Source organism: Sarcophilus harrisii, chromosome 4 (genome assembly GCF_902635505.1).
Source record: "Sarcophilus harrisii chromosome 4, mSarHar1.11, whole genome shotgun sequence".
In the NCBI taxonomy this organism is placed as follows: Eukaryota; Metazoa; Chordata; class Mammalia; order Dasyuromorphia; family Dasyuridae; genus Sarcophilus; species Sarcophilus harrisii.
Genome location: NC_045429.1, coordinates 340,419,264 through 340,560,599, shown reverse-complemented (window position 1 = coordinate 340,560,599; position 141,336 = coordinate 340,419,264). Strand labels below are relative to the sequence as shown.

The 141,336-nt window shown below is 35.3% G+C and overlaps 2 protein-coding genes across 12 annotated transcripts; one reads left to right on the top strand and one right to left on the bottom strand.

Annotated features, from left to right (window-relative positions):
• Positions 1-30,704: 30,704 nt before the first annotated feature.
• On the bottom strand, positions 30,705-67,726 carry UTP18 (UTP18 small subunit processome component). Its single transcript, XM_031966430.1, has 14 exons — positions 67,253-67,726; positions 60,855-60,967; positions 60,476-60,571; positions 59,058-59,125; positions 57,542-57,630; positions 56,573-56,698; positions 56,276-56,450; positions 51,787-51,887; positions 51,446-51,536; positions 46,149-46,272; positions 43,113-43,287; positions 38,843-38,985; positions 35,128-35,174; positions 30,705-33,008 (listed from the first exon to the last, which is right to left on the bottom strand). Exons 1-13 carry the CDS (start codon positions 67,589-67,591, stop codon positions 35,150-35,152), a joined length of 1,665 nt encoding a protein of 554 aa, XP_031822290.1. The 5' UTR covers positions 67,592-67,726; the 3' UTR covers positions 30,705-33,008; positions 35,128-35,149.
• MBTD1 (mbt domain containing 1) lies at positions 62,868-139,840 on the top strand. Of its 11 annotated transcripts, XM_031966425.1 has the most exons (20): positions 68,033-68,320; positions 69,137-69,199; positions 69,300-69,411; positions 78,526-78,695; positions 89,620-89,821; positions 93,216-93,355; positions 94,537-94,651; positions 95,509-95,591; positions 106,574-106,691; positions 121,424-121,558; positions 121,859-121,947; positions 123,236-123,470; positions 124,109-124,164; positions 124,516-124,620; positions 125,494-125,641; positions 126,526-126,608; positions 127,201-127,435; positions 128,141-128,218; positions 131,716-131,907; positions 136,520-139,837. In XM_031966425.1, the coding sequence occupies exons 4-20, from the start codon at positions 78,684-78,686 to the stop codon at positions 136,636-136,638; spliced, it is 2,145 nt and encodes a 714-aa protein (XP_031822285.1). In that variant the 5' UTR covers positions 68,033-68,320; positions 69,137-69,199; positions 69,300-69,411; positions 78,526-78,683; the 3' UTR covers positions 136,639-139,837. The 11 variants fall into 11 exon arrangements, with proteins under 11 accessions (XP_031822280.1, XP_031822281.1, XP_031822282.1 ...); XM_031966423.1 differs by lacking the exon at positions 69,137-69,199; XM_031966424.1 differs by lacking the exons at positions 69,137-69,199; positions 69,300-69,411.
• Positions 139,841-141,336: the final 1,496 nt, after the last annotated feature.

Sequence of the window (141,336 nt, the reverse complement as noted above, 5' to 3'; positions counted from 1 at the left end):
GATTTCTCCCCTTCCTTCTCCTAAATCAACCCATATAACAAATAGTAATTTTAAAGACCAAAAGGAAAAAGGGAAATCAGCACAATTAATCAATGTATTAAAATTATTGATGCTTTTTAATTTTCCCATCACATTTATTTTTGATAACATCTTTCTACACAACGGGCCATTCCCTATAATAAAGATTAAAAAAGAAAGAGTGAAAAAAGCAGTTATGTAAAATTAACCAATACATCAATGACATCTGGCAGCAAATGAATGAATGAATAAATGAAAAAGCATTTATTAAGCTCTTACTATATGGAAAGCACATAGTGTCAAATGCTGAGGATACAAATAGAAAAGCAAGGAGCTCCCATTTTAACAGGGAGAGATAGCATACAAAGAAGTTTTCAGCTACAAGTGAAATGGAAAAATTCCGTAATCTTTAGTGTGCAGTAGAAAAGCAGATGGTAATATATTTTCTTTAATTTCATTTTCATTAATAAAAACATATCTTTTTCTGATGTTGAACTATTTAAGAGTACCAAAGGCTTTGGAGGCAAGTATTTCTTTTCCAGGTTTCCAGTAGCTGTTTCTAAAGAGGTAGGCATTGAAGCATCTGCAGATATAGTTACCAGGTCCTATTTGCACAAGGATTATTCCTGGGTGATGGCTGAGAAGACTAGAAGAGAAGCAGAACCAGTGATCTGGTGGTGCATTACTAATACCAGAGATCTTGTATTTAGGGCCGTTGGTTGCAATTGGTGCTGGTTGTGGCAGATATGGCTGGAACTTTCATCTAGGCAGTTTGATAGAGCAGTTGGACTTGGAGTCAGAAAGACCTGAGTTCAAATTCTCCCTCAGATGCTGAATAACTGCAGGACTTTGGGCAAGTCATTTTATATTTGTCTACATTAGTTTTCTTACCTCCAAAATGGGAATAATAATATAATAATAACTTTTTAAAACAGTACCTCCCTCATGGAATTGTGGTTTGCATCAAATAAGATAACATGTACAATGCTTTGCAAACTTTAAAACATTATATAAATGGTAGATATTATTGTCATCCATAACAACAAAAGAGGCAATGACTTAGATGCAGGATCTATGATCTAAAGACTTCTTCTTTTCCTGTAGAAAGAAAGAAAAAAAAAGGAAGGAAGGAAGGAAGGAAGGAAGGAAGGAAGGAAGGAAGGAAGGAAGGAAGGAAGGAAGGAAGGAAGGAAGGAAAGAAGGAAAATAAGGAGTGAGGGAGAAAGGGAAGAAGGAAAGGAGGGAGGAAGGGAAGAAGTGAGGAAAAAAGGGAGGAAGGAAGGGAGGAAGGGAAGGAGGAAGGAAGGAAGGAAAGGAGGAAGGGGAGGAGGAAGAAAGGAATAGCATTCCCTGACTTTTTGCAAGTATTGTTCAAGTACCATCTCCTCCAAAAGCTTTTCCTGATTTCCTCCCCTTCTGCCCCAGTCACTAATACCCTCTTTCTCTTGAAATTATGTCATATTAATTTGTATATATTTTATATTTGCTGATTTGTGTACACCTTTCCCATTTAACTACCCCCAAGTCTTCCTTGAGGGCAAGGACTGTTTCATATTTGTCCTAATATCCCTAGCTCCTGGCACAGTTTCTTGACCATAGGAGAGCTTAATAATTATCTGTTGAATTGAGTCTTAATTCAGTAATGTACTCGAGTCTATTGTGGTGGGCACTGGCTGTTTGTCCTTAATTTAAATAGCTTCAATAATGCCAGGGGTTTTTAGGTTCTTGTGTCTACTTCTTAGTTTGCCCATTTTCTGCTGATGGTCAAGGACATTGAGAATATTCAATGACTCAATGACCCCAGAATTCTTATCTTTCCCCTTCCAGTTTGTTATTTCTAATCTATAGTGGACCTGGAAATAAAAAAATAAAACCCAGGTTCATCAAAGTAAGGATCTGAGGGTTCTCCTATGAATAACAGATATGAGATTTAGTGCAAGACCTTTGTGATTTCAATTCTAGGCTTCTAAGAGGCCCTTTTAACTTGTATAAAATCCTGTTTGGTTTTTAAAACCCTTCACCATCTGGCCCCTTCCTACCTTTTGAGACTTCTTTCTTCTGTCCATGTAACCTGGGATCCAATAACATTGGTCTTCTTACTTACAAACAAATGTCATCTCCCAACTCTGTGCATACAGTTTGTTCCCCACATCTAGAATGCTCTTGCTCCTCACTTCTGACTTCTATTTTCTCTGGAATTCTTTAAGACTCAGCTCAAATCTCACCTTCAGCAAGAGACCCTTACTAGTTCTCTACCCCAATTCCTACTCTCTTCTCTCTAGTATTATCTTTTATTCATACTGTATATGTCTTGCATATGCATAATTGTTTGCCTCTTATCTCCCCCAATGGAGTTCCTTAGGAGAATAATCATGTTTTTGCCTCTCTTTGTATCTCCAGAGTTTAAAAGTTTAGTTGTTTGTTAACTGACTGATTTTTTTAACATTTTAATCTATTAACATTCTTTTTTTCTTTTTAAAGCTTTTTATTTTCAAAACATATGCATGGATAATTTGGCAACATTGACCCTTGCATAGCCTTGTGTTTCAGATTTTCTCCTCCTTTCCTCCACCTCCTCCCCTAGATGGCAAGCAATCCAACATATATTAAACATGTTAAAGTATATAACATTCTTTTTAAATTTTGAATTCTAAATTTTCTCCCTCCTTCCCACTCTCCCACACACATTGATTAAGAAGGCAAGCACTATGACATAAATTACAAATGTGGAATTATGCAAAACACAATTGCATATAAACCATATTTCAAAAAAAGCAAAAAAAATATAAAGAAAATGAAAAATATACTTCAGTTTTCTCTCAGAGTTCATCAGTTCTCTCTCTGGAAGTAGATGATAGCATTTTTTTCATGATGAGGTCTTTGGAATTGTCCTGGACCACTGTATTGATCAGAATAGTCAAGTCTTTCTCAGTTGGTCATAATTACATTGCAGTTACCGAGCAGCATGATCTCCTGATTGTTCTCACTTGACTAGGCATTAGTTCACATGGTTCATGCCATGTTTTTCTGAAACCCTCTCCTCCATCATTTCTTGTAGCACTCCAACACAATCATATGCCACAACTTTGTTTAGCCATTCCCCAATTAATGGACATGCCCTTGGTTTCCAATACTTGACCAACACAAAAAGAACTGCTATAAATATTTTTGTACAAATAGATCTTTTTCCTTCTTCTCTGATCTTTCTGGGATACAGATCTAGTAGTGGTATTGCTGGGTCAAAGAGTATAATCCCTTGGACATAGTGACAAAGTGTTTTCCAGGATGATTGAACCAACTCACTCCTTCAGCAGCAGTTTATATTAGAGTATCTATTTTTCCTTCATCTCTTCCAGAATCTGTTATTTCTGATAGGTGTAAAGTGGTATCTCAGAGTTGTTTTAATTTTTATTTCTCTAATCAATCGTATTTAAAGCATTTTTCATATGACTATAAAAAGCTTTGATTTCTCCTTTTGAAAACTACCTGTTCATGTACTATGACCACTTATCAATTGGGAAATTGCTCTTACTTTTTATAAATTTGACTTAGTTCTATACTTAGCTTATATTTAAGAAAAAAAGGCTCTTAGGAGAGAAACTTGTAAAAATATTTGAAATTACTTTAATGTTGGTACCTCTGTACAACTCCCTTTATTATCTCTTAATTAGTTCTATTTTTGCTTTTTATGGTCAAAGTCACTTTTTGTTATTTGCTATTTTTTTCCAACCTATTTCTTGACTTTGAACTTTATGTTAAAGTTGAACTCTGCTCATCTGGGAGTGAGGAGACACTGTCTCAAACTTCAGACTTTTTGATGCTGCTATTCTGGGAGCTAGTTCTGGAGATCTGCTTCCAAGGTACTGCAATCCTGATACGGTCCCTGCTCTCCGGTTCTGCAGTCTGGTTTTTATCCAGGAAGAGCTCCTGGTTTCTACAACCACAAGAACCAGCACTCCTATTTTCTTTGGAATTGGGACCAGGACCCATGCTCCCTGTGACAGACCACCAGCGCTCCACCCTGGAACTGAGACCCAAAATTATGTATGGGAAATAAAGTTGTCAATCAGCACTTGCTATACAGAGTCCCTTGTAATCTCTTTTTGACCACCTGTCCTATGCCCTCACTGTCTCTGAACTGAGAGCTCCCAAAGCTGATACTGATGCTGCTGTTGTTGCTTCCAAGGCATGTGTGAGTGCTGGACAGAATCCCCTCCTAATGTCACAGACTCTCAAGTTTTCTTAGGCTGGAAAAATGCCTCATGCTAACCTTTTGTTGTATCTGCCCCTCCAAAAATTTATTTGAGGTGTTATCTTAAAGTTACAAAAGATAGTTTAGAGAATTCAACTGGGTGGCTGCCCCTATTCTATTACCATGGCTCTAACTCAGATGACTTATTATTGAGAGAATAGATGAGTCCTTTAGGGAAAGGGCTGGCTATAGTATTCTGGACTCTCTAGGCCCAGCAGTTGTTCTTTAAGGGTAGGATGTGGAGGGCCTGATACCAACTCACCCCCACTGCTTGATCCTTTTGAAATCCATGTCTGATGCTCATCTGATTTTAGTTTTCTTTTTTAACAAAACCTACTTGTCCTATATTGGTTGAGTTTGGAATTCAATTTGGACTGCCCAATTCCTTGTCAGGGATCCGCTGGGAAAATTTCACTTTCCAGCAGTGGTTCTTCAATGTTAGTCATGTAATTGCTGCTGACATTTGTGGCCATTGTAAATCCCTGCCAAGATATTCTCCATCTCTAATGGGACTCCTTCACAGTGAGATTACATCCTGCCTGATGAGCCCATTGTTACTTCATTAATTTCTCCCTGATATTTTGCCTACATTTTAATAGCTACTTATCTTTAGCCCTCTGAGGTCAGACAGGATCATCATCTATGGAAAGAAGCTTGAGACAAGCCATGGCAGCTCAAATGAAGATGAGAGTTGGTACCCCCTTTGTGGAAATGCAATTGATTCCTATGCTTCTTTGTTTAATCAATTATTACATGTAAAAATGAAGCAAAACATGGGGGAGAGGGAACAAAAAGAAACAAGTCCGCTTCCTGGTTAAAAAAGAGAGGTCTTGTAAAGAGTAATATTGTTAATTATTCAATATGATTGCTGGTCATCTTAAGTGATAAAAGGAAAAAGATGGATTGAATTCCTGGTAAAGGCACACTTTTCTAATCCAGCCTTTGTCATGTGTAATTAACCACTTAAGATTTCACAAACATCAACTTAGTTCCACAGACAGGCAGACAGGCACCAGACGGGGCCGTAGGATTTATAAGCATCGTTAAGCTTTGCTGTAGAAACTGCTCAGCCACTCTAATGATTCGCATTGCCAGTGCTTAATATTTTCAAGTAAATGCCAGGAATGGAGGTTTGGATATAACTTAAAGAGTTTGTTAATTCCTTTGTTCCTTGATTATTTTGTGAGTATAATTGCTGTGAAAACATGATTGTTTTCCTTAAAGCTACCAATTCATCCTTGGCGATGAGGGGAAACAACATGGTAGAATAGGAAAAGAGCCAGATATGGAATCAGAGGACCTGGATGTACTATCTAGTTCTGACACTTAAGTACCTGTATGACCTTAGACCTTAGATCTTCACCTTATTTGTAAAATGAGGGAGTTGGACTAGATGTATTTTTCAGTACTAATCTGATACAATCTGATCTGCCTTTTATCAGGCAGAAGGAATACTGGACATTGAAGGAGAATACCAGGGTCAAAGCACTTAGTAGGTATAGGATTCTGGCCAAGTCATTTATTTAATATCTCTGAACTTCAGGTTTTTTTCCTATAAAAGTTAAAACTAATAATATTAGCAGTATCTGATTTATTAATCTTAAAGTATTATAGTAATATCTTACTATTATTATTAATAGCTCTCATGCAACACTCTTCCATTTAGGGGAAGGAAGGAAGGGAGAGAGGGAGAGAGGCAGAGAGGGAAGGAGGGATAGAGGAAAGGAAAGAGAGAGGGAGGGGGGGAGGAAGGGAAGGAGGAAGAAAGGGAGAACCAAGGAAAGAACAAAGGAAGGAAAGGAGATAGGGAGGGAGGGAAGGAGGGAAGAAAGGAGGAAAGGAAGGAGGGAGAGAAGGAGGAAGAAGGGAAGGAAGGAAAGAGGAAGGGAGGAAAAAAAGAGGGAGGGAGGGAGAGAGAGTTGGAGGAAGGAAGGAAGGAAGGAAGGAAGGAAGGAAGGAAGGAAGGAAGGAAGGAAGGAAGGAAAGGGTGAGAGAGAAATGGAGGGATTATTATCAGTGTCTACAGTGATTAGACATGGCAAATTTCTCAGGTGATACTTGAGTAGTTGTAGAAGCAATGACATCAGAGAACTAAATCATGTATTTTCTTTCTACAGCCATATAAGAAACAAAATAATACACTAATGAATTAATTGGCCATTGAGGGAGATAGTTGTATGTAAGTAACCCAAATCCATCAAGCCTCAAATTTGGAATGGCTACAAAAGAAGAAAACTCTAACTAGACCAGGTCCTAGAATTCTTGGAGTAAAATACAGAGTATGCTCCAAAATTACTAGAACAGGAAAATCTTTCCTCTGTGCTCTTGAGCCCTCATCCCCACTTTTGGATTCATTTTATTACCCATGACACATATCCTATTTAATAAACTCCAATGACTCCTTATCACTTTTAGGATCAAATATAAAATCATCTGTTTGGCTTTTAAAGCCTTCACAACCTGGCTCCTCCCTATCTTTCCAATCTGGCTCCTCCCTACCTTTCCAATCTTCTTACACCTTACTCCCTACTATTTACTCCACGATTCAGTAATGACATTTGCCTCTGCTGTTTTTACACAAAACGCTCCATTTTTTTTTCTCTCTCTATCTGGGTATTTTCCCTGGCTGTCTGGAATGCTCTCCTTCCTCATATCTCCTGTTCCCCTAATTTCCTTCAAGTCTCAGCTAAAATTGTACCTTTTGCAAGAAGCCTTTCCTGGTCCCTCTTCTTTCTAGAATTTCTTTCTGAATTTATCTCCAACTTTTACCCTATATAGTTGTATCTTTTCTCCCTCCCCACCCATAATCTGTAAATTCCTTAAGGGCAGAAACTATGTTTGCCTTTCTTTGTGCCCCTCCACATCATGGGGTATCTGGCTGCTAAACAAATTCTTCTTGACTTGATTCCAACTATGGAAATTGACTAGATGGTCCATGATGTCTTTTCCCACTCTGAAAGTCTATGGTTCTTTGAATATAAGACCCCCTTTTTAACACTAAACAACTTTGCCAACCTCACATAATTATAGTTATACCATGATATCTGTTGATTAAAACAACGTACTCTGATTTTAGTTGTGCTTTTAAATTAATTGGTGTCAATTAATTAATTAATAAGCTTTAATAAATGCCTGCTATGTGCCAAGCACAGGAGATATATAGAAAAAAAGGGAAGAGTCTGCCTTCAATGAGCTTCCCAGTTAGTTGTCCTGATTTTTGGTCCTGCCGTTGCTGACATTTTTATGTTACCCTGCTTCACTTAAATCCAATTCACAGGCAAATCAAGACATCATTCTGTGATGCCGTTGGTCCTTTTTGAAGACAATGCAAAACCACTAAGCTACAAAGGAAAACAATTATGTACTATATTTTTGTTGTTCAGTCCTTTTTTCAGCCATATATGACACTCCATGACCCCATTTGAGATTTTCTTGGCAAAGATAGTGCAGTGGTTTGCCATTTCCTTACTATATAAGTATCTACAAAATAGATATGGGGGTAAAGTTGCAGAGAAGCATCTTAAAGGGGGAAAAAATATCTCATGTATAAAGTGAGCCTGGAATTGAGGCTTAAAGGGAAGTGCTCTAAGGAGAGAGAAGAGAAAATGCATTCCAAGCATAGAGTCCAGGCAGATGATAAATGGAAGATGATAATGGAATACAGTGGATAAGGAAGAGTAAGGAAAATCAGGGTATATTAAGGGAAGTACTGTTACAAAATAGTATTAAAATGCTTCATATACATTACCTCACTTCAGCTTTTTGAAAACTCTCTTAAGGAATGGACTATAGATACTATTGCCATTTTTCAAATGTGGAAACCAAGGCTCAAATTGGGTAATTGCTATGATCTCCCATTTAGTGTTAAAGGTAGAATAAGAAGTGACTAGTTCTCCACTACTCCATGCTGCCTTCTTTTCTTCTTTTCTGCATTTATCATATTGACCAACACTTCTTCTGCGTACTGTCGCCTTCTTTGGTTTCTAAGACATGATTGATATGACCCTTTTTTATTATTGTTTTTTTTTTTATTCTTTGGAGCCAAAATGGTTCCCTACCTTATATATATATATATATATATATTTTAAAGCTTTCTATTTTCAAAACATATGCATAGATAGCTTTCAACATTCATCCTTGCAAAACCTTGTGTTCCAAATTTTTTCTCCCTCCTTCCCCTCCCCAGATGGCAAGTAATCCAATATATGTTAAACATGTGCAACTCTTCTATATATATTTCCACAATTATAATGCTGTGCAAGAAAAATCAGATCAAAAAGGAAAAAATGAAAAAGAAAACAAAATACAGGCAAACACAACCAAAAAACAGGGGGAAATTCTATGTTGTGATACACACACAGTCCTTTCTCTGGGTGCAAATAGCCCTCTCCATCACAAGTCCATTAGAACAGGCCTGAATCATCTCATTGTTGAAAAGAGCCACATCCATCAGAATTGATCATTGCATAATCTTCTTGTTGCTATGTCCAATGTTCTCTTATGACCCTTGGGTTTTTTTCTGCATTTCTGCTTGCTTTTTCCTGCCTTTTAATATTTTCTAAGAGTCTTTCATGAGCTTCTTTCTCTCCTCTCTACATACTCTTCTTTGCTAATCATTAGGCTCTACCCTAATGAAATCAGAAATCACTGAATTGTCTAGAATTGGGACAGAGGGGTACATCAATCAGGAAATCTTAAGCCTCTGGTCCAGACTGTTCTGTGGAGAGTATCCCACCTTGGCCACAATCCAGGACAATTCAAATTACTTCAATTCCATTCAGACAAGAATCTTATTTGGTCTCATAGATTTCTTGTTTCAAGTTTTCATCAAGCTGATGGATGCTATAGAAATGTGATTCATTATCTCTGGTTCTCCTTCCCCAGCCATTATCCCCATCATAACAACCTATCATGCTGTGTAAAAGGTCATTAGCCATTTGGAGAGAATTCACAAGGTCAAGTCCTGGCTCCATCTATCAGAATCAACCAATTCCTAAAGCACTGAAGAATTCCAAGAACCCTCATTATTTCTTCATCATTAAACTAGAAATATGCATCCAATAAAGCAATCAAAAAGTAAAATTACAAAGCAATAAACGTGTTTGAGTGGTTTCATTGCTGCACTCAGCAGAATGCAGAGCCAATCGCTACACATCACAACTTCATTAGCAAGGAGACTTCTTCAAAGAAGCCTCTATCTCTTCTGGGTCTTGCAGTATATATGTGAGTAATTCACATTTCTGTAGCACATTACAGTTTACAAAGTAATTTCCTTGTAACTGTACAAGGTAGATAGTACAAACATTATTATCCCTCATTAATGGATGGAATGTGACTTGCCCATGGACAGATAGATAGAAAGTATCAAGAGCAATTATCTATCATGGTGGATACTCCTTCCACCATCAAGTTGTCTATGATTGAGTAACAGATAAGGTGACACTGTCAGGAAAACTTGAGTTCAAATTTAAATTCAAATATAAGCTGTGTGACTCTGAGAAAGTCCTTAATTTAAAGAAAATAATAGCACCTACCTCCCAGGATTGTTGTGAAAATTATATGAAATAATATTTATTAAGTTTTTTTGCAAATCTAAAATGTCATGTGAATGTTAATTATTTCTGACATGTTGTATTTATGTATAGATAAATAAATATATTTATGTTAATTATTATTATTGCTGTTGTTAGGGCAACTAGGGCAAAGTGGATAGGTCTGGATTTAAAAGTAGGGTGGAGTAGGACATGACTGAAAAACAACTGAACTATAAATTATTGCCATTATCATTAATAGTAGTAGTAGTAGTTGTAGTAGTTGTAGTAGCAGCAGTAATAATAGTAGTAGTAGTTGTAGTATCAGTAGTAATAGTAGTAAATAAGTCTCTGGTTTTTGCTTAAAACTGGAAAAATTTAGATGACTTACCTAAAATCACACAGCTAGTAAGTATCAGAGGTGAATTTGAATTCAGATCTTTCTCACTCCGATCTCATCTATCTATTATTCTTGCTGCTTCTTGTTCTTATTCAACCTCATCTGATTCTTCATGACCCCATTTAGGGTTTTCTTGACAGAAATACTGGAGCGATTGATTTGCCACTTCCTTCTCCAGCTTATTTTACAGATCAGAAACTGAGGGACATAGGATTAAATGACATGCCCAGGATCACATTGCTAGTAAGTATCTGAGGCCAGATTTGAATTCCAGGCTCTCTCAACTGTGTCACCTAGCTGCCCTTTGACTACTTCTGTAACACATTGAAGTAATAATAATAAATAACAATAATAAATTACAGTTATATAGCACTTTAAGGTTTACAAAGTACTTTAGAAATATTATTTTATTCACATGACAATCCTGCAAGATATGTGTTATTATTATCATTTTCATTTTACAGTTGTGGAAACTGAGGCAGAGAGCACGTGAACAGGAATTTGACCAGGAATCATATAGCCATAAAGTCTCTAAGGCTGGATTTAAAGTCAAACGTTCCTGACTCTAGACTCAGAGCTCTCTCAACTTCATGACCTAACTCCCTAAAAATATGGATTAAAATATAACAAAATATTACAAAGGTAGGCTAAATTAAAAGCAGTCCTATCCAGTCCCCCTGTTAGCTAACTTCCTGTGTCAATTCATTAAGCAGAAATACCTCCAGAGGTCTAATTTCAATCAAAAATTTCAACTCCACTGATAAGAGAATGAGAGACCACCAGCATCGACCCCTACAAAAGTGTCATCCTGGGAGAAGGATGAAAGCAAACATTTTCCTGCAGCAGAATGAAATGTTCTCCATGATATATATTAAAGAAGCAGGAGCCTGAAAGTCTCCCTTGAGACGTTATCCTTTGTGAGAAATGCAACCCTGTAAAAATTCATTAATATCTTTCGGTGGCATCATGTATTTCACAATATCTATTATGAGAATTAAATCATACCACAATTTTAAAATGCATAAACATAAGATGGGTTTTATTTCAACTCAGAGGGTCTCAGAGTAATTTACCACAATTTATAACTGTCAAAGGCATTTCCCAACTGATGGGAATTCAGGGACGGAAGCAGCATGTAGAGAACAAACCAGTCACTCAACAGCTGTCCTCCTCTTGACCCTCACATAGAAAGCCTTACAGGAGACCACCAGTGGGTTGTTCTTACTCTTCCTGGAAACTGCTTGGGAGTCTCTCTGAGGGGAAATGGGGTTTTATAGCATTGTGCCATGGATGGTAGGAAAAGCCTTGATTCTTAGTCAAAACCTCATGGATCTAACCCCAGCTCAGCCCTTAGTGCAATGTACACAGTCCACTTCGGCCAGGAGCTTAATGTCTTCACCTGTAAAACTGGCTTCAGTCATTTCAAACGGTCCTTTCTAGTTTTAGAAGTGTTTCTCCCCATGTAAACTTCTTAAAGATAGGGACTGTCTTTTATCTCTGTTTGTATCTCCAGTGTTTAGTATAGTGCCTGCTACATATTAAATGCTTAGTAAATGTTTATTGATTGATTGATGATTAGGATGAAGAATGAAAGTCATCTAGTGTATAATTCCAATGTATTTGTTTTCTGTGGTCTTTGGACAAGTCCCTTCATTTCTACATCATCCAGAAGATGGAAATAATGATTCTTGTCCTGTCTACCTCACAGAGTTGTTTTGTGGATCAAATGTGAGAATTAGACTTCCTTACATGAACTGATGCTAAATGAAATGAGCAGAAACAGGATTTCATTGTACACGGCAACATCAGTCTTATACAATGATCAGTTTTGATGGACGTAGCTCTTCTCAACAATGGGATGATTCAGACCAGTTCCAATGATCTTGTGATTGGAGAGAGCCATCTATACCCAGAGAGAGGACTGTGGGAACTGACTGTGGATCACAACATAACGTTTTCACTTCTTTTCTTGTTTTTTGCTTGAATTTTATTTTCTTTCTCATTTTACTTCTGATAAGTCCTTCTCTCCAAGAACCCGAACAGTCTGGGTGGGGCCCCAGCAAAAGGGAAGACTAGAGTCCACATTTCCATGTTAGTATCCATATTTCATTGCTCATTTGCCAGAGGCTCACCTCCCACTGGTGTTCCACTCCTCAACTTACAAGCACTTATTAAATACCAGATCCTGTGCTAAGTGCTAGACACAAAGAAAGTTAAAAGACAGTCCCTGATATTAGAGATGCCCATGACCTAAATAGAACAACACAACATGAAAACCATTACACATAAACAAGAAATACAGACGTGATAAATTGAGAAGAATCAACCGAAGAGCACAAGCATTAAGGGGAATCCGGAGAGGCTTCTCATGGAAGGTGGGAAGCCAGGAGGTGGAAGTGGAGGCATGAGAAACAGACTATAAAAAAGCCCGTGATAGTCAAGCAACTGCCAATATATTGATTTATAGAGGCTGCCACAGGTCAAGCAGGAATGTTTGAATGCCATCAGTGTCCTGTCATGCCAGGAGAAAGAGTCCTGGCTTTCACTCCGCCAGTGCCCCAAGTCAGGCCAGACCACTGGAGCACTCGCTGAAAAGGCAGGGAAGAAGGGGGGGAAAAACAATTATAAAAACAGCTGGTAAATGTATTCTACTAGGGGGAAAAGAGTATTTGTCATTCACTCTCTTTTGCAGAGGAGACAAAAGTTCTTCAGTAACAGATCCTTTTCTCTAGCTCACCTCATTAAAACAAATAAATATTCAATCATTAGTATCTCAATAATAATAGAAAAAATATTACAGTTCATATTTTTATGAGTACAAGTTTACAAAGTTGTTTTTTTAATATTCTTTATTTCATTGATTTATTTATTTCATTTCTTATTCTTTATTTCATTGATCCTTGCCCTGTAACATAGGTCACATTATTATCTCAATTTTATAGATGGGGGAATGTTGTAGGAGTGATAGCCTACCCTTCCAGATCCCATGAAAATGAGTCTGGTTTTTGTTTGTTTGTTTTTTTCTTGAAAGGTATTGAAACTATCCTCAAGAAATTACCTCAGAGGTCTCAAGGTTCAGACTATTGACATCACTATGGTTTCCTGAGTACCAAGCAACTACAAGGAGCTCCATATGTGTTCTGAGGCTAGGCTAAAAAACCAAGGTGGGTAATTGAGAGGCAGAAGAGCTTTGTTAATCTAAATCAAGTCAGAGTATCTTAAGTACATATTTCTTTATTGAAGCTCTTCTTCCTGTTTTGGCTCAGTAAATTTCATTTTGTTAACTGTTGAATGAACTAGAAAGTGTCATTTCATTCCACTTTCAAATATAAACTATTATTTATAGTCTGGCTCCATCAGACTCAAAAGAGTCTGAGAATTCAGACTTCAAAAGAAACTGAGGTTCAGATAAATTGAGAAAGATATTTACACTAAGCTGCCTAGAAAACCCAAAACTTTGTGGTTTGGAATCTGCTGCTCTATCCACTAAGTCAACTGAAGCTCTCAATACAAAAGTGCTTGGAAGAAGTTAACAACTAGGCCCTAGTGAGAGTTTAAACATCCAATCAGAATTCTAGAGTCCAGTGATTCTAAGACTAGCTCTGACAATAACTTGCTATATGACTTATAGCAAATCACTTCTCTTTGCATATCAGTTTCTTCTAAAAAACAGGAAAGTCTGTCTGTAACATTCTAAGATCCTCAAACCTTTTTTGTATCATGGGATCCTCTGACTATGGATTTTGTCAGAAGAATGTTAGTTAATGAATAAAATAAAATGCAGAAGATTAAAAAGGAAGAGAAGAGAGGGGACCAGACTTTCATTAAATTAATGGAATGAAAAAATGGATAAATAAATAAATAAATTTGAAAATATATGTAATTTATTGATGTTCAGTTATGTCCAACTCTTTGTGACCCCATTGGGGGTATCAGGCACAATACTAAGTAAGCACTTTACAAATATTATCTTATCTAATCCTCTCTTAAAATTGATTATCTGAAATAAAAAGGAAAATGAAAACAAAGTTACCATGCCATCTATGATTTCATTTGCAAAGCTAGCACTTGCATATTCAGTCAGGTTATCTGACTTTCCAGAAGCCAGAGATGATTTAGAAAGGTACTTTTTAACAAAAAAGAGGAATTTGAAAAGTTATAGAAACTTGTTTTGCACATAATTCAATTGGACAATTCAGAGCATCTGACTAGTTAACTTCTCCCAGACATTCTTATTTCTTAGCTAGTCATCTGTTACTCAAGTCATACTAACCTAAAAGTATCCTGGGAAAGAACTTCATGAGTAGTTAGCAGACACACACACACACACACACACACACACACACACACACAATCTTCCTTAGCAGAGTCCATTACTCAACTTAGAAATTAGCTAAAGAAAAAAAAAAAAAAAAAAAAAAGAAGTTGAACAACCTCTAGCTAACCTTTTTTCCAGATGCCAGAAAGGGGAACTTGGCCTCTGGTCAGGTTCACTTTCTACTAGAAAGGAAGACATAGTTTTTTTTTTAAAAACCTTCTAATCCAATGATTATTTTATTCTTCTAAATTATCTGCTACTAAATGATAAAGTATTCTAATCTATCTATTCACTACATCTACAGGTAACCTAAACTAGCTATGTTAGTCTGGCTTAGCTCTTAGGGCTAGCTCTTCCTAAAGAAATCAAACTAAACATAAATCCAAGTAATCAGTAAAGCTAATTTCCTTTTTACCTCAAAATAATTCTGGGAGGTACCTGCTATCATTATCCCCCTTCTGTAGTTGAGGAAACTATGGCAGAGTCTGGAGGTAAGCATTCCTAGCTAAATGGAGGGCAATGCTCTCACCTTTAGCTGGTGATTCAAGGCTTCCACCAATTCATCCAAAGGACCACTTTTTTTTTTCTTTCAGGCTAATACCTGTTCATCATAATTATGAAAAGACAGTTGTACCTCTTTCACATCATTAATAAGCTGGAGTGGCTCCAGAAAAAGGAACTAAGATAATTACAGAACTAGAGACTGTGCCATAGAACATTTATCTGTTGAAGAAAGAGGTATGTTGATGTTTAGAATGGAAAAGGAAGATAAATGGTTTTTCCTAATTTATTTGTTACATAATGAACCCTTGTCTCTCTGTCTCTTTTTCTGTTTCTTTCTCTGGCTCTCTGGCTCTCTCTTTTTCTGTCTGTCTCTCTCTCTCACTCGCTCGCTTTCTCTCTCTCTCTCTCTCTCTCTCTCTCTCTCTTTCTCTCTTTCTCTCTCTTACTTCTTCTTCCTTACCCTTTCCCTCCCTTCTTCTTCTCTTTTCTTTCTCCCTTTCTCCTCTTCCCTCTCTCTCTCCCTTCTCTTCTCTCTTGTCTCTCATACACACTTACACACAGTGTGAACCCACCCTGGGCTCTTTTCTCATGTGACTTTGTTAAAGTATTAGATATGTATTGTGGTGTCACCTCTAAAAGAATTCAGGCTCAGTCTCCCACGTAAGCAAAGGTATTTTAATGAGATTTAATGAAACTGGGAAAACTGGGACATTGATGCATTGTTGGTGGAGTTGTGAACGGGTCCAACCATTTTGGAGAGTAGTTTGGAACTATGCTCAAAAAGTTATCAAACTGTGCATACCCTTTGATCCAGCAGTGTTACTACTGGGATTATATCCCAAAGAGATTATAAAGAAGGGAAAGGGACCTGTATGTGCACGAATGTTTGTGGCAGCCCTTTTTGTAGTGGCTAGAAACTGGAAACTGAATGGATGTCCATCAGTTGGAGAATGGCTGAATAAATTGTGGTATATGAAAATTATGGAATATTACTGTTCTGTAAGAAATGACCAACAGGATGATTTCAGAAAGGCCTGGAGAGACTTACACGAACTGATGCTGAGTGAAATGAGCAGGACCAGGAGATCATTATATACTTCAACAACAATACTAGATGATGACCAGTTCTGATGGATCAGGCCATCCTCAGCAACGAGATCAACCAAATCATTTCTAATGGAGCAGTAATGAACTGAACTAGCTATACCCAGAAAAAGAACTCTGGGAGATGACTAAAAACCATTACATTGAATTCCCAATCCCTATATTTATGCACACCTGCATTTTTGATTTCCTTCACAAGCTAATTGTACAATATTTCAGAGTCTGATTCTTTTTGTACAGCAAAATAACGTTTTGGTCATGTATACTTATTGTGTATCTAATTTATATTTTAATATATTTAACATCTACTGGTCATCCTGCCATCTAGGGGAGGGGGTGGGGGGAGGTAAGAGGTGAAAAATTGGAACAAGAGGTTTGGCAATTGTTAATGCTGTAAAGTTACCCATGTATAAATCCTGTAAATAAAAGGCTATTAAAAAAAAAAAAAAAAAAAAAAGAGAGAGATTTAATGAAACTGATGCACTCAATGGACCAACCTCCCTGAAGAAGTCAAGCTCAGCAAAGCAAGAAAAGGATTTTTATAGAGTAAATGGTGCTGATTACTTCACTAGATATTAAATTCTTAAGTTATAAGAGGAGTTTGCTAACAAGGGAAAGTCCTAAAACCTTGGTAAAACTGCACATGTGTCCAAGGCAATCCCAATAGATTTTGGATAGAAAATGCCATCTGCATCCAGAAAAAGAACTGTGGAAATTGAAATCAACACATGCTATGTTCACTTCTTTTTTTTGTTTTTGTTTTTGTTTTGCTTTTCTCTCCTATGGTTTTTTCCCTTCTGTTCTGATTTTTCTCTCCCAACATGATTCATAAAGCAATGTGTATTAAAAAATAAATATTTTTTAAAAAAGAAACTACACATGTGGTTACTTAAAAGGCATACAGAAAAGCCCATTTAAGGGAGCATTAATTTATGGTAATGACATTATAACTCGCATGGGTTCATTCAAAGACAGCAAAAAGGGTGCAGGTGTCATGTTAGGGTTAAGATTTATTGGGGTTTGCAATCCAGCGTCCCGTTTTCTTATTGGCTGATTTCTATGTTATATTTTGTGATAACTATCATGTGGTAACTTGGTGATATGGTTACAAAATATGCTGGTCTGTTCACTGTTGTAGTGAGATCCATGATTAACGATTTCTGTGGGACTCAGAGTTGGGGGCAGGTCTGGGCTGGGTAGGCTTGGGCCAATAATCAGAATCCCATCAACCTTACATTATCTTCTTTGGTCTACTATCTCTAAACATATGATTCCCAAATCTCTCACTACATTACCAAATATACGGTCATGTGGATGCCCCATTGGGATCAATATATCAGCAAAGTAGAATTCATTGTCTTTTCCCACCTTAAATCAGCTTGTACTCCTAAATTCCCTTGCAATCACCCAAGTTCATAACCTCACAATCATCCCACACTTTCTTCTCACTCTCTCACCAGTCTAATCAATTGCTAACTCTCATTGATTCTATCCCCATGACATCTCTCTTTCTCTTCACACACACAGTCATTACCATAGTTCAGGTCCATATTACACTCCCTTCTGCCTCACAATTGAAATAGATTTCTTATAGTTTTGCTGCTTTCGGTCTCTTTGGTCCAATGTAGTCCCCTCCATTCCTAGAACCCCTCCCTCTGATTGAAGAGTGAAGGCCCAGGACAACTCTTTCATTTCCAGCAAGTTGTAATGCCCCAATTCTGGGCATTTTCACTAGCTGTCCCCCATAACTGGAATTCTTTCTTCCTTCTCACCTCTGGCTCCAGGCTTTCCTGGCTTTCTTCAAATCCCACCTTCAGTAAGCTTTTCAGATCCCCTTTAATGCTAAAAAGCTTTTATTCTGAGTTTATCTTCAAGTTGTGCTTTGTTGATGCAAAGTTTTGTGTCTCTTATCATTCCAGTTAGATTGCAAGCTCCAGGAGGCAAGGATTGTTTTGTTTTGGGTTTTTTGGAGGAAATCCAAATTAAGGGATTTGCCCAGAGTCACATAGTAGGTGTCTGAGGTCAAATTTGAATTCAGGTGTTTCTGACTTTGGCCCCAGCACACCACCCACTAGACCACCTGGCTGCCCCCAAAAGGAGTTTTTAACATTCTTGGTAACTCCAGCTCTAGCATAATCCATGCCATGTAGTAAATATAGTGCTTGGTATATGATAAATATGGCAAATATGGTTAAGAGGTGCTTGTTTATTTGATTTACCAAATATTGCTATGTTTGCTATATCAAAATACCATCAAAAATGCTTTATTTGATATAGCAACCCTCTTTTGAAATTAAAAAAAAAAAACGAAGAAAAGTGGTTAGGAAATGGCTAAACAAACTGGGACATTAATGTAAGAGAATATTATTGTTCCATAAGAAACATTATATGACCCTGGGCAAGTCAGTTAACTCTGTCTCAATTTCCTCATCTGAAAAACAAGCTGGGGAAGGAAATAGCAAAACCTTAAAAGGCATCACAAAAAGTCAGACATGACTGAAAAATAAACAAAAAGAAACAACATATATAAAAAACTGAGAGAAATTTTGGAATATTTGTATGAACGGATTCAAAGTACTTAATTCCATAATTAACTGTGAGCTTTTAGTATGCATAATAATACATGTTGGCTTTTTTAATCATAAAGGAGTAAGTTACTTGGTGAATTACAGATATAGCTTGCATTCTCTCTCATTCTCTTTTTTCTCTCCCTCTATCTTCCTTCCTTTCTATATCTCTGTTTGTATCAATACAGATGCAAAGCCAAGAAAACACTATTCGGAATGTTCACAATAAAGGAAATCTATGCTAGAAGGTCTTGAGATTTAGATCAATGAACTAACCAATCTTGTCTCCAGAGGAGTCATGGTGAAGGATCCCTTGTCAGACAAAATGTAGCCAAAGTGTCCATTTGTTTTTGTTTAATCACTACATTATAAGCTTCTTGAGATTAGGGACTGGTTTTTGTATCTCCAGAGCTTATTAGAGTGCCTAGCACATAGTAAGTTCTTAATCAATATCGACTGATCACTGATTATTTGTTTTAAGGACAGTAGAGAGTGCCAATGGGGCAAGTAAGTACTGAGAAATAATCCAGATATAGATGTAAAAAAAAAAAAAAAAAAGAATCAATACAACTAAAGAATAATCAAAGAAAACCAAGTTGTTTATTATATTTATTGTCAAGTTAGTTTCAAGGACTTTGAGCTAAGGAAAGTTAAATGCCATTTCCCAAATTACTTTCTCTGGAATTTGTTTTAGCAGACATTCAGAGAAAGCACAACAGGACTCCCATTCCTCAAAATGAGGAATATCTAAGAAAAACTTCTGGGAGATATGGGTTTGAGCTATGGTTACTCGATGTAGAGAGCTCCCAGGAAAAGAAATTTCCCTTCTCTACAACTTTTAATCTTAGAAAGTTGCCTAGCACTAAGAGGTTCAAGTGGATTGTCCAGGGACACACAACTATTATGAATCAAAGTTGGTCCCTTGAATCCATGTCTTCCTGTATATTAGGCCAGTTCCCTATCCACTACGCCAAGCTACCTCTATAGATTTTGAACTACAAGGTGTCTTTGAGGTCATCTAGTCCAAATCATCCATTTTAATAAATAAGGGAATGGAACACAATAAAAAGAAATGATTTACCCAAAGCCACACAATGAGAAAGCAGTATTGTCGGAATTTGAATCTAGGTCTGCTGGCTTCAAATCTATTACATCCCACTTCTTCATCTTCAGATCTTGGGTTGTTCCATAGAAAATGATGGGGGGAGAGAGGGAGGACGCAGAGAAGCTTTTGATTTGTTATTCTCAGATCATCAAAAACCAAAGATAAATTAATCACTTTTTTAAAAGGAGAAAAAATATACAAAGCAGTTACTTTTGGAAGAGAGGAAGGAGGGAGAGAAGGAGGGGAAGAAAGAGAAACAGGAAAGAGAAGCAGAGAGAAAGGCGGAAGAAAGAACAGAAAGAAGAAGGAAGAAGAAGGGCAGGAAAGAGAAAAGGAAAGAAGGAAGGAAGAGAAGAGAGAAAGAAGAAAGAAGGGAAGGAGAAGAAGGGAGGGAAGAAAGGGTAGGGAAAGAAAAAGAGAAGAGGGGAGACAGAGACAGAGGCAAAGAGAAACAAAAAGAGAGAGAGACAGAGACAAAGAGGCAGAGAGAGAGGCAGACAAGACAGATACAAAGAGAAAGAAATAGGGAAGGGTGAGGATGGAGGGAGAGACACAAAGAGAGAGGGGGAGGGAAGGAGGAGGAGGGAGAGAGAAAGAGCGTTATATCTTTGTAATTCACAAAGTAACCAACTCCTTTATGATTTAAAAAGCCAACATGTACCATTATGTGACTAGGGTTTTTAAAAGCTCACAGTTAATTATGGAATTCAAATAAGGCCTCAGGGGTTTTCCTCTTTAATAATCATTTCAGAGCCTGCATACCATTCTGTGCGTAAAATGTGACTTCATTCACAGACTTCTAAGGACACTGACACTCACAGAGGCTGACATTATGATTAAAAAAAAAAAGAAAGAAAAGTTGAGAAGAGAGAAGAAAGACACCAGGTACTTTGTCAAACATCATCTTTGTCATTACTGTTGCTGCTGTTGCTACTACTATTACTACTACTAATAATAATAATACTCCACATTTTCATAATACTTTGAAGTTTCTAGAGGGCTTTTCTCACAATTCTGGGGTAGAAGGTACAAGAAGGTAACGATTAGACTTCATTTTTATACTAAGGAAACAGGTTCAGAGAAATGAAGTCGCTTATTCATGATCACAGAGCTGGTGAGCTCAGATCTATTATTCTAATGATATGGATTCCAATCCATATTTCCTGATTACTAGTAATAGAAATAGCACTGATAATAATGATTAATAGTCACTTAATGCTTCAAAGTTTGCAAAAAGATATATATATATATATATATATATATACTCATTTGAGCTTGAAAACTACTCTGGGAGATAGGAAACAAACTGAGAAGTTGAGTCACATGTTTAGTAAATGCCTTGTACTTCAGGTCTTTCTTCTTAACTCCAAGTCTGGTACTTTCATGCTATACCACTTAATTACCCAATTCCTGGTTTTTAAATTATATACTAATTCTTACTATGTGGAAAATACTGCATTAGTCCTTGGGGTCAAAGGGGAAAAAATGACAGTGTTTGATTTCAAAGAATATACAATCTAATAAGGAGGTACAACATGCATAAAATATAGAATATTAAGAGCAGAGGAGAACTTTGCTCCTCCGAAGTAGGATGAAGGACTTATTACAGACTCTTCCCCAATGCACAAGCAATAAAATTTCCATTCACATCAACACTTATCTTAATATAAGGTTTTTGGGGAGAAGAAAAAGGGGACCAATTTTCTCCCCATTAGTCCCTTTATCCCATTTCTTTCCCTAGGACAGTTGGAATAAGTTCTTCAAATTATTCAGAATTATTTTTTTGAAATTTTAGAAAAGGGATGGGAGGAGAACTTCTGGTCTCCCATGGTATAAAGAGAAAATTTTGTAACCTCTGTTATATTGAAAATTCATTTCTTAAGGATTTATTGTGTGAGATACTAGGGATACTGAAAGGGTAAAGGAAATCTGAGAATGGAAAGAGAACAAAAATCTAATGCTGTAGATAAATCAAGAAGAAAAAAAACTGAATAACGCCCATTGGAGTTAGAGAATAGGTGATCAGAGTAGAATAGAGTTTAAATAGAGTATTCTACCAATAAGTAGAAGAAGAAATGAAATGATAGCTATAAAGGATGGTATAGAAAAAAAATAAGAGAAAAAAAGGCTTTAAATTTTTCTATTAATGTTCTAATTATAATAATTCCCATTATTAATAATAAAAGTTTGAAAGGAAATGAAAAAAACCCAGTTGTCTTACACAAATCCAAGAAAATATCCCCCCAAAATCCAGAAAGATCATGACAAAAAAAACTCAAGAGAAACAGAATTAGGTTTCTCTATCTAATCCAGAACTAAACAAAATTATAGCCATAAGCCAATGGAAGCTAGCAGAAAGGTCATATCAAGGAAGCCAATGGGAGTTTAGATAAATGAGTCAGAAATAAGAGATACAGCAAGGAAGCAAGTGTTAGGTCCTGCAAACATAACTGAAGCCAATGGATGTTCTAAACAAGGCGTTCAAAGCTAGCCAATATAAAACATTAAATCCTGAACCTGGTCTGTAAGGACAGAAGCTGGAGAAAGCACCAGACACATTAGGTCTCTGAAAAGATAGAGAGGATCTAGCCACATACTCTTCAGAACCCTGGAGGTCAAAGCAGGAAAATGGAGCAACTCTGTTCCTAGTTGCAAGAGTGAATTTTCAGTTGGCCTAAGAAGGAACTAACTCCTATTTGGAAATCATGCAAGATAGAAACAGGGGCCAGAATTCGAAAGAGATCATCAGTGGACTGATAAAAAATATGGGACCCATTACCAGCTAAATAGGAAGATAAGCAGCCATACTGCAGACAGAACCCTATCCAACCAGTCCCAAAGTACTAGTGTGCAGCAGCCTAATCATGAAATCCCAATTCAAGAACTAGAGACTGGAAATATGGGAAAAATGAAGAAAACACCTACTGCACTGAAGATACTAATGAATGAAGAGAAGACCCGAAAGTCTTGGGCAAGTAAAATGAGCAAGTAGGAAATTACAGCACTGGAAGGAGTATCAATATGTATGCTGAAGTCTATTAACAGGAAGACAAAAGGAAAGAAGGAGAGAAAGATGATAAATGAGGTACTGACCTTGTTAAGGAAGAAAGGAGGGAAGTGGCTACCAGAATCTTGATTAGGTGACAAATATGGATTAAATGAACCTCAAAGGAGAAGTTAATGAACAATAGTGGTTGAGGGAGTAAAGGAAGGGAGTGGCAACTCCTACACCATGATCAATGAAGGGGAGAGGACTCAGGAGTGACAGCACAAAAAGGCTACAGAAGGAAAGGCAGCGAGAGAGCCGGGTCTCAGGGAGGGCAAAAAGACAGAAGCAGTTCTAATTACGGCTTTGAAGTTTACAAAGCATTTTACAAATCCTCACAAGAACTGAGAGAGGGAGGTGCTATTTTTATCTACATTCTACAATTGAAGAAACTGAGAAAAATGAACATTAAATGACTTGCCCAAAATTACATAGGGCTAGAGGCTGGATTTGAGGCCTTTCTAACTTTTATTTTCTATCTCTGCACCATCAGAAAGGGAAAAGTTTAAGATAATAACAAATTTCTACTCTATGGAGCAAGCATTCCAGAAAGCATGACCAGGTAGTTTTAGAGTGGGACTTTCATGATGGTTGGGTTGAGGAAATTTGGGATATGGGAGCAGGCAGGGTCAGATGGAGAATGAGGTTAGTACAATGACAACTGTGAATTGAGAATGACTGGGATGAGGAAAGCATGACAGGGTGGGAGGAATATGCTAATCAAGTAATTGGTTAAATTATCACCATCCCTAGGGGGCCAGGTGTCAGAGGTGATGGTGGAGAATGAACAATGAGGATGGACTTTAAGATGAAGTTGTCCTAGAGTGTCTGGCAGTGTTGTATATAGCTAGAAAGGGAGGGAGGATTAGGAATGTTGGGGAGAGAAGCAAATACTAAGTTCAAGTTTAATTATCTTTTAGCTGCATTTATCTAGTTCTGCAAGAGGCTAAAACTATCTCAAAAGGAGGGGAAAAATTCAATAAATTGAGCATCAAACTAAAAGATCAAAAAAACAACCAATTGAAAAATCTCTAGCAAAAAGAGAAATACTAAAAAAAAAAAAAAAAAAAAAAAAAAAAAAAAAAAAAAAAAAAAAAAAAAACTGATATATAAAATTAAAAGCTAGTTTCTCAGAAAAATTTTTTAAAATAGATGAACCATTAATTGATCTGATTTTTCAAAGAAAACCAAATTGCCAATATAAAAGTTTTTAAAGGAAATTTCACCACAAATGAAAAGGAAAATGTTAGAAAATACTAGAAGCCATTTTCTCCAGTTTTTTGCCAACAAAAACAAAAAAATAAGTGACATGGATTAATATTTTAAAAAACACAAAATATCTAAATTAACATGAAAATAGAAAATTAAAATTCAAAAAGAGAAATTAAATAAGTTAAAATAAACTGTCAAAGGAAAAAATCTCAAGAACAGATGAATTCACAAATGAATTTTATAACACATTTAAAATTCTATCACATTCTATCAAGAATTAAAATTAATTCCAGTATTACATAATTTTTTGCAAAAACAGAAAGAAGGAATTGAGCAAACTCTTTCTCTAAGACAAATATGTTCTAGATCCCTAAACCAGGAAGCATCAAAGCCAAGGAAGAAAGCTATAGACTAATCTATCTAAATAATTATCAATGAAAAGATAGTGAATATTAGCAAATGCTACAGCTTCTTAAAAAAATGATAATACTATGACTAGGCTGGTTTTATTCCAGGAACACAGTATTGGTTCAATATTGAGAAAACTATTGTTATGCCAAAGTTCCCTTTTAATGGGGTGACCAGTTCCTCCAATTGTCCTATTTTGTAATTCTGCCTTAGGTTATAACCATCCCCTCTTAATGGTTGAGATAAAGGTTTTATAGACATTCTTTAATGTCATTAGAATATCAGTAACCTCCCTCTATCCCCACCTAGGTCCCTCCATTATATCATTGTTCTTGTTATTCCATAAAAGGCTCGCTGTCCTGATACTTTGGGCTAGACTCTTTGAGATGATAGTCTCGTCTAGCCCTGGGATCAACATGGATGCATTGGTCCCAGTATTTTTCTCCATTTAATAAATTATTGAATTGGTCTCTAATCTCTGTCTTGCTCAGTTTCTTCCGCATTACACTATGAACATAATAAACCATATTAATAACAAAAATAATAAAATCACATGATTTCAATCAGTCAATTCAGAAAGACCTCTTCACAAAGTATAATTCACATATGTTTAAACATTTAAGAATTAGATTGTTACTTGCTAAAAAGTATGAATGTCTGAATTAATGCAATGAATGAAAAATGGCTACTAAGCACTTAATATATGCCACATGTGCCAAGCATTGTGCTAAGCACTGGGAATATAAATACAAAAGTTATTTTGCAAGGGCAGCTTATGATTATCAAAAATTAGTTCATACGAGATTTATCATTCAGAAATTTTTAGTCATGTCTGACTCTTTGTGATCCCATTTGGGATTTTCTTGGCAGAGATACAGGAGTGGTTTATCATTTCCTTCTCCAGCTCATTTTACAGATGAGAAAACTGAGGCAAACAGGGTTAAATGACTTGCCCAGGGTCACACAGCTTAGTCAGTGTCTGAGGCCAGATTTAGGTTCACAAAGATGAGTATCTTGACTCCATACCTAATACTATTCACTCAGCACTTACTTGTCATTATTTGTCATGGAGCCTTAATTTAGAAAGGTCATGGTCACTCACTGCATGCCAGACTGTAATCATACTCTTGACTTTTATCCTGCCACTGAATTTAGAAAATCACTGAAGCTGAAGCTTAGAGAGATTATAATTATAATAATAATAGTTATTATTATTACTTCATTCTTTTCTGCTCATTTAGATAGAAATGGTACTATGATAAGCTGCCACCTTGCTATTCTTTTTATAAATAATATTCTACACTTGTGACCTCAGACACTGATTAGCTATATAATTCTGGGCAAGTCACAACTTCTGTCTGCCTCAGTTTCCCCATGGGTAAAATTAACTTTAGGAGGAAATGGTAAACCACTTCAATATTTCTACCAAGAAAATCCCAAATGAGGTCACAAAGAATTGGACATGACTAAAAAAAATGACTCAACAAGAAAAGTCGAATAACAAACAAAAACTAGCTCTTACCTCTCTAAGATTTTGAGATTAAAATATTTGTAAAGCACTTTGCAAACCCAACAATACCACGTAAACACTGTTATTATTATACCCCCCTCATTTTACAGAAGAGCAAACTGAAGCCCCAACTTTCAAACATTACACCACACTGCCTTCTTGTCATATAAGGTAAAATTGCCCTTCTACATTTCAATAAGGCCACATATTATCTTCTTGCCTAAATAAACAGCTAACTGGTCTCCTCATCTCCAATCTCTCCCTTCCCAGTTCTGACAGGGTATAGGATCTTCCTGCCTACTTCAAGAATTTGTTATGCATTGGCAGAGGCACTCCCCTGATGTAAATCACTCCATTTCTTCATTTTAGTAGTTTTCTATGAATTATTGTAGTTCATAAATCCATTACTCTTGTAACCAAACTTTTGGCAATGAACTATCCTAAAAGGGAGTTAAATTGGTCCCTATACAAAAGATGTACACAACTTTTTTTTTTTGTTTTTGATGAGGGACAGGGGAAGAGTAGCAGTCTTCTTATTACAATAGTTATTTCAATAGATGGAAAGAACAAATTTAAAACCTAGTTAAGATAGTTGTCTCTTCATTCACAATATGGACCTTGACATGCAATCTCAAGTCAAACAATAACAAAAAGCCGTTATGATGCTCAATAGTTCATAGGGTTGGAAAGATTGAATGTGGTCCATAAAGACCTGAATTTTTTAGTCTGGGTACTTTTATATGTCTCGTAATGAAACACAAATGTAGTTATCCTTCTACATTATAGGAGGATAAAGATGTGCCTGTGATCCAGAAAATCAACATAAAATTTTTTTGCTTTCCCTTGGTACCAGAATCTTTTTCTTTTCTGGGGTGTTTATAGTACCCTATTGCAAAATTTTGGTTCATATTATATAATACCATATTTATAATTTTATGTATTTCTGAATTTCTGAATTTTTTCTGTCATCTGTAGCCTCTACAAAACTCCCAAAAAATTCACATTTAATTTCTTACATATCAAAACCTCAATGAGGAAAGTCTCAATGTAGAAGAGACAACTATAATTTTTATCTCATATTGTAAGATGTTCACCTCATGGTCTGCTGCTTCAACTGCATTTGATTTCAAAAGTCTATAAATTTAGACCTGAAAAATATTATAGAGTCCAAACTCCTCATTTCAGTGTCCAGGATCATGGAGCTAGTGGGCAGATTTTAACCTCAGATTTTCCTGACTCTCAATTTCAGGACTCTGTCCACTATAACACCCAGTTCCTGACAAGGTCTTTGATCTAACCCTGTTCTAAGTGTGAAGGCCCCAACAACACTCAGGTCCCAGATTAGAAAGAAAGGTCTGCAGATAGCATAGATCAAGGTCTTTTCTGCAGTCAAAGTGCTGAAATTAAAGTTTTACTTCAGCAATGCCTACAAACTAGATCACTCTCCCATAAATCATCTTGCCAACGGTCAGAAAGCAAAATATAGAAAATACGGATGAATCAAATTCATCACCATTATTGGTGGGACAAAGTACATGAATCAGTCATTTCACCTTTTCAGTTGAAGGAGAAATGAGCCTGTTTTTGAAGAGGGATCAGAGTGTAGTGAATAGCACACTGAATCTGAAATCAAAAAAAAATCTGGCTTCAAATCCCTCCTTGGACACTCACTAGCTGTGTAAACCATAGCTGAGACACCAAACTTATCTTCTCTAAAATGAGTTGTTTAGATTTGATGGCCTCTAGATTTCTTCCAACTATGATGTTTTGATAACTACAATTTTTGTTGTGAACTAAATACCCATTTTCTAAACTAGAAAAGCATATATTTCATTATGAGGCAGCTAGGATTATACATCGGGCCTAGAATCAGGAACAACAATTCAAATCCAATCTCAGAAACTTAGTAGCTTTCAAACTCTGAGCAAGTCACTTAACCACTGGCTGCGTCAGTATCCTCATCTATAAAATAGAGATGATGGTAATAATACTAATAGCACCTACCTCCCAGGGTTGTGAGGATCAAATGAAAGAATATTTTTCAAGTGCTTAGCACACAGTGTATATCACACAATAGGTGCTAAATTCTTGTACTATCCTCACTCCCTTTTTAAAGATTTGTGACTAAATCAGAAAGACATCCTAACTTCTGCTCTTACAAATCAAAAATCACCCAGTCCCCTTTCATCCTGTACTATTTCTATTCTACACTTGTACATAGTATGTAAATTAAAATGAATCCTTTCAATGCCCTTGGCTTTCAGAGACTGAAAATTGTTGGTAAACAATCTGTTTCCAAGCCAACATTCTAGGCTTTTATAGGACAAAGGCAAATATACTGATTGGTGACCATCTCAGGAAAAAATGAGTTAGCTCTGTCTCAGCATTAAGTAATAATCCTATCAACAGCCAAGCCTCTATGCAGCTAATTGAATAGTCCTATGCTGCCCTCTAGCAACTTAAGAGGGAAACAACAAGATAAATTTACTTTTAGAAAGTATGTCAGTATTCTGGCTACTGAAAATGGTACAAAAAGGGAGGAAAGAATAGAAGGTACTGGGACAGATATATAATAAAAAGTTCACTACTGTTCAGCAATTGTGTTTTCCTAAAGCTAAATGTCTGTCTCTTGAAGTTCAGGGCTTTGTATACAATAGTAAGGACTTAAAATTCATTCATTCCTTCTTGAAAGAATTAGAAAAACCAAGTACTCTAAAAATGGATCTAAAAAAAGGTGGCTACATCATATAGTAAGAGGGAAGGACAGCAGTTACTTTACTAATGTGCTGGCACCCACTGGTCAGAACTATCTCAGGTTGTGAAACCACATTTTAGGAAGAATGTTTATTAAACTGGAAGCATCCTAAATAGGTGACAAACCAAAACAGCTAAGATTTGAAAGGAAGCAGAAAACTGGGGGGAAAATTTTTACATCGAAGGTTTCTGATAAAGGTCTCATTTCTAAAATATATAGAGAATTGATTCAAATTTATAAGAATAAAAGCCATTCTCCAACTGATAAATGGCCAAAGGAAACGAATAAACACTTTTCAGACAAAAAAATTAAAGCCATTTCTAGTCATATGAAAAAAAATGTTCTAAATCACTATTAGAAAAATGCAAATTAAGACAATTCTGAGATACCATTTCACATCTCTCAGATTGGCTAACCTGACAGGAAAAGATAATAATGTTGGAGAGAATGTGGGATAACTAGAACACATACATTGCTGGTGTTGTGAATTGATCCAGCCATTCTGGAGAGCAATTTGAAACTATGCTCAAAAAGTTATCAAATGGCATACCCTTTGACCCAACAGTGTTTCTACTGGGCTTATATCCCAAACAGATCTTAAAGGAGAGAAAGGGACCTCCCAAATAGATCTTAAAGGAGGGAAAGGGACCCACATGTGCAAAAATGTTTATGGCAGCCCTTTTTGTAGTGGCTAGAAACTGGAAACTGATGGATGGCCATCAGTTGGAGAATGGCCAAATAAGTTATGGTATATGAATGTTATGGAATATTATTGTACTATAAGAAACGATCAGGAGGATGATTTCACAGATGTCTGGAGAGACTTACATGAACTGATGCTAACTGAAGTGAGTAGAACTAACAGAACATTGTACATAGCAATAAAATTATATAATGATCAACGATGATGGACATGGCTCTTTTCAGCAATGAGGTGATTTAGGCCAATTCCAATAGACTTGTGAGGAAGAGACATCTGCACCCAGAGAGAGGACTATGGGAACTGAATGTGAATCACAACATAGTATTTTCACCTTTTTTAATTGTTGCTTGTTTTCTTTATTTTTTCCCATTTTGATCTGATTTTTCTTGTACAGCAAATTGCGAAAATACGTTTAGAAGAAATGCAAAAGGTTTAACCTATATTGAACCTTTATCTAGGGGAATAGAGAGGGAGAGGCAGGGAAAGAAAAATTGCAACAGGGTTTTGAAAGGGTGAATATGTTGAAAATTATCTTTTCATATATTTAAAAAAATAAAAAGCTATTACTATTTAAAAAAAAAAAAAAGTGACCAGTATCCAAAGTGAATAAGATATAAGAACTTCGAAATCATACCATATGAGGCTAGGTTAAGGCAAACAGATTAGGTGAGATGTGAGTGATAACTGTTCTCCAACATCTGAAAGATCACCCTGTACAACAGGGAGAAAACTAGTTCTGCATCGCTGGTTCAGTTGGCAAAGCACATAAGCTTGACATAAGTAAAAATATATAAAAATATAAAAAGTAAAAAGTTAAAAAATTTAAAAAAAAAAAAAAAAAAAAAAGGGTAGATGACCACTTTTCAAAACTTCTGTACAGTGAATTCTTGTTTAGGAATGTTAAAGTACGGGGCCAGTAAAATCTTTTTCAACTCAAGATTCTGAAATTAAAGCCTTACAGGAAAGCTTCTACTATGCTAGGAAATCCTTGTATCTATGGAAAAGATACAAATAGATCACAAAGGATGAAGTGTTCATAAAATTTAAGAGTTTAGAAACCATCCTGGACCAACTTCTTCCTGATATAGATGAAGACAATGAGACAAAGAGAGATATGACTAAGGCTATGAAGCCAGGAAGCATGATCCAGAATTTAAATTCTCTAACTTCTATCACTCATTTCAAGAAAAGCCATGGATAAGCCAGAATCTGCCAAAAAATGATCTAATTAAGTATTAAGGGAACACAAAAAATGACTGAAAAACTCTATTATTTCAGTATAATTATAGTTTATTTAACAACAATAGTATCTCTATAATGTTTTATAGTTTACAAAATGCTTTATGTTATTTGAACTGAGACAATTCTGTGATGTAGGTGCTACTATCATCCTCATTTTCAGGTAAGAAAACTGAGGCTAAGAAGTTAAAGATTTGCCCAGGGTCATTTACTGTAAGTTTCTAAGGCAGGATTTGAATTTAGGCTTTCCTGACTCCAAGTTCAGCATTTTGTTCACTATACCATCTAGATGTTTCTAACAAATAACTTTGGTTTAAACATTCAAAATCTACTAGCAACTTTTTGGATACAAAAATGAAAAACACCATAATCCTTGTTCTCACTCTCAAAAACCTTACAATCTAACAAAAGAGTTAAGACATATATACTAATAAGTAGAACACAAGATAATGCAACAGGAGCAAAAGAAAAAACCAGAGTGTAAGAGGACAATTCAAGAAAAGCAAAGATCATTTTCATTTGCTGAGGAGGAAAATCAAAGGTTTCATGGAAATAAGAGCTGGCTCATCAAAAGAAAGGATTTCAACAAGCATAGGGAAAAAAGGAATATACATTCATAGCATGAGTAGATAACTTATACAAACATTTGGAGAAGGAAAAAAGGAGTGTATATTCAAGGCATGGGGAGATAACTTGTGTAAATGTGAAGAAGAAAGGACAGGGAAAGATAAGAAAATATCTAGTCATCAAATTGAGCTGGAAAGCAGACTGCATAAAAAGGAAATAATGTCAAATAAGGTTGGAAATCAAAGTCCAGGGGAGACTGTGAAGAACAGTCTTCCAGACTGAGTTGATATTTTATCCAATAGCCAGTAGAATGGAGAAAAGACATTTTTGAGTAGAGAAGTGACATAGTTAGATTTCTGTCTAAAAATTATGGTGTTAGTATGTATGAAGTGGACTGGAATACCTAGAGTTAGTGAAAGCACTGAGGAGGTCACTACTGCATAAGCCCAGGTGAGAGGTAATGAATGGAATAATCTACTGAAAGTGGCAGGAAATATAAATGATACCAGAAATACTAGAAAATGATACTAAGTAGAATCAGTAGGACTTGATAATAAAATCTATGTGAAAGAGGTAGAAAGGGAAAAAGGGATAGGGAAAGCTTAAAGAAAAGGGAAGACAAAAAATGTTACTTTTATTGCACATTAAAGTGCCATCAACACAAACAGGGAACTTGGAAGGTAGTTGTTTCATTAGGAAAGACGGGATGATGAGTTCAGTTTTGAATATGCTGAGTTTGAGGTATTTATGCGACAGCTACATAAAGAAACCTAACAAGCAATTGAAGATGTATGCCTGGAGCCAAAGGATAAAGTAAGTGTAAGTGTAAGACTTTAGAGTCATACATAGAGGTAATTATTGAAACTAGAGAAGTAGACAGGATTGCCAGGGCAGCCAGCAGAAAAGAACAGTATTACAGAAGCAAAGAGGCCAAAGTATCCAGTAGAGGTTGAATGGCCAAAAAGGCAAAAAAAGATGAGAACTGAGAAAAGGCTACTGCATTCCTTAACTAAAAGGTCAGGGAGTAGTTTCATAGCATATTGTGGTGAGAGACACTGCAAGCCAATGTGAGAAAGTATCTAAGTCCACAGAGAGCTTTTTTATTTTTAATGTGGAAAGACCTGAATATGATTATAAGCAGAAGAAAAAGGGCTAGCAGAGGAGAAATTGAAAATGAAAACAGAACAGAAAATGATACATAGAGCAAGGTTGCTAAGGAAATGGAAGGAAAGATGATGAAGGGCCCACAAGTGGAAAGGTTGGTTTTCATATGGAAGTGGGCTATCTTACCCTATAGAACTTAAAAAAAAAAAAAAAAAAAAGACAGAATGGAAAAGGACAGGCCTTAGAGGAATTGTATGTGGAAGATGAGGGAGTTCATGAAGGATGACCTCAATCTCCTCAGTTAAATAAGAGATTAGGTCATCTTCTAAGAAAAAGAGAGTTGGAGCAGGGGTCTTGAGGAGAGGCAATCATTCATAAAAGAAAGAAAATAACAGGCAGAGTTAATTGTACGGTTAGACTTTTGCTTATGTTTCTCCTAAATACCAGCAGGTGTTTCTATTTTCTCACATTTAGAGATAAAGTGCATTTATTAAAATTAGGAGGACTGCAGACTAAGTCACTGTGATTAAGACAATACTGTTGTTAACTTAAACAAGAACAGTTGTTTTATTAATTTATTTTCCATTTATTAACATATATTTAGAAAACAGTAAAAAAAAAAAAAAAAGATATGAACAAGAACTTCTTTTGTAGTTTAACTGGATCTGAGGGAAAAAAACAAGAGATGATATTGAATTAATTTATGTTAGTGATCAACAAACAAAATAAGCACTGAGTGTAGCATCACAGGATGGACATCAATTCATATGCTTCTCCAGAAAACATTTTCCTAATGAAACCCACCTGATTAAGCCCTCCTTTTTATTCCAAGCCCTCCCAGCAATAAGATATCCCAAACTGCCATAGTGATCAATTGTCCTAGAAGAGTCACTTCAATGCTTTCTTCTCTGGCAGCTCTCTTGTGCTTCAGTCCTGGGGGAGCAGACCCCCAATATTGGGATGCAAGGTCTCTTTGAAATCTCTTTCTTCCGCTCAGTTCAGGAGGCAGATGACACCCCATAGAACCCAGTCCTTCCCCCAGTCCTTTTCCCCCAGTCCTTCCAGATGAAATTGTTTTCTCTTTCTTCCCATTTTCCTAAATTACTCTAAATCCATCCCCTCCTCCACCTGTCATACACTACTTTGGTGCATGTCACATCACCCCTAGTAGATTATAAGCTCCTTGACAGAAGTAAACTATTATTAACACCTAGAGTAAATGTTTAACAAACGTGTACTAAATTGAATTAAATGATGAGCTTTCCTCCCTCTTGTCACTTAAATATCAACTGCAGGGACCAATATATTGCCCTTCCCTAAATTTTTACTCTCTACTTATATTAATTCTCCTAAATCCTAGGCTCCAAACATCAGAACCAATTATAGTTAACTGTGTAACTGATCTATTGTTCATAATGACATTTTGATTTCATCTAATCAAAAAACAAGATGCCACAGCAACATGCTAAATGGTCTACTCTACAGCACTGGCCACCTGTCAGTGATACATGCTATCATTTATATAATCAAATTAGATGGGATCTTAAAGATTATGCACTGAAATGCCCACAGATTCCTAATATAACAATACTTTTTCCAAACTCAAGACTCAGTTTAAATTGATAAAATTTTAAACTGATAAATAAGGAAAAAGAGAGCTAATTTGCATTGTGCAAGTCCCACAGGTAAGAAGTTATCAAAGCCAGGATTGAGCCCATGTCCTGTGTCCTTGATCCAGGACCCTTCCTTCCCAGGCTGACAACCTGCTGAGTCCTAGAAGCATCGAACCTGGAGAGCTCGGGGGCATGCAGGCATGTTGGTTACATGCTTATGTCATGGGATCAGAAGAGTTCAGTCATCTCCTGTTCCACTAGGGAAAACCCTGTGATTTGCCCAAAAGTTCATTCCCTATTCCCCACTGCCTCTCTTTTTCCAGCTTGTGCTCAAGGACCCCTGGTGCCAATGGGAACCTGACACTTTGTTTCTTTGGCTCCCAGAGAGGCTGCCCGCCCACGCACCTGTCGAGTTACACAGGTGCACTCCTCTCCTCAAAAATCTGAAGAAAAGACGTGGGCCTTCTGGGGCCTTCTTGCCGCCACCCTCGCTACCAGAATGCCAGGCCTGGAATCCGCAACCCTGGAACTCACACTCAGCCTCAGACACTCATTAAGTGTTTATGTGATCCTGGCCAAGCCCCTTATCTTCCAATTCCTCAAGTGTAAAAATGAGAGAGGAGCAGCACTTAGCTACTGGGGTGGCTGCAAGGACCAAATGAGAAAGAACAGAAATTTCTTAGCACAGTGTTGCTGTATCAGTGTTAGCTATTCTTATTTTTATTATATTACCATCCTCTTAAAATACTATGCCATTAACTGAAGGCAATACTGTAAGTAATCCGAGCGGGAGAGGACTCCATCCGATGGCAACAGTTTATATAGAATTTATGATGAGCTTTCTTCACAAGCCTTTGAGGCAGAGTACAAACACCAATACCTCATTTTATGAAGGGGAAACAGGTGGTTCAGAGAGAGTAATGCTAATGAATGCCCCAAGGAGAGCCCAAGTCTACTGCTGGTGACTTCCAATGGATTGTTCCAATGTAATCTGATGCAATGTAACCCTGCCTCCCCCTTTCCTTACCTACTTCTCACATCAACAATATTAAGTAACTCCTCCCAAAATGATGAAATGCACTCCACCCACACACCCAAACATCAAAGAATTTAAATCCCTTTATCTATCAATGGTAATGAATATAACTTTAGGCCCCAAAAGGTTTCTTACCTGCAAAAACCCATCTCCCACCTCAGAAATCTGAATAATGATGCAACCTGAAAAAGATAAGAGCTATTGAGTCATTTCACAAAGTATCACAATTCATGTGTCAATTGGAAACTTTCCATGGCACTGTAAGAACTTTTCCTAAAAGTTCCACCACAGAACTTTTAAGGAAAAATGTCAGCATATACTATCAGGAGACTTAAGCCACTTGGAACCTATTCCCACGGGTGGGGAGCAATTTAGAACATGAAAATGGAAAAAAGGTTTACATTATAATAATTATATGTATAATATCATACATAATATCATATATACATATATACATACATATATATATATATATAAAATGATGTGGAAATTAAAACACCTGATGAAGAGATCTTTAACATAGTATATTTTGTAGCCTACATTTCAAATCAATGGCTATTTCAGTTTTCACAGAGCAAGATTGTAGAGAGATTTTATTACATACATAAAACTATGGAAAAAACAAAATGCTTAAAAATAAACTAGTATCAACTTCATCTTAAAAGAGTCAAAGTACAGGAAAAAGAGAAAATGCTCAGGAGGCAATAAATCCAAATAGAACCTTTAATAATGATATGGCATTCTGTTTCTAAACAAGATATTTTTTCAAGTAACAAGTACTCTTTTTTTAAGTTAATTAGTCCCTCCCACTACCATTGCCCTTTACCACTGAGCAAAGTTCTTAAAATCCCTCCTAGAAAACCATTCAATCAGAGCTAAAATAACCCATACATTAAACATTGAGAAATGTGTCCATTTCTACTAGTTTGAGCTCATGATTAATCATGGCATTAATCATCAGTTCTGAAGTTTTTTGAATTATATATGTGTACATGTGTGTTGTGTGTGTACACACCATTAAAGCATTTTAAAATTAATTTGTTCATACTCCCATCCACACCCCACCAAATTAAAAAAAAAAAAAAATTTAACTGAAATTTTTACATGCATCCAGTAATCCAACTGGATTACTGGTAATCCAGGAAACAAATTCCTGTTTGTTGTTCCCAGACAGATATTTCTGGATTTTAAAAACACTTCTCTTTCAAGAATTAAGTGGCATTTCAACCTCATCCTTTACACTTGTATGGGGTTCTACAATTCTTCAAAATTGTTTTTCTCCACATTATCACTGTATAAACTGTTATCCTACTTCTGCCCATTTTGCTTTTAATCGATTCATAAAGATCATCCCAGTTTCCACTAAAATTGTGCTGAAATTGTGATGAAGTCATCACTTCTTATGGCATTACACATTATAATCTATTACATTACAATTTGTTTGGCCATTCACTAATGGGAGGACGCTCCCTTAGTTTGCAATTTCAAATGGTACTATGAAAAGAACAGCTATTAATATTTTTGTACATATAAAACTTTTTCTTCTTTCATAAGCCCAATATTGGTATATAATACATATAGATGTATCTTATACTCTAAAAAAGTACTGAAGTTATTGTTTCAAGAAAATTTTTTGTTTAGTATAACATCTGTCAAAAACAAAACAGAATAATTTTGTTTTCTCTTTGACTAAGATTAATCCTCAATTTCTTTTCCTGGTTTTATTGATATAACTACCATTTCTAGTACCCTGTTAAAACAGCAGTGCTGATAATGGGCATCATCCTTGCTTAATCTTTGATCTTACTGGAAAGGCCTATAATTTTTTTCTGTTACACATAATGTTTGCTCTAGTATTTAGATAAATACGATTTACTTCATTGAGAAAAGTTCTATTTATTCCTATGATTTCTAATTTTTAACAGAAATGAGTGCTAAGTTTTGTCCAGAAAAAAAAGAAATCTTTTCAGTAGCTACTGATATAATTATGTTTTTTATTACATCAGTAATGTGGGCTATTGCATACATAATCTTCCTTATGTTGAATCAACTTTGATTCCTGGTATAAACCCAACCTAATCTTAGTATATAAACTAATTTTTTTAGCCTATTTATTAAATTTTATTTAAAATATCTACATCAATGTTCATGAGGAATATTGGTCTGTAATTTTTTCTTTCTGTTTTTGTCTCTCCCAACAAGATATTCTTAAAATATCTCATTTTAGAATAAAAGTTATAGGATCGCTGATTTTTCTAGAGTAACTTTTTGTCCCTTCAGAATTACAATAAACCATATCTTTTTTAGAAATGGAATATCTCCAAATCCTCAAAGTTAAAAAGACTTCCTTTTTTCTAACTTCCAGAGTTGCAGATTATTTAAAAAGATTCATTTTATAATCAATTCATCAAGAAAGTATAAAGTTCCAACTGTGCTACAGAATGGAAGGAAGAAGAAATAAAGGGAGGGAGGGAAGGCTCCCACTTTAATGTAGCTTACACTGGGGGGGTAATATGCATGCATGTTAAGTTGAATACAAATTATAAAAATGATACAAAGTCATTTGGAGTGGAAAGGGAAACAACAGTAATGAATGGGAGTGGCGTGAGGGGGAATCAGGAAAAGCCTCATGTAAGAAAGAATATGAGTTAAGCTCTGGAGAAAACTAGAGATTCTATGAAGTAAAAATGAGGAAGAAACACTATTCAAAGCATAAGGATGAGCAATAGAATGCCCATTGTGAGGCCAATTTGTCTTAAATGTAGAATAAATGAAAGGGAATAATAAGCCAAGAAAGGCAGTCAAATTGTGAAGGGATTTAAATGCCAAAGTAGTATATATTTTGTTCTGCAATATCCAAGAATGAGGAAAGGAGATTAAGTTCATCCTAGATGTTCTGGAGAAAGCTGTTTAGTTCTTTCTGAAGAATATGTCTTCTGACCTTCAGGCAATTAAATCTGGTTTATTCTTGGTTTTCTAGCTAATATATGTGGGAAGTATAAAATGGGCAGAGCATATAAGTTTTTATTCCCCTTGAAATTAACCATCATTAAGGCTATATACATGTAAGTAATCTCAATATGTTAAATATCTGATTTTTACAGTTTACATGTTCAGGTCAATTTAATAAAATAATTATTAAATATTCACTGTGTACTGAACACAGTGCTAAACTCACATAGTTTAGACAGGATATAACTCATGTAAGCCAAAGGATATGGACTCAAATAGTTACAGTACAAAATATGTAACAACTAAAAAAACAAAGTCAAATAAAGTGTTAGGTGAAACTGTAAAAAGAAAGGTCCTTACCAACTTGGATTAAAGGAACAAGAGAATGTGGTACATTAGGAAAACCACAGACTCCAGTTCAAGTCCTTCTTTACTCTCTTATCCCCAAATAACTTACATAGGAACCTAGAGCAAGTCACTTTATGCCTTCAGGTTGCTTTGAACATGGCTGACTAGGTCAGTGTCAATACTGGTGAATCAGAAGTACACATTCTGAATTAAAGATAATAAGCTAATAAATTGCAAGGGCCCTATCATGAAAGTTTTTTTCATCCATGATCCCTGTCTTCATGGGTTACTTGGGTAACATTTCACAAGCACTCAAACCACACTTTCCATTTCTTTTTGTATTTTGATGATCTTTTATAAATTACTGACACTGATTAAACTTTCCTAATGATAAAAAGCATAGGATAGAGCATAGCTAAAATCAAATGACAATCTGAAGATAATAAAATCTATCAAAGACTAAATTGCTAAATGGTATATATACTTCACCTCTTGCTTTCAAATGTAGCTTGCAGAGTGAATCTTTTAACATCTTTTAAGTAATACCTACCTATACAATAAGGCTTTGCCCTTGTTGTTTCCCAGTGCAAAATATCCACTTCTAGGAGAGAAATCCAACGTTTGAGCAAGGAAAATCTGCTTAATTCTATTCATAGGAAAGTTTAAAAATACTGTACAAGAAGGTAGATGAACCTGCAGGAGATAATAAAATTATCTTAATAACAGCAAGAATTGAAAAATCTTTTTTTTTATTTTTAATTTAATGTGCATTTAAGCTTTCCTATAGTGAATAAAAAGTTAATTGTAGTTAAATCTTATATTACATATAGTACTTCAAAGGTAGAAATGTTCCTACATTAAAAATAGATTTGGGTATTATTTGGATTTTTATTTTAACACAGCTAAGCCAATTTTAAATTTTGATAAAAATTTAAATATGCTTACAGCTCTTAACCCATAATATCAGAATGCAGAGAACATAGAAGAGTGTCAAGAATACTGTCTATAATTGCTTTCTATCATGAAATTCAATTCAAATCCAACAAGAATTTACTGAGCCAAACTCTCTGATAATGTAATAACAATGATGATGAGAGATCACCTAACGGGTCAGTTTGCTACAAGAATGCCAACTGCAAATAGAGACCTAATGTTATGGAGATAATTTTTGTACATGACAGATATACCAACAAAATTCATATGGAATCTTTTAAAATAAACTGAGTATTTTTCTCACATACAGCTATAACCTGATTTGCAAATATGTGAAGCACCCTTTTTGATCTTCAGATTAGGATAAATCAGGAAAACCAGATATATTCAAGTATCTGTTTTCCCCTATTATCACAGGAGGATCATAGAATATCTGAAGATGGGGCAATGCTGTTTTCCCCAGCAGCCAAATCTTATTTTCTGCCATGCCCTTTTCTCTATGATCTTCCTCTTTCCCCCTCCCTCTACAATACAGATCAGAGAAACACATACTTGAAGGATTTAGCTCAGAGATAAATGAGTATGAATACATACACAAATTTTATTCAGTGATTTCCCTTGACAAATTGTTGGCTTTCACTTAATATAGTCTACACATGTATAGATAAGACTGAATACCATCACAACAAGGTTATTTTCACATTCTAGTGCTAGTTAAAATGCACTCATTTAAAGCAGTACACTGTTTAATTTACTTAAATTCTCTTACCAGATATTTGTTAGACATAATATGACAGCTATTGACTATCAGAAAATGTAAGGAATTTATAAGAAATTTCACATTAGAATATCAGACATGTTCACTGAATTTTAACTCTATGCAGGTTTTTCCTACATGGCATGTTGCTAATACTAAGTACATTCCTATTCGTGGGAATTAGACCCATAAAGAAGTTAGTACTGCCTCAAATTTGACTTTTGCTCTATTTTCTTTCTAGATTTCAAGAGCAACTAGTTTGAATGTCAAAAACAATTTATAAAAATAATCAACTATCTGAATACATAAGTTAATGAGTGCTAAGGAAGACAGAGAATGAAAATATGATCTGTATTTTGTTTGGATACATATTACGTGACTTAAGAGAGGTTAGATTTACTTCTCTAATTATGTTTTTTTCCTGTTAAAAGCAAAATTAGCTGGGCTTTCTCACAGCAGATGCCAGCCAAGAAGAGTAAAGGTAAATAGTGAAGTATATATGTAATGGTTAAAAGGAAAAAACTAGACCAGGATTAACAATCCACCATGGGGGTCAAATGATAAAATTGTATTCACTACTTTCACTTTCATTTTAAGTATTTCACTTTCATTTTAAGTACAAAGATCAACCCCAATTAGAATTTATATAACTTTCCAACTACCATATTTTAAGCAACAAAATTGGACTAAGAATTGGGGGCTTCCCCCAAGTTAAAAGTTGAAGTACAAACCCAAAGGAAGTTTGAGCCAATTTTTGCCAGGGGATAGTATAGCCTATGCCTTGTTAAAACATTAAATATAGTACAAATTATCAGTGTTCAGGCTCTGAAGTCCCCTGCAGTCTGTAAGAACCAGGTCACTGAAAAGACTAATCTTCTAAGACTGGGAAGTTAAAAAGCTAGAATTCTTGGCCCCAAATAATTACACTTCTGGATCTGCTATTGATATAATGTTTTGGATTTAGATTACTTTATTGTAAAATAACAGAAGAGTTTGCCACTTTAAAATGATATGAGGCCCAACAACTGACTTAATGCTCTTTCACTGATACATCAGGACACTGCCATTCTTGAGTTTCTTTTTATTAGAAATTAACTTTAAAAAAAAACAACTATTTTTCAAAAAACTTTTTAAAAAATAAATGACATAAGCAGCCCTCTTTGTAGTGGCCAGAAACTGGAAACTGAGTAGATGTTCGTCAATTGGAGAATGGCTGAATAAATTGTGGTATATGCATGTTATGGAATATTATTGTTCGGTAAGAAATGACCAACAGGATGATTTCAGAAAGGCCTGGAGAGACTTACATGAACTGGAACTGATGCTGAATGAAATGAGCAGGACCAGATTATTATATACTTCAACAACAATATTATATGATGGTCAATTCTGATGGTCCTGGCCATCTTCAGCAATGAGATGAACTAAATCAGTTCCAATGGAGCAGTGATGAACTGAACCAGCTATACCCAGCGAAAGAACTCTGGGAGATGACTAAGAACCATTACATAGAATTTCCAATCCCTATATTTTTGCCCGCCTGCATTTTTGATTTCCTTCACAGGCTAATTGTACAATATTTCAGAGTCCAATTCTTTTTGTACAGCAAAATAATGGTTTGGACATGTATACTTATTTTGTATTTAATTTATACTTTAACATATTTAACATGTATTGATCATTCTGCCATCTAGAGAAGGGGGTGGAGGGAAGGAGCGGAAAAATTGGAACAAAAGATTTGGCAAATGTCAATGCTGTAAAATTACCCATGCATATAACTTGTAAATAAAAAGCTATTTTAAAAAAATTTTTTTAAATAAATAAATGGCATACCATTTTCCCACAATTAGAAAACAGTACGCTTTCATGAACAATAAAGAAAACCAGGCAGAACTACTATATATCTTTCATAAAATATTCTGTGCCTATTGGATCCCAAATTTGGATTCCTAAAAAAAATCTGCTACCATTAAAATAACGAAACAAAAATTTGTGAAATAGATTTTTTTTTTAAAAGCAGAATGGAGTTTTAACCTTCCCCATCTACTAACTACCATTTAAATATTCACCTAAATTGAGTGCAGAGCTGTAGCTTTGCCAAAAGTATGACTGACATCTAACATAGCTCATTAGTAAGATTAAATCCAGCTGGAGAAGTCTCCAGGCTAGTAACTTTAACATTTTATTAAGAATGTTTTAAGTGCCAGGCCTATGGCTAGATACAGAGGGTAGAGTTTCACACATTGTATGTGTCAAGAGATGGATATAGCGTGTTACTATTGGGCTTATATCCCAAGGAGATATTAAAGAAAGGAAAGGAACTCTAATGTGCAAAAATGTTTGTGGCAGCCCTCTTTGTAATGGCTAGAAACTGGAAATTGAACGGATGCTCATCAATTGGAGAATGGCTAAATAAATTGTGATATATGAATGTTATAGAATATTATTGTTCTATAAGAAATGACCAGTAGGATGAATACAGAGAGGCTTAGAGAGACATACATGAACTGATGCTAAGTGAAATTAGCAGAATCAGGAGATCACTGGACACTTCAACAACAATACTATATGATGATCAATTCTGATGAACATGGATCTCTTCAAGAATGAGATAAACCAAATCAGTTCCAATTGATCTGTAATGAACAGAATCAGAGACACCCAAAGAAAGAACACTGGGAAATGAGTATGGACCAAAACATAACATTTCCACTCTTTCTGTTATTGTTTGCTTGCATTTTTGTTTTTTCTTCTCAGGTTATTTTTACCTTCTTTCTAAATCCGATCTTTCTTATGCAACAAGATAACTGTATAAATATATATACATATATTGTATTTAACATATACTTTAACATATTTAACGTGTATGGGACTACCTGCAATCTAGGGGAGAGGGTGGAGGGAAGAAGGGGAAAAGTTGAAACAGAAGTTTTTGCAAGGGTCAATGTTGAAAAATTACCCATGCATTTGTTTTGTATATAAAAAGCTATAATTTTAAAAAAATAGGAAGAGAGATATAGTTTCATTTTTCTTTTTTAAACCAGTATTTTCTTTTCTAATCTCTTTTTCAAATCCCCAACTTGGATTAAGAGCTATTATCAATACTAAAAAGAAAAGTTTAAAAAGTTACCAATCTAGCAGCTTCATTTGTTTCATTAGAAGCTATAGCTAGAATTTCTGTGGTAGGATTGAAGACCATAGAAGTAGCTCCAGTAACCAAATTCATTATGGCTTTTATTGGCTTCGGGTTACTTTCTCGAAGACAAGTATCTTGATTATAGATATTTACCACACCAGAACTAGAACTATGAAAGAAAAAAGAAAGCAAATATCAAGCTCAAATCACCATAAAACAATAAGAATTTTCACAATCTATATGAACTGGATATAAAGGAATATTGACTGTCAATTATGAAAACTAGGAGAAACTGGAATTATTTATATATACTTGAATATGTTTATAGTCTTAAGATAAGCACTATTAAACTAGTTAGTTCTACAGACCTCAACTACATTACCCAAAGATAAGATCTCAAACATATGTGTTTTTGAAGATCAAGATGTTCAGAAAATAGAAGATAATTTCGTATTTTAACACTTTGATTAATTATAAGAAAAAAGGACACTTGCATATTAAATAACAAAATCAAGTATTAATTAAATCAAAAGCATTTATATTAAGCTTCAAATAGGTAATTCTTATCTTTTTTCTGCAACTGGAAGACCCCAAAAGACTTTTAAGAGCATTAGGAATATTAGCACCCTTCTCCCCTGGTTCTACTTCCTGCTTTCCTGTTCAGCCTCATTTAGACAAGTAACCCTTATAGAGTAGCAGGTGATGTTTTTTGCTAGCTACAAAGATAATACTGTGTGGCAAATGCTTGGGTTTAATTTGGAGACCTTTGAAAGTATAGAAACTGGTCGCCTATTAAATAAAGGTTTCCCCTGACACCTCATAAGTCATATTTTTATCTTTTCATTGTCAACATTTTTACATCAGCTAAAGCTGTAGCAAACATTTTAGCATTTAGAGTATTTTCTAGCAATTTCATGTCTTCATGTAAAAATTCATGCACTAAAATATTATCTTCATGAAGATATAGATTGTGAAAAACTGTTTTCAAATTAGATTGGGGGTAAAGGGAAGCAAATCCAGGCTTTTTAAAAATGCCATTTAGGAGATGATCAATTCTGATGCATGTGGCTCTCTTTAACAATGAGATGAACCAAATCAATTCCAATTGTTCAATAATGAAGAGAACCAGCTACACTCAGCGAAAGAACCATGGGAAATGAGTGTGGACCACAACATAGCATTTCCACTCCTCCCGTTTTTGTCAGCTTACATTTTTGTTTTCCTTCTCAGGTAATTTTTACCTTATTTCTAAATCTGATTTTTCTTGTGCAGCAAGATAACTATATATATAGGTATACATATATTATATTTAACATATACTTTAACATACTTAACATGTATGGTCTACCTGCCATCTATCTAGGGGAGTGGAAAAGGAGGGGAAAAGTTGGAACAGAAGGTTTTTCAAGGATCAATGCTTAAAAATTACCCATGCATGCGTCTTGTAAATAAAAAGCTATAATAAAAAAAAAAAAAAAGCTAGAAAAGATAAAATAAATAAATAAATAAATTCCACATAGGAGTTCAAGGACAATCAATTTTTGTAATGACTATACATAACAATGCAACAAACACAAGATGTGGAGTCAGGAAATTTAAATTAGAGACCAGATGTTGTGAATAAAATAACCCTAGGTAAATCACCCAATTGCTCTGAACCTCAGTTTCCCTATTTATAAAATGAAGGGATATAAGATTTTCTAAAAAGCTTCTAGATGTAAAAATATGATTCTTAAAAAACTAGATTTTTATGTAATACCAGAATAAATGTAAATGCTACTTTACAATTTATAAACATCTTTCAGAACGCTTAAGATTCTACAGCCATCTCATTTGAATGGTTCTCCCATTGGTTCAATTCTTCCTGGAATCTCCATTTTGGGGAAAAGCCCCAGGCGGGACATCTTCCTTTTCTCAACTTAGCCAACAAACCTCAGCTCCTTCTGACTTCCTCGCCTGTGGGTAGGCCCCTTGTCACACTCCTGAGTTCTTCCTGGAATCTACATTCATTCTCTCCAGATTTAGCCACCATGCCTCTATCTATATACGACTCCCTTACTCCCAACATAATTCAACTTCCCTTTTGCATTTTATCTTCCCCCATTACAAGGCTCTTAGCATTTAGCATTGTGCCTGGAACACCATTAAAAAAGTGTTTTAATAAATACTTGCTGATTGATGACTAACTCCTATTACCCAGCAAGGTAAACGGAATAAGAATTTTGGCCTCATCTTCCTGATGAAGCAATGAGCTTCCCAAGGTTGCACAGCCAGCAAGTGGCAAACTTAAGTAAGAACTCAGATCTTTTGACTTCCAAGTCTTAGTGTTCTTTCCACTATGACATTTTTTTTGTATGGGGAAAAAAAAATTGCTTTTACTCCAGAAAAAAACTATAAATTGGAAAGAGATAATAGGGAAGGAAGAAAAACAATGTTAATTTTAAGAAAAAACTTCAATAGTGAAGAAATCCTTTGAAATAAGCAAAATTTATATTTTACATAAAGTTCTTTGTTATAAAAGATGTTTTTTTCCAGTTTAATTCTAGCCTATCAAGATCTTTTTTGGAGTCAGACTCAAAGAACCAATATATTAAAACTCTCTTTAAGCTTGGTGTCGTCATCTACAAATTTGACAGGGAGGCCAGCTAAACCTATATCCAAGAAAGCATTAAAAATGTTAAAACAGCACAAGGCTAATGACCCATTCCTGTATATTTTTCTAGGAAATTCCCCCTTTAGCAGCAGGAGAGTAAAAATAGTTCCAAAAATGTTAGGATAAGGCAAAACTGCTACATTTCAGTTATAAAACAAAATGCAATTATAAAGTCATCCTGTATTTTACTGGTTCAACAGCTGCTACAAAAACACTAAAATTAAATCATATATTATGGCAGCAAGCAAAAAGTGTATCTGAATTTAGGCCATCAAAATAGAATTTTGAATCAATTCTATGAAAATTAATTTTATAATTCTGTATTATTTAAAATATACAGAACTGTCATTAATATTAAACAGTAAGAGGTTACTCACCCACAAGCAACATATTGTCCATTCCTAGACACAGCAATGCTTAATCCACGCAAACACCCTTCATCAGTAAATTTGTTCAGACATTTCCTGGAATTCACATCCCAAATGTAAACTTCACCATCCACTGAATGAAAGAACAAAAGATCAGAGGTAACATTATAATTTTACAATCTACAGGCAAATAAACCTATCAGTTCTTGAAGTTACCAGGTGGACATACTAGTAAGTATTACATAGGATACTCTATGACAATTAAAAAAGAAAGTTCTAACCACATATTAAACTTAGGTCAGTGATAAGAAAGTAGCTATATTTCATGGTAGATTACTAGAGGTTTTAAACAATAAATCAGGGCTTTAAATGCTAAATTTAATAATTCCCTAAAAGTTTGATGAGTATCCTTATTTTCTTTAAAGTTGACCCAAACATTAACTGTGCTGCTATGACTAAACCTCATGAAATTTTGCCTCCCATCTCAGGCCAAAAGTGAACAAATGTCCTAAAATTCACTTGTCTGATTAGGATACTGTACCACAAACCTAAGAAAAAATTCTAGCTCTTACTTTCCTTTCTAAAGAATGTTTCCATAAAATATATGTTGGATAAGAGTTTAAAGGCTTACCTTTATTTCTTTTTTTTTTTTAATTTAAAAAGAGGAATAAATTACCCTAAATTGAAGAATACTCTAAAATGAAGGCTAATACAAAAAATTCCATGGATTCTTATTAGCCTTCACATTAAAATGAACTCATTAGTTTCTCCAAATTCAGAAGAAACTAATGAGTTCATTTTAATGTGAAGGCTAAGAGTGAGTCTGAAGACCAAAAGGAACAGAATACCGCTTCTTCAAGGAACCAAAGGAAAAGAAAGAGATTAGGTAGTTCCTAAGATATTTGAAAATTAAGTTATATGGAAAAATACAAAAAAAAATGCAGAATTTCTTTATTACGTAAGAATTTACTTCAGGAACAGAAATCAATTGATCTGTATGACTCAGGACATAGGTTGTAGAGTATTATCTGAAGCTCATAAGAAATTAAGTGATTTGTCTTATAAGTATCATAGGTAGTATTTGAACTCAAGATTCTTTTGATTCCAAATCCAGGACTTTTTATTTACTAATTTTCTTAAAAGTAAAGTAAAATAATAAAAAAGAACAATAAGAACCTACCCCAGGTCCACAATAGAAAAGCGTAAGTAGAAGAAACCATTTAACACTTTAAACTTATATCAAGATAAATCAGAAACATGATTTTTTTGTACTTATTTAACATGTATTGGAATACCTGCCACCTAGGGGAAGGAGAGGGGGGAAGAAGGGGAAAATTTAGAACAAAAGGTTTTGTAAAGGTCAGTGTTAAAAAATTACCCATGCATATGTTTTGTAAATAAAAAGCTTTAAAAAAAAAAAGAACAATCTGATTTTAGAAAGGCCTGGAAAGATTTACATGAATTAATTCTGAGTGAAACAAGCAGAACCAGGAATTCATTGAACATAACAGAAAGATTGTGGGAGGATCATCTTATGAAAGACTTGGTTCTTCTCAATGCTTTAGTGAACCAAAATAATCTCAATAATCTTTGCACAGAAAATGCCATATGCATCCAAAAAGAGAACTATGGTTATTAAATGTAAATCAAGCTATGTTCTTTTCTTTTTTGTTTCTCTCATTTTTCCTTTTTGTTTGGATTTTTCTCTCCCAACATGATTCATAAAGAAATGTGTATTTAAAAAAAGTTAATGTACATGTATAACCTGAAAAAATAAAATTACTAAAAAAAAGGGGGGAGGGGGAAACTAGGACAAAACAGGAATGTTTGTTCTTTAAATACAGCTTCCACAACTGAATGGATGTCCATCAGTTGGAGAATGGCTGAATAAATTGTGATATATGAATATTATGGAATATTACTGTTCTGTAAGAAATGACCAACAGGATGATTTCAGAAAGGCCTGGAGAGACTTACACGAACTGATGCTGAGTGAAATGAGCAGGACCAGGAGATCATTATATACTTCAACAACAATATTATATGATGACCAGTTCTGATGGACCTGGCCATCCTCAGCAACGAGATCAACCAAATCATTTCCAATGGAGCAGTAATGAACTGAACCAGCTACGCCCAGAGAAAGAACTCTGGGAGATGACTAAAAACCATTACATTGAATTCCCAATCGCTATATTTATGCCCACCTGCATTTTTGATTTCCTTCACAAGCTAATTGTACAATATTTCAAAGTCTGATTCTTTTTGTACAGCAAAATAACGTTTTGGTCATATATACTTATTGTGTATTTAATTTATATTTTAATGTATTTAACATCTACTGGTCATCCTGCCATCTAGGGGAGGGGGTGGGGGGGTAAGAGGTGAAAAATTGGAACAAGAGGTTTGGCAATTGTTAATGCTGTAAAGTTACCCATGAATATAACCTGTAAATAAAAGGCTATTAAATAAAAAAAAAATAAAAATAAATAAATAAATAAATGCAGCTTCCAGGTCACAGGGCAGGAAAGTTTGGAGAGTAATCAAAGACACAAGATAAGGAGAAATCCCTATATACTTCCTAAATCTTACAAGATGAGTTTATATTAGGTAACTTTTCCCCACATTCCAGAAGGTGACCAATGAAACAAAGATAGGCAGAGAAAGAAACAAAGTATGGAACCTTTCTATCTTGGAGATGACCTAAAATCACTTATCTCATACAACATTTAGCAATTTCCAGGGAGAAGCAGTAGCTAAGTAAAAAAAAAATAAATAAATTTGTCGTTCATTCAATCAGTTGTGTCCAAGTCTTTGTGATCCCATGGTCCATAAAAATAGTACTGTATTATTTAGCCAGTTATTTATTATCTCCTCTTTTCTTTGTTGGAATGTGAATTCCTAAATCTATAACATTTTAAATTACTCAAAATGGTTTGGAATTTTTAGTGCTGAATAAACTATTGGGTCTGGATAACATTTTTTGGAAAAGACTAAGATCACTAGATAGAGAGAGCATCAAGTCTGGAATTAGGAAAACCAAGATTCAATGTGGCCTCAGGCACTTACTAGCTATAAGACCTTGGACAGGTCAGTCACTTACCCCTATCTGCTTAGGCTTCCTCAGCTAGAAAATGAACTAGAAATGGAAATGGCAAACCATTCCAGTATCTTTACCAAGAAAACTTCAAATACGATCATGATGAGTTGAAAAGACTGAACAACAAGATGACTAAATGAACAATTATTATCTGTGAAAATATAAGATTGCCTATCCACACCTTTCACTCACACCTGGAATTTCCTACCCCTGACCTTTAACTTCCAACAAGCCTTACACCTCAGATGGATTCAATCTGAAATAACTATGTTAAAAAAAAAAAAAATGCAAACAATTTTAAAAAAAAATTGGCATTATTGGATTGAATTTATGTATATGGACAAGAACTCAATGGATACTATACCTTTCTAATTCCCAAAGAAGTTTTAAAAGCTCATATCTTCAAAATATCACCATTAGAATATTTTGAAAAACATTTCACTTTAACAAGACTTTCATATTGTTGAAGCACATAGCATAGGGAGTAAGGGGAAGACTGAAATTAGGAAGACCTAAATTCAAATCCTGCTACTGGCATAGACTGTATGCTCAAAGACAATTCCCTGAACCTCTAGGTGCCCCAGGAAACTCATTAAGATAGGAAATTACAAAGGCGTTTCCACTCTACCACACCAGTGAAATCATAGTCTAGCTAAAAGGAAAAAAAAACAAAAAACAAAAAACACTGTTTAAGTGTTACGCCTAAATCTATGTCAAAAAGACATTTCAATTAGCAGATGCCAAGAAGATGGTGTCTAATGAAAGCAAAGGAATTCTTGTTCAAACAGAGCTCAATGTAAATACAATCAATAAGTGTTAAGTTCTTAACATAGTGCATGTGTGTGCGAGTTACAAAAAGTAAAATGAAAACGGTCCTTGCCCTTAAGGAGCTTATATTTTATCCAGGAAGTATGAATGTTCATTCCTAACAATGTCACAGAAACACCCTTAAGACATTTAAGTGATCAGAGAAGAATAAGCAGTTTTCAAAGAAATACAAACTATCACCAATTATAGGAAAAACTGTTTAAAATTATTTAAAATAAAAAAAATGGCAAATTGAATAAATGTCTCACCTTACATTTACCAGAATGGCAAAGATGACAAAAAATAAAAATGGCAAATGTGGGAAAGACTTTAGGAAGAGAGGCATTTTATCTACTGCACTGTCATTATATTAGAGATGTAGTTCTAATTATTATTTTCTACACTAAAAAAGTCACTAACTGACTCAATGATACCAAGACTGGATACATATTCAAGGAAAAAACCTTACTAAGGGAAAGTTCTTAAATACAACAAAATATTTATAGTAGCATTTGTGTGTGTGATGTAAAAAAAAATTGTGGAAAGAGTGACTCCACCAGATTTCGTAAGATAAATCAAAATGTGGCATATGAATTCAAGGGAATATTACTGCAGTGTAAGAAATGAAGAATAAACAGAATGAAGAGAAATTAGGGAAGAATTTTATTAACAAGAAAAATAAAACATAACAATTTATACTTATACAACACACACACACACACACACACACACACACACACACACACGCACGCCCCTCTCTTTCTTCTCTAATCCTTAGTTATTATCTCCCCTCTCAAAGGTAAAATATCTTCAGAGGTAGGAGGGCCAGAAAAAAATTTCGGTAACTCCTCAGTTGTGAGCCTGAGGAGAGGATGCTATTATCCCCTCTGCAGTAACAGGCAGGGTGTTAAGGAAGAAAGACAATAAATTCTCTTTGAGCTATGTTTAGTGACAGCTACAATATAACATAACTAATCATTTTATATTTCTAATATAAAATATATTTTATATTATAATATATCTAATATTTCTAATAAATATTTTATATTTCTAATACAATCTGCTTCTTAAAATTCAAACTCCTCTTAACAGTTACTCATATAACCTGTACACAACTATAAAATTATAGCAACATATGATCTCCTCTTGTAAATAAGCTTTTGCATTTTAAATTTTTCAATCAAAATTAGCACATCATAAGAAATTCATTACTACTGACTGGCAAAAAGGATAAAGGTTGAATAAACAAAGTTTAAAGTTTAAAACTTGTTTTTATTCCACTATTTGCCCACTCAAAGCAAGAAATTAAAATTCAAGAAAACAGAAATAAAATTTGATTTATTAAAATAAAAGATTTTAATGAACACATCCATACCATTCTATTAGTCATTAAACTTACCAGAGCTGGCATATATCTTTGTGCTATCTGATGAGAAAGCTGATGCAGCTGCCTTTCCATTTATTTTCATACTGCCAATCAATTCTTTAGTCTAAAACATAAATAGGAATCAACAAATTGTTCAGGACCACATTAAAACCACCTTTCTATTTTCCAAATTCACTTTTGCTCTTCTCTATTTTGAAGATTATCCTCCCCTAAGAAGTCAGGTTTCTTCAGAGGTCTATGCTTCCTTATTTGAGACTCTAGGTTCATCTATAGAACAACCTGGGAATGTTTAAGAGTCCCAGTTTGGGATACAAGACAAAAAAAAAAAAAAAAAAGAATTAGCAGTAAGTCACCTTCATTGAAAGTAGATGAAAATATCCTGAAGAACCATTTAAGAGTAAAAAAGATCCATTTGGAGATACTTCAAAGTTTCTGACAAACTTCTCCTTTAAACCTTGAAAAAAAGGAACAAATGACTTCAATAGGGATAAATCATTTCAATCAATCTCATTTATTAACACTCAAAGTCATTCTAAGCTCACAGAACACAACTGAAAAGACCATCAAGCTGTATACAGCTGGACTGCAATAGTGTACAGAGAGGCTCTGTGAGCTACAAATAATGAATGCCTCCTAGGGTTTTTAAAAGCACTACAAGATGTACAGCAAAATAACGTTTTGGTCAGGTATACTTATTGTGTATCTAATTTATATTTTAATATATTTAACATCTACTGGTCATCCTGCCATCTAGGGGAGGGGGTGGGGGGGTAAGAGGTGAAAAATTGGAACAAGAGATTTGGCAATTGTTAATGCTGTAAAGTTACCCATGTATATATGCTGTAAATAAAAGGCTATTAAATAAAAATTAAAAAAAAAAAAAAAAAAAAAAAAAAAAGCACTACAAGATTAGTCCCTGCACAATACCCAAGCTTACTCTGCTTACAGGGTCTGTCAGGAACAGAAGCAGACAGCTATACTCCCTGCAGGGTGTCCCTGTCCTCTCTCCAAGCCATTCAAGTCTTTCATTATACTGCTTCTCTATTGGCACACACTGTGCCAACCACTACCCTGCTTGGTAATAATTCACATTTAAAGTTAATAAAATACTTCCTGGAGCTTAAAGCTTAAAGATTAACACCCATAGGACAGGTACCTAAGAGGTCTTGTAAGTAAAGCAGATCTGGGGACGCTGAACAAAAGACAAGTAAACAAATGCATCTAAGGTTAAGTACACGGACAAGGAAACAAACACAAAGCAAGAAACAATCCTTCCACAATATTGCCATGTAAAACAAGAGAGCCAAAATGATATAGCTGCTAAGTACCATTAAACTTTAGGGAAAACGCAGCCAACACAGCCGCTCCTTCAGGAGGCTGCACAGGTATCTCCTTAGATCCGGAGGCAGAAAAATGGTGCAGTACAGAAAAGTGACAGTCTCTATTCAATACACTCAAACTTCAGTAGTTTATGACAAAAAGATCTAAGGAAGAAGTCTGAGGAAAACAATTCATGTCCAAGGGTCAAGCCTCTCCTCAAGCCCTAGAAACTCCTGCCCAAAAAATAAAAAGGGCTTCTAAGTAATTATCAAACCTATTTTAGTTGGACAAACTAAACTTGCTATGACCGATGCCTTAAGGGCCCTTGATCAAGGGGAGGTGGCTAAGGTCTATCCGCCAAAGCCCCTTTCTCCCCCTCCCCATGACTCTAAATCATTCAAATAAGACTCCTTTTCAAAGACTTCAATAGTTTTCCAACTTACATAATACAACATATTGAATACCAACCTCAAGATACCAACCTCATGACTTAGTATAATTTCAATACAAGAGCATTAGAAAATGCTTAGTATGCTGTGGCTCCATAGCTAAATCCTCAACTGAGCAAGCTGTGATGGAAGTTGCCCTACTACGAGTTCTTATAGTGAAGTGTCAAAAAGAAGCAAAAGAGAGGACTACTGCCAAGACTATGCAGAGATTAGAGAAAGGCGCATCCAAGATACAGACAAAACAGCAATGTGGCAGGATCAGGAGCAAAGTCAAAACAAGAAAGCACAAAAGCCAGGCAAAAGTCCAAGAAAGTAACTCTACAGGCAGATTTAGAGCTGAGCAAATGGTTTATTTGTTGGAATGAAAGTAGTGTAAAAAAAAAAAAATGTAGTAAATTTACTGACTTCTTTTTGAGCCTTAGCCTTTGGAGTGATCTTTGTGCTAAACATATTTCATGTGCAGGCAGTTTCAGCCTGCTGTTGACATTTTTTACTTAAAAAAGTATCTTCATCTAACAAAAGATCCTTGGCAATTTATCTCTGGTCCTGAATGGTTTCCATTAATTTTCAGTCAAATCCCTAGGGTATTTTAAGTATACCACCATATTTGTATAATTATTTTTACAATACTAATTCCACAATTATTTTACCACTATAGACAGCATTCCTAGTGATATGTCAAACAGAAAGGGCAACAATGGACATCCTTGTTTCAACCTTTAATTTACTAAAAAGTATTCTAATTGTCTCACAATATAATGATAGCTCTTGATTTTGGATATGTACTATTTATCATGTTAGGAAAAGGTTCATTTCTTCCTGTTTCCTCCAGTTTTTCCTTACAAAAATTACTGTTGCATAATTAATCTTCAAGTTTTCCTATTAAACGAAGTCTGCACTCCTAGTATAATCTGATCATAGCACATAATCTTTGTGATATTATTTTAGTCTCTTAATATTTTATTTAAAACTTTTGCATTTATGTTCATTAGGGAGACTGGTCAATAGTTTCCTTTTTTCTGTTTTTATTCTCCTTTCTTTATATATCAAGACCATATCTGTGTCACAGAAGACATTTGGAGGAATCCCCTTACTATTTTTACAAACTATTTATGTAATACTGGAATTCATTTTTGAATGTTGGAGAAAATTCACTCATAAATCCAGGCAGTCCTGAAATTTTTTCTTTGGAAATTCATTTATCATTCTGTAAAATTTGGTTATTTGAATTGTTTCCCATTCTATTCTGATAGGTACACGTTCAATTATTTCATTAGATTTTCAGTTTTAGGCACCAGAGGCAGCCAGTGGAACAGCGGATAAAATAATGGGATTAAGGTCAGAAAAAATCAAAGTTCAACTTTTGACCTCAGATACTTACTAGTGACTTGGACAAATCATTTAACCTGTTTACCTCAATTTCCTCATCTGCAAAAGGTGGCTAACGGCACTTACCTTGCAGGGCCATATTGAAGATCAAATGATATAATCCAAGTAAAAGCATTTCAGTGGATTAGGGGCTTGACACAAAGTAAGTGTGACATAAATGCTCATTCCCTTTCCTCTGCCTTTCCTTTAATGATATAGTTTCTAATGTTGTAAATTCTTTTTTCATTTTTCAAACTAGTAATTTGATTTTTCTCTGTTTTTTTTCAGAGGAAAAAAGTACCTTTTATTTACTAATTCAATTTTTGTTTCCAATTTTGTCAATTTCCTAAGTTTTCAGGATTTTTATTTTGGTATTTATATAAGGTTTTAAAATTTGCTAGTTCTAGTATTTTTAGTTGCATTCCCATATTACTAACATGGTCTTTCTCATTTTTGTTAATAAAAATGTTTAGAGATATTTGTTCTCTGACCTACCAATTCTTTAGGGTTATATTATTTAGTCTCCAGTTTATTCCTCTTACTTTATATAACATGATCTTTGATTTTAATAAGTTTTACTGCAACAACTACAATTTACTTACGTAAATTTTTATGTAACTTCATTTAAGTTATTCTATCCTCTGTTCCACCAGCTGTCTCTGCTGCCTAAAAATCTGTTTTTTTAACTTAACAATTAAATAAAGAGAAAGAAAATATAGTTTTAAAAAATCTGTTAGACCAGAAACAAAAACTATCAACTATTAAACTATGAATTAACTTCATATCCAAACAATTTGCAAAAATAAAAACAAAAAACTTAGTAGAGTTGTGAAGAAGCTACTACTCATTTACAGATGGTGGAATGGCAATTTCTTTCTTTTTTTTTTTTGCTGAGGCAATTGGAGTTAAGTGACTTGCCCAGGGTCACACAGCTAGGAAGTGTTAAGTATCTGAGACCAGATTTGAACTCAGGTCCTCCTGACTTCAGGGCTGGTGCCCTATCCACTGCACCACCTAACTGCCCCAGCCACCTAGCTATCCCATGGAATGGCAAATTTATAGACTATTTCTAGAGAACAAATTGGCAGTACATTGAAAAAATTATAAATGATTTTGACTCAATAATTTCATTGTTGTCACAAAAATATTAAAATAACAATTTTTTTTAAAGATTTTTATGGCACCACAATATATAATTACAAAGAACTGAAAACAATCTAAATATTATCCAATAACAGATGATGAAATAAATATCAATACATTAATATGATCTAATTAATAGTCCAGATCTGTGATCTCATCAAAATATATAACTCTATGAGCAAACTCCTAGCACTAATACAGATCTGTAAATTAATCTGAAGATGTTGGCCCTGGATCAAAAAGTTAGTATGTGTTAAGAGACATAATTTGATTCTAAATCTTCCTGACTCTTGAGGGCTGTAGTGGCTCACCATCCACTATGTTATATAGTAAAATTCGTAAAATAAGTAAAAAAAAAAAAATCAAATGGATTCACCTATATGATGCAGCAAATTTGGAGATGATCACCAAATAGTATACTTGAAACAACTAATAAAATTTGTTAATGAACTAGAAAAGAATTTTAGGAAGCTTGAGAAATAGTGATTACAAAGATCTTAACTAAATTTACACTAATCTCAAAAGAAACAAATATTGCAACACTGTTCTCAGAAAGCCTTACCCCTTACTTGATGCACAGGAATTATATTTCCACCCATCATGTCATACACATAAAGTATCTTGCTGAGATTACTTGTGGCTAGCACTTCTTCTCCATTGGCACTGAAACGGGCCCTATAGACAGGAAATTGTTCTAAATAGATGCTCTGGATTTTAGGATTTGTTTCTCCATCAACCTGTAAAAAAAGTCCAGAAAAATTTCTCCGGTTATTACGTCTTCACCTCTCCTTCTAAACACAAACACACGTTGTTCCTATGTCATTACCACTGTTCAGTCTCCATAAAAGTAAATACATGCCTGAAATAGGGATATAGCATTATCCAAACCAGCAACCATAATAACTTGAGCACAAGGATGGAACTGCACTGAGGAGATCTTAGCAGAAGAAGGACGTTCAGCATTTGCATTCAAGCAGCTCTTCATCTGTGCAAGAGGAAACAAAACAAATATAACAGCCTTAATACCATTACATCAAGAAGAAATCCATAGCAAGTTAACCAAGACCATCTAATCTTCCAACTGTGTATCCCCAGCATTGATTCTGCTTTGCAACATAGTAAACATACAATGTTTACTACATTGAATTATATAGCAAAAAGTTTTTTTATGTACTTCCAGGAACAAAATATCTTTTTGAGTATAAATAATGGCATAAGCGAAGACCCAAAAGACTGAAAAATGAGCCGTGGAATCTAGTCCTAGCTTTATGACCAGGTAGTAGTTATGTGATCTAAGGCAAGTCATAATTGTTCTGGGCTTTGGTTCTATCTTCTAAAAAGTTTGTCCATATATGTTGGGTTTGGGAGGAAATGGGAGAGGAATAGCTTAGACATCTTCCAACACTTTTGTATCTGTAAAATTTGGTCTGTATCTTGGCTTTGATATAATCTCACTCTCCTTTGTTCTACCATTCCCTTTTTATTGAGAGAAAAAGTAGTTGCCTAGTTAAGAGACACAAAGAACCAAGAAAAAATATATAGGATTCCCAACTCCCATAGTTCTAGAGTTTGACAATACTTTCTAGCTAGATCCCTTTAAAAATAACACAGCCTAATGTAACAAAAGAAAATCCACAAATATTTATGAAGACAAATAGGGAGAAAACCTGTCCAACCCCAAGGATGGAATGATACTGTACATCTCTACTCAAGAACCAGAATTAAACTATGTAATAAGAACTGGCCCAGAATACTAAGAACTTATGGTAGCATATGAGATTTGTACAAAAAACATAAAAATAAATTAAATCAGTATTTATTCTCTCACCTGCAGGATTCCACGTGGTAAAGAAGCTGATGTGGTTATAAAATTTCCCGTCCTTTTCAAGAGGTCATCTTCATCCTCATCACTTTCATCTAAAATAAGCAAACTCATCAACAACTATAGGAAAATATATACAAATCACTAATGAAAAAAGAAATGCAAACTAATTAACTGAGATAATAGTTCACACATGGCAAAGATGAGAAAAAGGGGGAAAAAAACAATTGTCAAAGGAAGTATGGTACAACACTCACAATGTTGCAGTTGGTGGAGATATGAATTTGGAGCAGCAGTTTGGAGCTAGACATTAAAAAGTTACTAAATTATGATCCAGCAATACTTGGTAAAAAGGAAAAGGATTTATGAGCAAAAATACTTTTATCCGCATTTTTTGTGGTAGCAAAGAATTAGAAATAAAAGTGGATAACTATTAGGTATGGCTGAATAAATTAAGATAAATATAATGTAATATTACTGAAACAAAAAATGACAAAAGGGTACATTACATGAACTGATCCTAAGAAAAAGGAACAGAATCAAGAAAACTATATAATTTTCTATAATAATGCAAAAGAAAACAACTATGAAAGAGTTCTTTAAAAAAGTTTTTAAAAAGTTCTTTAACTCTGATCAATGTAGTGAGCAAAAATACAGAACACTGATGAATCGTGTTGCCTTTTAGTGGAGATAATGGACAAGAAAAAAGTGCAAAACTTAAGTTTTCAGACTCAGTCAATATGTGACTTTTTGTTGTTGCAAGAAAGGAGTAGAGATATTTTTAAAAAGACAAAAATATTATTGAAGCATTTTAAAATAAATAGAAGTGTGCAGAAGTTCAAAAGAACAAGATAAGCAAAGACAGTCCTTTTTCCTATTCTTTCTAAGTGGAAATTAGCATGTTTGTTAATATTTGTCATATATAAAAAAGAATTTAATAAGGAAAGGAAACATGGGGAGAAAATAAATCAAGCAAATCCCACTAGTGATTTCCCTCTCCCTTCCCCAAATGAGTAACACTTGCTTGCAATAACTCCAAATTTCTACATTTCTCTCCTTTAAAAAAAAAAAAAAAAAAAAAACTAAGATGGAAGAAGAGTGAATTCAAAGTAAAAAAAAAAGACACTAAGTTGAAATTCACATTGCTAACAACACTGAATTCTTACGCTTCTAAGTAAGAGAATCAAGATTCAAGAAGATCATATCCAAAAAAAAGGAGTAAATAAATCTAACCAGATTACCTGTGTCTCTGTTATATTTCAGATCCTCCTAGCCTTAAGCTTTTTTTTTTAAATACAGTTTAACTACAAATGAGGGTACAGCCACTTGAAGATTCTTTATATTTAAAATTAGAAAACAAACAAAACAAAAAAGAAAAAAACCCAAGTTTAATTGATTGTATGCTCAATACAAGCTAACAAAGCCCTGTGCCTTTTATAATTTTTTTTTTTAAGACTAAAGTAGAATATTAAATTTCATAAATATTATGCCCAGGATCCAGAACAAAAGAAGCAACAATCACCTTCTGAATGTATCTTCTTCTTGTTAATTTCTGCCCAGGCAGGTGTTCCACCCATTGCATGCTGAAATCTAAACAGAGTAACAAGAGATAAACTTTATTGGTAATTACTGTGATTTGTTTTTTTAAATAATTACTAGCATACATAACAGGGACTTACCAGGATATAGCATGTAAACTACTACATGAATTTACAACAAAAATGGATTATCTTATATAATATCATCAGCACAAATCATTTAATTTAGAGCAGGAAAGTGACCTTGGAACTTAGCTAGTCAAATCCTCTAATTTTATGTAAAGGAAAAAGAATCATGAAGATGAAGCAATTTGCCAAAGATCACACTGCTATTCAACAGAAATGCCAGGATTTAAAGTGAAATTTTCTGATTTCAAGATTCATTACCATTTCTAAATATTTAGCTTCTTTTCTTATCCTATTCTACCAAAACATGAAAGCTCTGGGGCCTACTCATTCCTCATCCTAATGGGAAAAAAAAAAAAAAAAAAAAAAAAAAAAAAAAACTTGAACTCTGAAATATACCTCTTATTAATTCTTTACTATTTAATAACACACTAGTTTTTTTCTCTCTTAGTTCAGGTCAAAGCATCCAAGACTACAGGAATTAACAAATACTGTACATTATTATGTTAACTGTAAAGCTAAAAAGAATGTGAAGAACAGAGAAGTCTTTGGATATTGATAGACTACATATAAAACACTATGAAAAAAATCCACCACTTGGAAAATTAATCCAACAGGGTTTTGTTCCAACTTCTATTTTCAAATCTAAACATTGTAAGACAACTTGGGGTTTTGTCTAATAATTTGATAACTGTATTTCCATATAAATACTTCTCTTTGCAGTTCTGTGTATATATTTTATATATTTAAATATATTTTATATATTTAAAAACATTCTTCTAAGAAGTCCACAGACTTTACCAAATTGTCCAAGAGACTTGAGACACAAAAAAGGGTGAAGAGTTTCTGTCTCAAAGTATCCTAATAAACTACAATGAAGAATTTCACAGATCTTTCATGAAAACCTAAGCTCAACCTATCTTTTCCTGTTTTGGAAATAGTAATCAAAGAATGGAATGTTAATTCAAAAAACTGTCATTCCTCACAATGAAAGAATAAATGGAATTTAATCTGACTAATCATTCTTCAATGAGTTAAGTTCAGTGGTATTAACTGACTTGTCCAAAGTCATTTTGTCCGCTGGCATTCAAATTCAAGTTGTACAACTTCAAACACATTTTAATTTACCACTGATGGTCTACAGAACATATAATTTCTAACAGGAAAATACACCATTCAAATAAGTCTACTGCAGCCATTGAGATTTACCAACAAAAAACTAGCAATTTCAAAACATATTACTGGCTATAAGTAAAACACCAAAAAAAATACTTACTCCTCTTTAAGTCTCCTTTGGAGTTTGTCTTTAGAGAGTTTCTTTTCCCCTGCATTTTTTATCATATTTTTCCGAAACCGATGAGTCATGTCAATTCTATAGAAACAGAATAGCATTATCTGAAAATATCCTCCACATATATGTTATCTTTGATTTTTGAAACATAATACTGTTTAAAGTACTGGATTCATATACTTGCTCTCACTGATTAAATGACAAATAGACTTTTCTGAAATAATCTATTAAGTATACTTAAAATTACATTGTTTATAAAAGATATCTATTTTACCCCACAGAAAATTAGCATTTCAAAAACCAATTTATTCATTTAATGTACAAAGGAATGTCAGTTTCCAGAAATGAGTAAGTTTCAACTTACTCTTCTTCATCTTCATCTTCAGTATCTACCCAAGCTGGCTTCTTTTTGGAAGGAATATTACTTCTTGCTTCACTCTCCACTTCTGAGTCACTAGAGTCTTCATGGATACCATCCTAAAGTATAACAAGAATAAATTCAACCAATACTGATTATGAGTCAGCTTCTGTGAAAGGCAATATATCATGATTGACAAAAAGCCAGCCTTGAGGGTCAAGAAAGAAGCTTGGAAAGTGGAAAGAGGCCTCACTATGCAGCCAGAGGACTTGGGTTCAAATCTTGCTTATGACACTCTAACCTTGTGACTTTAGACAAATTGTTTATTGTCTTTAAACCCCATTTTCCTCATCTGTAAATTTATGATTCAATGATTCTATAGGGTTTATGAACTGACATATATGCCTTTTATATGATGATGAACATGTTGTTTAACTTCTCAGTGGCACAAGAAATACTCTAAGATTAAGTTACAGAAGAATGCACAGGTCTCACCAAGTTGCCTTCTACGTGATAAACTTCAATAGATCCTTTTTATCTCCAGGAACAAATCCAGGAATAAAATTTTCTGGCTGCCACATAAAGTCCTAGGCTCTTCTAATCTCTTTAGTCTTCTTACACTTAATTACTCTCTTTGGACTCCCTGCCTTCCTGTTGCTTCTCATACATAACCCTCCATGTCTAGACTCAGCTCTTTCAATAGCTATTCTCCATCTTTGGATCACTCTACCAATTCAACTCTACTTGGATTCCTCCAAGACTCAGCTCAAATCCCATGTTCTATAAGAGACCTTTCACAATCTCCCTTCCTGCCTCTAAGTGTTTCTTCCCTTTGACAATTACCTTCTATTTACTGTACACACATCATATGTATACATATATATGTATATATACTATACATCTGTATACATATATAATACCCACACACATATGTTTACATTAAAATTTTGAGTCAAAGGACTATGCTTTTGTCTTGTGTCCCCAGCACTTAACACAGTGCCTAGATTATAATAAGCACTTAATAAATGCATATTCACCTAGTCAAGAAGCATGATCTCTCCCTTTCTCCACCCTTAATTCCCAGAAGGAAAAAAGCTAATAGATATAAAGAGAGATATGGCCTTGGTTTCAAGAAACTTACAACTGAAGTAGAAAAGGACCCCAAATAGGACCATGAGAAACATAATCTTGAATCTTTGTAGTTAGAAGTTTATTACTAGTTCTTCACACCCTAATGCAGATGGTATTTTTACACCCCCAGATGTGCTGTTCTGAAAAACCTAAGACCTTGACAACTTGATAAACTTAAAGAAATACTGTCTTTATTGCTGTCTGAGAATGACATCCTTAGCGTGATAACTTTTGCCTCCTGTCTAGAACAGAAATTACTTTTATCATGACAAATGTATCAAGAAACATTTTGATGTCTCTCTCTTCCTTCTATAAATATGTGGCCCTGAGACTACTCATTACTGACCCCTCCCATCTTGGTGTTGGGGGATCAGTCCTGGCCAGTAAAATAAAACTTCATTATTTTGGCTGCCCTGCGTTTTCTCTCACCTGGATACTTCACAACCTAATAAAGTAAAGTATAAGAAACTTACAGTCTAATAAAGAAAAGAGAATAGGAACTAGATAGGGAATGGATCTGTCATTTCACCACTACAGTATAGGTAATCCTCTAGGAAGGAAACTTCTACCAATACAGGCTGGTGCATTTTTAGAAACTAAAAAAACAAAACAAAACATGTTAAGTGAATGCCCAGGAACTTGAACTTCTTTCTGGCTTCAAAGCCAGCTCTCTATTTCCAACACCATTATGCCTCTCTAAGGAAGAAAACTTTGTATAAAATAACTATAAAACAAGGAGGGATAAAATAAATGCAAGAAAGAGGTCCAATAGCCAAATTTCTCCAAAACTGTAAATACAATCAAGTTTTCCTCTCTTTCTGCACAACAGGTGGTAGAATGCTTTGAGTGAAACCCCTTCTGATGAGATAAAGGATGGAATGTCAGCAACAAGAAGTTCTATAAGAAACAGCAAAAAATGAAAAGGCTCAAAAAGACCAGTAAAGGATCCTGGACAGGAAAAGAAAAATGGGACTGTCAAGGAGAGGACAGCAAGCAGAAAGAAAAGGATCACATAAGAGAACATCAAAAAGTGAGTAAAAACTAAAGAAAGTAAGAGACATTAGGCAAAAATTGTCAAGAAAATCAAAGTGAAGGAAAATGATAAGAGTTGAAGAATACAAAACATTCACATACTATAATAATTCATTCAATAAATGCTTGAGTGCCATACATTGTGTTAGATGCTTGAAGAGACACAAAGGAAAATAGGACTTCTGGCCTCAAGGGCCAGAATCTAATGTTGAAGAATAAAACATTACCAGATAATTTCTACTCCATATCTATGGCAATACCCCTTCTCTAGTGTCCTTATAACTACTCAGGATATTTCACATTAAAGTTCACATCATTCTCAACTTTTTAATGCTCAATTCTTCCCTCAGCAGAAACCTTTCATACAAGTAAACAAATCCTCTGCCTTTATAGCAGCAATACTTCACAGCAATATTTCAACTCCTTCCTTTCTCAACTACTCCACTTCCATCATTCTCAAGGTCAGAAGCTAATCAATTTTGCTTCTTTCCATTACATCTCCTATATAAAACTACATCAACTCAACATTTTTTCCTTGGAAACAAACATCTCATACTCATACTACTCTATTCCTACTACCACCATTCTAGACCAGGCTAGACTACCTCATTCCAGTTTTATTCACTGCCTCTTAAGAGTTTCCCAGTCATCCTGCTACCAGGATGCACAGAAGATCTCCAATAGGATTCTGTGATTCATGTGATTCTGCAGATTAATTGCAGATAGCAATTTAATCATACAATTTTCCCATTTAAAAGCCTGAAATAAATCTCCAAAACACCTCTACCAACTCTATATGAAATTCCATCATCTGGCCCCATTTTACCTATCTAATTATCTAATCCTCCTATATGCCATCACCATTCTCTGGCTACAGCTCTAGCTGGACCTATCATATGCCATAATCTTTCCTTCAACCTGCTGCTCCTGTTATCTCCATGGCTTGTGCTTCCTTTCACAAGATATTCTGAACTCCATTCTCCAAAAAACTTTCTATTTTTTTCCCCAAATGGGGAAATGGACACCAAATATTTTGATCAAACACATCTAACAATAAAATTTTGCAATGCATTCCTACTATGTGTAAAATAATACACATGTACTGCTGTACTAATAATTATGTACCTTACAAAACTTAGATTGAGTATTTAAATAAAGATGGAATAACATTTGATCCTAATGTTAACAAGAAGCTTCCCTACTGAGTAGGGAAATATGTTCACACCCACACTTCAGAATCTGTGTGGAAGATAGATCGGAAAGGGGGAAAAAATTTTAGAGACTAATTAGATTACTGCAACTGTCTAGGAGGGAAGTGATAAGGCTCTTATCACAAGGATTGAAGCTGTTTTGACAACAGCCAAGACAACAGATTCAAGAGACGTAGAGGTGGCAATAGCAAGATTTAACAACTGACTAGCTATATTGAATAAGGGAACATGAGAAATTGAAAAGATGTGTGACAAAAAGAAAAATTGAGAAAATCAAAAGGTGGATTTGCTGGAAAAGGTAATGGATTTTTTCAGACACACTGAGTGTGAGACACTCATAGGACTTCCAGTTCAAAATGTCTAAAAAGCAGTCACTGACATGGACTTAGCCTTCAGCAAAGAAATCATTGCTGGAGTAATCTGCATAAAAATGATAACTGATCCTATGAAACAGACTATATAAAGGGAAGAGGATCCAGAACAGAACTTTGCAGAATACTCACATTAGAAGGCAAGATATGGATGATGATAATGATCCAACAAGAGTAACTGAAGAGTCACCAGAAAATTGGGGGGAGAATCAAGAAAACAGTATCATGACAATACAAAAATGACCAAGTATTCAGGGAAAAAAGATGCTCAATAATATCAAATCTACTAAACAGTCAAGAAAGATGATGATTGAGAAAAGAAAATATAATTAAGATCTCATTGAAGAGAACAGTTAGTTTCAAGTGAATGAGAAATCAAGGTTAAGGAAGATGTTGAGAATCCAGAAGTAAATTTAGAAGAATAATTTTTGGGGGAAAAAAATAGCAAGTGATCCATGCCTTTCCAGCCTATGTTACTCTCTCTCCCAGCAAAAATTGAAAAGGGAGAAATCTGGTTGCAAAACGTTAGCAACTGATGGGTCCTAGTTTAGATTAAATTATTCCCAGTGAAGGAAAGAAGCAGACAAGGGGGAGTGGCAAGGTAAGTCGTATGTTGGAGTCAAGCCTGGAGTCAAGTTACTGGCTAGTGGACAGAAGACAAGATTCAACTCACTGGGGTCAAGTATAGTGCTCCTTGGAATTAATTCTAGGCCTGCAAATCACTCTTCCAGACTACAAAAGCACACAGATCTCTTTTTCCAAACTCCTACTGCATATTGATCTCCCTCAGTTTAGCAAAAAAAAATCATAAAATATTAAGAGATCAAAGAGCTCTTATACATATTCTAAATCTAATCCTCCCATTGGGCAGAAAAGGAAATTTGACTTGCCTACATGTCAAGTGCCTTAACCAAAAGCTACTAAGTGGCAGAATTTACCTGAGCATGCATCTTTAAAGCAAATTTATGTGCTATTTGCTGAGGATACAAAAACAAAAATGAAATAGCTTACATTCTACTTCAGGTTTCTGAGTGCCAATCTAGTGTTCTTTCCACTGCACCCTACTGCTTTCTAGAGGACAATTACCAATCAATAAATATTTACTTATTAAACATTTATTCCTCAAGGAATTTAAATTTGGGGGAGAAGGTAAAACAAGTGACTTGCCTAGGAATGGGGGTGGAGGAGCATAAGATTCTAAACCTAATCAATTTAGCTACTGAGTGAAGAATGGATTGTAGTAGAGACTTAAGGAAGAGAGACCAACCAGCAAGCTACTGAAATGAGAAGATGAAAGGTTGTGACAGCTGAGTTGATTGTCAAGAAGGAAATATATGCAAAATATGCTATAAAGGTGGAAATGACTAGAGTTGATAATAGTTTAGAAACATAGGGTAAGATGCAGTTGAGGATAACACCAAGTTAGCAAAACTGGATGACCAGGAAAACAGTGGTACCTTTAACAGTAAGCAGGAAATCTGAAAGGGAAGAATGATAATAAGTTCTGTTTCAAGTATTTAGTAAATGTCTCCAGGATTTCCACTTTGAAGCTATTCCAAAGAAGTCAATGATGTGAGAGACTAGAGGTCAGGAGAGGAGTTTAGGCTGGATAACTAGATCTGAGAATATCTTTAGAGAAAAAATAATTGATAATGAGATCATCAAGTGAAATAGTATGTAACAGCATTTGTCAAACTATATGCTTGGCACATTGTCAGAAAGAGAAACAAGTGACAGAAATAGAAAAAATCTAGAGACAAATTAATATCTAGAAAAGAATGATCAACAGGATCAAAGCCTTCAGGAGATCAAGAAAAAGAGATTATACTAAGCAATTCAGAAATTATTGGTAACTTCGGAGAGAGCAATTTTAGTAAATAATTAAGTCCAGACCCAGACTTGCGGGAGGAGAGAAAACAAAAGGAAAGCACATATTACGGGCTAATTATAAACCACTTTCTCAAGTTTAAATAAGATAAGAAAAAGAAATACAGAATAGGTAGCAGAGATGGATCTAGGAAATGAGGGTTTTAAGGAATATGGAAACATGGTCTTGTTCCAAAGAACAGGAAGGACATTATGAAAAATGAGTAGTGAAAGTGGGGAAAAGAGAGAAGACAATTTGTTGTAGAACACCACAATCGAGGTTGCAAGGAAAGGCGAGCTCGTCAAGAGCTATCTCTGAAAGGAAAAAAATAAGATAAAGACGATAACGGGAGCAGACATCTGAGTGGCATGAAACGAGGCAGAGGGGCTAAGAGAACGTTTTCTGCAAGGTAAGGTCCTTCACTTCCAGGGTGGGAGGAGAGAGAAAAAAATTGGAAAAGGCCATTAAATACTTGTAAGTATGAAGTACTTGTATAACGCCGTCTTGCTTCAGAAAGCTCTCAGGGGGGAGTTTTGTAATAAATTTGTAACAAATGCAACAAGCGGACGCAGGGAGTAAGGTTTCCTGGTCTTTCGCAGCACGTGTGTGGAAAAGGAAGGCAGATGGTGGGAGTGAACCGTGGCTGGGACTGGTTAGGGCCAGCTATCCGACAGAACAGCACAGCGTCAGCTAAGAAGTTGTTAAGGAGGGTGGCCTTGCCCCCGACACGGGCCGCCCCGCCCCCACAGCGGAGGACCAGACCCCCGGCCTCCCGCGCCGTGGCTCCTTTACCCCGAGGCTCCGCAGCCGCCCCAGCAGCAAGTCCTCTTCGTCTACGGCGTCGTCACCGAACACCAGCTCCTCCAGACACCGCTCGATCGCCGGCTTGTCGACGCCCAGGGTCAGCTGGTGCAGTTGCTGGAGCCGCCTCTGCTCGTCTGCCGAGGAGATGGGCGCAGGTCCGCCATCGGGCCGGGGAGAGATCTTTTTCCGAACCAAACGAGCCGTTTTGGAGACCTCCCGATTCCGACCCCGGCCTCGGCCCAGGCCCCTGCCCCGACCACGGCGCACGCTGCCGCCCCGGTTCCAGTCCTGGCCGCGCTTGGACACCACGCTCCTATCGGGCGGCATGGCTCGTCACCGAGCTCTCAGAGACCGAGAACTGCAGGGCGCAAGCTCGGAGTAGACTCTATTTCCGCCGCCGCGGTGGCTGATGGGGTGTGCTTGGTCCCTCCTCACATGACCCAACACTTTCACTACGTAACCTCCCACTCCCCTCGCGAGCCCCTCCCCACGTGACACTTCTTTAGTAAAAACTCATCTCAGCGGATGTAGGGGGGACGTTGTTGAAATGGTCCTGACGGAAGCGTCCTGCAAGCTCGAACTGCAAAAGGAAGAGGTTGACGGAAAATAAATGGATAATTTTTTCTTAACGTTTGCATGCTCAAGGCTCGGATTGGTTTGGTTGCTCTGCTTAACTGCAGTTTAACGGCTCCGACCCCCTCCAACTTGGTAGCGCCGGGAGAGTACGGCGCCTGTCGAGGGTCTAGTGTACGAAGGAAGGGAGGGCGAGGGGGAAGTGGGCCAATCGGGCCACGGGTCACGGCGCAGGCGCGCTGGGCTGGGAGGGCTATGTTAATGTTGTTGATATCTTGGGGCCATCCGAATTAAAAGAAGTAGGGGTAAAACCCGGGGGTTACGGAAGCTGCGGCTGCGAGGCCGGGCTGAGGCGAGATCCCTCCTGCAGGTGTTGTCCCGAGGAGAGGCGCCGGCCCCCACCGTGGGGAGGGGGCTCGGCGGGCCTGGGGAGCACAGCCCGCCTCTGCCCATGAGGCCCTGATGGAAAACACAAAGGATCTGGTGAGAGCGGAACGCGGCGGCGGCTTTGTGTGGAAGCTGACGGGCTTGGGAGGGCAGCGGGCCACTGTAGCTCCCCCGACCGGGCCCCGCCGACACTTCGGCTCCCCCCCGCCTGCCCCGAGGGCCGTTAACGGCTCCCGAGCCGCTCACTTTGTCAGGAAGAAGCATTCCTGGGAAAAGTCTGCGTCCGCGGGGGTGCCAGGGACCGGGGGCGGCCTCAGTGGGGGCCAACCTCTGTGCCCACCCGCAATCTGGGAGCCATCTCCCCCCTCTCCCACCGTCCGGGGCTGCGGGGTGGGCCGCACGTGGTGTTGGAAACACACCAAGGGGGCGGGGTGCGGCGTGGGAATCGGGGCTTCTCCCACCTCCTTGTATTGCTTAGGGTCCCCGGGAAGGTTGGGGGAATGGGGAACGGGGGCGTGGGGTAGTCTAGGCTTCCCCTTGGGGCTTGTCAAGCTTTGGGTGTTCCCGAGCGTCCTCGTCCCGCCCCCCACTGACCTAAATTCTACGGAGTTGGCAAGAAAGAACGTGAGGCTATGGGGAAAGAAAGGTGTGGAAACGTCATTTAAGAACCTACTATGGGCCAGGTCTTATGCTAAGCGCTGGAAATTTAAAAAAAAAAAAAAGTAAAAACAGCAGCTTTCTAAGAAGTGATAGTCTAAGCAAGGAAACAGCATTCGGACAGTTGTGCGCAAACATGATAAATACAGGATCAATTGAAAATAACCTCGGAAGGCACAGAATTAAGGGAAAGAAAGACACGGAAAAAAAGCAGAGATTGTTAACGGAAACTTTGCTGGGTCCCTTGGGTTTCAGGGAGAAGGATTCTTGAGTGGGAAATATACAAGCCTCTGGAGATGCCCGGGATCCTCTTCTGAGGTATTGTCTCTCGGGACATTTTTCACCCACAAAGCAAACTTGTTGCCTAAGTCATTTTTCTTAGTCTCTTTGTTCTCTAAGGACTCCATCCTATTCACAGGTAGGGGACTGACTGGACAAAAAAACTGCCCTTCATAGAAGCCAACCCTTCTTAGAAGAAACTAACTAATCTGCTTTCTAATGTGACTCTGCCCAGGTTCTTCAGAGTAAGAGTAAGAATACAAATTTTTAAAACCCTTTTTCCCCTTTCCCCCAAACACTTTATCCCAACATTTTAATGTTTGCAAAATGACTTTTAATGATCTTCACAGCAAGTTAGAATATTTGCAGAATGGCTTTTATTGTTTTTCACAGTAAGTTTGGGTATTTACAGAACTGCTTTTAATGACATTTAAGTAAGCAAGATAGGGAATTTACTATTTTATTTATGAATTCAGTCCAAAAAGAACCCTAATTTGTTGTTTTTCATATAAGAATTTTTCTTGGTCAACACTGCTGTTTCTAAAGTAAATCATTTCACCCAAAGTAAGGGTGATTGGTACCTGCTATGTAGAATGCTTCAGCAGTTTTTCTCTTCCCACTTTGAAAGTATAGAAGAAATTTGAATGTGTACATATATGTATAGTATCTGCAAAGTGGTATAAAAGCTAAAGGGAGAATTGTGTTTAGCTCTTGCTTCCTGGCTCTGTTAGGCTAATTTACACATGTTCCCCTCACCACTACCACCTGTTTCAATAATCCTGTTGTCTCAGAGAGTTACATGCCACTTTGAAATTTTCCCATGTTTAGATTGCAATTTTTTTTAGTGCTTTACTTAAACACTAGAATTTGTTTTTAATCTCTCTCTTTTGTATTACCACCACCTTTAAATAAGAAACATTTAAATTTATGTATAGAAGCCCGGATTCAGAAGTTTCTGGTACTTTAATAAATAATTAACTTATTTTAATAAGATACTTATATGTAAATATTTTATTGGGGGACTTTTTAAATAGAAATTTCTAGTTTGGAATTTTCTGTCCCTTAAAACATCTCTAAAGTTTTAGCTAATGTTGAGTGTGAGGGTGTTTTCCTGATTGCTTTTAAGATGAACTATGAGAAGTTAATTGACTTACTAGACAAGAAAAACTGGTTTGATACACGTTGCAGAAAGTCCTGCTTTACTTGTGTTTTTCCTTCACATTTGGGTTATATATTGACCATAGTTTTGGTAAGTATTCAGTTGTTTCTTGCCTTCAATTTCACCTAGAAACTTTATAAGCTGTGGTCTTCATTTCTTAATGATTTTAAAACTGTGTTATGTTGATTTAAAAGCAGATACCATCCACAAAGAGTGGCTCAATGAATAAATGAAAGAGTATTAAGCACTAGAGACACAAATAGAAAAAAAGCAAAACTGTTTCTGCTCTCAGGGCGCTCACATTCTAATAGAGAAGAAACACTTTCTATTGAACATGAAATGGGAGAACCCAGGGATCTTAATAGTGTAGTGACAAAGCAGATGGCAGTATATCTTTAACATCATTGCCATTGATAAAAATCCTGTTAGCGCCAAAGACTTTGATGTTGAAACCTTTCTTTGGAGGCCTTTAATAGCTGTGGTTGCCAAGTAGGCAGGTGCTGGAGTACTTGCAGTTGCCAGGTCTGTTCTTCACCTTGGATATGAGGGGGGATGCCACTGCTATCCCCAGGACCCTTATATACAGTGCCCTAGACTGCCTTCAAGGAAAAGTACTAATTGAGATAGTAGATGGTTGTCCCCCTGGATAACAGCTTCTGGGCAGGACTGGAAGCAGGATCATGGTTTAGGGATGAGGGGGGAGGGGTATACAACTATTACTAGATCTCATTGGTAATTGAAAGATATTCCTCAGTGGAGAAAACAACCAAATTCTTATGGGTGGCAGACCACTATAATTGGAATATTTATTCCACAGCTATCTTAACCATAAGATATAGATTAATCTTTTGAAATTTGGTATTTTTGTTTAAAATGTAGAGAGCTACTTCAAAAAAACCCCAGAAAATTCAGATTAATCACAAAAATTAAAGTCTGAAAGTGACATATTAGTTGGCTCATCGCTATTATGGGAAAGCCTTGTTAACAGTAAAAAGATTAAAAAATTACCAAAGGCCCCTCTACTTAACCTATTCCCATCATTTAACCAAAACACAGTTGTAAAAATTACTGATTATCACTTAAATATATGACTGAAATAAACTTAAAAGAATTATTTTTTAATTTAGAAATTTTTTTCCTTATTTGCAAGAATAAGAGAAATTAGAATTGGTGGAATAAAAATCTTTGTACAAGTTTCAGAAATAAAGTAAAACTATAGATCAATAGGATGAACACTCATCTAAGGACCAGAAGATGGGAATTACTCAGTTCTGTAGTTAACCAGCTGTATACTTTGAATTGTTGTTTATAAACAATGTGTGGACTAGATGGTCCCTGATATCCTTCTAGCTCATAAATTCTATGATTTTACACGTTAGCATTGACAATTTAGTTCTTATTTCATTGTAATCTCTACTTTGCTCTAAAACATGATAGTTAGAACTTTGAAGTTGGAGTTTAAATTCCACTTCAGACACCAACTCGCTAGGTTATACCCTGGTCAAGTCACTTAACTTTTCTGATACTAACTCTTCATATATAAAATGAAGGTTAAAGTACCACTGCCTCACAAGGTAGGCATGAGGTTCAAATGAATCCATATTTGTAAGATGCTTTATAGAACTTCAAGAGTCCTATAAAGGCAAACTAATGGTATTTCTGGGATCTGAGTTGTAAAAGACCTCAGGTCTGACCCCACAGATGAGTTAAAATCCACTCTATAACATCTCTAGCAATAGATAATGGAGGTATTCCTTGAAAGACCTTGAAAATAGGGAAGCCTATTGGCTTTTAATTAGGTCATTGTATATTTGGACTGCCCAAAACGTTGGGAAGTTTTTCCTTCTCATGACCTCATTTTTGCATTTCTGCAGTATCTTCACATTGCTTCTAATTCTGCCCCTCATAGCCAAGCAGAATAAATCCTGTCATTCTACATGACAACCCATCATCTATTAAAAGTCAAAATTTTTTTGTCTTCCCTACTTTTTGTCTCAAAGTAAAATATCTCCAATTCTTTAATTGATTGTTATATAACATGGTTTCAATTTTCCACTGTTTGGTTCCAGTCATTTAGAAATCCCATTGTGGGGAGGAAAGGCACTGTATAATAAGCATTTATTAAGTGTTTATTGTTAAGGACTGTGCTGAGTACTTTATAAAGATCTCTTTTGATCTTTACAACTACTTTTTGAAGTAGGTGGTTTTTTATGGTCTCTGTTTTATAATTGAGAAAACTGAAGAAGACAATGGTAAGTGACTTGCCCAGGATCATACAATGTGTGATCTAATTTTGAATTTGGGTCTTCTTGACGTTAGGCCCCATGCTCTTATCCACTGCACTATCTAGCTGCCATTGTAAACAAGCATTTGATAAATTCCTATTATCTACCAAGCACTGAGGATACAAAAATAAAAATGAAACTACCCTCAACATTCTGTTGGGAGACAACTTGTACATAAGTAAGTACAAAGCAAATACATGGCAGTGGAGTAGAGGGGGAGGGTTCTTAAGAGTTGAGAATGCAGTGCATTTCTTACCATTAACGTTAAGTGCCTGCCTTGAGAAATGGCAAGACCACCAGGTTGGCTAGACCCTTGAACTTGTGAAAAATTGTGTGTGTGTGTGTGTGTGTGCGTGCGTGTGTGTGTGCAGGTCAGGTTGTGGAGGGCTTTAAAGTTTATTGACCAGGGCAGGGATAAAAGAGGGGTGCAATTGCTTTGGCATATGGATAGAGGAAGAATTGAAGAAAGAAGTGAATAATCCAGAGGCTCTTTCAGGGGTTTACAAGAAAAATAACGAAGGCCTGAACTAGAGTTGTTGTATGAGAAGGGAGGGAGGGATCTGAGTGCATGTGTGGGATGAGAGAGGATGAAAGAGGTTGCAAACCTGGGTGACTATATGGATGGGGTGTTCTGCACAGAAATGAGGAAGTTAGGAAGAAGAATGGATTTGGAGAGAAAGATGGTGAGTTGTGTTTTTTTTATATCAGACACTTCTTTCAGTGTCCTGAGATATAATTCATCCAGGTCTGTTGACTTGCCACTTGTCATAGTGACTAAGTCTTCTCTTGCTTCTCATCATTTGAGTTTCAACTCTATTAATCATTTTGCACCCCAATTCCTAGTGGTCTTGATGGAGGAAAAAATATAATGAAATAATTTTGAATTCTCTGTTGTCTCTGATCACAATTCCATCCTTATTCTTGACCTCTCAGAAACATTTGATGTTATTGTCAGCATCCTTCAATCTGGGTTTTTTGTGACACAGCTTTCTCTTGGTTTACCTACTTATCTGACCCATCCTTCTCAGTCTTATCTATGTACCTCCTCTTAACTGTAGCTGTAGGTTCCAACCTGGAGTGTTGTTAGAATCCAGGAATTCAATTATCACCTCTATAAAGAAGACTTCTAGTTCTAGATATCCTGCTTCAGTCTCTCTCCTAAGCACTTGTCTTCCATCACCAACTGTCTCTTTGATATTTCAGACTATTTATTCCACAAACATTTGTGCCTGTTTAAACAGAAGTTTACTCCTGAGGGATTCAAATCCCTCCTTATTTTAAAAGTTAATCAACCTATATTTTCTCTGAATTTTTTCATGTCTGTTTTCCCCTAATTAAGAACACACACCAAACTTTACCTAGAGTTTCCCTTCTAGTCTCTTGAAGTCACTAAATTAGAATATTAATTAGTCCTTCTCCAATCTATCTTTTATTCGTCTGTCTGGTCTAAAAAGCAGTTAAACAGTTCCTCTCATTGCTTCTCTCTGCCTTCTGAGGGATAAAATTATCAATAAGGCAAGAACAATAAGGGTCATACAACTGCTGAATATCTGATACTGGATTTAATTGAATCAGGGCTTTCAAACTCTAGGCTCAGTGCTCTAGCTACTGTACTCTACTACTTGCTTTTAGAACTAGATTTCTGGTGGGTCTCTCATGCTTCAAGTCTCTCCCTACTATCATCATCATCGACACACCTGACAAAGTGATTTTCCCAAAGAGCAGGTCTGTATTTGTTACCTGTCTCATCCTCGCTTCCCCTCAGTAAATTTCTGTGGCTCCCTCTCACATGTAGGATGAAACATAAAATCCTTTGTCTTGAGTTTAAGGTTTTTTTTACAACCTGAACCTTACTCCTTTTTTCAGTCTTATACTTTATTCCCCTCCACATACTCTAGAATTTGGTGATGGGGACCTGCTTGATATTCTTTGCACAAAACATTCCATCTCTGAAGTTGGTAATGGCTGTCCCCCATGTCTGGAAGGCCATCTCCTTATCTCTACCTTTTTGCTTTCCTAGCTTTCTTTAGACTCAACTTGCATGCAGTCTTTTACCGGAGACCTTTCCCAGTCCTAATAGTGTCTTCCTTTCAAAATCTTTGTTATCCTTTTATGTTACATTAATTTTTTCTGTTAATATTTCATATCTACTTTGTTCCTGTCATTATGTGACCACAGGGATTCTTACTTATTGTTCCTCCTATGAATTTCTCAGTCTCTTTAATATTATTCTTAGGGTACATCTTTTACCTTCATAGTATCTAAAAGGCTTTATATGAACATTTTTCTCTCTCCATCTCTCCTTCCCTCCACTCCTGCATCCCCTCCATTGTTCTTTTCTTTTTCAATTCCTAGAATCATTGACTCTGTTCCTGGTACCACTCTAAACTCTGAAAAATGAATTTTCACATTATCTTCTCAGGATCCAAGTCTGGATCACTTTGTCAGCTCTTTCTAAACAAAGCTGCTGCTCATGTTTCCTCCCCCTGTTCCTAGCTCCCCTTTATGTAGGTATAGACTGGTTTTTCTTGTATTTGTATCCTTAGTATATAACATAATGTCTGACACATAGTAAGTACTTAATAAATGTTTTTCATCATTTATTTCACTTTCATTTCAAGACCCCCCGATCAGATTCCTATGCTTTTAAGCAATGATGCTGCTTCTGATCTTCATATGCACTCTTAACTCTGACTTCTATGAAAGGCCTTGTCACACCAGCATCTGCTCAAACCTAGAATTCTGAATCCCTTTCCCCCAGAAACTTCTTAACCACTTATTCACATGCCATATCTTCCATTATCTTCTGAAAGTCCTTGAGCAGCAATGATAACAAATAATGCCTTTTTATTTTTTTAATACACTATTAGGAGACTTCTTCCAGATTGCCTCTGAGGGGAGAAAAATCTAAAGAAATCCAGCTTCCAAACACTTCATACCACCTGCTTTCCTCACTCGCCTTTTGTCCTTTCTCTCCCTCTAGATGCCCATAGTATAGTAGACATTGCTTTGCTTGTTGCTTTTGTTTGTTGTCTTGTGTCCTCCCCAAGATCTCCAAGATCATATAAATTCCTTAGAGCCAGAGAGTGAGCTACTTCCTTGTGCTATGATGGTGCTTTACATAGACCATATTGACTAGTATAAGAGCAAAAAGGAAGAATGGAGCTAGAGCCCCTTCATTTTTCAGAAGAAGAACCTGAACTCCAAGAGATAATGAACCTGGACATGGCCCCTTCCCTCTCAGTCCAGTGCTCTTCCACTTGTCATTCTCCTCCATGACTTTAGACTCTCAAAGAATATTAACAGTTTTTGCTAGATTCTACTTACTATTGCATATACAGAAGGTGACTGGAAATTTGTAAAACTATAACTTTGTTTATTCACCATGGCCATCTGATATAAAACCCCACATTTGGTAGATGAGGCTGTCAAGTTCAGAGAAGCCTGGTGACCTAACCAGGGCCTGGCTAAAATAGCAAACAGCTGCTTTTTTACTAGACCATATTAACACTGATGTTTGGTCTGAGGCTACCAGTGTGTTTTTCTTAAATTTCTGCCTTGGACTATTAACCCTTTTACCCAAAGAATTATATACTTCAAACCTAATTTCAATATAGTTTTTTTTACTACCCATTTTAAAGTGCTTTAAGTATTTTCACCTGTGTCATCTAATTTCACCACATAATGTTCATATAAGTCATTTATTAAGTGTCTGCTATGTACTAAACACTCTGCTAAGTGCTAGAATACCAAAAAAAAAAAAAAAAAGAAAGAAAGAAAAAAGAAAGAAAGAAAGCCCCTGAGAGCTTCCAATCTAATGGATTAGTAAAAACAAGTTGTAACCTTACTTGGGAAAACTAAGATGCGAATATTGAATGACATCCAAAATCACATATCAGTGATAGAAAGGAAACTCAAATCTAGGTTTTTCTGATTATCAAAGTGAAAGCAAAAGTTTCTGTCTCTGGACTTTTGTAATTTCCAGTTATCAGAGCATAGTTTCCTTTTGATGATGAGTCATAAGTGATGTTTAAATATTTTACTTAGAATATATTTACTGTACTTATGGGGTTATTAGCTTAGCTGAATGTCAACCAATACAGCAGGGCCAGTATTATTCTGAACTCAAAGATAGGGAAAATGCATTTTATTCTTTATGGTTCTATAAAGTATAATCCAACTCAAATGTTGAGAACAGTGGAAATATGTTGGTACTACTATATACATTCATCTTTATGATGAGAATTTTTTTTGGTGTGGTGTTTTTTTTTTTTTAAGTTAAATTAATCTTTAAGATCCTCCTTTTTTCTCTTTTCCCTCTCCCTTTCCAGTGGGGCCAAGGAGCTCAAACATAGAGCTGTTTAGAGAATGATTAGAGCTAAAGGTTAAGGATGGGAAAAATCTCCTATATTCATTAATTTGTTAGTTGTAGGGGTGTGTTTGTGGAGAGGGGGGTAGTAAATAAGTATATGTGTAGATGCATAAGTGAATGGGGATACCCAAGTCTGTCCACTCAGTCCTTTGAGTAGGGAGCTAGAGCAAGGCCACAATAGTATACTTGCTTAGAAGGAGAAAGGAATTAAACATGTGAAATAGGCCACATTATGAAGTCATTAAGTCTTCATGGGCTTCAACCCTCAAATGAGAGGATCTATAAGGATGGAGATCATGAGCTTATTAGAAGAACCTAACTGGTAGGATTCAATGTTGAATGCCATTTTTCTTATTTTATGTATGAAGAAATAAAGGGGGCAAAGGAAGGCTCTTAAGAATGTAGTTTTTTAAATATTTTCTTTTTTATTCTAAACTTAATCATCAACAAATAAAAACTTAAGAAGAATATAGAAAATATGAGGTCAGGAATTTTGTTCCATACAGGTTTTTTAAATGAATAATAAATTTAACAAGGTAATAACATAATTGCCTTATTCATGTCCCCTTCTGAACTTTTTCCTATTTTTCTAAAAATCTTTCTCTTTCCTTTCCTGTATCATTTTTTTCTCCCTGCTATGAGGCTTCTTTAGAGAAAGTACCTTCACAAGGTTCTGAGGAGGAAAAAGATCTTCATTACTTAACTTCTGGAGAAGGCAAGAAATACAGAGCCCAAAGAAGGGGTGGTAGGGATGACACACGAGTAAATGGAGACTTGGATCCAGGGAACCTGGAAGAGATGGGGTTGGCTCCTGAGGCCTTGTGGCCTGATATGGGCATTATCTCAGTTTATGCTTACTCTTACAAACCAGGCTCATGAAAGGAAGAATTTCTGCTTAGGCTGCAGTTTTACATTCATTTGAGAGGTGATGCTTTCCCACTACATTTTAAAATGGGGAGTAGATTATAGAGAAGTTAATCAGCTTCCCAACTCCTACTGAGAAAGATCCTCACATTATGCCCTTATATCATTTGATATATTCTGGGTACCTCATATTCAGAAACACATTTCAAAGTCAAATATTTCTAATTATTGAAAATGCTGCTTCCTTTTGTTATACGTAGTCAAATTGATGGTAAATTAGCAAAATCCTTTTCAATTATTACCTAGGACTACAATTTAGAATTGAGACTACCCATATATGGATTCTTACATCCTTACTCAATCACTGATGGGGCAGTATTGCTTAGTGGATAGAGAGGACAGCCATGGAAACCTGGGTTCAGATTCTACCCAAAATTTAGTAATTATGACAAGTCACTTAAACTTTCTGAGCCTCAGTTTTCTCAACTGTAAAATAAGTATTTTTCAACTTGATAGGATTGTTTTGAGGGTCAACTGAGAAAATCTTCCCAATGGGGTCATCATCCATTTCCCATCCCCTTTGTGTGGGTGTGTACCTGGTGTCTGTCCTGTGCACTCTTCTACCTGTGTACCTCTGTCAGTAACCTCATCAGCTCACATGGGTTCAATTATCATCTCTGTGCAGACTACACAGCTTGGTGCAGTGGAGAAAGTGCTGGATGTGGAGTTAGAACCTGCGTTCAAATCCTGGCTCTGCTACTTATTCCCTGTGTGACCTTGAACAAATCCTTTAATCTCTCTGAGCCTCAGTTGCCTCATCTTAAAATGAGGGAGTTGGACTAGATGACCTTGAAGGTAAGGTCCCTTCCACCTCTAAATCTGCCTTCCTTTTGACTCCTAACCTTCATCTCTCTCCTATACTCTAATCCCACATCATCAATTTCCTGCTATTTGTTTCTACATAGATGTTGCATAGGCAACTCAGACTCGGCACTTACCAAACTCATTATCTCTCCTCCTTTTTGCTGACTTCCCCTTTTTTTGTCAGGGTTGCAACATAATTTATTCACTGAGGTCTGCAACATTGGGATTAACCTCAACCCTTGACTCCCTCATCTCCCAGATCCAGTCAGTTGCCAAGTGTTTTTGATTCTTCTCTGTAATATCTTTATTCCCTTTTTTCCACTCACACCACAGCCACCCTTGTTTCATCACTTCTGTTCTGGACATAGCTTTTTGTTTGTACCAGCCCTTCTCTAATCTAGTTACAACTCTGGAACTCCAGTTCTGATCACATAACTCTGGCTCAGGAAGCTTCAATGGCACTCAGTTAACTCTAACATAAAGTACAAACTCCCCTGTTTAGAATTTAAAGCCAATCACTGTCTGGCTTCAATTTGCCTTTCCAGACTGATGTCACATTACTCCTCTTTACACACTCTACAATCCATCCAAACCGTCCCATGAGAGATAGCATTTTATCACCCATAGACTCTCTCCCCCAAATTGAAATGACCTCCCTCCTCATCTTTATTTCTTGAAATCCCAGGCTCTCTTCAGAATTCAGCTCTTTTGCTATTACCTATATCAGACCTTTTCAGGTCCCCTGAATTGTTAGTGCTTTCCTCTGTCCCTGTCACTAAAATAATTTTGTGTTTCATTTGTATGTATTCTGTATCTACTTACCTATTCTCATATTGTTATCTTTTAGCAGAATATAAATTCGCTGAGGTCAGGGACTATTGTTTGTTCTTCTGTTTGTAACCCCAGTACCTAATTTGGCACATAGAGGTTCTGCTTAAATATTTGCTAATTTGGATTGCATTTTTTAATTTCAGTTTTATTTTATTTTCCATTCCAAATTCTATTTCTCTCATTTCCCTACCACTACTATAACCAATTGAGCAAACAAGAAAAATAAAGCCTTTTATAAATACATATAGTCAAGTAAAACTAATTCCCACATTTACCATGTCTAAAAAAAATAAGCTTCAGTTTGCATTCTTAGGGAGTTCATTAATAGCTTGCTCGGTTTTTTTTTCTAAAATGGGACTATTTAATTTATTTCCTCTGTTTAATTTGGGTAATCTATATTTTTGTAAGTATTCATCCCTTTCATTTAGATTATCAAATTTAGTGGCATATAGCTGGGCAAAAGAGTTTCTAATTATTGCTTTAATTTCCTATTCATTAAGTAAGTTCACCCTTTTCATTTTTGATATTGGTAATTTTATTTTCTTTTCTTTTTCTAATCAAATTAACTAAAGATTTATCTATTTTGTTGGTTTTTTTCATAAAACCAACTCAGTTTTATTAGTTCAATAATTTTCTTTCAGTTTTATTAATCTTTTTTTTCAGAATTTCAAATTAATATTTAATTGGGGATTTTTAATTTGTTCTTTTTCTAGCTTTTTTAGTTGTATGCCCAATTCATTGATTTTCTCTTTCTCTGTTTTACTCATATACGCATCTAGAGATGTAAAATTTCTCCTATAAACTGCTTTGGTGTATCCCATAAATTTTATTATGTTGTCTCATTATTGTCATTCTCTTGGATGAAATTATTTCTATGGTTTGTTATTTCACACACTCATTCTTTAGGATTAGATTATTTAGTGTCCAATTTTTCCACATTCATTTATTACATGTAATTTTTATTGCATCATGATCTGAAAAAGAAGCATTTATTATTTCTGCCTTTCTGCATTTGATTGTGAGATTTTTATGCCCTAATACATGATCAATTTTTGTGTAGGTTCTATGTACCACTGAGATAAAAATATATTCTTTTCTGTTCCCATTCAATTTTCTCCAAAGGTCTGTCATACCTAACTTTTCTAAAATTCTATTTACTTCCTTAACTTTTTTCTTCTTTATTTTGTGGTTCAATTTACCTACTTCTGATAAAGGGAGTAGGAGATCCCCACTAGTATAATTTTGCTGTTTATTTGGATGTTATACCACTTGGTGCATGTTTAATATTGATGTAAACCTGATCAGGATTGCTATCCTTGCTTTTTTTTTTTTTTTTTTCCTGAGGCAATTGGGGTTAAGTGACTTGCCCAGGGTCACACAGCTAGGAAGTGTTAAGTGTCTGAAGTCAGATTTGAACTCGGGTCCTCCTGACTTCAGGGCTGGTGCTATATCCACAGTGCTACCTAACTGCCCCTACTCTTGCTTTTTTTTTAAGTTTAGCCAAAGCATAATGGATTCTGCTCCAGCCTTTTGCCTTTACTCTTTATGTATCTCTCTGCTTCAAATGTTTCTTGTAAATAACATATTGTAGAGTTCTGACTTGTAATCAGCTCCACTATCTGGTTCCGTTTTATGGGAGAGTTCATCCCATTCACATTCATAGTTAAAATTACTAACTCTGTATTTCTCACTAAACTTTTTCCCAGTTGATACTTTTCTCTCTCCTTTTCCCTTTTCCTCCTCATCAGTGTTTTCTCATCACCACCTCCGTCACTGTGCTCTCCTTTTTTTCAGCCCTTCCCCTTTTTCCTGTCTCTTTCTCCTTTTACTTTTGCGCCCCCTCTTCTGTCTGCATTCTTGAGTTCCTCACTTTCCTGGAGGTGGGCAGCATATCATATCATGAGTCTTAAGAATTGTGACTGCTTCCATTGTCTAAAATTCTTTGAAAGTTGCTTCTTTACAATATTGTTGTTACTATATAAAACATTCTCTTGGTTTTGCTTGCCTCACTTTGTATCAGTTCATTAAATTCTTTTCACGTTTCTTTGGAAACCATCATCTGTAATCATTTCTTAAGCACAGTAGTATTTCCATCACATTCAACTGTTGTAACTTGTTAACCATTCCCCAATTGATGAAAACACACACTCACACACCCATTGTATTAAAGCTGTTATAGTGCTGTGTAAGAGTGAGCTATTATCACTTTGGGAGAAGGAGAAGATTAATTTAGAGGCAAATTATAGAGAAATGAAATCTTAAAATGAATATTTATAATTTTAATCAGTTCCTTATTTTTGCCAGTGTAAAATAAGAGCTTTTGATGACTTGACACAATATTCAAATTCAATTCAAAAGATATAATTGCTGCTATGGCATTAATTTTAAAACACTAGAGATTTTATTTCAGCACAAATACTGCATTTGAATAGTGACATCCCTTTTTAGTTGAAGATTATTTTCATTGAAATTTAGAATGTTTGGAATAGTTTTATCAAAGAATATCACTCCACAAATATTCTAGTGAAAGTGACTTACATAATGCTCTTTCCTTTGTTGCCATGCATTTATACTATCTCCCACGTCTATTATGCGCTGCCCTCTCATATTTTATCTGTTGGAAATCCTTCCATTATTTAAAGCTCAGGTGTTACTACCTCTTCTATGAAATTGCCTCACATTGCAATCAGAAAGAGTTTAGAACCCAACTCTGATGTTTATTTTCTGCATGATCTTGGGCAAATCAATTAACATATATGGGTCACAGTATCCTTGTCAATAAAATGAAGAAGTTGAACTAGAGGCCTCGGATCTTATGAAGTATTGGATGATTTCTCAGACTCCTCTCATTACTCCTAAGTAATCTCTCTCTCTCTTGCCTCCAAGTTGTCTTAGCACTTTGTATATACCTGCCTCAAGTACTTTGCATGTTGTTATTGAGTCCTTTCCGGTTATATCTGAAAACCCCCATTTGGGCTTTCTGGGCAAAGACACTAGAGTGTTTTAATATTTTCTTCTCTAGCTTATTTTACAGAAGAGAAAACTGATACAAACAGGGTTATGTGACTTGCTTTGGTCATACAACTACATGTCTGAGGCCAGATTTGAACTTAAGATAACCCTTCCTGACTTCAGGCCTGGCCCTCTAGCCTATCACATTGGCAACCTAGCTGCATTAATAAGTTAGCGTAGTCTGATTTATATTCTTATGTCATCTTCCACACTGGACTGTAAATTCCTTGAGATTGGTCATTCTTTTTCATTTTAATACCTGCAGTGCCTTGCCTGACAATTGTACTCTTACAAGTCTTGTAGAACTAAATATTTAAATGTGTTACCACTGTGGAGCAATATAGTGAACATCCTTCCCATTGAGGAACAATTTGTAATATTGCTGACTGACCTTTGGCTTCAAAAGTTATAAATCTTACTGTCGTAACAATGACCATCTTCTGAAGCATGTATATAAGAAAAAGCCTGAGTCCTAGCCACTTTAAATAATATCCATAATATTAGGAAATTTGCAAAATTGAATTATTGAGCCTTATTATCTACCCTGCTTTGTATACCCTCCAGACTTTCAGGCAATTGGACTTTCTTTTATTTGATTTAATATATAAGCTCTTTGAGAACTGAGACTGTCTTGTTTTTCTCTTTGCATTCCCAATGTTTATACCATCATGCACATAGTGAGCACTTGAAAATGCTTCTCCGTTCTAATTGCATGCCTGTGCAAACAACTCCTAGATTATATACTTTATAGTACAAAGGCTTTATATGTGTGTATCTACACACATCTATACATATATATGTACACACATCTTGTCTTCTCACAATAATTTAATTTTTTATATACCATCATCACAACATAATTATATTTTTCTAAAATACCTAAATCTTTCTCCTTTCTTTCTGCTTTACTGTCTTTCCATATCTCTCTCTCTTTCACTCTCACTCTCTCTTTCATTCCCCATTTCCCTCTTCCCTTTCTTGCTAACACATGTATATCTTCGTTTCTACTTTAATGAAAAAAAGATTGAATCTGTCTGACTTGAGCGCCCTCGTTTTCCATCATGTGTTTATTTTTGTGTGTTTTTGTTTTTATGTTGAACTTTTATTTTCAGTTCTAAATTCTCTTCCTTCACCTCATCGAGAAGACAAGAAATAAGTTTTATATATATGAAGTTAGCCATGATCTAGCCTTTAAAAGCCCCTTTACCTTTACAATTAAACTTATCTCTCTGTATTTACTCCTTACAAAAATAACCAGAACCTTCCATTAACCTTTTTTAATGCTTTCCTTTTTCTTGTCTCCATTCGTTCTGATTTCGATTTTGACCAGTCTCTTAAAATTGTTTTCTTCAGTCTCCAATGATCTCCTGATTACTTTCAGTGATTTTTTTCTCAGTGATCTTTAAGCTTTTAAGCTTAAAGCATTGGCTATTGTGATCCCACCTCTTTGAAATTCTCTTTTCTCTCAGTTGCCATAATGCTATTTTCTTCTAGTTGTCTCTTCCTTAGACTTAGTCCTTCTGCTTTTAAGTGGTTCCTCTTCTTTATCAATTTACATTATTTTCAGTTTTACCTTGCAATTGACTCCCAAATTTTCATTTTTAATCCTAAACTTCAAAATCCAAATTTAACTGCCTGCTAGGCTAATCTACTACATAAACCTTTAGTTCCTCAAATTTAGCATGTCCAAAATTGAACTCATCATTTCCCTCAAAAAAACTTGCCTCTCTCCATTTCTCTCTCTGATGATGGTATCAACATCTCCTCAGTTTTCTACGAAATTGATTTTATCTTCCTCTTCCTATTCCTACATCCTAATCCTCCTGCCCCTAAATTCAGATTTTTTTATCTCATCACACATAGACTATTTAGTAGCTTTCTGATAAGATATCCCTGCTTCTAATCTCTGTCTCTTGTTCCATTTGAATGTTCTAACAATATTTATCCTACTCCATTCATGTTAAGCTTTTATTTGCATTCACCTTTAGGTTCATCACATGGGGTTGATTCCATGTGTGATGTTCACACAGTTACTAAATTAAGTTTTATTTATGCATAAATCTCATCATGTCCCCCTGCCCAGATAACTTTATAGCCTTTAGGTCACCTGTAAGGTAAAATTAAATTCATTATCTTGGCATTTAGTACCCACTAGTCTTCCTATATGCCTTTCCAACCTTATTTTATATTATTCCCCTTTACATACACTCTATACTTTTGCTAAATTAAATCACTTGCTATTTTCTAGTCTCATTCTAATCCATTTATTATTTATCTAGTCACTACCTCTTCTTCAAAGGACAACCTAGGACATTCCATACAAGTGAACAGTGAGTTAGACCTACAATTAAACAGGAAGAGAAGAGTAAGTTCTTTAGGAAATTTTGAAGCACCTTTAATGACCTTAAGCTTCTCCCCAAAACAAAGGCATGTCTTTTTAATATGGAATTTCTACAAATATTATTATTTGGTTTCACTGTCTGGAGCACAACAATTTCTGAAGAATTGAAAATAAAAATCACCTTTAAGAGTATGGGGCATAATAGCAAATTGCAACATATTACCAGGGAGTAATTTAAACAAAAAACCGAAGTTTAAAAAAAATTCAAAAAATGTGTATGAGATAAAGATGAGGGCTTTGGTCATAGATAAAGAATAACAGATGGATGACCTAAGCATTTCACTAGTATTTTTATAATATTAAGAGAAAGAAATGTTTCCAGGACCTAATATGAACACCCTGACACCCTCTCCTCTCCACTGTCCCCTCACCCAGACGAGAATTTTTATTGGTAAAAGGAATGTCCATTTAGCATAATATTAATCCATTTGAATCTTTCTCATACATGAGTATAGTATGCCCACATGAATTTATTCCCTTCAAAGATCAGCATATTGTAACCTCCCATGATGTTTTCCCTTATTTCCCCAGTTCTGGATGATCAATATCCTCCTTTTCATCTTTAATACCACTTTCTCCCTTGAATTTGACCATGTTCTAACCTAAACCATAGTCATGTATGTATATCTCATCCTCACCTCTCCCCTTCATCCAAATTATAAACTCCTTGAGGGCAGATATAAATTTTTCATAAATAATCTCTGCATCTTAAATAAGGTAGTAGTTTAAAATAGTTATTTAACTGAGCAACTTTGTGACTGGGTTATTGGATTACCCATCCAATTCTGATTGGATTCTGATCCTCATTTAATACAAAATTAATCAAGCTCAAAGAGGTGTAAAAAATATCTTGCCCAAAATCTTAACGGCTGATAATCTAGCCCTGAATCCCACTTAGAACTAGGAGTCAAAGCTGGAAATCCAGGTTAAAACCATTTTCCTATATGCCATGGTGCCTCCCATATCAAAATGACTTTTTTGAGTACCATTCTCCTACACAGTAGTCACTTGGGAAGCTCTTAGATGTTATCAAAGAATGGCAGTTTAGGGATGAATAGTTGTAAGTTGCCTTTGTTACCTCTGGCATATGGTCTTGAATATCTTCAGTAGTGACCAAACTTACCTTTTGAGGACATATTTGGTTTTTGGAAAAAGTGAAAAGTCATTCCAAGCCAAACGCAGTGAATGAGTGCCTTCTTTTTCTAACTATATCCTGTATTTATTCTCTTAATATTTGCTCTTTGGATATCAATATTTGTATTTGCTGTCCCTTTCATAAGGTAAACTCTCAGAGAAGGGACTATTTCTTTTTTTTGTATTTGCGTCCCTAGCACCTCCTATGGTGCCTGATCCCTAGTTGATCTTAAAAAATACTTGTGAATTGAGTGTTTAATACTCCCAGGATGAGGCCAGAAAAACAGGATAGGAGATTCTGCCCTTGATTGTCTGGTTTGGATTGGAATTTTTTTGGTTTATTTTTTAATCTGGCTAATAAACTGACATTGGAGATCATTTTAAAAGATTTATTGTGACAATGTTTTGGACATTGAAATTAATATATGCTCCAACTTTGAGGACATTACTCATCTATGTACATTGGGGGAGGGGGGGCGTAGTTTACCTAGAATCATTGATGATTCTAGGTACAGTAAGAAGTGTAATTATCCATCAAATAAATGGACTCTGTAATCATGCTTACTCACCAGCCAACCTCACTCCAGTTATTTGAAACAGACATATTCTTCAGGTGACAGCAGATTTTCAGTTGCAGTGTGAAGGAAAATCTTCTCAAAGAAAAAAGTACTGCACCTTCTGAGGAAGCTGCTTCTCCTCCCTTTTAATGATTACATGGCCACAGTCACTGTCAGGTGAGAGATTTTCCTTCAGGAATCCAGAGGAAGAGGAGACTTATTAGATAAGATCCTTTGCTCTAAGGAGTATTGAGGCAAATTTTTTGTCAGAAAGGTATGGTGTTGTTGTCCTGGCTCTCCTGTCAGAGATATGACAGAGATGCTTCCAAGTCTTGCCAGACCAGATGATTAGGAGTATGGTGATGTAGAAATGAAGGAAAACTTGGAGGAAAAATGACTTATCTAGAAGTTTTAGAACTTAGAAGAAGAGAGAAAATTGAAGCATAATCTAACATAAACCCTCGATTTTAGGTAGATAGATTTCAAAAGGTTGTTTGTTGAAAGAATAGGTAGGATCTCATGGACTTCTATCCTGAAGGGGGAGTACAAAGGTTGGAGAGCTTTCAAGACCAAAATTATTCTGAAGACAAATACAATAAGGAAAAAAGGGGGAAGTTGTTTAATTAGATTACAGCCTCCCTGAGAACAAGGATTATTTGAAGCCTTTTTCTTTGTAGTCCCAACACTTAGTACAGTGTCTCGGGTATAACAGGCACTTAATAAATGTTAATTGACTGATAACTCCATATCTTATTCTTCCCTTCACCATACCCTTCCCCCCCCCCAAAAAAAAAAAAGAAAAGTTATGGAATCATAGGAAGCTCATTAACTTGTTTTCCAAGTACAATCTCAGAAGAATGGTGTTAGCTGTAAATCTCAAAAAAGGTAGAGGCTCAAAGGTGAGAAAAGGCTAAGAAAAACAAATAGGGTAGTGGTCATTTTGGTGTTTTGTTAGAGCTTTAGGAAAAGAGGAGACACAAAAAAAGAATAAGACTTTTGCAAGGGTAGATGGATTAGCAACACTAGAAACAGAACTACTCTATTCCTTCTTTTGCTTCCCTTTCCTCTGTCAAGGAGAGAATGATCTTGGGACAGGAAAGTAAGGAGCAAAAATGACTAAGAGGAAATTGCCACCCTTAATAAATAAAGAACAGCTTTAGCTATCAGTGATGGATTCAGACCCCCAGGGTCAGAGAAAACTTGGATACTGAAACAATGAAGATGGGCCTATAGAGAGTCAGAGTCATGTAGTGTTAAAGAAAGGCAAGCATCCTGATTTTCACCCAGAGAGAAAGAAGTGGAATTTACATGCCATAAGTCAGGGAGCTTGATTTTTATTCCTAGAAGAATCTTAGAACATGATAGAATTGAGGAACATCTACAAATTGAAGTGGGGGTCACAAGACTATGAAGAATTTTTGCTTCTTGGCAGAGAGTTGGTCAACTAGGTGTAGAAGGAATCATACTCCATCACACGTGGCCAATGTTTTGTTTTGCTTAACAGAACTTCTTTGTTAGGAGGAAGGGTAAGATCATTGGAAAGTAGCAACTATGTTTAGTGCTTTAAAGAACATTAAACATTCCTGAAAAACAACAAAATGGGTTATGCCAGACTGAAAACATTTCCTTTTTTGGCAGGCTTACTAGACTGATAGGGGTGTACACACATAGCTTTCAGCAAGAATTTTTGCCGTCTCATTCTATTCTTGTGGAAAAGATGGGGAGATGTGAACTAAATGAAGATAAGAAAATGTGAAATAGATTATTCAGAATGCATTTATTAAGTGCTTCCTATATGGCACTCACTGGGCTAAATGATAAATAATATAGTTAGGTAGATTCCAAAGTGGCCAGACTTAAGAGAATCACCAGTGGTCTTTGTCTCCTTAAGAAGCAGCTTCCCAGTGGTGCAACCCAAGGAGCTGTGCTGTTGAGCAATTTTATGATTGATTTGGATAAAGGCTTAAAATGGTATTCTTTGGGTTACAAATGAAGTAGAGCTGGGAGGGATCATTAATATGGTTCCAAATAGACTTTTAGAAACTGGAACATTAAACTAAATCTGTAATAAGCTGAAATTTAATCAAGTCAAATGTGAAAATCCTTGTTTGGGCTCTAAAAGTCAATTTCTCAAGTACACAGTAGTAAATTCATGGCAGGCAACAGTTTGACTGAAAAGGTTTCATGAACTTCATTAAAATGCCAGTTCATTATTTGCAGAACAGTGTGATATGGCAACCTGGAAAACTGACATTATCTTAGGTTTAACTGAGTAAGGCATAGTATCTTTTATTTCAGAAGTCTTCCATCCTCCCTGTTACCTGATTTGTTTAAGACTGCATAGCTGACATAACCATTTATTGCTTTATTTTTGTCTTTTAGAAAACTGAACCTCTTCCCCCCCCCAAGAAAATTATCTGGGAAACGACATATGGCATATAGAAACATTAGCTCATGGTTTGGGGAGGGAGGAGGTTAAACTGTTTTTTCATTTGGGAGAGAGGAATAGCTTTTCAAGTACAATGAAAGAAGAATCTACAATATTAACCTATGAGACTATAGTATAGGCTAGTTTCTTTGAACAGAAAGTAATTTTTTCCTTAGGGACAATTTTAACCATTACTTGCATTAAAGATAATTGTAACCATGAAACCAAAGAATCTGAAGTAGACTTAATACATCTCTAAAAAGATGAATATCCCAAATTTGAATAAAGATAATCATGATCTTCGTACTGTTCAGCTACCCAGAACAGAAGGAGCACTGTTACTATTTTTAAGTGGCTTAAATAATGGCAGTAGCTTCATGCTTTAAGAATTCCTGCCCCAAAAGATTGGCTTCTACTTATGAACAAAAATTTTACATTTGTAATGATGAAAAATGAAATTTATTTTTACCATTTCAGCTCCAAAAATACTTCATTTAATCTGCTTAATTTCTTGTTAATTGTAATGCAATAATGCTTCATTTATGTTTTAAGACTGAGCATTCTACACATTCCGAAAGGAAACGGCGAGATTCATTCGGGATGTTTGACGGTTATGATAGCTGCAGTGAGGACACCAGTAGCAGCTCCAGCTCTGATGAAAGTGAAGAAGAAGTTGCTCCCTTACCCTCTAGTCTCCCAATTATTAAGAATAATGGACAAGTCTATACGTATCCAGATGGTAAATCTGGCATGGGTAAGTGCTAAAATTTGTGCTATGCTATTTTTATTACCCTAGTTTTATTGTTTGATTTTTAAAAATTGGAATTCCTCTTTTATTCAGTTTTAAGTCTTTAAACCTCTCTTAAAATTTTCTGATGGAAACAATAGACCACAGAATTTTCATTTCCTGAAATGTCTGTATTTTTCATACCTATCATACTGGCACTACCAATAAATAGCTAAATGTTAAAATAAAAAGGAGACTGGGTTACTTTATAAGATAGACAATCAGCTTCTAAAATATTCAGAGTTCATAAGATCATAAAAGCCTAAGAATTAGAAGGAAAAAAAGTTACTCCCATCCAGCCTTCCAAAGGTTCAAGAATCTTTTCCACATTTTCATTAATAGCGGTCATTCAGCTTCTCTTAAAAACACTTATGGCAGTATCCCATATTTCAGAGAGCAGCTCATTCTAATTTTAATTGCTAAAAAGCCTTTAACTACATTGAGTTGAATTTTGCTCCTTGCCCTATCACACCCTACGGTACCATCATTGTAGCTCCTGCCTATCATTGCTGGTTCTGCCCTCTGACCCAAGCATAAAATTAGTATTCTTCCCTTTTCCATGTGAAAAACCTCCAGATATCTGTAAGAATAGGAATGAGATGGAGGAAATGGCTTTGTTAGTCACTAGGTGGACTCTTCACTAAGAAATTTTCAGTCATTTTTATAAGATTCTCTGTAAAAAACAGACAGATTTTTTTGCAGCTCTTCACACTATACAGCTTCAATATCAGAAATTTTGGTGATCCCCCAAATAGAACCTTCATAAATAATCTTGATTGAATTTCAGATATTCAGGTTTCCACTATGCCCAAAGAGGGTAAACTATAATTTCAGCATCCCCAGAAGAGAGGAATTTGATAAAGGAGTGCTCTAGCCTTTTCAGGTTCTGAGCCAAGATTGCTTGATTCCATCCCTCCCATGTTTTAGAGGCAGATTGTAGAGGCTGTCATTTCTACTTTTATCAAATTCAGTTTTGCCATCCTTATTAAATACTGTTACTTCCTGTCTTACTCTCTTCTAAATCTTCTGCATTCTGATTTCAGCCTCATCATTCAATTTAAACTGCACTCTCCAAAGTAACCTTTATTTGACACTGTTGATCACATTTCCTCCTGTTACTCATTCTTCTCTGAGTTTTCATGGCACTGGTCAATACTAGTGTTTTCCCTATGTGTCTGACCCCTTTTTTCTGAGACTCCTTAACTGGTTTATCTTGCTCATCCCTCTCGCTAAAGATAGATAACTCCTAAGGCTCTCTCCTGAGCTCCTTCTTTCTCTCTCTGTAGTATTCTGTCAGCTCCCCTAGATACAGTTAACATCTTCAAGCAGGTGAACCATTGTGCCATTTTACCAACTATTTTTTGGACCTTTATAGATGTCCTATAGGCATCTCAACTCAAAATGTCCAAAACAGAATTCATCACCTTTTTCTCAAAATCTTCCCGTTTTCCTTGCCTATTACTCTTCTTAATTTTCAGTAGTATTTTATTTTGCAAATAGATGAAAAGGTGGTTTTCAACATTCATGTTGTAAAACTGTTTCAAATTTTTCTGCCTCCCTTCCATACCTCTCCCCTCCCCCAAACAGCAAGTAACACAGGTTAAATATGTGTAATTCTTTTAAGTACATTTCCATATTTGTCCTGTTGTACAAGAAAAGTCAGATACACACCACCCCCAAAAAAATGAGAAAGAAAAAAAGTGAAAATACTATATGGCTTAATTTCTCAACACTCTAGGCAAATCTTTAAGAATCTAAGTTAAATAAGTTGCCAACTTGCATTGGTAGAGGGATTTTCCTCATTCGGAGAATTCTCTAGATCAATGAAATCACAGGCTTTGTCCCTTTCCCCTGTGTATAAAGACAGACAGACACACTCACACTCTCTCTCTCTCTCTCTCTCTCTCTCTCTCTCTCTCTCTCTCTCTCTCTCTCCCTCTCCTACTCACACTCACCCTCAACCCTACCACAATCTGGGACTGGTGCCTTCTTTGTCATTAATGTTGGACCTCGCTGATCAATAGGGGTTAGGCCAAGATCACTTTGAAATTAAACTTGAGAACTTATGTTCTAATCTAATTAAATGGTTTGGGACATACAACAAAATAAACATAGACAGAATAAATACAAAATAATTGTAAGGTAGTTGGAGAGAGCATTAGCAAGCAGGATCAGACATCTTGTTCAGTTGTTTGAGCGTTATCTTGAAGAAAGTGAGGAATTCTGTAAGTCAGAGGCAAGGAGAGAGTGTATACTAGGATTGGGCAAAGCCTTTGCAAAGGGATAAAGCTCTGTGAGGAATAGAGATCACAGGATACAGGAAGGGTAATGTATAATGAAATAAGAGATTGAAGCTAGGTTATGAAAGGCTTTAAAAGCCAAACAAATTAATATTTAATGCTAGAACTATTAAAGGGCTGCTGGAACTTATTGCACTGACATGGGCAGTGGGTTTAGAATTTAGTAAAAATCATTTTAGCAACGATGTGAAGGATAGACTCGAGTAGGACATAATGTGGTCAGTAAAACCAATTAGGAAGCTGTTAACAATAACCAGGAAAAAGGTGATGAGGGCCTGAAAGAAGATGATATCTCTATGAGAAAAAAGAAAAGAAAGAAAGGATAGGATCTGAAATGATTCGGAGATAGAAAAGGCATAATTTGACAACTCATTTCACATGGAGTGAAGGAAAAGGAAGAATGCATGAACCCTGGTTACAACCCTGGGAGACTGAAAGATAAATGATATCTTTAAAAGAAATAGGAAAGTTTGGAAGAGGGGAAAGTTTTAACGAGTAGGAGGAGAAAGTAAATGAGTTCAGTTTTGCACATGTTTAGTTTGAAGATGTCAATGAGAGATCCAGTTTGAAATGTCTAAAAAGCTTCAACTGATCTGGAACTTAAAAGAAAAACTGGAGTTAATTATATAGAGCTGTGAATTACATAATAAATAAACTGATAAGTACTAATGAAATCAAGACAGAGAAAAGGGTTTAAGAGGGGGTATAATAAGATCCAGCTAAGGAAATAACCAGAAGAGAGAAGAATCAGGAAAATCCAGTGAAGAAACAGTGTCCTCGTTATCAACATTTGCTCTTAATGTTGTCTGGATTTTCTTTTTTATTATTTAGCAAGGAAACTTGTCTCTAAAACCCAACTTGAAGTTCTGGCCATGAAATCATACCTAGGTTTTGATTTTTCTCAACTTCTTGAAGTCTGTTTCTATTATAACCACTAGAAGGAACTTGTAGGAGAATAGAAATTATTATCCCTTGGTTCTTTGGAAGCCTGATTAAGTTGTATGGTTAAAAACTGATTTTTTTGTGAGAGATTCCTGATACCTTTCTTTTTTGTTAATTAGCTACATGTGAAATGTGTGGAATGGTCGGAGTACGAGATGCTTTTTATTCTAAAACAAAGCGTTTCTGCAGTGTTTCATGTTCAAGAAGTTATTCCTCAAACTCCAAGAAGGCAAGCATTTTGGCAAGACTTCAGGTAACGGTACAGAAACTTTTTTATTCTTATGAATCTCTAATTTCTATAGTTTTTTTTTGTTTTGTTTTTTGTTATTTGATGATGATCCATCAAAGCTGGGCTGCTACCAACTGGCCAGTTTCTTGTTTTTGTTTTATATCCTATTTCATAATGAAATGATTTTGTTAAAAATCTTGTGGATTTCCTTAAGAAACAGCCCAGCTCTGCCTCAAAATAATGTTTTTATTTTTTATGTGAATCAAATTTTTAAAATTAAATTAAATCAATTAATTTAATTTGATATTGTGTGAATTCAATAAATTGTTTCTATTTCTCAAGGGAATCTATATTGAAAGTAATATGGCAATTGAAGCATTTTGCTTTTAGTATAAAATAAAAATGTAGTTTTTGTATATTTGGGAGGAGGATGGCAACTTTTCATAACTATGTGCTGGTTTAATTTTGCCTTTATCTTTATTTTTTAGTATTGGTTGAATTAATCATATTCAAATTGCATTACCAAATCTTTACAAGTTTGAGAAGACAGCCTTCTTCAAACACAAACTCCTCTTTTAAATACTTATTGGCTTACTGACCAAGTTATTTTGAGTTCACAATTTGGCTCTTCACTGTCCTTGTTTGCTTATTTACATAATAGATTTACATCTTGAGCATTTTCTTTATTCCACTTAACTGGTAAATATAACAATTTCCCCACTTTCTTCACAGTAGCACTATTATTTCAGCCCTCACATTTCAAGAAATATGCTACATGTACAGTCATTAGTTGTTTCATCAACTTCCCAAAGAAACTAATCTACATCTCGTTGGCTGGCAACTTGTCATGTTATAAATTTTATCTTTGACTGGACATCACAGTTGTTGACTCTGAGCACAAATTGTATTGCCATGTCATAACTCCTCTTGTGTAATTCTTGTGGGAAAGACTTCAGATTTTGCCACAGCCTGATATTTTAATTGTGTATATATGTAATATTTAATGCATAAATATTTAACCTGCATATTGCTATGGCATTCTGATATCTGTGTATTTCTGCATCCTGAAAGCTTCCCACCTTGAAATTTCCTTGTGCTTCCCTAGTTTATAATTTTCTGAAACATCAAGATTTAAATTAGAACCTAGATAGTCATTTTTCAGGGGTTGAATGAAAAAGGTCACTCTTTTTACTTAACTCTTTTTGTTTCAGGGTAAACCTCCCACTAAGAAAGCAAAAGTTCTTCAGAAGCAGCCTTTGGTGGCGAAGTTAGCAGCTTATGCTCAGTACCAAGCCACCCTCCAGAGCCAAGCTAAGACGAAGTCAGGTAATGTGGCAATAGTCAGGGGCCAGAGTTAATGGAAGAGGAGCCTAACTGAACTAGCAAAGTCGTCCTTACAGAAGCTTTCTTCATTATCCTGTCTTTTCATGCCAGTCTCCTAGAGGCCTGCAGAGTAGAAGAAAGCCTGGAGCCAAAGCATTTGGCAAATTGTGGAGAGAAGGAGGGGAGAGAGACGGGGCAAAGCTTAGAGATAATCAGGATTTATCTAATACTTACTGTAGGGCAGTGTGCTAAGCTCTTGGTGATTGTTATCTCATTTGACCCTCCTGACTACCCTGGGAAGAGGTGCTACTGTTATTCCCATTTCACAGATAAGAAACCTGGGTTTAGGTGACTTGCCCAGAGTCACACATCTAATAAGTATCTGAGGCTAGATCTGAACTCATCTTCCCACCCTGTGGTCCTTACTCTGCACACCAGGGTGACACTGAGCTGTCTGAGGCTAGAACAAGAGTAGGGAGCATATAAAGCCAGTTTTCAAGGGAGTAGCAGCACACGGGTAGTAAGGCAATCTGCAAACCTCTAGGTCTGAGAGACCACTGGGGCAAGTGCTTTGACCACCCACCAAAGTAGACCTCGTGGCCTTTGTCTTCCAGAGCATGTTTCTATTCAGTTCTTTTGTGACTGGAAACTCCAGAGCAGACATGAGCTGCTATCATTACTGCTTTCACATGGGGGGTGGCAGGGACTGCCTTTCTTGAATGGTTAACTTGCATTTAATCTAAATTAATAACTAATAACTTTGATGTCACATCATACTGCATTTCAGTGGACTTTTACTGAAACTTAAAGCTTTTGAAGGTTTGATTTTTTTTTTTAATTTAACTTCCCTTTTTTCGCAGCAGTCTCCTTAGAAGGCTTCAGCTGGGGTAATTACATCAACAGTAATAGCTTTATAGCTGCTCCAGTGACCTGTTTTAAGCATGTGAGTAGATTTGCTACTTTTATCACTTGAAGAAGTGTAAATAAATTAACTGGTTTGTTTTAACAGATTACAATGGAAATTTTTCTTTTTAGCGTGCATGTTTGTCATTATTGTTAATGGAAAAGAGTCCTGTATTTGGACTTGTTTATGGAGAAAGCAAAGAATTCCCCTTCTCATTTTGTGTTGTATCCATGCATTAAGTCCTGAAGATTCAGCAGTGGTCATTAGTATTATGATGTTAGCTATTTGATTAAAACATTAATCAAGAATTATTGAAGTCCATAGATTATTAAATGGATTATTGGAAATAATGCAGAATTTCATTTGTTGACTAAGTAAAAGGATTAATTTATTCTTTTCATTTATCTAGTCATAAAAATTACCCTCTCATGCCTTTTTATATAAGCATGTAAAAATTAAATTGAAAAGTTTTCTATTCTGTAGTTTGTTAATGTCTACTTTAGGATGACATGATCCCAGTCTCTTCCTAGCAAATCTATTGATTATCTTTTTTTTTTTCCATCATCCTTGGTATCTGTCTGGCCCTTCAGAACTTATTCTTTGCTTAGATCTGATGTTTTCTTCCCAGTTTGTTTTTTGTTGTTGTTGTTGTTGTTGTTGTTGTTGTTTTATTTCCATTTCACAAGAATAAAGCACTAGGAATTGCTTATATCTATATTCCCTAAATAGCCAGCCCGTCACAGTAGCATATAAGACCTTCCCATTAATTACGTGTATAGTTTAATGCTGTTTCAACACAGTACTAGAGATCATTCTTGCTAAATACATTGTTAAGCTGATAAATAATGTCTTAAATATGGCATTTTTTAAATTTAGGATTCCAACTGTAACTTAAGAACAACCTTAATTATTAAAGTATTCTTTTAAAAATACTTGGCATTTTTTAAAAGTTTTTAATTATCTCTATATATCTATTTTAGACAGAGGAAGACTCTTAAATGACAATTAGCTGAATTATGGCTCTTTATGATTGTTGAAGCTGATTTTGTTAACATTAAGATGTGCTTAATCACAGATATCAGTATATGAACAGTCAATATAGATCGAGCTTCAGTTCCTGCTGCTCTTGAAAATCCAAAGATATTATTTAATTCTCTTAACAAATAATGGTCATCTCACAGAGCAAAGCAGATCACTTTGAAACAAATCATTGAATTTCACCTACATGCTCTAAATTAAGAAAGCATTTAAATGTAGTTTCATATTTGTTTAAATAGAGTTTCATTAGTTCTTAGAAACAAAGAGTTTGAGGTTTATAACTAAAAATGGATAAATCACAAGAATTTGCTCTTCACTCTCCCCCCTTTGAATTAATAGTGGCTGGTCTTTGGCTAGAGAGACACAAATTAAAGTACCAAGTAAAGATAATCCAATTGAACTGAGCTGAATGGAATATCTAATATTTCATCTCATTGAAATGTTAATTTTAGCCACATGCACTATTGCTTCAGTGAGGAAAACAAACCACTGCATAGCATGTAGTCAACCTAGCGATGTCACAGCTTATAAGACTGTGTGGAAGGGGAACTTTAGAGCTTTGTCTGTTTTCCAGCAACAAAATTAGTTCATTTATAAAACAAATAGCCTTTATCACATAAAATGGAGCTGCCAAAGTGAAAAAAGATAAACCTTGACACTTAGACTCACTCTTCAAGTTTTCATTAACTTCTGATGGCCCTCCCTCATTTCTTTCTTTACTGACTGATTCTACTTCAATGAGAATGAGTTTGTTAGCCTACTTATTCAGAATTTTTGTATATATGTTTAAGCTTTTTTATTTGGAATGAAGGAATAAAAAGAAGGTAAAACATAAGTTCTTTTAGGGTGATGACTAGTGGTGCTCATTGAGGAAGGGAAAGGACAGAGTATTTCCATAGAACACCCTTTGTTCTTCCTGGGAAGCAGAGATCGGAGCAAATAAAAACCTCTTTCTGGGATATTCTTCAACTGGTGGAATCTGACCTTTTCTGCATGAACAAGGGTTCGGTCTCTTCTATCTGCTCTTTTAACCCAACTCTTCCCCCCTGCCTCAATCCTTCACTATTCATTTTTTTTTCCTTTTGCACATTTGATTTTACTTTGGCTAGTAATAAGTGATATTTTCTCAGAAAAACTTGTTTGATCTTCATTTCCTGGAACATATTTGATACTGTCCACATTCCTACTATTAATATTGATCAAAAGAGTATTATTGAAATGTGTCTTCTTTGTTTAAATAGAGATATTCCTAAAATTCTACAAAGTGGTTTATCACTTATCATTCAAGAAGAGCAGTGATATTTGGCAGAAATGTGTCCTTATGATTAAACCCAAGCTATCATGGATTTAACCAAACCAGAAGATGCATTTTTTAGTAAATCTGTATATCTTTCTCTACAGAGTGTCTGATGTATCTCGTCTTTTCTCTAAGAATTTGAGAGATGATCCCTATAACCTTTCTTTTTAGCAGTTACAAGTATAATGATCTTAATACCCTTTGGGATAATTGGTTTATTTTTGCCTTAGGACCCCATAATTTGCTTTCCAGAACACAAAATCTGCATCTCAAAATGACTTAAAGTTAGGATCTAAATATAGGGACTGCATCACAGAATCTCAGAGATGGAAGCAACCTCCAGGACTATGATCCATCCCATATCTGAGCAGGAATCCTCTCTATAATATCACTAACAACAGTCATCTAGCCTCTGCTTGAAAATTTCAACAGATAGGAAATTCACTTTCTCATGTATCCCATTGAACTTTGGAATAGTTATTCCCTTAACAATGAAAATCCCTTATATAACAATGCTATGTACAGTATTTGATAGCTTTTAATGATGAAATTCATATGTTCTTTTCTTCTATAAATCATTTAAATTTAATCCTAGAGTACTCTCAAAACACAGCAAAATACATACAGAACATCGCATTACAGAGAATGATGGTTGATTTTTGACTGCCTTTTTCCCCCTTTTTATTTAAAAGCTGCTATCATGCCCCTATTCCAGTCATCTCTATGTTATAAAAATAAATAAAAAGAAGTAATACATGGCTAAAATGATAAAGCACAAAATAAATGAGAAATGCAAAGTATAATTAGAATTTCTTTTGCTTATATGTTTCAGATTTATATTCTACTAAACACTTATGTTAGATGGTATTATGCGTATTCAAGTTTCTACTCCTCACTGATGTTCCCATCACTCAAGAGACCAAAAATGTTTTGGTTGTGTTATTCCTTCTCCTCTTTTTTTTCTATGAAAATAATCTAAGGAACTTTGAACTGAAATGGTCTTTTATCTGTATGAAGGAGAGTATGTACTATGATTCTAAAACTATCCTGAGAGGTCATTCTACTGTATCATATTTCTCCTTTTTTTATATACCAAGTCTTCAGAAATGCAGTAGTGATTACTTTGTTCTTTTCAGATTTAGTAAATGTGTATTTCTACTAGAAGAGTAATATCTTCCTCTACATATATTTATAAGGAATTACTGATTTTTTTCTAGGATGTATTTAGCTATTTATTGAATTTCAGCTGCTAAGATGATTAATTGTCCTCTGTATTTGTGATATTTTTTAAATAGTCGTTCATTTGAAATTCAGCAAACATTTATTGATGCTTATTAGATGTAAGCATTGAGGGAATGGAAAGATAAAAATAATATAGTTTCTGCCCTCAAAGGTGGTTTCTATCTCATTTGGAAGCTATGATAAATATCTCTCCTACCCCCCCAAAAAAAAAAATCTTTTACTAGATAGTATATAGTATATACTGTAAAAGAGATCTATCATTGAAAATAATAGATCTTATCCAGGCACCAACATTAACCATCTGTCTCTTCTAAATTGTGTGATAGATAGATTCTTAATGAGAATTATGTTTTCCGTAGTTATTTTAAAATAATAGAGCATTTTTGATTGATTACAGTCAAATTATGGAGAAAATATACTTTGTACAAAAACATTTTCTTAAATTTTATTACTAACAATAACATGGGCCTTTGCAATTTACAAAATATTTTCACATACATTAATCTCATTAAATTCAACAAATAGTGATTAAGTACCTACATGTAAATGAACTGAAAACAAGTATAAATGAGAGGTTTAGGAGTATTTGAGAAACTTGAGGAAGACAAAATCAGTTTAATACAGCTGGAAGGATCAGATATTGTTCCTAAATGAGGAAAAAAGCAAGTTGAACTTTAAAATGTTGGTGGGATTTGATGAATATAAGGCAGCTGTCCAGATATGAGGATTGCTGTCAGCAAAGACATGAGGTTGTGATAAGGTACGGTAGATTAGTGGATTATTTGTACTAATGTATATGTAGAACAGTTTAAAGTATGGGTAGGTAGGTGGTACAGTAGGTAGAGCATCAGGCCTTGGAGTTAGAAAGATTCATCTTCTCTTGAGTTTACATCTAGCTTCATACTCCTCCCTGTGATATCCTAGGCAAGTTACTTAATCGTGTTTGCCTCAGTTTCCATATCTATAAAATAAGCTGGAGAAGGAAATGGCAAGTTATTCCAATGTCTTTGCACAAAAAAACCCAGTGGGATCACCAAGCATCAGACACAACTAAAACAGCCAATCAACAACAAAATGTAAAGAGAAACCGGAGGAAAGAAAATAGGTTTGGAGTCAAATTGTGGAGAAATCTGAAATGACATTAAAAAAGTTTACATTTTATTTAGGAGACAAAGGTCTTTAAACAGATAGGATCAGAGCAATGCATATGGGAGGTTATAAGGATAGTGGTTACAAAGGACAAATTAGAGAAAGAGACCAGAGGAAGGGCTAGTAGAGGAGTCCAGATGAGATGTGATGAGAACAATGGAAAGAAGTGGGAACAGAGAGAAATGGGCTAAAACAGGCAGGACTTGACAACCAAAAGGTAGGGAGAAAGAGTCAATGATTATCCTAAAATTTTGAGCTTGCCTGGCTGGAAAGGATAGTGGCGCAGTCATATGAGGAAAAAGTAGGGAGTTTAGTTGTAGATATTTTCAGTGTGAGGTATCTGTCTCTCTTTGGAGATGTCCAGCAAGCATTTGGAAATGTGAGACTGGAGAAGCCACTGCATAAAAACAGCAACTGAAGTATTGGAAATAGGTCAGATCACCAAGGAGAGACTGACAAGCAGAGATGGCTGAAGACAGGGGTTGGTGGACACCTATCCCTGGAATTTGTTGAATGTTCGTAAGAGCAAGGGAAGTCAGCCAAAGAAGGTAGGAGAACAGGCAGAATTCTGTCACTTGTGCCTCGGAGTAGTCCTCTGAAGCTGGATATTTTACAAATGAGAAACCTAAGGTATAGAAAAGGTTCCATTAGGAGCTTCATGCAGGGAAAGGACTTGAACCCAAGTTGTGGAGTGTCTGGTTCAGGGTTCTTTTCACTATATAATGACATCTTCTATTGGGAAGATCTCCCTGTTAATGAATAAACTAAACCTCTTCTAGAAAGAATAGGACTAATTTACACTTGTAAAAATCACTTTTATTTTGCATATGTTACATGTGTGAATACACACACATATTTTGCTGTTTACTTTTTGTGTGATCTCTTCAATTTTCTAAAAAATTTTTTTGCTTTGCTATTATGATTTCCAAAGCTCCTTACCAGTATTGATATTTTTTATTAAAAAGGAATGGATTTTCCCCCTTCTAAATCACTAGTCAATTTCCTGTGCTTATACATAATATATACAATCACCTATCACACACTACCAAAAGTTGGAAAGGACCTTAGAAGTCAATCCAATGAACGTGTACATTTTAACAGTGAGGAAACTGAGGCCCAGAGAGGAAATGATTTATCCAATATTATTTGATGACTTATTTATGGTGTTGTCTAATTATTGCCCTTACTGCTATCTCAAACATGATCTTTTTCCCTTTATCACTGACCTTCTCTCTCTGTTTCTATCTCTTTTTTTTTCACATACACACACACACATACACACACACACACACTCACTCACTCTCACACTCACACTCAAACACTGTTAAATTGCAAGGTGAGTGGGTTTTGTGAGAAAAGAAAGGATTTCTTTTTGTCCTTTTAATCATGATTTCTTCATCCTTCTTTCTGTAGTTTCACAGATATATGTGTGTGTGTGTATATATATATATATGTTTGTGTGTATATATATATATATATAAACATATTCTTATATTTTGAGTCCTCATCACTATTTTCTCCCTCTTGTGAAATTTTAATGTATTTCCTATACTTTTATAATAGCAAAACAATACTTTGTTTCTACACTGGATGGCAGTACATTAATTCTCTTTTAAAATGAATTTTGAAAGTACTATAAGGTAGCTTTCATGCGGATTTTCTCTCACTGTTGGGACAGATTTATGTATAATTTCAGAGCTTAAACACTGTCCTCCATTCTTGCTCATTAATGCCAAGAGTTTATAAGTAATTATCAGTGTTATTTTGGCCCACTCTATATAGAGCAAATCTATGTAGATTTTTTTGTGGTCAATTCTATTGTGCATTATATCTATACAATTAATTGAGGATCCATACAACTCTAGAAATCCCATCTGTAGCACATTCCTGAGCTTATAAGAAGAATGGGGAAAGGGAACTTCCCTCAAAAATATTTTCTACAGATGAGAAAAAGAATCTTTTTGTTGTTGTTGTTGGGAGGCCCTTAGCATTTGGATTTGGGCCATGTCCAACAGGACCTTCCTGATTGCAGCTTACCTTGCAGGGAAGGAGAGTCGCTCACAGATTAACCCATACGAGTGGTTCCTGGATCAGGAAGTGAACCAGATCTTCCTTGTTTGGGGAGGCACCTGAGGTGGATCTCTTCGCCATGAGTCTGGAAGGTAAATTTGTTGTTACCTGTAAATTATGGTTCTGCTAGTTCATACTATGCCAATCCAGACTTCAGTTATCCCTCCTGCCAGCAAGTGAAGACAGATGACTTGAACGAAGATGGCTATCGAGGCCTGGGTCATTCAGTCTTCCCCATTTGACAATATTCATTTTTAACAAAAGGGAAATATATATGTATATATGTATATATCTATATTACATATATGTGCATATATATGTGTATATATAGATTGTTTGTTTTGCTATGTGGAGCACAGTTTCCATTGCGGTGCTCCTTTTTCCCCCATTTTTCTTTTTCCATAGAGTCAAACATATGGATTGGTTTAGGAGGGCCTAGCAGAACCACAACCTTACAGGCAAGAACAAATGTCACTTTCTGCTACTTTCTCCTATACCAATCCAGACTGTAGGAACCAAGAAATAACAGAAAAATGAAGATAGTTACCATTATTAAATGAAAATATTGACACATTATTTACTTTAACATAAATTAATTGGTTCATTGAAGTTGATTAATTTTTTTCTATTCAGCCTATCAGTTCAGCAGATAAACAATCAGATCATTAATAAGCTTATTTGTTAGGCTCATTAGAGATACAATGATCTAAAACAGCACCTGTTTAAGAGTGTGTGTGTGTGTGTGTGTGTATGTGTGTGTGTGTCTGTGTGTGGAATTTTAAGAAATACTATGGAGCATTTCTCCTGATCCACAAAAACAGATCCTGTTCATCACACCACACCACCCACCTGAGAAAAAAGAGATGTGCCTCTAATTTTTAAAATTTAACTAGCACCTAATCTACTTTTAAGTAGATTAATATTGGTAATATAATAGAAACTATCTTTTATATAAATACAGATCTACATAATCCATCTTCCTTTTAAGTTTTCTTGTTTTCTTAATTATACCTGCTGGCAATAGGAGTAGCTTTAAAGTCTAGAGTGATATAGGGGAACATAGCAGAACATGAAGAGTCCAGTATTTAACATAAATTAATAAATAGGCCAAAAAAAAGATTCACATATTTTTCCATAACTAGAGAACCTGTTCATATCTGCCCTCCAGAATACAATGATAGCTGAGATACCTTGTTTTCTCCATATGTTTAGAGGCATATTTCATGCCCACCACTGGTAGGGAGGAGCCATAACTGATTCTGTCTTTTCAGTTTGTGGACCTAACCTGTATCACTTCACCTCAGTTTTCTTCACCTCAATCTGAAATTGCTCTTTCTCACACTTTGGCTCTTGAGAAGATAGGGGTTGAACAGATATTTCATAAGTTGTTGGCCTATCAGAAGAGAGTCTACCAAAGAGTAGAAGACCATATATATAGACGTCTACTGACTAATGATCAAATTGGTTAGGTCCTGTATCTCTGATTCCTTTGGTTACTCATTCTTCTGGATATGTTTTCTTCTGTTGATTTGCCTGAAAATATATACAAATACACTTGACTTTACTTGAATCTTTTATTTGTCATCAAGGTTTTAAATTCTTTCAGTATGGTTCTTATCATTTACCTCTGGAGACTTTCAATGTTTTCTGTATTCTAAAAGTCATTTATTTAATTTAGTTAATTATTACAGTGGTGTGCAAATTAAATGGGACAAATTAAAATAATTGCATTTATTGATTTATATAATAAACAAATATTAACTTGCAATATGTCCTCTTTTTGCTGCAATCACTTGTTTTCCATGATTTTGACCAATAATTCTCTAGTTCTTCATCATAAAACTTTCTTGCAATGAATATCAAACATATTTTTGACAAATAGTCCATTTTCCTCATCTAACTTTGATTATAACCTATAGGTTATCAATAGGGTTTAAATCAGATGAGTTCCCAGGCCACAGAAACATGTTTCTCTCCATCTCTTGGACAGATTTCTCTTTCTTTGACATATATGGCATAGTTAAAGATTGTGCTGCAATATTCCATCTCAGTTTGGGAATTTCTGTCATTTTAAGATAGTTCTGCTTCTCAGTATGTGCGTATATAGTTATCAGAGTTTAGCATTGCCTCAGCAGGGGCGATCCTTCCAGGCCCAATAAAAGTAAAAAGTTCCCTGACAATTTTTTTCTGGCAGATGTTTTTCATAGTCCATTAGAGAGTCCTAGGTCTTATAGGATAACCTAAACTTCTTCCAACAACAGTTTTGTTACAGCTTTGAATAAAAAAGTTTCATCAATAAAAAAAAATTCGCTTTTTTAATCTTCAGTTCTCTACTCTTTGTAATATATCAAGCATTTTTGTTTCATAACCACTGTTAGCAACTTTTTTATATATGTACTAGTTGGTCATCTTGTTCTTTCAATTTTAAGAAGCATGCTCTGGATATAGAGAAATTGGGAACAACCCTTACAGCTGCCAGGTCCCTCCAAAAGTCTTTACTTGTCTTCTGAAGATTAATTAGGCTCTTTTTCATTGTAGACCCTTGGCAATATTTACCATTTTCAATTGCATTTTCCTTTGTGTTTTGATTCTATTTATTCTTTTTATTCTTTTTCACTATAAGCTTGAATGATCTTAAGATGTTTGACTTTCCCAAACCAATATTCACAATTATTTCTCTAATTATCATTGGAATGTGCTCTTTAAGAGCTAAAAATTTTGTATCTTCATTTAGAATAATAACCATTCTTGAAAACCCTGGAACTAAATATGCAACAAAAGAGATTATTGAGAAACATGCAAATGGCAGAAAATGCATCACTCAACCAACAAAAAGTGGAGAAATTGGTTTAATTTGATTTCAGCTTGTCATTCTGTTCTGCAATACAGATTAGTGCCATTGGATGCATATGTGTACATGTACACATACCCAAATACATATGATTTGCTTTCCCAAGGTAAAACCATATCTAAATTATTATTTTCCCACATCATTGCACTATCTCCCTATTACATGAAGAAATAGAAGCATGAGATACTTAGGAAATATTTCATATCCTCTTAATTCAACATGTCTGGTTATGGTCAGATGTTTTGAATGAGCCTAGCATCAGTAGATACAGATATACATATATGACCATTCCTAGCATCAGTAGATACAGATATACATATATGACCATTCTTACCACAAGATGAAACCATATAAAAATCATTTGTCCCAAATAATTCACACACCACTGTATAAAAGCTATAAATAAGTTTCAAGCATTGAATTGACTAAAAAGTAATAGGGGATATATGTAATATAATAATTATAATAGTTGTAGACTATATTAGTAAAAGATTTTAGAAAAATCCCATCATCTTATTATGTTGGTTAATCACCTAATGGAGACAAAAATCACTGAGTTTTTTTGGTGATTGCCATTTTCTAATGTTCTAAGTTCTTCTTTTAGTGATAAAGATTTACAGTAAATTATTATGTTAATCATGAGAGAAACAATATCAACTGGTTAAACTAATAATTTACTATAGGATAGATCTCTAAAATTGTGCCTGTGCCTTTTGAGTGTTTATTTCCTGCCACCTTCTCTTTTACCCATTCTTATAAACTTTATTTTGTGAATTAGTCTTAAAAGTAAAAAAAATTTTATACTGAGGTGAAAAAATACCTTGAACTTTCACAAATCTTCTCTTACCTACCTTCTCTTACTAACTTGGAGTATATTGCCCCAAATACCATAAGTAATGACATAATGCATGAAAGGCAGTTTGCTAGTTTGAATTATTTTTTCTTGTTATTCTTTGTTAATTAAAATGATATTCATTCAAAGGTATATTGCAAAAGACAACAACTATTTTAAATTGGCTCTGTCTTGTCAAAGCTACTACAACTGGTTTTATAATTCTGCTTTTATAAAATATTATTTTCTTTATATGCTAAAATGATATTCTGAATTCTGAAACTGACATTTGTGTATTTTAACTTCTTTGAATTCTGTTAAACTTGAATTCAATCCTGATGCTAGATAACACATAGAAATATCTAATAAAAAAATTCTATAAAAAGAAAAAGAAAAAAAGGTTGAATTTTTAGAGAACTTTACATATTAGTCTGTCATTTCTTGCATATTTCTTATGTTGGTGACAGTTAATAAAAATAAAGATTGTATTCCAAGCTGAGTGCTAATAATAAGGTGCTAATTTGGTACTTTTTACATGACAGGCACCCATGGGGACCTGCTGGGGTGATATCTCAGAAAATGTGAGGGTGGAAGTTCCCAATACAGACTGCAGCCTACCTACCAAAGTCTTCTGGATAGCTGGAATTGTGAAATTAGCAGGTGAAAAAACCTTCATAGTAATTGACCAAAAAAGCTAATGATACCTATAATTAGATTATTTTATAGGTGCTTGTAAATTTTATGCTACATGGAGGTTTGGGAAGTTATAATGAATAATGAAAACTGATTTATGTTAGCAATTTTGTGCAGCTTATTTGCTTTATATAATAATTTGGATTGTTAATGATAGCAGTATCCATGTCAACATGTCCTGTCACTTTTTCCTTCCCAGTGTTTCTCAGATTTGTCCCATTCTTATCATTCTCACTAATATCGCCCTCTTGGTACTGCAGTACCATACTGTTGAATAGGTACACAATTAGGAGCTCTCCCACTATTAGTTGTAGCTAACCAGTTAGCCTAGGTCCCTGCTTTTCCAGGTCAAAATTTTCCACGGACTCATGATATGGAAATATGGGAAAATAGAGCAATTCTCCAACCTTGCTCTGGATTTCAGATCTCTTTACTGTGACCAGTGAAGGAACATTGAGACTACTAAGGACTCCAACTCCAGAGGATATATAAACCTCTGAATTATACACACATGGAAGTTGGGGCAAAGAGGGAGATGGCAGAGCAGTGTAGAAAACTATCATTTTTTTTGCCCCACCATAGGACGTGAATGTTAAGTATAAAATATATATTTCAAATGTTAAAAAAAAATGTAAATAAAATATTAGAACAATAAGTCTGTCTTCCATTAAATGTTTTAGTGTAATTTTTTTTAAGTTTTTAAATCTATGTAATAACTCACATTTAGACAGTACTTTTGAGTTTATAAAGTACTTTCCTCAATGTGATATTTTAGTTGTAGGGTTTGCGGGGATTTTTTTGTGGACTTTTTAAAATTTTAAATGACTTGTTATAAATTATGATGTTTTAGTTGTGGGGTTTGAGGGGGTTTTTTGGACTATTTTTATAAACAACTGTTACAATTATGCATAGAGAACCTAACAGGTTTTAAAATGTCACTGCCCAAATCTAATCATCCAACAGATTTGTTATAAAATAAAGATCATAATTTGGTATGGGAAATAAGATTTGCCCATTAAAAAGTAGCAGCAATAAAAAATAATTTATTATGAAATGATTAAATAGTGTACGATTAAATTTCCATACACAAACACTAAGAACTAAAATAAAATAGCCCAGAGGAAGGAGGAAATTCTGAGTTGGAGTCATCATACCTAGTTTATTGTGATATGTCCTCCTATTCAAGCTTTTTCTTTCAATCCATTCTGCTTGATTAATCTATCCTGCTGTTAGATTAATCTTCCACGAAAGCTATCTTTTCACTGAAAAAGCATTTGATAAAATTTATCCTCTCCTCATGACTGTTTAGATAATAGAAATACTTTTATAGTGTCATTAAATAGTATATTGGAATTCAGTTTACTGACAAAAAAATATTAAAGCCATCCTTTTAAAATTGGGAGTAAAATAAGGATTCCTAGAAAACAGTTGGTGATAAAGGACTAGAGTTTGGGAGAGAGATGAAAGCTGAGTGTATAGATTTGAGAATCTTTGCATAAGAGTTATATATGGAGTTATAGTGGAGTCTATGGGAATTGATAATTCTAACAAGATAGACTATAAAGAGAGAAGAGGAGAGGGCCTAGAATAGAACCATGCATATGTAGAGGGCAAGACGCAGATGTTGATCCTCTAAAAGGAAATCAAATATGTAGGAAGAGAACCGTGAGCAGTGTTACCAAAACCAGGTTGGGAAGAATCCTCAGCAGATGATCAGCAGGGTCAACTGCTGTAGGGAAGTTAAGGAGAGACCTGAGAAAAGACCACAGAATTTGACAATAAAACTATCATGGATGACCTTAAATTGTTAAAACTTCAGTCATGGGGATGAAAGGTCAGAGTGAAAGCGATTGAGAAGTGGGATGTGAAAAGATGAAGACAACAAACTTAGGAGTTTAGATGTGAAGAGGAGGATAGCTATAAGATGATTGCTTAAGAAGCTTATTCAAGGTTTTTGCTTTTTTGTTTGTTTGTTTGTTAAGCATGTTTGTCCCCAGCATTCAAATATTCTTCCTTTTCACTTCCATCTTTGATGAGAATCCCTGACTTCCAAGTTTCAGCTCAAATTCTATATACTGGAAGAGGCCTTTACTTATACCCCCAGCTTCCTTCCACATTAGAGTTACTTTTCATCTCCTCTTATCTTTTATACACCTGCTTATATACATGTCATCTCTCCTCCCCAACCCTAATAGAAGGTAAGCTCCTTGAGGGCAAGGATTGTTTTTACCTTTTCTTCATGTCTCCAGTGTTTAATGTGCTTCCTGATACACAATAACTATTTAATAAGTACTTATTGATTAATATATATCTGGGCATTTTTGTAAGAAAGGAGGAAAAAAATGGATACGGAAAATTGATATGCCTAATTTTCAGAAGGTCAAGCTCCTGGAAGAGACAAGCAGTTATAAGTTTAAGGACAAGACTAGAAGAATTAGTGGTGGCAAGAAAAACATCTTATCTGCCAAAGCTATAACAGAAAAGAAAGAGTGAATGGTGATTATCCAGGGTGGGGTTGAAAGAGTACTAAATTTGGAACCTGAGGACATTTAACCCAACCTCAGAAAAGTTTCATAGCTTTTCTGAACTCCCATTTTACTCTAATAAAAAACAAAAGCATTAGAATAAACTGGCCTTAAGACTATTCACATTCAACATAGTGCTGAAAAAAACAAGTAGTATAGTTTTTGCCTTGACATCTGATTTCATTAACATAGACACTTTGCAGGGAGGAAACACCTACCAATGCAGTCATACTTGCTCTGAAATTTATAATCTAAGCCCTAAGAGATTGAGTGAATTGCCAGAGACACTACATGGCAGTTTACACATAGTAACAATAACAGTAATATACAGTATACCAATGAAGGTCAGATATTCATGGACATATTTCCTTCTGCTACACAGACCATAGTCCACCCATGCCTTTCCATTCTGTACAATTTTTTTTTATCTTTTTTTAAATAGCTTTTTATTTACAAGATAAATGCATGAGTAATTTTTTACATCGACAATTGCAAAACCTTTTGTTCCAACTTTTCCCCTCCTTCCCCCCGTCCCTTCCCCCAGATGGCAGGTTGACCAGTACATGTTAAATATGTTAAAGTATAAGTTAAAAACAATGTATGTATATATATCCAAACAGTTATTTTGCTGCCTTCTGTACAATTCTTGACGATAACTTCCCATAAATTTGACATGGAGTCTATCACCCTTCCCAGGGCCCTTCTTCATATTTTCTTCAGAATGGAGCATGTAGGCTGTACATCATTTGTACTTGGCTCTCAATGTATTAACCAATCCCATCATTTTTTCTAGTCATATATTTCCCTGACATACTTTACACACTTTTGCCTAATTAATATCCTTTTGTATTCACTCTTTGTAGTCCTTTGGGTGACTCTTAACCTCAGTATTTCATATCTGTCCCCATGACTCCCAACCATACACCATCACTAGAAAAATACTGATGTAAAAAGATAGCCTTTTGTGTGGGGAAGAAGCTTGTACAGTTTCCTAAAGTCAGTACATCCTGCTGTTTCCCTCTTCCTACTTATCTCTAGGCCCCACTCATTGTCCATTTGCAGTGTCTAGGCCAAATATGTTTACTATTAGATGAGTAGCTGATGGATGATTGATAAATTATCCATTTGCAAATTAAGACTTTGACAGCCACCAACTTGATTTTTCCTGTCTGGATAGTATTGAATAAACCAAACTCTTCTGGGTAATTATGAATTTCATCTAGGAAGCTCTGCAATGTTCTGGAACTTGATATACCCACCACAGTTTTATCTGCAAACCAGGAATATGTGGAGGATTTCTTCAACCTGAGCTCTATCTTGCATCATCCTTCAGGTACTTAAAAGTGGCAAGTGCCTTTGGCAGTCATCTTTATTGGAAAGAGCCACTTGAACAAGTATTTTCTAAGATTTTGAGATCTCCTTGGGAAACAACCTTGATGGAAATGAGCCTCTAAGGTGGCATTTTCCTCTACCAAAGCAAATGCTTTCATGCAGATATATCAAGTCAATTTTGTGATGATAAAGATACAACCGACTGTGAAGAATTATTTGTGACTTCCCTGCTTATTCTCCCCTGATTCCATCATGAAGAATCCCTTCAGTGCACGTGTCCTTGATTCTCCTATTTTTGTAAAGGCAATCATTTATGAGTCTTAATTTTCTTGATTATTCTCTTGATTGCCTTTTTTTAAGTTAATATTACCCAAGGTTTTCCCCCCACATCTTTGTAATCTTTTTTCACAAATGTTGAGAATGAATCCGTCAGGGCCTCAAAACTGTCTTCTCGAGTATGTGTGTATCTGATCTAGTCCAGATGCTTTCTTGTTGAGTCTTTTTGTTTCTTCAGTACCATTTTTAATTTTGTCTAGGAATATACCCAGAACTATTTTGTGAGAGTCCAAATGTAGTTTGTCTATGCTTGATGGTGAAGAATCTGTTATAATGATATTTAGAGCTCTCTTTAATTTTTCATCTATGTTACCCTTCCCGTTTCACCCTTAAATGCCCTTGTGATATGATGGGTTTTTCTCCAAGCTTTCTTTAGAATTATATTTCCTTCCATTGCTTCTCACTTTAATATGAGAAAATAATGCATCCTCTATTAAGAATTTTCCATCATCCTTCATTAGATTTTACAGGTGATCAACTTTGCAAGTAGATCACTAGCTGAGGCAGTTTCTAGATTCTTTATTTTCTTGTCATACTATTTAAGTCAGTTAAACTTCTAATATTATTCTAATTATTATTATTATTATATGTTATTATTCTAATAATAGATGTCATTGTCCTCTCATCTGTCATTTCCTATTTTTAAACTATTCAGAATCCCATTTAATTAGGTTAGATTGAAGTTTACTGAATTATGTATTATATCTTTTTTCTTATATTCAAATATATCTTTTTGTGGATTTAACTGTACATAAATCACATATTGAAGAATGATTCCCACATATACTCAGTTTCATTTTTGTGATAAATTTTGTTGCTTTTCATTTTCAGTACCTGCTAGCTCGTTTCTCAAAGAAAATATGTGACATAAATATTAGGCTTCTATATAGAATTGAAGCCTTTGGCATCTTCCATTCCTTACTCCTAAACTTTTTTTCCATTGTTTGTCACCATCTTCCTCCATACCCACATTTCCATTGAATTCATTAAATTATTAAAATATGTATTTAACTTGAAATATCTTACCAAGTTTTTTATAGAATTTATCTATTACCCCAACCTTTGGAACTAGTATTAGAACAATTTAAGATTATTCTCATGGTGGTCTTTTTTTTATCTTTATCTTTATCTTTATCTTTATCTTTATCAAGAGCAATGTAATACAAGATGCCCAAAGAAATTATTTTTCATTTAGTGTTTGGATGTAAGATAAACCCAACTTTTATTTTCCTCTCCAAAAAAAATCCAATAGCCATCCTTCCATTTAACTTCAGTTTGGTTTTGTCGTTTATGGTGAGAATGTGAAGTTTAGTATCATTCAGTTCTTCTAACAAGTCTTTTTTGGCCATTGAACAAACATCTCACAATTAGAGTAGTAACATCTAGGTTAAGGTTTATAATCTAAAACTCTGATTCTTGGCACTATCTTCTCCCTTTTCCACCAATCTGGAACTAGGAATGCAAAGTAGACACACTGGACTAAGGATAATTTTTTATTTTCTTTTGCTTAATGAATTGCAGTAACAATATCTCAGGATAATTTATGAATTTAAAAATGAGCAAACAAAAGTTGCAGCAAAGAGGGGGAAGAAGGAAGAAGAGTAAATGGCCAACAAGGAACTTGCCCTTGTGAGCTTTAAAATATTTTCTACAGCTACAATTTTCAAAATTGCCCAAGTCTAAAAGGAAAAATGGGAAATGAAGGCAAAGAGAGTTTCTAGAAAGAAACTCAGATATGTTGGATCCTCGGTGGCCAAACTAAAATAAAACATAGTATAAAGGGAGTAGACCAAGTTAAACAGGAAAGATGTGTGAAGAAAGCAAAAACTGAGAAGTCAGGCATAAAAAATTACATGCAGTTGAATTATTGTAGAGATAAATTGGTTAATGCAAATCCTAGCCACCTTTTGATTGTGTACAAAATTGGACACCTTTGGTTTAGGGCAACCTTAAACAACTACCATTGTACAGAAAATGTCCTGTAAAAAGCAAGGCCACCAAAAATGGTGGCTTATAATTTATGATTTGCCTGTTAACATTTTGCAATGAGGAAAAGAATTCATTGAAATTAAACGATGAAAATAAAACATCATTAGTCATATGCTTTGAGGAACAACTTTTATATAAAAAAATTTTTTTAGTTCCTAAGTTATAAAGAAAAGTTATAAGGCAAGAAGAGTTAGGAGTTGGGGGTTGTGGAATATCACCTCTTCTGTCAGTCTTGGCTGATATGTTGGCTAAGTTTTACCTTACTGCTTTTTTCTTATTTTTATAAAAAGTTTTGTTTCAAGAGATGACTCACTGGGCTAGACAACAGGGAAGAGATATTTAGAAAGTAATATAAAAACAACAAATTGAATTTCTCAGAGTAAAACCATATGCTTAAACCAGTGTAAAAGGTCAAACTGGGACAATTTGCAATAAATCACAGCTAAAATAACTTACAGAAATTAAAAGATATTGATATGTATATAAAAGTAACAAATAGGCAGTCTCTAATATATATAAAATCAATCAGTTGTAGATATTTCACAGGTTGAATCATACAAAGTAAATAGACAATTGGAAAAATGTTTAAAGCCAAACAGAGAAGACCTTTAGTGAGTTTGTACTGCTGTATTGGAGCCAGGCTCTTTGGAGTTCCCCAAAATCAATTTTTACATTTTCATTGTGAGCATTTACATATCAAAATTGGCAAACATTTTAATATTTCTTGTTGACTAGAGAGAAGAAAGTAACAGTGAAAATGTTAATAACACTCAACTATAAAGTATGTTGTACGTTATTTTGTTTTTTTCATCTTTGTAAGCTCTACGAAAATTGGGACTTAAGAAATCACAGTTACTCTCTGTGGCATTGATTCAGTAGAGTAGGACTGAAAAGAAGATTAGGAGTATATCCCAAGGAAATTGCTTTCTATACTATTTCATAAAAAAATTTATGGCAGACATTTAATGGCCAAAAAAAAAAAAAAAAAAGAAGAAAAATACACTATTGTCAGTAAACTCACCGTGTTAATTCAGTTTACACAGATATTTAAACCCATTTGATCTTCCTTTAAGTATAGTGCTGCTTCCACTACATTATTTATATTGAAGTATTACATCACCATATAAAAAGCAAATAAAAATATGCAGAGAAATTATAAAACTTCTTTGCATTAAGTAATACAGGGTGGGAAAAGTAGAACTAAATATATGCTGACTACAATTTTGTACATGCATATGTGTGATATAGAAAGGCAGTGTGTTTTAATGGCTAGCTTCATTTTAAGTCAGAAGGGTCTCAGGGCCTTCCTCTGACACACCTGAGAGGGACTGTCATTTAGCCTCAATGTCAGAGGTAACTTTTAAGACTTAGAATTCTTGCTATTCTGCATTGATAGAAAAAATTTACTCATCATCATTTATCTTTTCAAATGAAATCACAATTCTGGTCCTACTTTTTAAAAATGTGATATAATATATCCTTTTTAAAGGTTTATAGAATTTTTAAACTCCATTTTACTATAGCCGCTCACAGATTTTCACCCCAAAAAGTTGCATCTCACTCATTTAAAACTGATACTCTTTTTGCTAATTATAACCTACTATCATACTATACCCATCTATATCTCATCCTTCTTAAAACCTGTATTTCCCCCTCATTTTAAATTTTACCTCCATCTAGCCCTTAACACTTTGCTCTGACTTCCATGCCTTTCCAGTCTTGATCTGTAGTAGCCATTTCAGTCCTTCAATGTCGTTTGTTCTTGAGCCCCTCACTCCTTTCTCCTTCCATATCTTAGTCCCAGTCATTCTCACTACCTTCCACATCTTTCCCTACTCAGATGCTGCTGGACAGAACTGGAGGAGGCCACATAGCTGTGCCAGCTGGGTGCAACACACACCTAATTTGTCCAAATTCAATTGGGCCCACATTGCAATAAGACAGGCCCCTTTGATTCTCTCCTTTGAGTTCTCCCTAATTTTTTAGATAAGGAAACTGTTACTGTGTGAGTTAGTGACTTATTCAAAGTCATTTTCTTATTAAATGACAGAACTGAAACAATAATCCCAATCTCCTACTCCCACATTGAATTATAATTATAATTATAATTCACCTTCATGTGATCTTTTTAAGACTTGTACAACTCAACATGTGAGAGAGTTATTTTTCATCATCTACTTACAGTTGAGAAAATAAGCTCCAGAGAAATCAGGTTTCCTTGTACAAATTAAAAGTCACACAAATAATCTTGTCAGATGCAAAAACTCGGATCTTAATCTGGATCTACTGGTAATACTTAATTCAGTACTCCTCTAATTATCCTATGTGGCAATTCATTTCTTTTGTTTTAATTGAATTTTTATTTTTTTCTCAGTCAACATAAATCTGCCTTCTCTCCTTTTCGCCTCCTACTCCTCAATTGAGGAACAAAAACAAAACTCCTGTTACAAATATGTGTGATCAAGTGAAACAAATTCCCCATTAGCCAATCCCCCCCCCAAAAAAAAGTCACATAACATTTTTTAAATATTCATTTTTTTGAGTTTCATATTTTCTCCTTTCTTAGCCATGGAGAAGGCAAGTAATGATACTCATTATACATGTGAAATCATATAAAAATTTCCATTTTAGCCATGTTGACAAAAAATAAAGTGAAAAAAAATGCTTTGATCTGCATTCAAAAGTGCATCAATTCTGTGGAGGTAAAATACATTTTTTCATTCAGAATCTTTTGGAATTATGAATCATTGATGTATGTAACTAAGTCTTACGCAATTAATTATCATTACAATATTGCTAGTACTACATACAGTGATGTCTAGTTCTACTCACTTCACCTTGCATCAGTTCATATAAGTCTCCCCAGGTCTCTCTAAGATCATTCTCAACATTTCTTATAGCACAATAGTGTTCTATCACAGTCATACCACAACTTAACTCAGCCATTTCCCAAATGAGGGCATTCCCTCTTTTTCCAATTCTTTACCAAAAATAGTTCCTATAAATATTGTGCTTATAGGACTTCCCCCCCCCCCCGCCTTTTTTTTTCCGATTTCTTTAGGATACAAATCTAATAGTACTGCTGGGTCAAAAGGATATATACCCAGTTTTGTGGCCTTTGGGGCAGTTTCAAATTGTTCTTTTTCTCATAATCTTTTGATCTTAATCTACTTTGAAGTTTTTTTGAAAGATTTTTTTTTTTTACTTCCTTTAAGATCTGGCATTCCCCAGATGCTTCTGCCATTGGCTATCCCTTCAATCATCAGACTCCCTAACCCTGCTGCACCCTCACACACTGGTCCTCGAGGGGACTGTCATTACATTCTTGCCATTTCCAACTTCTTCCTTTACTGCCATCACTCAGCAACTGCTCCTCCTTTGAAACCCAATTAAGATTTTCCACCAAATCCAGGTCATGGTAATTATCATATGCCAGCTCCTGGTTTATTCCCTGCCCTTTCTCAAGAAGTCTGACACCAGCTTAATATTTTTCCTCTACTTGTCAGCTCCAGCCTTTATGTAAAGGCATTTTGTCCTTCCTATTGAGTCTCTCTCAAACTCCATGCCCTCCAGGTTTCCTAACCTCCTTCAGTCCTCTGACTGTCACTCTGCTACACACATTAATTGTGACCCCTGCCTGATCTCATTATTACCCCTAAAAGATTTTATTTCTCTTTCTTCTAGTAATGTGTAACTTCTCATTCTGTCTCTTTCTATGTCTCCCCTTAAACCTGTTCTTTCCCTCTTCAATTTCCTTAAGTCCTCTGCTCCTTAGGACTTCTGAAACCATTGCCCTTGCCCCAACTTCCCTTTTCTGCTTTTACAAACTAATTCAACTCCATTGTGTCCTCTCATTTGAGTCCCATGCCCTATTCCTCATCAACTTTCAACCCTGGATTATTCCCATGATTTTCTCCCCTTTTTCCTATTCCCGTATTCTGAATGGAGTTGGAGCAAATCACGCAGCCATACTGAGTGTATATTATCTGTCCTCAGCCAGACCCATCTTTCAGCAAGGTAATCTTTGTATTCAGATGCAAGTGATTCCATATTTCACTCCCAATAGAAAGGCTTTTAACCATCTTTCTTCAACCTTCTCCCTTCTCCCTTCTCTCTCAACTTGAGGACTTTGCCTCTTTACTAAGAAAATTGAAATCTTCCCTCTTCATCCCTACTCCATTTTAAAATCCCTTTACTTATATCACCTACCAATCTTTACTCTTTTCTTTCTGTCAAGGATTGTAACTTCAGTCATCTTTTCTCTAAAATTTTCATCTCCTCTATTTATTGCTTCTACCCTCATTGCCAAATTTCCCTTTCCTGAAAAAATCCTTACCAGATTCTACCATTATCTCAACTTTTCATCCTATATCTCCTTTTCAACCAAACACCTGGAAGAAGCTGTCCATTTACACTTCCTTTGTTTACTCTCAACACTCTGCAGTCTGGCTTCCAATTCACCAGTTAACTGAAATCACTCTCTAGTTACCAGTGATCTCCTACTTGTCAAATCTGATGGTCTTTTCTCAGTCCTTACCCTTCTTGACCACTTTTCGTCATTTGACATTGTTGACCAATCTCTCCTGGATATTTTCTCCTCTCTGAATTGTCATGCCACTATTCTTTCCTGCTGCTGCTTCTGCACATTAGGACCCACTCCTCAGTTTTCTTTGCTGAACAGATCACCATCTCCATCAGTAGTTCTCAAAGTGTGGTCCAGAGAATCATGGAGGTCTTTGAAATACTTTCAGAAGCTCTACAAATTCAAAATCAGTTTTTATTTCTAAGTAATATATTAGTAAATATAACCTACACAAAACACTTTGGACAAATCCTCAATTTTTAATAGTCTAAAAAGATATTGAGAACAAAAGTTCAAGAACCAGTGATTTATACTACACCCCCTAACTGATTTTGACCCAAGGCCATGTCTTGGGAGCTCATCTATCTACATTCTTTCTTAGTTAGTTCCCCTGTGTTTAACTATCATCTTTATGCTAACAGCTCATTGTTCTATTCTTTTAGCTGCAGTCTTTTGAGTTCCATGCTTTCATCATCAGCTTAGTATTTGATAGTTCAGATTAGCTATCCCAGAGACCCCTCAAATTCGGTGTCCCAAAAGGACTCACCTTCCCCTCCAAACCGCTCATCCATACTTCGCTGTTTCTGGTAAAGACATCACCATTCTACCATTCTCCTAGTCTGTAGTGTTGATGTTAATCTGAACTTTTCACTCCTTTGTCCCACATGTCGAGCCATTTGCCATATCTTAGCACTTCTATCTCCACAAGGACCCCCAGACCTGACACCTTAGCTCAGGTTTCATTACCTCTCATCTACATTAAGGGACCTCTCTGCCACAATTCTCCTTTCCCCAGTCTACCCCACAAAGCATTTCCACTGGGGTGTTTCTGAAGCTCAGATTTGGCCATATGAGTCCCCAAACTCCATTAGCTCCCAATTGCCTCTGATCAAATATAAGTTCTCTATTTAGCTTTTAAAGCTCTTTGTAAGCTGGCCCTCACTTATCTAGTCTCAATGGATATTACTCTACCTCCCACACTTTGAAATCCATCTAAATTGCCTTTTTATGCTCACCATACACCTTTTTCCATGCCTTTGTTGTGACTGACCCCCTATATCTTTAATGCACTTACTCCTTACTCTTACTTACTACTTTATAGAAGCTCTCTAAGGGCTGTCTCTGCCATAGAACTTTTATGATCCTGACCCTCCCCCTCAAACTATTCTCTCTTTAATTACTTTTGTATTTATATTGTGTGTATATATGTAGATTAGATATATATGCATATGTATTTACACACACACACACACACCTTAGTTCTCTTTAGATTATGTGTATGTATGTATGTGTGTGTGTGTGTATATATATATATACACACACACATACATACACACACATACACACATACCCACGTATACAATTTATTCACAAATGTACACATAGATACATGCCTGACACATGGTAGATGTTTAATAAATGTTTGTTAATTGATTGCTTGATTCTTGTCTTCCCTCTTATTGTCAAGGGCATCACTCCCCCAATCACCTAGATTCTTCATCCTTTTCCAGCCTCCAAAATCCAGTCATTTACCAAATCCTCTATTTTACCTTCACAACTTCTCTTGCTTATACCACCATCCTGATGCAAATACTCATCAGCTCACATCTGGACGACAACAGTAATCTATTAAGTGGTTTCCCTGCCCTCTCCAGTCCTCCTTCCCCCCGCCTGTCTGTCGAAGGGATCTTTGAAAACTCTGGTGGCTTTGTTACCCCCAGGATAAAAATGAATGCTCTGTTTTGGCATTTGAAGCCCTTCGTAACCTGCCCTACTCCCTACCCACTCATCTACCTTTCCAGTCTCTTATGTGTTATTTCTCTCCATTTGCTCTGTACTCTACTTCTTACTGTCCCTTGCATAAAATACCCCAGGAATGTTCACTGATTGTCTTTCGTGCTTGAAGATGTCTCTCCCTTCGTAGCTCCTCTTTCTGGTTTCCCTGACTTTCTCAAGCTATAATCCCATTTCCCAGTCTTTGAATGCAAGTGCCTTCTCTCTGAGATGACACCCAATATATTCTATCTATATCTCATTTGCATGTGATTGGTCACTTGTTTTCTCCTCCATTGAAGTTCTTGCAGAGAGATGGCTTTCTAACATGTTAAAAATATACTAGACCAGAGAGTTATGTGCTTATAAGCTAAATGATATTAGTCTCTTATAGATAGGTCATAAAGAAATGTCATTTTATATGCAGGGCATCTTCTTGTTAATCTGTTAAAGATCAAGACAGTTAAGACCCAAGAACAGCTGTTAAAATTATATATTATTCATTCTTCCAGGAAATTGCTGGAGCTGTCCTGTTCTTCATCTTTCCTTTTCACCCCTTATTTGCCCAACCCATGGAATTCCTACCTGTCCTTTAAAAGGTCTTGTTCAAATGCCATTTGTTCAACCAAATTTTCCTTAATCCCTTCAGTAAACCCAGTTCCCTCAACCCCTGGGAGCACAGAGTTAGTACTTGTACTTCCCTTAACGTTCTCATGGAGTCTGTTCTGATTGATTGTGTATGTTATATCCCCCTTAAAGACTGTCATCTCCAACTCTGAGATAGCACTACATACCAGATTGACCAAGATAACGGGAAAAGATAATGACCAGTGTTGGAGGGGATATAGGAAAACTGAGACACTGATAAATTGTTGGTGGAACTGTGAATGAATCCAACCATTTTGGAGAGTAGTTTGGAACTATGCTCAAAAAGTTATCAAACTGTGCATACCCTTTGATCCAGCAGTGTTACTACTGGGCTTATATCCCAAAGAGATCTTAAAGAAGGGAAAGAGACCTGTATGTGCAAGAATGTTTGTGGCAGCCCTCTTTGTAATGGCTAGAAACTGGAAACTGAGTGGATGCCCATCAATTGAAAAATGGCTGAATAAGTTGTGGTATATGAATGTTTTGGAATGTTATTGTTCTGTAAGAAACAGTCAGCAGTATGGTTTCAGAGAGGCCTTGAGAGATTTACATGAACTGATGCTGAATGAAGTGAGTAGAACCAGATCATTATACCTGGCAACAAGAAGACCATACGATGATCAGTTCTGATGGACGTGGATCTCTTCAACAATGATTCAAACTAATTCTAACCGTTCAGTGCTGGAGAGAGGACCGTGGGAATTGAGTGTGGAGCACAATATAGCATTCTCACTCTTTCTGTTATTGTTGTTTGCATTTTTGTTTTCCTTCTCAAGTTTTTTCTTTCTAAATCTGATTTTTCTTGTGCAGCAAGATAACTGTATAAATATATATACATATATTGGATTTAACATATATTTTAACATACTTAATATGTGTTGGACTACCTGCCATCTAAGGGAGGGGGGGGTAGGGAAAAGGAAGTAAAAATTTGGAATATAAAGTTTTGCAAGGGTCAATGTTGAAAAATTATCCATGCATATGTTTTGAAAATAAAAAGCTTCAATAAAAATTATAAATACTGTCATCTCCACAAGAATAAGTGGCTACTATGTAAATAGCACTGTACAAAGTGTGTTAAGAGTTCCCATTCTTGTGAAGAAGACTATCTTTAAGGGGAACATGACATCAGAATACAGACTATGAAGTATCAGCTCTGTGCATCCAAGGATTGGGGGGACTGGGTTTTCATCGTTTTAATTTATAAAAATAATGGATTATCTAATCATCCAGGAAACTAGCAATTGCTTTACAATATAACTTTGAGTAAATTAACATGTAATATAATGGAAGCCATTCCTTATTTGATTCAAAAACTTAGTAATAGGTACTCTAATTCAATTTTTTTTCCCTTAGCATTTGATAAAGATGTTTCTAAACAAAAAAAAAAAAAAAGACATTTTATGCATTTCTCTTTAAATTTGTTCCAATTAATATATTTTACCTTTCTTGGCAAAAATCCTTTTTGCTATACTTGGGGGTTTTCCCATTTAAACACTTTCCATTTCTTTCAGGTTATAATGCCCTTTTGAGATATGAAGGGTTTGAAAGTGACTCCAGTCTGGACTTTTGGTGCAACATATGTGGTTCTGATATCCATCCAGTTGGTTGGTGTGCAGCCAGTGGGAAACCTCTTGTTCCTCCTCGGAGTAAGTAAAATAATGGAACTGTTGACCCCACAATATTTTAAAGGAATATCTCCCTTTTACCTCTTATGCAATATCTCTAGGAATGACATTGCTTCTTTTCTATCTTAATTTAAAATTAATTTCCAAGATTTTTGCTTTGAGTCATTTTTTAATTCATTCAAATATGTGTTAATTTTAAAGTCCTGATTTCCTGGGATACATGGTTCTACTGGCCATGTCTTTTTTATTTTCTTAACAAAGATGTCTTATTTCCCACATCTCCTCCATGCCTTGTTAAAATATGATTTCTTTTTGCAATAGCCATTCAACATAAGTATACAAACTGGAAAGCTTTTCTAGTGAAACGACTTACTGGTGCCAAAACACTTCCTCCTGACTTCTCTCAAAAGGTAAAGCTGGTCTCTGTAAATCACTTTTAACTAAAACACAAAAAAATTGTCTGGATGTTTGCATTTTTGTTTCTTTTCCCGGGTTATTTTTACCTTCTGAATCCAGTTCTTCCTGTGCAACAAGAGAACTGTTTGGTTCTGCACACATATATTATATCTAGGATATACTGTGCCATATTTAACATGTATAGGACTGCCTGCCATCTAGGGGAGGGGATAGAGGGAGAGAGGGGAAAAGTCAGAACAGAAGTGAATGCAAGGAATAATGTAAAAAATTACCCGGGCATGGGTTCTGTCAATAAAAAGTTAGAATTTTTTTTTAATTGTCTGGATTTAGGCATTTGGCGTTTTACAAGATGTTATTCCAAAGCTTTGTGTTAATATAGATATGTTTAAAACCACAGTGAACTGATCTTATCATTCACCAAACATTTTTCATAAAAATGATTTGAAAGAAATGCACATCCTTTTTAATACTTGGAATCAGATTTCATCTTTGTAGGTACTTCCTCCACCAATATAGATTAAAACCCATTCACAAGCTCTTTTCTTGTGCAGTTCATACTGATGTCTTTCCATAAATAGTTGTTAATATATATTTCCAGACTGAAGGCTTGTTACATGTCTTCATGCCCTTTATACTTCAGTTGAGCTCACCTAATTGCTGTTCCTACAATGTCTGTTCTCTCCAGGCTTTTGCATAGGTTGTCCCCCATGCCTGGAATGCTTTCCTTCCTCACCTCTACTTCTTGGAACTGCTAGCTCTTTTCCAGGCTCAGGCCAGGGCTCCTCGCTCTAGAAGCACCATCACTTGGGACTTATTTCCCACCCATACGTGTGTGTGTGTGTGTGTGTGTGTGTGTCCTTGTTACATTTTTGTGCTGTCTGTCTGGGCATCCTTCTTACATGTTGCATCTCTCTGGGTAGAAAGTAAGCTCTCTCTGAGGACAGGGACTTCCAGACCAGGGAAGGCTGGGTGGGTTGATTATCTAGTTCTTTTTGGATCTTAAATCTCAGGGTACCAGTAACTGTCTAGTTATTGTCTTAGCATTCTTAGTCTGTGGCTGCTTTAGCTCCTTTTCTAGCCATATCCTTTTTGCTTTAATAATTAATGAGTAAATTAATGTTCATATCAACATATGTGCCAGACATCAGTTTCTTCAAGGTAGTCTTACTGATCACCCTGGCGTACCCAGTCCCTTTGCAGTCCCTCATAATCTAGTAGGTGTTTAGTCAATGTCTGCTGGATTGAAGCAAACACTTGGTTATTTCTTGTCTTGATCTCAAGGTGTCAGAAAGCATGCAGTACCCCTTCAAGCCCTCCATGCGAGTAGAAGTGGTTGATAAGACCCACCTGTGTCGGACCCGGGTCGCCATTGTGGAGAGTGTGATTGGAGGGAGGCTGAGGTTGGTCTATGAGGAAAGTGAAGATAAAAGTGACGACTTCTGGTGCCACATGTACAGTCCCCTGATTCATCATATCGGTTGGTCTCGAAGTATAGGTCATAGATTCAAAAGATCTGGTGAGCACATTTATAGAGATTTTTGTTACAAATATCAATGTGTCTTAATGGAATTCTTCAAGCATTTTTCTTGTAAAAGTCTTAGATTTATAGTCTTCTAATTTATCTAAGCAGCTTCTAATTTAGTTAGTGAGTGTTTACACCAAATAATAATGTCTTAACTGATTAATATCATATATTTCCTTTGCTTGCTCTTGATTACAAAATGTGTCCATAGTCAAATAATGATTGTTTTCTTATTTTTCAGTCTTTCAGCTTATCTAAAAATAAAATCAAAACCAAACCAAAAGAACACACCTAAACATAGTTTTCCCTATTTTCCCATTTTAATCAAGTTTTAGAAGTAAATTTGTATAGCATTTTATCATACACATTAGTAGCACTTCTAAAATTAAGCGATCTAAATAATTCTCTACCTTGTAAAATATCAGCATTCAAACTAACTTATTTCTATTAATAATATAGGCACATGTTCTCTTCAGGGAAAAGAACTCTTTAAGAGTAGTTTTGAAGTGTGGGAAACATGTGTTTGCCATGTTTGAGGGCATCATGTGCCATGTAAATCTTAAGACTTTCAAAGAAAGGTGGTTTTTGATCTTTCAAATGCTGACAGATTAGTATGTAACTTTTCCTTGTAGATATTACTAAGAAACAGGATGGACATTTTGATACACCACCACATTTATTTGCTAAGGTAAGAGATTTTTCATAAGAACCCTCATTTGTAAATTAGATTTGAAAGAGGGTTGTGGGTATTTTCATAAAGTAGTGGAAATCACAATTATGTGGTCATTTACAAAGATTAAAACTTTGTAATACATAGGTATCATAAATTTCTATTATAATTGCTCTAAAATTCTGTCTTATTTCCCTGTATTCCTTTAATGCTATTGAAAGTTTGAACAACAATGTTAGGTAGGTAGGAAACTATTTCACCTCTTCTCTGGTGAGTTTTTTTAAATGGGTACTTATGGGTACTGTTTTGCAAAATACTGTAGGAGCATTTTTTGCATAATAGTAGATGTGCTTTCTTATAATCCTTTAGGTGAAAGAAGTAGACCAGAGTGGGGAATGGTACAAGGAAGGAATGAAATTGGAAGCTATAGATCCTCTAAATCTATCTGCAATATGTGTTGCAACCATTAGAAAGGTGAGATGATAAATGTAAGTTTAAACCCAAAAAAATGGGTATTGACTGGAGCTACATGGTAATGGCAAGAAAAAAAATAGAAACTATTTAGAATGGTAGTGAAATATTTACACCTAAATGCTTGTGTCTGAATCTGTACTAGGAAAAGAGAATACCAGTGTACCCAGATAACTTCAAAGTAAGTTTTTATTTCCTTAACATAGGTCATCCATATGGCATTTTGCTAAGGTTGTTGTTTTGAAACCATACTTACAAAGGGATACTATGCCAGTATTGTAATCTACAATGTATCCTGTCTTACAAGCAATCTAATTTATTTCCTGGTCACTGGAATCAGTGTTGGTCCTTGTTGTGTCCAGTCTCCTAGTCTTGCAGCAAGTGTTCCACCCCTACTTCTCATTTACATCTTCCCATTCCATGTCTAATTCATAACCTTTGAAAGAATCTGACACTGGATTCATAATCAGACGTAAATAACTAGTAATCATTAAAATTCTTAGTATTCCCAAGGATGTTTTGCATTTTAACAGAATTCAAAACCCTAAACAGAAAGAATGAAATTCTAAGGTATCATCAACCAGTCATCAGTCATCACCAGGATTGAAGATTTTAACTTTTTTTTCCCACTTATATGTAGCCCTAGCAGATGGCTAGATTTTATATTGCCAACTCACAATTAATGAAATTGTATATTTCAATTAGACAACATAAAAATCTATGAATATAACATAAGCCTTTTTTCATCTTCATAAAAGATTCTTCCAATAGATTAAATAAAGTTCTAAATGAAAGGGTAGTTTAGATTCACTTTTTTAAACATGAATTCTTAAGAAATTTTCTAATTTCAAATATTTGGGCTTTTAATTCATAAAGGTGCTAGCAGATGGATTCCTTATGATTGGAATTGATGGATCAGAAGCAGCAGATGGATCTGACTGGTTTTGTTACCATGCAACCTCCCCTTCTATTTTCCCTGTTGGTTTCTGTGAAATTAACATGATTGAATTAACTCCACCCAGAGGTATCTCATTTTAACCTAAGATGATATTTCTGATATTGTATGATATTTTTATCATCACTTTTTTCTGTTCAATGTCTTTTTGGCGTATATATTCAGTTTATCCAGTGTTATTCTTAAAATCTGTACACGGTACCAAAACAAAACAAAAAACCTACATGTTAAAAGGTTTAATGGACTATATAATGTGCATTATGGAACATTTCATTGTAGGAATATGTAGAATATGAATTAATTGTAATAACCAGGTGCTATTGTGAAAAACAGGTCTAGCAGATATTTGGTACAGTATGTAAGAGAGTATTTTTTTTACAACACACATCTTTAAGCCTTAAAGGCAACTTCTCTTATTAGACTCTTCATTGAAAACTCCATTAAAATGCCATTTTAAAGTATAGGCTATCTCAACAAAACAAGTGGCCACTTAACATGGTTCATGAAATACTTATTCTTCAAAGATCTAAAGAAAAAGAAATTGAGTAGGAAAAAATTCAAGACTTAAGTCTTGCTATGTTCCCTTTTCTTCCAACAAAACACATAAAGAAATGACCCCATAGTCTCAAGAGCTTCACTAAGCCAGACCTAAGTATGAGAGCAGACATCTGTAACTTTAGATAATGCTTAAATTGAGAAAAGATGCAGCCTCCATCCAATTAGTTTGGGCCCCAATGTCTATTTCTAAGAGGACAAAATCCTCTTAACTTAGAGGGGAGCAAGGAAGAGTTCTGTAATTCTTTAGAACCACAGGAAACAATGTCTGAAATTGATTTAGATGACCCTTCCTAAAACCTCCAAGATTTTTATTTGTTCTTAGAAACTTATTTGCATTTTTGATGTTTCAGGAATTTTGAATGAGTTTCCACTTAGGACAATGCTATATTTTTCAGGTTATACAAAACTTCCTTTCAAATGGTTTGACTACCTCAGGGAAACTGGCTCCATAGCAGCACCAGTAAAGTTGTTTAATAAGGTAAAAAGAAAATTGTAGTTACCTACTTGTAAAGCTTTTTTCTTTTCCATAAAGTTTCATAACTAGCTCTTAAATGCTTCACCATCTTAATTTATAATTAAAGAATTATCCATAAATCCTGATCATTTTTGTATAAATTATTCCTATTTAGCTCCCTTACATTACCTTTGATTTTCCTACTTTGAGTCAGTTCAAGAAACATTTATTAACCAATTGATAAGACTTAGAATTGAAATAGAATTTAGGAATCAGCTGGCTAATGCCAGGCATTTTGCTTGGTGCTTCCAAAAGATAAAGTTGTCATTTATATAAGGCTTTATGGCTAGAAAGACTTTTTCACATACTATCTCATTTGCTACCCACATCCCTCTGATGGGGTCTAATGCAAGTATTGTTCTTTCCTCACACATAAGGAAACTGAGGTTTATAGATTAAATGGCTTACCTTGCATCACAGTACCTCTGGTATAAGTGCTGGAGACAGCACTTAAACCTATTCTTCTGGTTCCAAGTCTAAGGGTTTTTCTACTGTTCCACATTGTCTTCTTGTGGCTTCTACCATCTGTCAGCTAGAATGTTCTTTTTCTTATCAGGATGTTCCAAATCATGGATTTCGTGTTGGGATGAAATTAGAAGCTGTAGACCTCATGGAACCACGCTTAGTGTGTGTAGCCACAGTGACCCGAATCATTCATCGTCTACTGAGAATCCATTTTGATGGTTGGGAAGAAGAGTATGATCAGTGGGTAGACTGTGAGTCCCCTGATCTCTATCCTGTTGGATGGTGCCAATTAACTGGATATCAGCTACAGCCTCCAGCACCACAGAGTGAGTTGCTGACTTACCAAAAATATATTACTTGTAGGGGTTTTTTTTTTTTTTTTATTTTTAAATCTGGACTTCTTCAGAAGTGAGAGCGTGTGTGTGTGTGTGTGTGTGAGAGAGAGAGAGAGAGACACAAAGAGATAGAGAGACAGACAAAGTGTGTGTGTGCGAGTGTGTTGTTTTTTTCCCTGAAGCAATTGTTGTTAAGTGACTTGCCCAGGGTCACACAGCTAGGAAGTGTTAAGTATCTGAAATCAAATTTGAACTCAGATCCTACTGACTTCAGGGCTGGTGCTCTATCCACTGTGCCACCTAGCTACCCCAAAAGTATATATTTTATGCTTGCCCTTAATATACTTAGTTCCATTCCAAGAATGTGCAACTGGGACATACTTTCCTATGTTTGGTTCAGTAATAGTATGCCATAGCAATCTTGAACTTAAGGTTCAGAATACAGATCAAAGTAACATCTTTCATCCAATAATTCAATGTTTCAATGAAATTAATATATCATTATTTGAAAAGGGCTTCATGTGTTCATGACTTTTCTAAAATAATCTATCATATTTATGAAGCTTCAGTATACATTTATTATTAAAATGTTCTCTCATGTGCATATGGAGTACAAATCATTTAAATGATGGTTGCTGTCATGAGTAAATACCCAGAACCATTGTGGTTTTTTGGTGTTTTGTGTTTTTTTTCCAGCATCAAGAGAAAGCCAGTCAGGTTCATCAAAACAGAAGAAAAAGGCTAAGTCACAGCAATACAAAGGACACAAGAAAAGTGGGTCACCAAATATTAATACATATTTCTTTTTCATTGTTAACAAATTGTGGTTAATGTGTGTTCTCAGGGAAAGTAACATTCCTTGTTGAAGTTGATGATTGTACATAAAGTATTATGCTTAAAGGTGCAGTATGCCATAAAAGGCAAATCTTTTTTCAGTAAATGAGAAATGCCTTAGGGAGGTGGGGTTCAATTTGTAAGGAAATGGTTAGTATTTCTTAGTCTTGCATGGTAAAAGAAGATGTTTGCTTTAATATTTTTAGACATTTGGGTTAGGATTTCATGATTGACACTTTAAATTCTAAGTAATCTATTCCAGATTTTTCCTAATTGTTTTATAATAAAAACCTAGTTTTTACAATAAGAGTCAGAGCATAATGACTCTAATTAGCTTATAACCAGAATTCCTGTCTAAAAATAGTATTCCATTGTTTAAAAAAAAATCCAGGCTGCTTACCAACAAACAAAATTTATGCAGTTATATGTACATCATAAAAATGAAAGAATGGTTATTGGTGGGAATATTTTACGCAGGTCTGTTTGACAGTATTTTAAAAATCTTTTTTCTTACTTAGCTTGAATGAATATTTTTTTTTCTTTTCATCAAACTTGTCATACAGTATTTCATACCAAGAGACAAGTTTGTTCGTACTGATTTAGAGATTTTTTTTTTTTTTGAGAGTTAAGATGCAATTAAGAATAGAAACTCAAATCCAGAATTTTCCAGTTGACTTACCTTATGATCAGATGAAAAGTTATCATTATCATCAACTGGTAAGAGATGGACAACATGATTAAAGAAACCTTCATACTCTGTTCTTCCCTTTTTCTTATTTTTAGTCAATGTATAATAATTTGAGGTAAAGTATTCTTTCTCTTCCATCATTTTGCCATTATAGAGACATTTTGGGCCAAAGAACAAATTTTCCCCAAAGCATGACTCTTTCCCCAAACCCTGTTCTTCTGTGGTGTTATTATAATTGTCACACAATCCCAGAATTGTTGTAGGCTGGACGTTTGCCATGTCTAGCATTTACCTAAAACTGTTTCCATAGGAATGGGAATTCTGACCCCATCAACCAGGAAATGTAACTAAAAATTATTCCAATGAAAGTATGAATCTGAAAGTAGATTGTGGGAAGGTATAATCTCTTAGATTTACCATAAAGGACTTGTAATCAAGATTGTCTTGATTATTTCCTATTTGAAATTTTTGATATTAGAAATTCTCCTTCCAGAAAAGAACTAGATTACAGCCAGTAGCTACATGAAATTTTATTTTTAAGATTATATATACACTTGGAACACAAATCTTTCAGTTCTTTACCTTGTATATGCTATGAGTGTGATTTTAGACTAATTGATTCAGATAGGCCCCACAAGAAAAGATTCTCTATAGCAAAGAAATGATAACATTAATAAGGTTGTTTTTAATGATATGGTTCCTACTATGACTGGATTTAGGAAAAATGTTCTTAGCAAAAGATGCAACATTTTTATCTCATTAGCATTTCAGTTCCTCTTAGTTTTATGATATCTTTTATAAAGTCTTAAAATACTCCCTCAGAAATGGAGAGGAAAAAGAAGTATAAAGGACCATTAACTCCTTGTGGCTTTGCTGAGAAGAGCTCTTGATTCTGTGCTGGTTGGAAAGGAAATCTCAGATATTTCAATCACATTGCCAGACAGGATAGAACTGATCCAAGGTCCTTCTTAAGAAAATAAAGAGTAGTGTTCTAAATAATCCCAGGCACATAAAGCATTACATTTTTTGCAGCCAGAATTGTATGAGTAGTAGACATGGAGAGAATATTTTTTTTTAAATAGCACTTTATTTGTATGGTGTACAAGTAGAATTATGTACTAGTTATGTGGTCTATACTTCAGTTTTAATTCTTTTTTTTCTAAAACATTCGCTTCATTGGTGCTTGCTTACTTTTGAAATAGGAAAGTCTAGTTGGAGAATCTTAACATTCTATAATTGTGCACAGGGATGTATGTGTTGTTGTTATGAGTGTGGATGCATATTAATTAGTGTTTTTTAAAACAAAGATAGTATGCCATTAATAGGCTCCTGTAGGTTTTATGGTATATATTCTCAAAAACATCTTTGAGTTAAAGTGTATTCGTTGTAAAGTATGGAAATTAGCATTCTATATGTCTTGTTCATTGGTTGTTTTATTGGTGCTAATCTTAGTAGTTTTCTTAGTTTTCTGTGGTTAATTACTTGCATTTTATTCTTTGGTCATATATTAGTGAAGTTTCAAAGAGATGGACACATGGCTTAGGGTTAGCAATTTAGAAATCAATAGGAACTTAATATTTAGATTGATTATAACATTATTTTAAGTAGTAGTGAGATATACAGCTTTGGTTTGGTTTTTGCCCTGGTTATATAAACATAGACTGTATTTGGTCTTCTTACCTGAGATATTTTAAATCCTGGAAAAAAACTTTTCGTTAGCATCTTAAACATACATGCAATATGGTAATCTGTTGCTACTTTTATTCATTTAGACTGATGGTATCAAACTCAAATAGAAAAAGGAGCTACTATACCATACAAAAGATATACAATATGCAGGCCACATATTGATTTAATTTTAAAATGAAATATTATCAATATTTTATTGTGTTTTTATTTATTTTGTTAAATATTTCCCAAATGCATTTTAACCTAGTTCTGGCCACATGTTAAGAAGTATTGTGGGCCACGTGATTGATACATCTTATATAGACTGTCCATACCTTATCTTCTTGCAAATAGATGACTGTGTTTTGCTTTTGTTTGCTTGTTTGTTTTTAAATACTTCAAATGTATGTGCATCCTATTCCAAAAAATTTTTGTTGACAGTACCAACATTGAATAAATCCTAAAGCTTTTGGTTTCTCTTGAAGATGAAACTGAAGGGTGTGATGCATTTGTCATTAAAATGAAATTCATTTACTTCTAAATATGCATATAATCAGAATTTTTATCTTAGAAAAAGTTTCAGAACTACCTTAACTTAGGTTCTTTTCAAAGAAAGGATTTTTAAAAATTATATAGGTACATTCATATCGAGAAATTCTGTCACACTCTGAATTCACAAACAATCGTACTTTCCTTCCTAACCAAACACCAGTGTTTGGGGTTTTGTGTGAAGTGCTGCCACTGAGCAAGGTTTAGAAGAATCTTTCCCCCTTGTTAGCAGGTTATTCCCTCCAAGATACGTCTAAGGATTTTTCTTGGTTAAAGAAAATGAACCAGATGTTCTCCCAACCCAGTCAATGCTCTCTGTAGTTCAAATTTTGCTTTGTTTTTTCAACTGAGTTCAATGAACTCAGGATTCAGAGCCTGGGATTTCCAAACTCCCAGAGAAGGAATATAGAATCCCATGTTTTCAGAGTGCCAATCTTGTGCTCTGTACTCCACAAACTTTCCAACTTATTTAATGCACTTTTCTTACCACACATGTAAGTAAAAGCTTACTTTAGTCTGACTTAATGTTTAGAAAGGAAGATGCCAGTTGGGAAGAAGCCTGTCAGTTTGTCGAGCCTGCCCATGACTGGTGGGGTGCGGAGGAGCCTCTCTGGTGACGAAGAGTTGACTCCTCCTCCATATCGAACCCTTCCAGCACAGACAGCCCCGGAGGCCTTCCCACCTCCCAGCACTAGCCGAGAGTTCAGTCCCAGCCTCAAAACAGGTAATTAGTCACATCAGCACCTCAGGTACTACAGATGGTAATCTTGCTGGGTAGGGTGGTGGGAGACAAAGCATGGTCTGGCATGAAAGATGCTGACTCATTAACTTTTTTTTTCTTTTCAATAAAAAAATTCATTTTCATTAGTGCTTGGTAGCTACTTCACCAGATAAATCATATGGGAAGGATTTTTGTTTTATTTTGACCACTTTAGAACTTTAGATCAGAATAGAGTCACAAAGTCAGTTAACCTAAAAGATAACCATGACTTTTTAGTGTAATTATACTTCATAATTTCATCCAAAAACTATAGAACACTTTTCATTGTGGATTTCTGTTGGATTTTAATTCCTGCAAAAATGGAATGTATTTTTTTTTTTTATCTGATTACCCACAGCCAAAGGAAAAGATTCATTTAACAAACCCATAGCATTTCATAGCATCACATTGACTGGGAAAGGAGCTCTCTTATGAGATTAGAATGTATTTTTGGTGCTGATAATAGTTTGGATCAGTGAGTAAGGAACTTTCAGACTTGGTGGAGAGATTGTAGTTTCAAAGTCAGCTTTGAAAGTGATTGCTGAACTTGGCTATCTTGCATTTCTGTAATTGTATTTATTCACAAACTCCAGCAATTAAATAAGTCAGTGGCACTTGCTACAAGTTTAATTCTTGTAGGCCAAGAAAAAGCCTAAAGGATGTAAGCTTTAAAACTTGGAGGATGACTGTTGAAAAAATTTGTCTTTCCTTTAATTGATAAAATCTGACACAAGGTAATCATTGAGTACTGAAGAATGTCACTATAATTGAATATTTGCAATTGAGTCTTGTAAGTCTAAGTTAGAAAAATCCAGATCTTTGGTTAGATTATTATCTGCTAAGTTTAGACTACAATACTTTGTATTTGTTTTAAATGTCACTTTTCTGCTGAGAGCCAAGATGGATGGGACTTAATACCTGGCTCTGAATCCTTTTCATTCCTTGTTTTGCTAACATTTGTGAAGATGAAAACTTCACTGGCATTTGCCTTACTATAAACATCCCAAATGATTTTTGTAGAATAGGCATGCATCTCATCCCACTTCCATTGTTTGTATAGTTTCCTTTCATTCCCTCTAAAAATCAGTATGAGTTCTTGCCATTTAGAAGAATTTCTGTGGCTTACTTAGCATCCATAAGAACTTTAAATCTAACATTATTTGTCTTGCCTAGAAGAAGAAGCTTCTTCTAAATGTCTTATTCTATTATGTTTCTGACATTTTAGACCAACTAGCTCCCTAAAGTTACTTATTTTGTGATATATTAGTATCTGGAATGGTTTTTGACCTTGGAAGTTGGAAGCTTTGTTGAAAATAACTGGCATTATTGAGAGGTTTTTTTAAACACTGATGTTTTTCACAATCTGTCTTGTTTCACTGGCCGTGGAAAACTGGATTTGGAGCAACCCAGAAGTATTAAAAATGAATACTTCTGAGGAAATCATGTGGCCTAGCAAGAATATTTTCTCCCTAGTTGTTGCAGCGATCAGTAGATAAATAGACTACTATAGATGGTTATACTAGAAATATGTATAGAGCTATACCTGTATCTGTAGATATAGACATAGCAGCCATAGAGCTATGAGCCTGTGCTTTGTGACTTTGTGTGATCTTAAGTGGCTCTACTTTTTTAACTGAATAGTGTGGTTTAATAAGATCTCTTAGAAGAATTTATAATTATGAATTTGTGGTAAAATGTGATTTGGTTTTTTAAATTCCTGCAACAATAGGGATTTAGTGTCAAGGTAATATTAGAACTGCCTCTTTTTAAAATATACAAAGTTTCATTAAGCTACAAAAGTTGTTTTAGCATCTTAGGAATTAAGGTTAGAGACTGAAGAATTAAATAAGCCATAAAAACAGTTTCCAGATTTTGATTCCAGGTAGATGAAACTTATAGAACTAGGCTCCATTTGAATGAATGTAGCATCATTGTCTCCAGCTACTTTTTTAAGCATATCATTTTCATATTTAGAGAAGATAAAGAAAATTAAAACCCAAAATTTGCTAGTCTGCAAATGTAGACAACATTAGGGCATACTGTGGATCTTGTACTTATCTTTCTTATATTTAAAACATCAGTCTGAATATAATCTAGGTTTCAGTAACACTTTTTCTCATTCATTTGGTCATCGTATGAAAAAAAATCTTTTAATCGACCTTTTAATGTGGGTACTGCACCTTTAATGAAACTTGGCCATTTTTGATTTTCAGTGGACTTTATTTTCATGTAGTCAAAATGCTTTGAATGTTTCTTTTATTTGGGTGATAGATTTGAAGGTTAACAGCTGGACATTTGACATTACTATCCACTCATTCTCAGTGATGCTTTTTGTGCGAAAGAGAGAAAAAAACACATGAGAACTGGTTTCATTTACCTTTCATATGTTTATTTTAGAATTCTTTGGATAGCTATAGTGAACTTCCTTCCTACTCATTAACATGAACATTGTTACAAACAAAACACAAAAGCAAAAGAATTGAATAAACATTTTTCAAAAGATTATTTTTAAATCAGGTAGTAAAAAGTCAGAGATCATTGTTACTTCACAATTGAAATCAAGGAATTAAATATACTTAATTGACCTCACTATTTTTTTAGTATAGTTTGTCATTAACACTTGGTGAATGCAAAAATGCACCCTATTTTTCTGTATTGAATAGTTGGATGACTCTGTTAGATTCTTGCATTCTGTAAAGCTCTCAGGACCAATTTGAGCTGTACAAATAGGTTTTCTTTAATATTTTAATTTAGGTAATTTTTTATTTACGAATGACAGAGTTAAAACTGACATGTATACACAAGTAGTCACAAATACAGCCTCCCTGATTGCCATGAAATATAACATGAGTTTTTATAAAAGGCATGATTTCAAAAGAATAAGGGAAGTTTTTAAAAGTAGATATGGCCTAGGGAAAAAACCCTAGACATAACTACCAAACCCTCAGAACTTGCTACCCGAACTTGTTACTTCATTTATACCCCTAAAGTGCTGATTTGAGTTAGTAAATAGCCATTTTTAAAAGCTACTATGGGAAAACTGAAAGATTGTGGTACTGAGAGTTCCATAAAGATTGCTTCTTCCTAGCCCCTCCCTGAGACCTACTATTCTGAATGGGGGAAAGAGAAGGTAGGAGAAGCACATCATGCTACAGAAAAAAAAAAAAAAAAAAAAAAACACTAGATCCAGAACTTTTAAAAAGACCATAAATCTAGAACAGGAAGAGCCTCCCAGGGCCCATCTAGTCCTCACAGGGGGAATGTGGAGGTCCTGAGGTAAATGAGGTTCCCAAAGTCACAAAGGAGGTAGAAGGAGGGCCAGACTCCCAACTTCCGTTCTCTTTCCACAGCCCATCTCTGCCTCCCAATCTTCATGGGCATCAGAAGCCTAGAGATTCAGACCTCAGCTCTACCACTTGCTCATGATTTGGGGCAAGTCACTTTCATTCTATAGGTTTCAGTATTTTCATCCATAAGATGAGGGAATTGAACCAGATCATTTGTAAGGTCTTCTCCAGCTCTTAATACATGATATCCAAGATTCTTAATTCTCTAAATTCTACAATATTAAATAAAAGGCAGTTGTTACTTTTGCAAATTCTGCTTTGCCTAGGCCAACTCCACCTAGAAAATGGAAAAAGAAACTCTTCTCCTTCCTTCTTTTTTCTTGCTTTTTCTCCTTCCTTTTTTTTCCCTCACCATCCCATACCTTGGGGGCTTCCTGCTCTCAAAACATAGAACTCAGGCAAGTACTATATTTTCTGTGTTATGTGTTAAATCAGTATTTGTGGGCTAACCTGCAAATTGTTTAATTTTTATTTTAAAAAAACAACCACTTCTTTATTAGTTAGGGACTGCCTATGTATTTAAATTTTAATTTTAAAAAGATCATTAATCAGTTTTTTCCCCGAAACATTTCATTGAAAAAAAGACCTTGTTTTGTGACATCATCAATTTGACATTTCTAATTTTCCTATTATTGCTGCCACTACTGATGTTTCTGGACGTCTTGAGTAGTTGCACTTATATAAAAGTAAACATTAAGTTATAACATTTTGTTGTAACCCAGGGAACGTTCATTAAAGTTCCCTCAGGGGATAGTGTAATACACAGTAAAGCCTTTTTAATGTTTTTAATCACCAAAGATTATTAGAATATTCACTTCATAGTTCTTGTTTCATTCATCCTCTGACAAATTCCTTAAGGTTAAATACAGACTTTCATTATTCAGTAAACGTTTATTATATGAAATAAATGTTTATTGAATGAAAAAGTTTGCACATGACTATCATCCAAATAATATAAACACCATGATCTTATACTTGCCATGGAAAGTGCCCACTGAGGAACACCATTTGTCTTTCATGTTCGCATGGCTTTTCATTATCAGCTAATCTCCTTAAATCATCTCTGTTGCTGTAATCATCTTGATACTCATACTTACAATTTAGTGTTGTTTAAGTTACTAAAGGGATGAAGAAACCTCCTTGCCTGTAAAGTTGGCTAGACTAGAAGAAAAAGGGCATGATTGTATTGGGAATGTATATCTCCTTTTTGTTTTTTCTTTTTAATGTAGTGACTCCATTGCAGCTGAAGGAAGAATTGCTAGATGGAGAGGAATACAGCTTCCTCCAAGGAGCTTCTGATCAGGAAAGCAATGGCTCTGCCAGCTACTACATCAAACAGGAACCCTGAGATGACAGCTCAAAAACCAGGGGGAGGGGAGAGCTTTCTACAGGACGGATTTATTACCAGCCCAACTGGATAAGGGGACTACTGGGTCACTTTGCTAACCATAGAAGAGATTTAAGTTCTGGATTTTTGAGGTGGGTGGGGAAACTATTTTAGTCGGGGAAATTTTTCAATTTATAAAGATGGACATTTTTGTGTTGTATTTGAAGCTTTTGAAAGAATTTTGTAATATTTTCCAAGTTTGGATTTATTGTGCATTGTTAACAAGAACTGAAATTCTAACTTTTTGGTAAGATTTAAAGTTTAAGTAACAGGATTGCAGGAAACGATTTAAGAAGGATATAGTTGCAAATACAAATGAACTGTCATTACAAATGAACCTTTTTTTGGTACAAGTTGGGAGATTTTGGAATCTTCAAAACTATGCCAGTCACATCTCCAGCTTCCTCTGCTGCAGAAATATGCAACCGATGCCCTCATGAAAGGAGCATCACCACGTAGATCATGGAAGGTGGGACGGATTTTGAGTTGTTGGCATTTTATTGCAGACCATTTTAAATATTTGTACAGAAATGTTTTCATTCTGAAAAATGCTCAAGAAAATTTATTTGGAGTTCTGAATGAAATTGGAAGAACTCTAGATACTTTTTACAACTTATCTTTTTAATTAGAAATGATCAAAATTATTTTAACACTCATGTGTTAATTAAACTGGAATGGTTGACAGTGAGCTTATGCATAGCATCTTTGTCTTGGCAAAGTGGGGTTGGGGAAAATGCAAAATTGTCCTAAGTTTTTCTTTTTTTCTAAAACACCCCCACAAAAGAAATAAGAAATTCTGTTCTTTCGTTTCTGACATCTCCTTTTTCATTCTGTGAGATGACATTTAACATAAGCACACCCCAAAACCAGATGTTCTTTATTAATCGGAAAGTGAAAATGGAGCATCTTCTAAAGCCAGAATAAATCTAAATTTCAGATCATTCCAGTTCTGCTTTGTTAAAAAGTCATTGAAAAGGAATGTGTTCATCCTCTTAAAAATTCCCATGTACTGTAAAAACTGTATATCACTACAGGCAAAACAAGTTCTTAACAAAAGTAACAACTAATTTGGACCATGTAAACATTCCTTGTTTTAAAAGTGTATGTGGCTTCTTTTAAAAGGGTGGTGGGAGGGGGAACGTGTGCTCTCTGCATTTTTAAGCTTTCTACTGAGTTGTGACTGAAAAAAATAAGAGAGTTTTAGCTTTTACCAGTAAGGTTCATTAACTAAATTCTCAGGAATTAACTGCGTGTGTTCTCTAAGTGCTTCTGGGCCTTAGCCTGTCCCCTTCAGAGTGCTATACTGACCATCTCCTCTGGAGTATAAGTAGGTAGTAGATAGGGCTAATTAGAAAATAATCAACATGATTAACCTCTACAGTCCTTCAGCCTATGGAATGCTTTAAAAGATGTTAATAGAAAGCCCCAGGAGACCATTTTAGGTAAGTTTTTATTTGACTTTTAAAAGTGCATAGAAAGTTGAAAACCAGCAATTTATTTTCTAAAATATTGCTCTAATTTTGGGTATATAACATTGGTAATACGCACAGGTTTACCTCATTCTATGCAAGAGGGGTTAATAACATGTGGTTTTGTAGTTGCTACTGGAAGTAAAATTTGTTATTTATCTCGTAGGAATGTATGGAACCCCAGTGTCAACATTTCTTAATACTGACCTTTTGGGGCATGTAGATCATATCAGCAACACTAGTTGATTCTCATGTGTCAATTGTATGTGAATTCAGATGTTAAATTACTGGTTACTTGCTTATCCTAAGCTAAGATTGCTGAGGAGGACTTAATCCAAATACAGTACTTCAATGCCTCCTAAATCTTTAACTTTCAGAATCCTCCCATAAAACTGAAAACTGGGAAATTTCCAAAGGAAAGATAGCAGTTGTCTTAAATCAATCCTCAGGCTCAGTGACAAATTCAGGATTCTGAGCCCACTCGATATGGGCAAAAGAAGCCAAAGTTTCGTGGCTTACCCCACCTTCCCCTTGAATACTTACATCTTGAGGTCAGTACAGCCTGGGGTTGGAGAGTCTACAGGGAATTAAGGTGTAAAGCAGGAAGGTCAGATCTGAGGCCAACCTGTCCTAGAGGTAGTTGTTCAAAATGCTCACTTGTAGCCCAGACACTGTCAGCTTCCAGTTCTAAAGCTAAACCAGGCACACTAAGTGGTTAGACTCTCCCGTCCAAATGGCACGCTTTTGTTATCAGTGATAGTGCAGGTACAGCTTTTATTGTTTCAAAACTGTGACCAAATGTTGAAGGGGACAAGAACTTTGTGAGGTCATAAAAGGAGTCCCCCTACTGCAGATGATCAGAAAATCATCTCTTTATAAGGCTTACAAATTTTATGTCTTAGCCATAATTTAAATAGTACAACTTTTAATAGCCCCATTTTCCTTTACACTTCAAAATGTACTGCTGACATTGAGTTTTCTTTCCTTTTTCCCCAAGTTGGGATTTTCGGTAGTTTAAACTCTTTAACCTTTTCCTTGCTGTGTATGAGGAAAGCTAAAGCTGTTATCAACTTCTTGTTCTACGGATACTAACACGGGTTTCAGTGTTTGTTTGTTTTGTTTTAATTATTATTATTATTATTATTATTACTACGTGATGTGAATACCCTTTCCCATCAATATTTGTATTATGGTGCTATATATTTGGTGATGATCCTTTAATATTGGGAAGGGATTTTTAAATACTGTGATTAAACTGGGTTTTCTTCCTTTAATTTTCATATTTTAAATAAAGCCACAGTCATTTATACAAAAAAAAAAAAAAAGCATCTGTCCCTGGGTAGATCTTTGGGGCAGAAGACAAAGTAAACTACATAGGGTTTTTACATCATTTCTGTATGTAATTGATATATAGATCAATATCTGTACAAATTTAATCTTTTATTTTCTTGGTAATTGTGTGATCAGTGGGAAAGTGTTTAAAACTTTCTCATGAAGTGTACATAATAAGTGAAAAATGCTTTTGGAAAAATTTATGTTCCTTTCATTTTTACCAAATTGCAGATTTTCAGCATGGATGTGAAAAGCATTAAAATTATAACTTTGTGTACAAGATGAAAATAATTCACTAAACTTGCCCTTTTTTACACAAAATAAAATGTTAAAGTAAGCTTTGTATGGGTGAAAGATTTACATTATTTACATTTATGTTTTCTTGATTTGATGCAGATAAGTCTTGATTCAAGGAAAAAAATTTTTATAATTGCCAATTTTACTTCCACTAACAATGTCTTCATATCCAAAACCCTTGTTTCCGATTTCGTGTGGCTTTAGAAAACAATATCAAATTGTCCCAACAGTTTGGTCAAGAGGTGATTCTTTACTCTTGCATTTTTTTTTTATGTGTATGTGAAAGTTTTGCCAATAATTTATTCTTTTTAAAAGTCATATACCATTCGTTGCATTAGGAAATTTTAAGGACTTTGAGGGGTGTGGCAAAACCAATTCATATATTTTGAGGTGGATAATTAATGATCCTCTGTGCCCTAAACCAGCCAATCCCACTCACTGGATGTTATATTACATTTGATTGTTACATCAACTCAGCTGCAGAGAGCCAGTCGACAAACATTCAAAGAAATTACAAGATTTTAAATACAAGGTAGTTAAGGACACTAGCAATTGAAAAGATTGAAAAAGGCTTCTTGTAGAATGTGTGCTTGATCCGAGTCTTTTTTTTTTTTTTTTTTAATTTAATAGCCTTTTATTTACAGGATATATGCATGGGTAACTTTACAGCATTAACAATTGCCAAACCTCTTGTTCCAATTTTTCACCTCTTACCCCCCCCCATCCCCTCCCCTAGATGGCAGGATGACCAGTAGATGTTAAATATATTAAAATATAAATTAGATACACAATAAGTATACATGACCAAAACGTTATTCTGCTGTACAAAAAGAATCAGACTCCGAAATATTGTACAATTAGCTTGTGAAGGAAATCAAAAAAGCAGGTGTGCATAAATATAGGGACTGGGAATTCAATGCAATGGTCCTTAGTCATCTCCCAGAGTTCTTTTTCTGGGCATAGCTGGTTCAGTTCATTACTGCTCCATTAGAAATGATTTGGTTGATCTCGTTGCTGAGGATGGCCTGGTCCATCAGAACTGTTGACCCGAGTCTTGAATGAAGTAAAGAATTCTATGAGGAGGCAGTAAGGCGGAGGACACTTCAGGCCCAGGAGCAAAGGCAGTGCAGAGAGAATGGACAAGGTGTGTTAGATGAGGAACAGAGAAGGCTGGAGGGTGCAGGCTGAGGAGTAATGCAGAATAAAATGGGGGATCTAGAGGCAGGCAGACTTCTGAAAGGCAACAGAGAAAAGTCTGTGGAGTTTGAATACAGAAGTGATAACAAGTCTAGGACTGAGAAAAATCACCTTGGAGTGGGGAAACACTGGATAATTGCAGGAATCTAGGGGAGAGGTGATGAGAACCTTATCTGGGGCACTGACTGTGCAAGTCGAAGGGAGCAGACAGATGTGAGAGGTGACCCTGAGGAAGAAACAGCAAGGTTGGCAATTATTTCAATATAGGAAACATAAGGAAATGACACCTAAGAAGGGGGTTGGAGGAAAGAGATGATCCTCTGGGTTGATAAAAGGAGTCTTAATTAGGGACTGTGAGTGATTG

Coding starts and splice junctions, on each gene's coding strand:
- UTP18 (XM_031966430.1), bottom strand. CDS start 67,591: ATGCCGCCCGATAGGAGCGTGGTGTCCAAGCGCGGCCAGGACTGGAAC. Junction 46,273..51,445: donor AAAGATATATGCCAGCTCTG/GTAAGTTTAATG, acceptor TCTTTCATTCAG/TGGATGGTGAAGTTTACATT. Junction 35,175..38,842: donor GGCAAAGCCTTATTGTATAG/GTAGGTATTACT, acceptor TATCTTTTTCAG/GTTGCATCATTATTCAGATT.
- MBTD1 (XM_031966420.1), top strand. CDS start 62,896: ATGAAAAGGCTCAAAAAGACCAGTAAAGGATCCTGGACAGGAAAAGAA. Junction 89,822..93,215: donor AGATGGTAAATCTGGCATGG/GTAAGTGCTAAA, acceptor TTTGTTAATTAG/CTACATGTGAAATGTGTGGA. Junction 124,621..125,493: donor GTGTTGCAACCATTAGAAAG/GTGAGATGATAA, acceptor TAATTCATAAAG/GTGCTAGCAGATGGATTCCT.